At 27.5% G+C, this 128,771-nt stretch overlaps 6 protein-coding genes across 10 annotated transcripts; 4 read left to right on the top strand and 2 right to left on the bottom strand.

Moving 5' to 3' along the window:
* Nucleotides 1–8,122: 8,122 nt before the first annotated feature.
* Nucleotides 8,123–27,434, bottom strand: LOC107438321 (ribonuclease Oy). Of its 2 annotated transcripts, none has more exons than XM_087159907.1 (11): nt 27,227–27,434; nt 24,663–24,750; nt 19,805–19,851; nt 18,731–18,800; nt 17,903–17,970; nt 16,115–16,228; nt 15,531–15,579; nt 14,398–14,469; nt 14,157–14,320; nt 9,636–9,725; nt 8,123–8,608 (listed from the first exon to the last, which is right to left on the bottom strand). In XM_087159907.1, coding segments are annotated over exons 1-11 (783 nt in total). In that variant the 5' UTR covers nt 27,229–27,434; the 3' UTR covers nt 8,123–8,589. The 2 variants fall into 2 exon arrangements, with proteins under 2 accessions (XP_087016033.1, XP_042901396.2); XM_043045462.3 differs by having other exon boundaries at nt 26,919–27,387.
* Nucleotides 27,435–35,942: 8,508 nt separating this feature from the next.
* On the top strand, nt 35,943–37,304 carry LOC147814144 (uncharacterized). Its single transcript, XM_087160223.1, has one exon. It carries the CDS (start codon nt 35,943–35,945, stop codon nt 37,302–37,304), a length of 1,362 nt encoding a protein of 453 aa, XP_087016349.1.
* An 8,499-nt stretch (nt 37,305–45,803) lies between these two features.
* Nucleotides 45,804–90,249, top strand: LOC107438322 (transmembrane protein 39A). 3 transcript variants are annotated; one of them, XM_087159899.1, is made up of 9 exons: nt 46,176–46,568; nt 48,655–48,847; nt 50,634–50,718; nt 52,312–52,395; nt 76,087–76,241; nt 77,321–77,594; nt 82,612–82,796; nt 85,083–85,203; nt 89,928–90,249. In XM_087159899.1, exons 3-9 carry the CDS (start codon nt 50,647–50,649, stop codon nt 90,159–90,161), a joined length of 1,125 nt encoding a protein of 374 aa, XP_087016025.1. In that variant the 5' UTR covers nt 46,176–46,568; nt 48,655–48,847; nt 50,634–50,646; the 3' UTR covers nt 90,162–90,249. The 3 variants fall into 3 exon arrangements, with proteins under 3 accessions (XP_042901395.2, XP_087016025.1, XP_071040330.2); XM_043045461.3 differs by lacking the exon at nt 50,634–50,718 and having other exon boundaries at nt 45,804–46,568; XM_071184229.2 differs by lacking the exons at nt 46,176–46,568; nt 48,655–48,847 and having other exon boundaries at nt 50,671–50,718.
* On the top strand, nt 63,201–71,921 carry LOC147814143 (uncharacterized). The gene is made up of 7 exons (XM_087159896.1): nt 63,201–63,405; nt 64,533–64,643; nt 64,883–64,996; nt 65,136–65,240; nt 65,595–65,711; nt 66,036–66,618; nt 69,990–71,921. The coding sequence occupies exons 1-7, from the start codon at nt 63,341–63,343 to the stop codon at nt 71,787–71,789; spliced, it is 2,895 nt and encodes a 964-aa protein (XP_087016022.1). The 5' UTR covers nt 63,201–63,340; the 3' UTR covers nt 71,790–71,921.
* A 2,540-nt stretch (nt 90,250–92,789) lies between the features above and the next one.
* LOC107438323 (methionine aminopeptidase 1) lies at nt 92,790–123,295 on the bottom strand. 2 transcript variants are annotated; one of them, XM_087159904.1, is made up of 13 exons: nt 123,031–123,295; nt 113,694–113,745; nt 109,887–109,960; nt 109,739–109,799; nt 107,236–107,327; nt 106,427–106,510; nt 104,949–105,016; nt 103,132–103,202; nt 98,503–98,634; nt 97,527–97,632; nt 95,677–95,714; nt 95,508–95,573; nt 92,790–93,090 (listed from the first exon to the last, which is right to left on the bottom strand). In XM_087159904.1, the coding sequence occupies exons 1-13, from the start codon at nt 123,148–123,150 to the stop codon at nt 92,921–92,923; spliced, it is 1,134 nt and encodes a 377-aa protein (XP_087016030.1). In that variant the 5' UTR covers nt 123,151–123,295; the 3' UTR covers nt 92,790–92,920. The 2 variants fall into 2 exon arrangements, with proteins under 2 accessions (XP_087016030.1, XP_087016031.1); XM_087159905.1 differs by lacking the exon at nt 95,508–95,573 and having other exon boundaries at nt 123,031–123,253.
* Nucleotides 123,296–123,345: 50 nt separating this feature from the next.
* Nucleotides 123,346–126,480, top strand: SmD3 (small ribonucleoprotein particle protein SmD3). Its single transcript, XM_087159906.1, has 2 exons — nt 123,346–123,781; nt 126,366–126,480. The coding sequence occupies exons 1-2, from the start codon at nt 123,463–123,465 to the stop codon at nt 126,413–126,415; spliced, it is 369 nt and encodes a 122-aa protein (XP_087016032.1). The 5' UTR covers nt 123,346–123,462; the 3' UTR covers nt 126,416–126,480.
* Nucleotides 126,481–128,771: the final 2,291 nt, after the last annotated feature.

The following is a 128,771-nucleotide window of genomic DNA, read 5'->3' as shown; positions in this document are numbered from 1 at the left end:
GAGAAATAGAACATTATAGCAGTGGTTGATAGTCCATATCGGATTGGCGCACAACCTTTCAGTCTTTGAAAGTGGTTCTATATGACTAGCATGAGGTATAAGGGTGGTGTCTTGCATAGGGCAAAATTAGGGAATTTTGCTACTGGTCAGAGACGAGACTACAGTTGTAGCATTTCCTAACAGTGGCCACTTTTTAAAAATATGTGAACATTTTTTCATACATTGAAAGTTTTATACGATTCGAAAACTAAGGCATTTCTTTTAAAGCATTTCTTATTTTGAAAATGAATAATACGAGATACATTTAAAAAAAAAATAAATAGAAACAAGCGATACATAAAGTAATATTCAAAGTATTATTAAGTTTATATCATAAACTTTTTAACATAACAAATCCATATTTATTTTAAAACAATTATAATATCTACACATAGGATGCATTTTTGATGTAAAAAGGGGCGATTGGTGGACAATTTGTTAAACACCATTTATTGCATTTAATCGACCTGCTGCTGGTGGCGACCGTTAATTTTGCTTTATAATGTCGTAGAGCCCTATATTTACCATTTTAGAATTGTAGTTGGCCCTTATTCCATTTTACGGGAGGTGATGATCACTCATTTTGAAAGTGAAGAGATTGGTTGGATAGATTGACCAGCCAGATCTCCAGGCTTCAACCACGTGAAGCGTACTAGAACAATGGTTACACCTGTTTCCTAAATGGAGCTAAACTTATCGCCACATTATCATCAATCTAAATTTCGCCTACTTTTCGTCAAACCAAGAAGATGAAGCAAAACTAGAAAAAAAAAATTCTTAAACGATAAACGTATCGGGCATCACCATTTTTAAACAGATACTACTAACTATTACAAAACTGAGACATTTCTCTGGTCAGTCGGCTAAGTGTTAACACTGTGGGGGGGGGGGGGATTTCCGACGATGGTAAAAGTTTTGTTACGAAAGTAATGCTTGACGTTTTGAAGCAAACGTCACTGCATCACTATCTGTTTTTCGTGGAGTCCTCTACTTTCTTTTACTCAATTTGAGTAACGTGTTTTGTTAATATTTTTCGTAAATTACACAATTATTTTCAAAATTTTAGACGGCGGTGTAAAAGTAAAGTATAAGTTGCTGAAACTAAGTTTACAGGGCTAAGTTTTCAGATGATACTGGTTTGCGCCAACATACAATTCAAATTATATATATATATATATATATATAATAAATAAATACAAGAAAACACTAAGAAAGTTAAGAAGTCATTTATTGCGCTTAAGCTGCAAGTAAACAGCACTCATTAGATAAGTTCAAAATGAAGAATAAAACAAAGAAAAATTATAGACATATGAAAAAAAGGGGGTGGGAAATAATAAGTAAAAAAAATAACAAACAATATTTTATTTAAAAAAAAAAAAAAAAAAATTATGAAATGTTAATTAAAAAACCGGAAAAAAAGCCGAAAAAAAAGATATAATCTTTTCTTCAGCCCACACGATTATATCCGCAGAACAGAGTGCTTTCTGATATTGTATCAATAAAGCCAAAGCAAAATATATTAATACAATAGTGTGAGGAGCACTCAAAAATTTTTTTTATAAAATAACTACAAATAAAATAGAACATAAAAAGTAAAAATAACATGTAAAAGCAGATAATTAAATAAAATAAAAAGAAAAAACATTAAAAAGGGGGGACTATAAAGCGAGTAGCAAAATCATAACAACTTACATGGACGGATATTTTTCAAGCATGATTTAAAAATGTTTTCGCAGAAAGATTGCCAGATTACAAAATATGAAAACAAAAGATGAAAACAAAAGCGCAAATTGAGTGTAACAAGAGGGTTTTAAAGCGTCGTTCTTACTGCACTGCAGAAGTGATTTGTTATTCTGAGTTTCGATTTGTTAGTTACCAAGGATGGGCCCGAAATGGATGTGCGCAAGGTAATATTATACTGGATAATTTTAAAAAATTGATCATAAATAGTTTTAGAACATACATGTTTATTTAAGAAAAAATATAAAATAGAAGAGAGAAACATAAATTGCCTGCTTTGCAAATAATTTTAGCCGCGGATTTGCACGATATGGATTAGCACATAGAAAAATTATTTAAATTATCAAAGAAAATTTTTTAGCATATATATATATATATATATATATATATAGATGTATATATATTATTAAAAATTACTTGACAACTCCACATGATAGGTTACAAGCCTGAACTCAGACATCAATTGTTTTTCAAACTCTTAGTGTAGCAAAAGTGCTTCATTTTAAAAATATGCAACGCCTTTTGTTTTAAGATATTTTTTACTGTGTCACTAAAATAAAACATTTTTCTTTTGTACAAATAGAGTTAAAGTTCGATATAACGATTGCTTTTTTTTACGAGTAGTCCGCTATAACGATAAATTTCTAAGTCACCAACGAAATTCTAATATTAGAGGCACAAAAATTGCATGCTTTTAAAAAATTAAAAATAATCAGCCTTCCGCGATTAGGACAAAGTGTTTTTAGCCAAATACACTTTTTTGCTGCATAAATTCGCAATGTTATGCGAAAAAGATTTAAACGGAAGATGTCTTTATTTATTTCTGGTATTATTGTTTCAGTATAAAAAGCGAAAATTATCATCGTTTCCTCTTACAGTTTTGACCCTTATTTTTAAAGCAATAAGTGGGTGACCACTGGCTAAGTGATCTTCTTCCTAGCAAAGGAAATCTTCCGCCATTTTCAGAAATCCTGCTGCGCCCTTAGAAAAACTGTGCCTTTTGTTGACCTCATACCTATTATATATCCATTTTTCCCTTCTTGACAACTTGCTATGAAAATCACTGTTATCACTGACTATTCACTATAATTCACTGTTATCAAGTGACGTCAGAAACTACTGAACATTTCAATGTCTTCCTGTAAGAACTTATTAGGATTTGAAAATTTGTTGTTCAAACATTCCTGTCGTTGATATATCTGCCTTTCATAAAGTAAGCTGCTTAATTCTTACTGCAAAAGCAAAATAATCTAGATATGTATTTTAAATCAAAATGATTGAAAATAAAAGAAAAAGAGGTAAATATGTCAATTTCATTTATAAGTCTTTTTATTGCTTATTTAATATTAAATACGTATATTTGCTTATAATGACAATTTCATCTTCTATTATGAATTATTGTTAAAACAGAATTTTACTGGAGAGAAATTACGATTCGCATTTATTATAGATTTACAAAGTTATGATTGGTATTTATTCACGCAAAATTTAAATGCGTATTTTTTTTCGGTAGGATGGAACACAATTCAATTTAAGACGATAACAGATGAGTAGTTTTTTTAGGGGGGGGGGACCATTTATTTAATGAAATTGATGAAGAGTGGAAAACTTTATTTCGAATTTAAATCTTATTTAAGCTCAAGTTGAAGTTTTTGCATGTTATCCACTTTCTTTATTTTGGCTTAGGATGAAAAAGGAATCCCTCTAGAAACAGAGAGCAAGGATGAAAGATCCCAAGTTTACATCCCTGAGGAAAACTCCCTCACTGTTGCACTCCATCCGAACTTCCGGATGTAATGAGATTCGAAAAGGCCTAAGGCTTATACAGTGGGGGAACTGAGCATGCGCGACCCTCAGAAATGACGTAAAAGACCCTCAGCAGGAATATTTTGTTTTCGTTTACATTGCGATTCCTAGTTCTTTGTTGAGAATTAAAAAAGAAATTGCCGTATAGGAGAATATTTTTTTTTCTTTTTCATTTTAATCATTTTGCCATTTCATGGATTTTTTTTTAAAAAACTTTTTTTTATTAGGACTGTCAATTTATAGTGAAGTACGCGGTGGAATAAAATATTAAAATGCCTCTGGGATTCTAAGAATTATAACAAAAGAAGTTTAATTTTAAATAAGGAAATAGAAAATGAAGTGGCAGTAGCGTCACGTATGATGTAAGCACTCGTTATACGGTTTATGACATCTAACCTATTGCCGTTTAGTTTGCAGAAGAAATGCCAAACAACGTAAGCGAATTATTTTCCTTGATTATACTATGTGCCTAATTTGATTGAAAGGAATTATTATTATTTAAACAAATTGCAAATCTTTACATACTACTCAAATTAAAAGACTAGGCCAGTACTAGACAAACCTATCGAATTGACTACCCTATTAAGTTTACTTTTTTTAAAATTATTATTATCAAGAACCGAATTTATAAAAGGGAAAAAAAACTTTCAAAACCGAATTACCTATTTATCTTGCTTGTTGACAGCTGAAATAAGTAAAGTTTGTCACGGAATGTTATTCAATGCTATTTTAAACCCAGTGTTGTCGGGATAAAAATATTTTCTTCAGAATGGATAAGGAGAAGGACGATTTACATAAGAAATACATACGGTGTTCTGTAATGACCACATTTAATATGAACTTTCAAAATTCCTGCTGTGAATAAAGTCAAAGAAATAAACATATTAAGGATCCCAAATTATTACATGAACTAGAATAAATTATTAAAGAAACAAATTATTACATATTCCAGAGCAATTGAAAGCAAACAAATCACTACTAATATGAACTTACATTTAATATGAACTTTCAAATTCTTGCTGTGAATGAAGTCAAAGAAATAAACATATTAAGGATCCCAAATTATTACATAAACTGGAATAAATTATTAAAAAACCAAATTATTACATATTCCAGAGCAATCGAAAGCAAACAAATCACTACTAGGGAAGCGGGACTGAAAACATTAAAGTCTGTTTAATTGCCGGAGGAAACAGGGAGAATTTTAACAGTCTTTTATTAAAAACGCATTTAAGTTTCGTAATGAAACTGAACTGTTTTTGATGATTTCTGTACTGTAAACCCGAGATATGATTTGTTAAATTTTGATACCGTTTGTCGTTTTTTTTTTTTTTTTTTTTTTTTGCTTTAAAATTTATTTAGGATCTCTCTTTTATATACAGTTTTTACTTCATTTCGATCAAGATTCTAAAAACTTATTCGAATTAAAGTCTCAAAAAAAAAAAAAAAAATACCGGTGAGCTCCGGCCCCACTGCACCTCTGTTTAAATCTTCATAAAACCGTATAAAAGGGAAAAAACTTTTTCCAGAAAATTTATTATGCTATTATGTTCTACATCATAATTTCATTGAATTGGGGAAACTGTATTATAAGCTCACTTGACCTTGCAGAGAAACGACAAACTTTTACATAAAATGCATTAGCAATAATCTTTTGCCTGAAATGGCATCAAAAAAGTACAACAAAATAAATTTTAAAATCTTGAAAATGTTTTCTAACTGTAAATGACCTTTTGTACTGATTTTTCAAGAAATTATTTGAAATAAATGAATGGCATGCATAATCAACATAATATGCTGCTGGTCTTTCAAAACTACTCAATTTAATATTTAAGTTATATAACAAGTTATAATTTATATAATTTCTTAAAATAGACTCTAAATTATATTAATATGCATTTTTAAAATAAATTTTTTATGAAAACGTAAAAAAATATTATGATTACATTTATCTATATTTTGATTGGTAATGTATACGAATAACATTATTTTAAAAAATAAAATCAAGGGAGAACTAAACTACTCTGAACTTCACTTTTCCACTCACTTTCTTGGAGTTTATGTGGGTGTGTAACAATGTGTTAGAATTTTATTCAAACTTTTGAGTGATTTGCACAGTTGTGTCAAAAACGACACATTGAATATATCTTTTCTACCAGGACAACTCACTTTTTCTGACACATTCCAGAAACTGTTAATAGATTTCGTGATCTTTCCTTCGTTTCGATTTTATTGACAGATTTAGTTTTATAACAATGTTTGATTTTCTTAAGATGCGGCAGGCACGTAGACAGAAAAAGAAAAAAAACATTCGGAGTTTTTTCAAATCTTCAAATTTTAAAGGCATTTTTTTCTTATAATTATTCTTTTTGACTTCTCATGCAAACTATTTATGTTACTTTTATTTAACAATATATTATCACTATTTTTTAGATTATAGGATCTTTTATGTAATTCTATGCAGAACTTTTTATGCGAAAAAAATTGGAGAATTTTTATAATTTTCATTCAATGCACGAACAGACTTATGAATGGATTATGATTCTTTTATATTGAACTTGCCGCAATTCCATTCAAAAATATAGATTCATTTTCGTTTTATTTTCGATATGAAAATCGAACTGTACCTAATAGACTTCGTACTGAAAAAAAAGCATTCCTTTTTTATTTTTTAAGAATTTCTCGCCTTTATAAATTTTCTGTTACTGCATTTTACATTAGTCTGTTTAGCGTACATGATATTCTGTCTATTTAACCGTGCCCCCCCCCCCCTGGCTCCCTTTTTTTTTTTTTTAAAATTTCTCTCTTACCAAGTTATTCTTGGGTTTCCTCGATCTTTTCTCCTTATCTATCAGGGGTCCAAGCGAGAGAAACGCGTTTATTGTTCTTTTAACATAACCCGTTTAATACCAGTTCTCACCCGTTTAACACCACAAGGAACCGATGGCTACTGTTTGGACAAAATATGCACGCACACATCTTTACTTCGGCTCCCGTTTAAAACTACGTACACATAAGAAACCGACGGCGGCTGTTTGCAGTAGTGCCGACTGAGTTTGAGAGTTCTTTACACAAAAATGATTTTCGATTTTGGCGAAGAAAACACGAGGAAAATTAATAAGTTTTATTTACAGCGCATAAAAAAAATGGAAAAAAAGTTAATAAAAAAACCGGAAAATAAAATATATAATCTTTTCATCAGCTAACACGATTATATCCGCAAAAAGGAGCGCTTTCTAATATTGTATCAATATAGCTAAAGAAAAATATATCAATATAATAGTGTGAGGAGCACTCAAAAAAAAATTTTTGCAAAAAAATTATAACAAATAAAATAGAACACAATAAGTAAAAATATCACGTAAAAAAATAAAATATTAAGAAAAAACAGAATAAAACATGAAATGAAATCTATAAAGAGAGTAGCGAATTCAAATGAACTTACATGAACGGGAAATTTTTCAAGAATGATTTAAAATATTTTCGTAACAAGATTGCAAAATATGAAACCAAAAGTGCAAATTCAGGTAAAAGCGTAAATAGAGGAATTTTGTATTAAAGTCCGTTCTTACTGCAGTACTGAAGTGCGTTTGATATGTTAGTTACCAAGGATGGGCCCGAAAAACTCTTTTTTGCAGATATAATCGTGTGAGCTGATGAAAAGATTATATCTTTTATTTTCCGGTTTTTTATTAATTTTTTTCTTCCTTTTTTCCCCGGTTTCTCCCCCCCAATTGTTCTGTATTTTTTTCTCCATGTTTTCTCTACATTTTGAACTTATTCTATGAGTTCTACTTACTTGCAGCTTATGCGCAGTAAATAAAACTTATTAATTTTCTTTTCTTATTGTATTTATTTACTATGCTATATATATATATATATATATATAAACTCATATATATATATAAACCCATGTTTGCGAAAATTGCAACACCATGAAGGACTTTCGCGAGTGTGCTGAAATTTTCAGGAAATGCAAAGTAGAGCATAATATGCAAATGATTACAATTTCAGACCCGTAGCGCATGCGTATGCTGAGCAGCGCCCTCTGAACGGCGGATGGATCCGAATAAATAGACGGCTGTAGCGAGGCGTGTATGGTTATCGGTGGTTATCTGCTAGTGGTAAACGTTAGCTCAGACGTTACTTATGCCTCTTCAACGAAAGAGAGCGAGATTTCAACAACATTTCAGAGAGAAAAATTTTTTTTTTCTTCTTTTTCTTCAGTCAATTGAGTTAGCCCTAGAGTGAAGAGAAGCTACCCTCCCTGAAATGCGCTATTCTTATTTCCACAGTAGCAGATGGGCCTTGGACTTTGTGGAGTTCTTATCGTAGAAAAATGATACCTTACTTCGGAGATTTTCTATTTGAATGTCTATAGAATTGATTTTGAACCTTGGCTATCAACAGAAAAACTACATTAAAATAAAAATATTGGAGATATGTGCATGAATCAAAGATTTAAAAAAAAAAAACCAATCGTTTACCTTTCCTAATTTAAATGGAATGCTAAAATAGACAGAGATAAGAAAGAAAATTCAAAAAAATAAATTTTTATTTATTTCAACAGTCCAAATAATTTTACAGTAACATAGAAATACACTATTTTTTTAAAAGAAATAAATGACTAACAGTAATAAACCCATTGATGGACATTTACAGTAATTAATATAAGCTACATATTTAATACAAACCAATACATTTATACAAAACCAATTTCACATGTACTTGTGAGTTTTTAAAGTTATAATTCATAATATGAGAGAATACATTGTTCTACAGTAATATTGCTGAATAAAAATAAACATTCACTTATGCTCATTTCATTTGACTAATATTTTTCAATGAATAACAATAACAATGCATAAAATTAATATTATGGAACCTGCATAAATATAATTAAGACATAATATAGAACACTTTGTTGATATGAACTATACATTTTTAACCTTTCAATTCCTCCCAATTTATAGCTCAGCTTGTTTCAGCTTTTTGTCATCCATCTCAGAAAAGAATTTTCATTCTGAAATTTGTAAACAAGCACGTTTAAACTTTCATGCTTATGATAGCTCACACGCTTGATATTTTACATCTTTGCTACCAATGTAAAAAAGAAATGAGGATTTTCTTTGTTACAGTATAAGAGAAATATAGTGTTGACAAACACTGAAATTTACACTTTTATAAGTATAAAATCATACTGTATATGAATCTAATGAAGTGTTTATAAATCAAAGATTTGGCAGGATGTTGTAAATAACTTGATTTTAAAAAGATCAGCATATATATATATATATATATATATATATATATATATATATATATATATATATATATATACTGAAAGTATTTGTGATTCCAAACTTTGATTTAAATGTCACACAAGTAAAGTTTTCAAGTTTTTTATTTGGAACCTAATTAAAATAACAGTATATACTATACTGATTTTTTATTAGTTTTCAAGATCTAATATGGTGATAGCATAGCCTGCTGAAAACTCATTTTAAAAATGAAATAATTCTAGAAAATTGAAAAAAAAATTGTGACATTAAAATATTAAGTAACAGAATTTATTACTATCAAAAATTGAATACATTGTTTGAACAGAATCAATCATGATATTGGTGTTTTTTAAGATAAAAATTGATTTAGAAAAAAAAAATTGGTTATGAACTAAAGCAATTCTTTCAGCTGAATAAAATGATACAATTTACAGCTTAATTTTTCTAAAGCATATAAAAATCTATGATTACAACTTTCAAGTTAAGGTATTAATTAATGCATTAAACAATTTTAATATATCATGTGCTCTTTATATAAGCATCATCAGTCGAAATAATAAAAAAATGCAAAAATTAAAATTAACAATATATGATTTTAAACAGAATAATGGTGTAGTGATATTTATTTAGAAAAGTAAAAATTTAATTTTATTTTTTAATAGATTAATTTTTTGGTATTTTAAACCTTTTCATGTTTCATTTTTTAAAATATTTATGAAAAAATTCAATTTTAATAAAATTTTATCAGATTTTTTTCATTCTTTGTACCTTTCGCCAATCTTCATTCTTCTTCTTTTCTGCCACATTTTCATCAGGATAAATATTACAATAGCACAGATAACAGCTATTACAAATGTTCTGAAATTTAGAAAAAAACAGTAACACTGCACCATTATTTAAAATAAAATAATAAATAAATCTTATAAAAATTCAAAGAAAATTTTCAAATTATAGTACTCAACTTTAAAAGGGTTTTTAAACTTTCAACGTCATTGAAAATTTTGGGGGAAAAAAGGGTGTGTTCCTCGAAAAATAAATTTAAACAAAAGAATTTAAAAAAAAAAAAAATTTGATTTTAAGGAGCACTTTAGAAGTAAAAAAATAAGAACACAGAATTAAATAAATCAAAATTTTAAAAATAAAACTTTATTATGTATAACTTATGAGATGTAAAAAATTATTTTAAGCGGTACAAATAAAAAGTATAGTAATAGAAGCAAGGTTGATAATACATAATATAAGTTAAGATTTTTTTAATCAGAAATATTAAAACCAAGACTACACAATAGTATGAAAGCATACTCTTTAACCTCACCAGTTCAACTTTTATTTAATCAATAGTTTAGAAAGTACAGAACAAAAATACATTGACAAAGTACATTATGATAAATTATTTTTGATTCAATAAAAAAAAATTACTAATGCTAACAGTTTTAATAATTATACCTGGCATTATATTATATTTTAAGACTACAATTTAAACTATGGTGCAGGTTTTAGTTTCTTTTTTTTGTAAATCAATCATTTTAGGTGGTTTTTTCTTTAATATTAATATCATATGACTTAAATATATTTTTCCTCAAAGAAAGTGATATATACAAGTATATTTTATTTATAATGTTAAAAATATATTAAACGTAATTAAAAACATTTCAAAACGATCTCAGAGATTAACGTTGACTAAAAACAATTTGGCGTAAAAGTTTCTAGAAACTATTTATAAGAAATGAAAACAACATTAAAAAAGAATTATTTTAAATAAGTATAAAATAAAATGAAGTACTATAAATATGATATTCATTTAGCAAAAATAATATTAATAAAGATAATTCCTATTAAAAATTTCAATTTTATTTAAACTAAGATTGGATTAAAATAGAAATTAGCATAAATAAATAAAAATCTATAATTTATAAAGCTAACTACAATTTAAGGATAACAACTTTAAATACAATTTTATAATTTATTTTGAAAAAAGACACTTTTTTTCATTTATTATTTTAACTTAAATTAGAAAATAGAATGAATAAAAGAGAAAATATGAAGTCAAATTAATAAATTAGAAAAAAAAAAAGCCATAATATGAAGTCATACATCATCCCTAGAAATTATAGAAACATCATAAGGCATAAGTATGATACAATTAAAATTTGAATGATAGGAAGAGAGAACTATTTTCTTATTGACATAAGACAATAGTTTGCAGTGATGCAGAATATAAGCATAAGGAAACTTATTCTGAAAAGATGGTAAAAAAAAGATATAAATATACATTAAATAGCAAAAATACAAAAAGGCATAATATATTGGAGGACAATCCATACATCTATTAGATAAATTATTACATAGATTTCTGACTAGCTTGAGTATAAATTAAACATTTAATTGATTATTCATTAAATATGCATAGGTCAAACATTGCATACATCAATGCAATGCTGGCTTAATTAAATATCACAGTTACTTAGATAAACACAAACAGAACTGAATTAAAAAAACATATTTACTACATGTAAATTAGTTTTAATCTGTATTGTTAATTAAGTCGATAAAGGTTAAATAAATAGTTGAAAATATCTAAACAAGAAAACAATATAATGTTTAAAAAACTAAACGGATAATAGAGAGGAAAAGAAAAAAAAGAACCATAAAAGAAGAATCATAAGAAACAATAAATATTAATATTTCATTTGATAAATTAAGATTAACATGCAACAATAGTATAAATTAAGTAGAAAATAGGCAACAGAAACTTGATTTAGGACACTATAAACAAAAATATTAATAAGAAATTGAGCAATTACTGCAAATGTTACCAAAATGAGCACACAATTGAAACAAACATAAACTAGCAAGTAAATTAATGATATAACGTCGGTAGTTAGCTAATGAAAAAAACTAAAATTTTAAAATTACATAAAATTTAACATTGTTCTGAAGAATAAACAGTATAGTAAGTAGATAGTATGTAAATATTTGATTTATTTGAGCATTAAATAAAAAAATTTCTACTTTCAACTTGTTTCTCCAAAAAGGCAAAAAAATTTTTAAAAAAATTGTTTACTTTATTTGAAAGGCTGAAATTTTTTTTAAAATAGTAATAAGATATAAATAAGATTTCATATGACAAAATACAAAATTTGAGCAAAATCTGATTAAGAAATGAAGATCTAAAAGTATTTCGTCCTCAAAATTTTATGATTAAAAATCGTTTTTTTTTTTAAATTTTCTAAAACTGAAAATCTAGTAATTAAAACAAAAGTTCATTGTGATACATACATAAATATATTTATTTCTTTTTGGCTCATTTCACCAGAAGTCAAAATTTAAAAGTCAACAAAGAGTCAAATTTAAAAGTCAACAAAGAGTCAAATTTAAAAGTCAACAAAGAGTAAATAAATTATTTCGAAACAGATAATTAAAATGTACAGTAAATAAACAGGTTTTTGAAGTGGAAATAGTCAGATTATAGCAAATAGTTCATGGAAGGACATAAAAGTGAAAAACTATATGTGAAACTACAGTAAAAGTTTTATTTAAAATCTATTTGAATATAAATAGTTTATTTGAATTTAACACTGAAGAATAAATAAATAAAATATATATATATTAATCAAATAAATAAACCATTTTGATCTCATATTTATTTGAGCATTATTGAAAATAAACATTCACTCCAGACAACCTACATTATGACAATCCTTATTGAGAGTTATAAAAAACATTTTCTTTAAACTTAAGACTTTACAGGTTAGCTCAATGTGTTCTTAGGCATTTTTTTTAAATAAAGAAATAGTGCTGAGGGGAACAGTAAGAGAAAATTAATTTTACTAGATATCAAGCTTGGTCAAAGGAAAAAAACAATTTTTATCACAAATTCATCTTAGAGTTGGCATAATTTAAATCCCTTGATAAAATCAAAAGTTAAATCACTTAATTTAAAAAAAAAAAATCATTGATTTAAATCAACTAATAATTTTAATAAAAAAAATCGGTTCATAATTTCAAAAAAATAAGTTTATTTAGGATCATTCATAAATAAATATGTCCCTAAAGCTGTGATTTTTTAAAAGTCTGATTTCATTGATATCGAAGGTCTTATCCAGAGAAATTATGAAGGAGTAATGCAAGTTAATTATAAGTTAATGGTCAAATCAAACTTAAAAGAGAGAGAGATTAAATGGGGATTTGAAATTTTTAAAACATAACCTTCCATTAATTATGCGTAAAATAACACACTATTTAATAAATACATTTCAACCAATCAGTTTCAAATTTATTTAAATGCCTTTAAAGCTTATTAGTTTGATTAGATAAATTATGAAGAAAAGCTTCCTCAACAAAAAGTAATTATTAATAAATGATTTCTTTTATTTAGGTTTCCTGGTCTAGATTTATTTATTCATTTGATATGTAACAGACAAATAGAGTCCCTTGTCTTTACAAATTATCACGAAAGTATAGTATGAAATTAATTTTTAAAAATTATATAATTAAATTATTTTAACCAGAATCGTTAAAAATATTCAGTACTTTAGTTACATAGTTTTCAAATTATATTAAGCATTATTAATATATTTTATCAGAACTTTGACTGAAGATTTAATCATGATTTATGGCAACCTTGACTTTTTAAGGAATTATTCTTTCATAATCACAAAAGTTATTTGAAAACAAAAAATTGATATTTTAACAGGCTAGGTACCAGTTAAAAATATCCAAGAATGATTCAAGACAAATTTTTCTGTTTTTTTTAAAATTTATTTTATTTTTTTCAGCATAAGAAAGGTCATCTTATTCATCAGACTTGAATCTGACAAATTCAAGGTAGGAACAAGAAAATTTAAACTAAATCTCATGGTATCCTTAACGAAAACTCTTGGGCAAGGAACGAAACAGAAAATCAATAGGTGTTTAGTGTAAAACAGTAGAAAATACTGTTACACATTTAAGGCATTGCACTGAGGCCAAAAAAAGTAATTTTGAAAATGTGTTCAAGTTTATATGAAAGCTTTTTCGGGACAAAATTTTTTGCAATTAAATTAACACGTTGCCAGAGTTATTTCGTTTACAATTATACGTTTATAATAATCATACTCTGTACGCATATTTCTGTTGATTTGGCAGGTCTTCATGCCCACATGCAAACAATAGGCAAAATAATAACTTAAGAGTACATATATAGTAAAGAATATAGTATACAATATCAAAATAGTCAAACAAAATATATTATTTAAGTAAAAGTTTCAATTAGATTATATTAGATTAATTTTTAAAAGTTTCAATTACATTAAATAATAGAGAAAGCGTTTGCTTGGTTTTCTATCAGGAAAAGGTAGGTAGTACACATATGTATTTTTGCAGGTGGTCTCTTTTATTTCATCACAGCCAATTAAACCTAGTTGTTTGTCGAAGCATATGTACATGGATGTGAGTATGGGATGTTCGTATTCCTAGAGTAAATAATACACTTTAAAAACACAAAAAATGAATGACAGGGAAAGAAATAAGAATAATGGAATCAACTTACTTGGTGATTCTTGCAGAATAATTTTATAGTAACATTCACGTTTGAATATATGGCATCTTGAATGGTCTGTAACTGAAATATACATAAATATATCATTTCAAAATTTAAAGAATGTAGAAACTGATAAAGATATAAATGACATAAATAGGTCTGTAGTCTAAATGAGAGTCAAATATATTCTTGCAGAAGCCAAAATTTAAAAAAAAGGACAATTAATCTGAATGAGTATAATATAATGAATAAAATACTGTTTAATATTGAAAACATTTGAAAAAGTCAAAGTATTATAGGAGTTTTTTTTTAAAGAGCAATAATTGAAAAAGCAATACATTTGAGTGGTCTTAACATATAAAAAATTGAAGGTATTATATGAGCTTTCTTTTAAATGAGACTTTAATAAAGAGCAATATATTTTCATGGTCTGTTGCAGTATAATAAAAGAATTGTAGTACCTCTGAACTAAAAAATTAATTTTTACTAAATAAATAAAATCATTATGAATAATTAACTCATCCTCTGCTCCAAAAAGACTGCTAAATCGAAAAATCAATTAAAGAAAAATGGAAGGAGATAGAAATGTAGAATTCATTCTGTTCCGTTTGGACCAGTATTTTATTTTCACCAGATTTTAAAATCAGTTACACTGTTTGGCAATAGATGGCATTGCATCCAATATTCTCCTAATAAACACTATTTATTTGAAAACATTGAATTGATAAAACAAAGTGATGCAGTTTGAAGTCTGATGTCTATTTTTATGAAGGAAAAACTATGTAAACATGTCATGCTATGTTAAAATTATATTAATTATCAAAACATCTTGCAATAAATAATGGAAAATTAGTTTTGAAAATGCAATTTTGAATAGTTAATTCAATTCATTACTAAAATAAATAAAATTGTTTAATAGTTAGATATTTTTCTTACATGAAAATTCTAAAATGCAATTTAAAAACTTAATTAATATGGTTTTAATTGATCATGTTGTAGCCGCAAAAAATTTTTTAGAGCACTTAATTACTTGAGCATTTTAAATAATATAAGTACTTTAAAAAATGTGCAAATAAATACTTAAAAAGTGTACTTTTTAATTGCTCAACTTCTTTTTATCATCATAAATTTATATTTCTTACCGAATAGGGCTGGTCCTTACTAGGCTCTATTCCAGCTCCCTTTATAAACCTAAAAGATAGTTATATTGATGAAGGAAGATTGCTTGGATTTTTTGTTGACCACAGAAAATGGTCAGTGCTTTGTAGCATATCTTTAGAGTGTATGTTCAAAATTAAAATTCAGTTGTGTTTTTTTTATTTTTAGAAAATAAATCATAAATTCACAAAGAAAAACATTATTTCTTTTATTAAGAATCTTAAAAGAAAATATTCTACGACACTCTCAAATGATGCTACTAAATATATGCATTTGTACAATGATTGGTCAAATCTACTTAAAACTCAACTTGTATAATATTTGGCCACTTGCTTAATAGTTGGTAAAATCATTTGCAGCATATGTTGCTAAAATAATAGTTTTAAAGTTGTAACCTTTATATAGCTTTTTTTCCCCCTTCTATTCTTTTGGTAAGGAATGTTATGTTATTTCATATTATTTATTATCCTTTTTAGTCCTTAAACAAAGTATAATGAACTGGTAAAAATGATTAATTGCTAAATGTTAAGTTTTAACATTAAAAAGAGATAAAAATGACAAAACATACTGATAAATATCAAACTGATCGTGAAGTTGAAGACTATTTTTGAAGTATTTGTGCTCAGTGTTCATATCAGTTTCAGTAGCTGCACAAGTACCATGTTTTTGCCACTCATGTTTCCTGTAATTAAACATCGTAATTGTAATATTCTAAAAAAGATGCGAAACATTTTAAAAATAAATAGTCATTATAAACTATGGAAAAAAGAAGTCATTTTAAACAACGGGAAAAAGAGACAAATAAACTATAAATATAAAATAAAAACTATCCAAAACTTGTAAGGGACCACAGCGAAAAATTCACTTTCTTTATTGTTTGCAAGCAAAGCGAGCAATTATTGAAAGCAAACTATATTTTTTGAAGATACATTTTATTTTTCTTGTTGAAAATAGGGTGTTTATTATTTTCTCTGCAATTATGAGTCTTTTCATTTTGAAAATAAATTGCATAAGAAATAAACAAAATTTAACAATATAACTTTCCGTAACTTGTGAAATAATAGTTTAATACTTAAAAAGAAGTTTAGTTTTTACTCATTTTTGAAATCATAAAATAATACTTTAAAAAAAAAAAAAAAAAAACATCAAAGTCCTTTTTTCTTTTGCCAAATTTATTTTCCCTTAAAGCATACCAATCAGCTGTGCTGTTTCCCTTTTAAGATAGGATTTGTTCATCTGTGTTACAAGCCTTTGTAATAAAAAGGCAAGCGATAATTGAAAAATTTATGCTTTGTTTTGAAATTTCCTTCAGGAGAAACACTTAAATAATTTTCAATGCTAGCTTCGTATAAGTATGTACACAGAGTTGTCACTTATCTGTAAAAAAAATTCCCCGTGTTTTCCCTGCACATATTATGCACAATATATTATGAGGAAACACAGATTCACTGTGCTCTTATGTGCTATACTAGGATACGGATGCTAGTTTCAGTTGCTGGAAACACTTAGAGAAGTAAAGAACAGCTCAACATAAAAGAAATAATGCTTTAATAAATTAAATATAGCTGAAATATCATCCTTATATATCTCATAGATTATGCTTTAAGAGGTTTGCAGTTTTTAAAAAACAAAAATTGCCTATTTTTCCTAGTTAGTAAGGAAAAATTCAAAATTCCCTGCATTTTCCCTGTTATTTTAAGTGATTTTTAAATTCCCTGTATTTTCCAGGTTTTCCCTATTCTCCCTGTGGAATGGCAACCCTGGTACAGTAAATAAATAAAGAAAATTGTTTTCTGGGCACAAGTAATATCAAGTAAACTTCTTTTTCCCCCTGATCATTTGCTCTTATCTTTATTAGGAAAAGTGTGAATTGAAAAGAACTGATGAGTGTTATAAGTGATCTGCCTATTCTTGATACTAAGTAAAATTGAGAACAATTTCAATCTTCATTTAAAATCTAATTAATCTAAAAAATAAAAACACAGATTAAAAAACTATGTTTTTTTTATTTAAAAAAAAAGTGAACTAAATACTTTTGCATTCTGCTTTTATGTGATTATTGACATTGCATTTTTTCCACTTATATCTAAAAAAAAATTTTGTAACTGGTAATATTTGTATATAGAGACCAAGTTACAAGATAAAAATACTTCTATGGAAACAAAATTTTAAATAAATTAATAATTTTTAACTGCCATTATATTTTTATTTATAATTTTTCTGCTTTTCTTTAAATTTGCAATATGTAAATAACAATACAATGAGTAAAAAATACAACATTAAAAATTATGTTAAATTAGAATAACTAAAAAAAATATAACAGCACATAATTGCAGAATAATAAAAAGCTATTTACCAGAACGAAATTTCTGAAGAATGAGCATATATGTTTGGCCATTTTGCTTCTAACTGCACAATAAGATCCTGAAATTCACATAAAAATAAATACATAGTGAGCACAGTGCAAGTCGTGATTCAAGAACCACAAAAAAATTTTTTTCCTTTAAAACTTTATTTCCCTAATGCTTAAACTCCATTTTGAGAAAAGGTTCCAAGAATGGCCTCTAAGCTCATAAGAATTATTCTTTTTGACAGGCATTATTACTAAGTATTTTTTTGATGGCAGAATCAAATGCTTAGATGGTAGTTTTTTTATTTAAAAGTTTTTATTTATAATATAACTAAGCAAAAGATCTAACACAGTTACTTGTAAACCACATTAACTTTACAGTCTGTAAAGCAAACCATAATTGATAAATTTTGTAATGCAAATAATGAGTAATTGTATGGAAATTCTCATATTTTAAACTATTTGCATTTAAAAATTATTTTAAAGCATAGTATTGATCTGTTCCACAAATATATTGCTGTGCTTAGTAGACAAATTTAATGAAATGATCTATATAATGCAAAGCTTCAAGGCTTACTTTGTAAAGACCTACTGTATATACAATTGTGAGAATAATTTTTCTCCCCTTAGAATTCAACATTGCAACAACAAAAAAGCGCATTTAGATTAAAGTCTATTTTCTTAGATGAATTTGAATATCATTAAACACGTTTATTTTAAGAAATAATAAAATATAAAACATTTTATGTTAAACCAATAAACAAATCAATCATAAATGAAAAGAACCTTACTAATTGAATGCACAAAATAATAAACTGATTATTTCAGCTTTACCTTTAAAAGTTGAGGTTTAAAAGGCCAAGAACCATTGCAAAAGCTTGGATATCCTTTATGGTTTGTGGGCCTAAAATTTTTAATTTGAATTCATAATATATAAAAATATGTATAATAACCATAAATGTATATGAAACAAGACTGCAAATGTGACCTAAGATTGTGACATGCATGTATGAAAACACTATTTTGCAGAAAGTGAAATTTCAAATCATAAACTGTTGAAATCATCTATATCCATTCTTTAATGATAAATGTATTAAAAGTATAATTTTTTGTATAGTTTCTTTATTATGAAGAAAAATAGTGAGATGACACTTCTAGAACAAATAATCCATCATATGTATACAGAATGTAACCATTTTGTTAAATAATATAAGTTAATAAAAGTTTCATCTTTCACACTTTTTTTTATCTACTAAAACATTCTATTCATATTAAAAAACATTCAAACAGGAATTTACTTTCATAACAAAAAAATTCATGATTAGTATTTTCTTTTAATTGATTGCACAATGATTGTTGTTCTAGAAAAAGACTTTACAATGTTTTTAAAAGGTAATATAAGGTCAAATAATCATTCATTTTCATTCTAAGACAATCGTTTTTTTTTTGTTTTTTTTTTTTAGATTGCAAAAGAAGAAAGTAACCAACAAAAAAAAAAGTAATTGTTTATTGTAACTTTAATGAACAAAGAAGTGAAAACATATTTGTATGTTATCATTATTGTTATTTTACCTTGATGAGTGGAAGAACCATTATTTATTCCCAGAGTTTATTATTCCCATTATTATTCCATAGAGTAATGTGGTGGATGCATGTAAGTGCATACATGGACAACTACAGTCTGAGATTGAAGGGAACCAAATTTATTAATTAAAAATGGTGATGAAACTCTATGCATCATGAAAGTTGAATTTTAAGTTTTGCACATTATATCAAAATATAAAAATTTATTATCAAAAAAAAAGTTCCTTATTTAGAGAAAATTCCTTAATTAGAATTAAGTAAAAATGCATCTTATAAATGATTGACAAATACTAAGTAATGAGCAAAAACTAAGTAATAGCATACCACAAGCCATGTATGCTCCAAGTTGACACTACTTCAGAAATTGAGCACTGAATCAAAAGAAAAGCAAAATTAATTTAGAAATAATTTCAAGTTTACAAATGCTAAAACATTTATGTTATGGGAAGCCTTAATATTGTAAATAAACAATACCAGTAATTAGGCATTTTTGACAAATAGCTGGGTCACTCTATTGAATCAGCTGCTACTCACTATATGGCTGCCATTTTTATAATTGCTAATAAAAAAACTAAAAAAACAAACTTGAATAGCAACTATACTGGGATCATAATTTCCCCCCACAAAATACTGTAAAGTCTTAATAACTATGGGAAGTAAAATGAAAGATTAAAACCTATATTCAAAGTGTGAATTCATTCCCCCCCCCCCAAAAAAAAACATTAAAATTTACATAATGCCAGACCTTTACTAACTCCTATTTCTAAAAAATTTTAATATTTAAATTTTTTTTTCAATCAGAAAATGTTTTAAGTGACATATCAACCTACAAAAAAAGCTGTCTTGTCATAAAGTTTAAATTAGACAACAAAATTAATCTTATACAAATCTATTTGATTCTTACAATCATGCTTTAAAGTCAGAAAATGTTTTTAGTGACATAAATTTACAAAAAAAAAAAAAAAAAAAAAAAAAAAAGCTAAAGCTGTCTTGTCATAAAGTTTAAATTAGAAAACAAAATTAATACTACACAAATCTATTTGATTCGTAAATGTTTCACACGTCTATTTGAATCCATCTTTGTACATTTAAATCTTGATTGACTAAATCCGCACTAGATCCAATACTGTGCTGAAATGGCTAAAGAAATTTTATTATTTTTATCCCACTTATTGCTATCATATTTGCACTTAATTTTTTTGTGATTAATTAAATGTACCTCCTGAGGAGAAAATTTAAGAAAAATTCATTTTCTGGGTGGAAGGGAGTTTCTAATTAAAAATCAGTAGTTATTACTATGTGGTTTATTTACATATACTTAAAAAAACACAGTAGATTAAATACATTTAGATCTAAGTGTTTCCAATATAAATAGAGAAATGCCCATGATTTTGGTGCCACAGAAGACAAATACATGCATAGAGATACATTTAAAATTTATAACAATAACATACTTCTGAAAAGAAAAGATTCTAATTATAATTTAGGTTATTAACTAATAGCTAAAAAGCACTGATAGTTTTTATCATGAAATAATAAACTATGCCTTAAGCCAGTCTCAGAGCAAGCATGATTTTAAACTAAAAAGTAATAAAAATTAAAATTACAAAAAATTTCTCAAATTTTTGATTATAATACATCAGAAATATTTGCAAAGAATATCGATTTGAAATGTTTGCAAAGAAATAATATAATCATATGCTTATAAGGTATAATTTATCAATACCAATTATGAAGAAAAAATTTGAAAGCCAGTGAATTTTAAAACTGATAGTAAACCAATAACAAAAATTTGAATTCAAATATGTCAGAAAGCTAGATTATTTCAAATAGATATTAAACTTAGTCAACAGAAACCATACCTGTTCTTAAACTAATCTGAAAAATACTAAACAAAAAGATTTTAATCATAATTTTCATAACATTCAAAATTTTTTATAAATTTTTAATAAATCATTGATAAAAAACTTTAACAGAGTACTCTGTTGCTGAAATTTTATTACTTTGTTAACTTTAACAAAATAATAAAATTTCAGCAATTTCTTATTTATTCCTTTTACAATTGAAGATTAATTTCTAGGATTTATAATTGCAACATGTAAGGCCACCTCTTTTACAAAAAAAAAGAAGATTCCTAAGAAGAAACTTTAAATATTTGAATCAAGGATTCTGATGAAGCATTAATATGCTACAGAACAAATTTCTTTTAATTAACATTTTTAATAGATTTCTGACTAAGCTCATAATTTATAATTTCAGTGATCATCAATGATAAAACCACTGGATTATAAAATTAGGAATGGCAAGTTGGATAGTTTTTACCATCATGTCAAAAACCCAGATTTTTTAATTTTATTTCAATCAATTAAAATGTAAGTAAAAAATGTAGTGTAAATTTTAAAGCATTAAATTTAAAAAAAATCTCATAAAGGACATTTAACAAAAAATGATTCTAGATTATTGATAAAATATAATATATTTTTTTGTTATGGTTATACCAGAATTTCCTATGTCTTAATTGAAATAAATATGATGCTTGTAATATTTGTCTACATTTATAGGTCCTATTTAATCATACATATTTCATTATTAATTTTAAATAACAAAGCATTTCATGCATTACTCTAAAAATTTTGATTTTAGTATTTCATTTATGTTAGGAGAGAAAAGGGTTACCATTTATCTTGGCCAAGAATTTTTTGATAAATCTTTAATAATTTATATTTTATAGCATATTAAAATAATTATATAAATATGTATATTAAACGAAAAATTAATAGTTGATTAGTAAGAAAATTTTGTTAAAATTTATTATTTACTGCACCATAACATAAGAAAAAATTAAGGTTTTAAAAATAAGATGCTTTTTACCAATAAAACTCTGTTATGTCAAAAACCAGTTTTTGACATCAGAAACCTTTTTCTTGTCGGAATTTACTTTCTTAAGTTTTGAAAGATATGTTTTATATAGTAGATAACAGATTCCAGTTTATGAAAAAAAGGAAAAACACTTCAACAGTAGATTCCACTTCTTGGTGAAATGAAAGATCATAATTAAAAAAAAGAATGAAACAAAGTGGAGAAAGCAAACAAGTCCAAATGAAATCTGCTTATCAATAAAGTTATTAAATGCCCATCATCATACAATATCAATTATAATAATTTATTGATTAACCCCTTAATAGTGACATATTTCAGAAAAATGGACCAAAAAATGGAAAATTTTTTTGACTGTTTAATTTTGTTCTTTATATTATTATCAAGTTAGAAAATGGTTTTTTATTGCAAAAATAAAATTTTTAATTCAATAACTACTGTATTATAATTTTTACATACACATAAAAAAAATAATGGATTACACACACATCTTATTCAATTAGAGAAAATTAAACAAAATTTTAAAGCTAAATATATAGTATAATATAATATAAAAACAGATCAATATGATTTTCAATACATAAATTTTACAAATCTTATACAGTATGGTATATCCCCAAACCCCCACCCACATTTCCCTCCCTCGACTGAAGTCGTAATCTGTGAAAAACTAGGACCACTAATGCCACCAGGAAAATAGTGAATTAAGTATCTGAAAGTAGAAACGAACGCAGCTCAAGCTTCACAACATAAACGTTAATTTTCCTTCTGCCCAAGTCAGTTCAGACACCACAAATACTGCACTAAGTAGTTGCCCGAACTGGATGCAGGCGACACTGGCAAAGGGTTAACTCTTATAGTTAAGGTAAAATGAAGCTGTCACATCAGAAAGGATATATTAAATTAACTGAAGAATTGATTGATTAGGTACCTTACGCATTTCATACGATAAACCATATATGTTTTGTTAGTTATTTGATCAAATAAAAAAAGTGGGTTAGAGTGTGTGTGAACAGTTTTAAACCAGTTTGTGGTCATATTATATTATGATTCAATGATGAATAAAGGCTGAGTTAACACTTTTATATTAATTTTAAGCATAATTTGTTAACTAGCAACAGGCCTAAGAGGAAAGATTTGAGCATCAAGTATTTAAATTTATCTTTGACACCCAATGTAATATTGAAAATTACAAAACCTTTTAGAAACTCTCAAATGATTTTAAACGTTTAATTGAAAATTCTGCTAATCAAATAACAAGAAGCAAATATTTTTAGACTTTTCAGCAAATTAAAAAATGAAGCTCATATTTAGTCAGAATATAAAGTGTAAATAGAATATAAGTGTCAGAATATAAAGTGTACCAACTAAAGTGAAATATAAATGTAGCATTTAATTCAGCTTTAAAAGTTTAACTTTTAAACCTTTTGTTCCCCATAAGTGTAGATGTATATTATTTTATAAAATCAATCCTTTTATAAAATCAAATGTCCTCAGAACTAATGTGATTTTAATAAGTATACTTAAGAAAAATTTCAAAACTTTTGACTTGAAAAGTTTCAACTATTTATAAAACTTTAGCATAACTTATATAACTTTTTATTTAAGCATAAAATTTTTTGTTTCGTTAATTTTTAAAACTGTTTAATTAGCATTGAATTTTTTAAAAGCGTAACCAAAATTACAAATTAAGTAAATAAATAATAAAATGAAAATTTACATGATGACAAGACATTTTATTTTAAAAAACAGATTGCATATGATATGTTACAGATTGAACCTGCAACATATGAAACATTAAAGTGTAGTTAAAACTATTAACCTCCCAAAATTCCACACTCAGTTTAGAATTTTAAATCCAGTAGTTTTCCACTCAGTGAACCAGTCTTAATCTATTTTTTATTCAATTGATAAGCACAGATAGGAAGAGAAATTTTCATTCCTGCATATTTGCCTAAGACAGTTAAAGGATAATATTATAAGAGTGAATTATAAAGTAGAATAACAAATTTAAAAAACAAGCAAACAATATCTGCCATATGAAAGAATGAGAGACATTAAAAGCAAGAGGGGGTATATCAAAACTGAAAGTCACATGTCAGACATAGATAATTATTTCTTGGTATTATTACAAAAATACTTATTTAGCTTTTACATGTCCAGTATACCCTAGGTATTATACATGTCAGTAGCACCTAAGCTGCTACATATTTGTGTTATTAAAGCAAGACAATTATTAAAAGTTAAAAATTAGCAAAACTAGAATTATAGAAGAAAAATTTAAGATCAATAAAGGTTCTTTTACTTTTCCCCCAGGTACATTGAGGCATGCAGCTGGTGGCCATTGTTGTGCAAACACATAATAGTCAAATCCTTCAACTGCTACAAACAGCCTAGAATTCAGAAAAGATATTATAAATTTCAATCAAAATTTAAAAAAAACTTACAATAGTTTCTTTTTTTTCTTCAGAGAATAAGCACATTCGAATTTGAAAGACAAAATTTACCAGTTACAGATATGTATGCACCAACATAACTAACTAATAGCTACATTACTCTTTAAAGTTTGGTTCTATTTAAACTACTTGACCTGAAAATTTTCATAAAGAAGAAAGTTTACACCCTTAAAGTAGAAAGTAATCCAAATGGTCGCAATTTATGTCTATAAGACTGTTAACATGATTATGAAATTCATTAAATATTAATGATCTTTAGAGCAGTAAACAATTTTTGATTCATTATGTAGTGATATGTATCTACATAATTTCTTAATTCTCTTTTTGCAAATTTAGTCAGAAAAGAAATATTATTTATCATTAAAATGAATGATAACATAACAAGTGAGAGTTGTTTATATTTTGCTACACTTGCAGCTTGTAATTATCAGAAGTTATTACTTGGTTAAAACTTTCATTTGCTTCAAAAATATACAAATAAGAAATAACAATTAACCTGTTTCAAGTGCTCAAAAATAGACGGCCATTTTCAAGATTTGTCAGATGTTTCTTGTCTGACAAGTCTTTAAAATGGTTAAAAGAAATTTATATTTCATAAAACTCAATTAATACTAATATTATGAATTGTATGCATCTAAATAATGATATTAAATAAATAATACTGATATAGCCTTTTTCTATTACAGACAAGCACATTGAGAAATCGCTCTTAAATATTGCTGAAATAGAAATTTGAATGATTAGTGTTTATTTGCATGTAAAGTGGAGTTCTAAAATAATATGAAAACATATTTAAAGCGTTCAGTTCTTTTTTTTTATTATTATTAATATGTTAGCATATTTAAGGAACAAAAATGCATAATTTTAATTGTTATTGAAAACATTAATTAATAGTTAATTTGAAAAGTTAAATACCATGAAAAACTATGGAATGGGTTTTCAATTAAGGGCTTTAAAAAACATTTGACATATTATTTTTTTTAATAAAAATCCAAAAAACCTGGTTTAAACTAAAAAAGCTTTTTGGTTTTTGAAAGAAAAAACTGTTTTTTTTTCTTTTTCCAACAGTGGCTAAAAATATCATAACATAAAATATAACACCAAGATACAATGTAAACGCTTTAATTTTTTTGCACAAGCTTTAATATGTAATTTGCATTTAATTTAAAAACTATAACAAATGACAATATTCACTGTTGCCTAATGATTATCTAAATTATTGTATCTACCCATTAGACTTTTGACTGACCTCTTCTATCGGTATAAAAGTGGTGTTTAGATAAAATAAAGTGTCTACATGCTACTCCTGATTTGATGTCTGATTTCATACTATGGTGTTACAAGAAGAATAAAAACTTTTTTTGTATTCAATTCATCAAAAAAAAACTTTTACAAATGGGTTGTCATGTGAAGACATTGCAGTGGTCTGTTTCTAAAATTAAGATGTAAGATTGATAGAAGGAGAAATTAAAGAAACTTTTAAGGTTCTAAACATCAAGAAGCTTTCACGTGTTTGCTTCATACACATTTGGAATTAGTTCATATTTTTGAATATACTCATCAATTTATATTCTTATCCAATAATTCGTTAAAAGTTATGCATTCTTAGAACAAAAAAAATAATTATTTAACAAAATATTAGACAACAAAGTATTTAATATTATAAAAGTATACAACAAAAAGGAATTGCTCAGGCAAGATGCAAGAGTGGGAAAATTAGCCCAAAACTGTCAGAAAAACTTTTTTATTCCATAGGAGTAAAAAAGTTACAATTAAAAGTTAGTTCCCAAAGCTGTTATTATTCCCTGTGAATTTCAGTAATCATTAATAGAGAAGGTTTATAGTAATAATTTTTTAATAACTTTGATTTAAAAATGTGCTATCACAATTTTTCAAGTATTTCGAGGCAGTATTTTTTTACCAAAAAATTAAAAAATAAAGTTCAGTGCCCAAAAATTTTTCCAACGATCAAAAATCTATATATGAAAGGCAAATCTATCAATGAAAGGCAATAGTTATAAAAAAATTCATTTAACTGAATTACTTAAAAATCAGTTTTAAAACCACTAAAGTCGATGTTATGAAAATAATATCAATTTACAAACCAGACATTAATCACAACACAGCTAAAAAGAAGCTTGAGCATCATAGGATTATCACAACAAATTCAGAGCAAAATATGCATAAAAAAATAGTTGGTAGCGAAAAAAGGTACAAAATAAATATGCTACAATATATGAAATGTATATATTTTTTATAATATGGAAGAAAACAAAAACGCCTGGATAATAAATGCGCTCCTGGTGTGAGAAATAAACATATGATTATAAACAAAAATAATAAAGTTAAGATTTATCGCGTCTTTATCTTGGAATCTATGATGACATCGTCAGATTGACGAGTATCAATTTACATTCGTGAGTCATGACCATGGATTCCGTGGTTTTACTGGAACTTTTTAAATGTATTCAACTGAAACTGCTCTACTGAAAATCTTAAGGGCTTTTTCTGCATAATAAATTAAAAACTGAATAAACTGTTTGCACGGATGTTAGCAATTGCTATTTTCGGACTCTTGGCCACCAAAATATAGAGGCCCGCTCTTTCCCGTTCTAGCCTACAGTAAGTGTGGAAACAAAAATATAGTGCACCTCCAGCCTCCCTCCGCGAGGGTAATAATTCAAAGCTGTCAAATTGAAAACCCGTTTCACTGTCTCCCCTACTTTTTTGGTGGGTAAGGGGTGTTAAGTAACTCGAAACTAATTGACTGACCACTGTCTCTTGCAACCCGCGAGTGCCTTCCAAAAGATATCTGAAGAAACTCGCTCGACAACTCTTATTTTTCTTTTTCTCGTTCTCGTATTCTTTTTCTCGCTTCTTAGAAAAATTTTAGAAATATTTCTTTTTAACTCTAAAGCGGCTTTATTTACACAAATGTTTTATCATTTTATTTAACATGCACTTTTTCTAATTATATCTTGAATTGTTTATTATTTTGATTTAATTATTTTGGGATTTAATAATAACCCAAATATTTAAATTTATAAAATTTTACTATATAGTCATATAAAAGTAATTCATTTAATTTAATTATTCATTTAAAGTAATTATTCATTAAAAAATAAATCTGAAATTTTTCTATAAATAAAATAAAGTTTGTTAAAAAAAATTTAATTTAATTAATTTGATAACTTGTTTTAAAAATTTTAATGTTAAGAGTTTTATTTTTATTACTTTTTTTTCTTTCAATTACAAAGACAAATGTTTCTTTTTCTTTTTTTACAATTTTTTTAAGGATAGTTACACCGTTTTGAAGCTAATTAAATTCCGCCACTTTAAAAAAATATGTTGACATTTAATCCATTGTTTAAACAAATATGGTTGCTTGCTATGTAAATTCAATTTAGATCTAAAAATTTGAATTTTGCAATTTGAATGAACTAAATTCACCTTCACTAGAAACTAACTTCATTTTAATTATTACTTTTGTCTACTACATTTACTATTCTATATGTGGAGAAATTAAAGAATATATAAGACGCGCGCATGCGCAAAGAAGTTCCTAACGCTTCCACCCACGTAATCAGTTGATATGTACGAGCTAATTAATACGGTCGCTTTAATGCGGCGCTCTGTCTTTTACTATTGTTGTTGTTTATGTTAATAAAATGTTGTTAATTACGATCTGCCTAATTAATTAAGAACCTCGATGGACATCCTTTAGACAATAATAAGTAAGTTAATCATCATAGTGGCATCCCTGTCTGGACGTGCATCGAATTGATGCAAAGCGGATCGTAAAAAGAAAACATCAACTACGCAGTAAAGAAACTATAATTACGTAAGCATGGATGCTTCAAAACAATTACGAGCGGCTTCACGGACAAGTTTTACGAAAGCCTTAAATAAGTTAGAAGGATTAATACGAACTGAGACACCGGATATCATCGAAATAGAAATAAGTTTGGATACTTTAATGGAAAAATGTAAGCAGCTACGAGATACTCAAAACTTACACCTACGAAATATGCAAGCCGCAAAATGCACGGAGCAGGAGTACAACAATGAATATGAAGCTTCCGAGGAATACTACGACAAATTTTCTGCCATAAAAGTGAAAGCCGGAAAGCTAATATCGGCGACTACCAAAACCGAAACTACGACGCCGATTCGTGATGATACGTCTACACCAAATAAGTCTCCATCTACGGCGTATAAGTTACCTGACATCGAACTACCGAAATTTACGGGTGATCCAAGGCAGTGGCTTAATTTCTGGACTTTATTCAGCAAAATACACGATGATGAAAGAATTCAGGAGCGGGAAAAGTTCCAGTATTTAATACAAAGCACTGTTGCGGGATCCAAAGCAAGATTAATCATCGAGAGTTTTCCAGCAACAAAAGAAAATTACACGAAAGCTGTTGAACACTTAAAAACACGATTTGGAAATGAAAGTGTTCTCACGCAAGTCTACATACGGGACTTATTAAAACTTGTGTTAAGTGATAAATCTAAAGTTGATTTAGCTACATTATATGATAAACTACAAACACAACTAAGAGCTCTTGAATCACTGGGATTAACGAAAGATAAATATGCAGATTTCTTATTTCCTTTGGTAGAATCAGCTATTCCCACGGATTTATTACAGGTACTTGAAAGGCAAAAGAATTGTGCGACCGATACGTCAGGTAAGACTGATTTAGATTTGTTAATAGAATTTTTACGAAATGAAGTTGAATCTGAATATAGATTAAAATTAAGTAAGGAATCATTTTCTTCAGATAAAAATGTTAATAGTAAAAGGTATGTTAATAAGTATGAAACAAAACATATTGCTTCTTCATGTGAATTGTTTAACTCTAATAAAAATGAAAATGAATGTATAAATAAGTTTAAGAAATTTGATACGAATATTTGTATATTTTGTGATAAAGCACATACATCTGAGAGTTGCAGAGAATTAGCATCTATGACCTTGGAAACCAAAAAAGAAATAATTAAGAAAAAGAACGTTTGTTTCGTCTGTTTAAAAAAGGGTCATAGAGCTAATACTTGCAAAGCAAAGTATGTTAGATGTTTAATTTGTAATAATAGACATTTTTCTATTTTTTGTCCTGATAATCCGAAAAATAAGATCGATAATGTTTCGAATGAAGAAAACCATGAAAACAACATAAGTACGTTAAATAATCAAATTCAACTCTCAGACGTATTGCTTCAAACTTTAATTGTAAGAGTGCATAATGGTAAAAAGGAAATGTTAATTCGTGGAATTATAGATACTGGTAGTATGAGAAGTTATATTTCTGAAGATGTTGCACAATGTATGAGTTATATGCCTATAAAACAAGTAGAAATTAAGCAATCACTTTTTGGTGGGGTCGAAACTGAAGAAAGTATGCACAATGTATATAATGTAGAATTAAGTAGCATTGATAGGAGTTATAGATGCAGATTTGAAGCTTTAAGTCAAAAACAAATCTGTTCTGATATTAAACAGATCCCATATGGCCCCTGGGTTAAAGAGTTACGAAAACTAAATATTAAAATAAGTGATTTGGACAAAGAATTTTGTAATATTGATAAAGGAATTAAGTTGTTGATAGGGGCAGATATTGCCGGAAAATTATTTACGGGTAGAATAAAAAACTTGAGTGCAGGACCCTGTGCGATTCATACTAGGCTAGGGTATACTTTAATTGGGAAGTTAAATGTTGGCAATATGCCAAAGGGGGAGAGCGAGGCTTCTTGTTACATATCTTCACTTCTCGTGAAGGATAGAAACATTTCTGATTTATGGAAATTAGACGCATTGGGAATTACGGATCCAGAGATAGACAAAACAAAAACTCAGTTGGAGGAAGAAACATTAAATCATTTCGAGAATACGATTCGAGTCAATTTGGAGGGGAGGTATGAAATATCTTTACCATGGGTTTTAGACAGCTCGCTTTTGCCTGATAATAAAAATATTGCACTTAAGTCGATTTTGAATACGAAAAAGAAATTAATTAATTCGGGTAATTTTGAAGCTTATTCTAACGTATTTAAGGATTGGTCATCTTTAGGGATTATTGAAGTGGCCAACGATGTAAAGGTAGATAATGTTCATTATTTGCCTCATAGAGCAGTGGTTAAGGAAAATTCTAGTACGAAAATAAGGCCGGTTTTTAATGCATCAGCCAAGTCGGCCGAAAAACCATCTTTAAATGAATGTTTGGCTACTGGACCAAACTTAATAGAAATGATCCCGTCTATTCTTAATCGATTTCGTAAAAATTTTGTGGGTATATCTGCGGACATTGAGAAAGCATTTTTACAGATATCAATACGGGAAAAAGAAAGAGATTTTTTGCGATTTTTGTGGTACAGTGAAGACAATTCGGACGAACTTAAAATGTATCGGCACAGAAGGGTAGTCTTCGGAATTACCTCAAGTCCTTTTTTACTTGCCGCTACATTGCGTTACCATTTAAATCGAGTTTCTGAAAATTTAAATAGTACTGCAGATATTCTTAAACAATCATTTTATGTAGATAATTGTGTAACTAGTCTAAGTACAGAAACTGAAGCTCAAAATTTTATTTTAGAATCACAATGTATAATGTCTCAGGGTCATTTTAATTTAAGAGATTGGCAGACAAATTTACCTGATTTATGTGTTAAAGATTCATCTATTACAAAAAATGTACCAATTTTGGGACTTATTTGGGACACGGAGAAAGACACTTTGTCATGTAAGATTGAACGAGCAGATAATTCTGACGAATTAATTACGAAAAGAAAAGTGTTAGCTGTGGCTCATCAGGTATTTGATACAATCGGTTTTACGGCACCGGTAATGTTATTACCTAAGTTAATTTTACAAGAAACTTGGAGTTCAAAAATCAAATGGGATGACAAACTACCTGATAATTTGATTAAGAAATTTAAATCTTGGTTTATCCAATTACCTTTGCTTCAGAACATTAAGATTCCAAGATGGATTTGTCTCGATTTGTCAAATACCTTGATGAGTCTACATGTGTTTTGTGACGCAAGTAAGCTAGCCTATGGAACTTGTGTGTTTGTAAGAGTTGAAAGTACCAATGAACCTTTTGTTAAAGTTAATTTAGTGCAAGCTAAGAGTAGAGTTGCACCTCTAAAACCATTGACAATACCAAGGCTAGAGCTTCTTGCGTGTTGTATTGGATCTAGATTGTTAGCAAATATAATTAAAGATTTGAATCTTAACAATATTGATATCTATTGTTGGACAGATTCAACGACAGTTTTGAGTTGGATAAAACGGGAACTCAACTGGGGTATTTTTGTTCAAAATCGTGTAAAAGAAATTCGTTCTTTGACTTCTCACACCATGTGGCGCCACATTCCCGGATCTTTTAATCCTGCCGATCTTGCTTCGCGAGGTTGTTCAGCTGAGCAGCTTATTGAACGTCGTTGGTGGGAGGTGTTTGGCCGATAGCTTGCGGGTGTATAAAGAATCAAACGTGGACTGTAAACTATTTATTTTGCGGGTGCGCTGGTAGCGCTGCGGAGCGTGTATGCGCTTTTGTTGTTTCTCATCAACTGGCTCTTGGCTGATAACAATGACGCCAAGAAGCCAACGGGCGTAGCAACATACCGGCTTCAACATACCGGGCCACCTTGAAACATAGTTTCAAAATTTGCACATAAATTGACAAAAAACAGAATTAAACTATACATCTAATAAAAAGATAATTATAAAAACTAATGCAACATACATAAAATTTAAATATATAATTATAAACAGATGTATAGATTCCTTGGTATAAACCGGATAACTAACACAAAACAAAAGAAAAGTCTAAAATAAAATAAAGAAAGTTAATCAGTCAATAGGTAAAACTGACAGTTTGTGAATGGGTCTTTTATAAGTTCCAGTCTCAGTTTTGACACTGACCACTCTTACCTTAGCATCAGCACTAGGAAAAACTTCTTGTATACGCCCTAATTTCCACTTCAAAGGTGGAATATTGTCCTCTTTAATGAGAACTAAATCGTTAATTTTCAAATTACGCTGTTCTCGCAACCATTTGGGGCGCAAGCAGTTCCGTAAGTGACTGTCTTGAGTCTGAATGTTACCGGTTTTGCGTACTCTGAATCTTTCCACACAATTCTTAGAAGATCAAGCTGCGATGGATCTATTTTGATTTGTCGAAACATCTTTTGGATGTCTGCCGTGAAAGCATATTTATGTTTACGAAATCGAGTCATGATTTCGAAAATGTCCTCGACCACGTCCCCCTTCAAAATGACATCATTCAAGCTCACACCCGTTGAGGTACTTGATGAAGCATTGAACACAACACGTAACTTAGTGGTTGCCTTCTCTGGACGATAAACACCGTGATGTGGGAGGTAATAGGTAATTTGATTACCAGAATTGCTTTCATTATCATCATATTTTTCCATATGATTCATGTCTAAGTACTCCTGCATAAATGATTTGTATAAATCTTGCATTTCTTGATTTCTGGATAATCTTTTCCATAGTTGATTCAGACGTCGCACAGCTAAGTCCTTGGACTCTCCTAAACGCTCAACGTCCTTAACTGGCATCTCTACGATGAATCGTCCATGCTCATCTCTGCGATAAGTATTCTGAAAATGTGATTCACAATACTTTTCTTCTTCACTCTGAATTTTTATTTTATAGTCTATATCCTCTATTTTCCAGAATTTTTCTAAGCAGTCTTCGACTTCTGTTTGAGTGGTTATGAAACCGCAGTGAATTTCTGGAGTGCGGGTATTTATTGCTCCAGTTGCAATGTATCCAAAAACAGTATTGCGAAACACCAAATCACTGTTTGCAACGCGGATATCTCCAGCCTTGATAATTTCGAAAAATACCTCCGCGCCTAAAAGCATATCTATTCTTCCAGTTACCGCGAAATTAGGATCTGCTAATTGTTGCGGAATTTCTAACTTATCTACTTTGAAGGATGTAACAGGAAGAAAATCGGTAATTTTGGATACCACTAAAAAATCAAGAGTTTTCAAAAAAGAACTATTACCATTACAAATTGTAGCTTGTATTTTTGATCTTATTGTAGTTTCGTTTCCGCCCAAACTCGAAACCCGATAATTTATTTTTTCTTGAGGTACATCTAATTTATTAGCGAAATTAGCTGTACAAATATTCGACATGCTGCCTGAATCTAATATCGCCCTACATTGAATATAAGATCCATTTAAAGGATTTAAAACCCAAATTAAAACAGTCGGAAGAAGCCCTGTTTTATTTTTCGAATTAATGCAAGATAAAGAAGCAGAAACAATTTCATTATTTTGTTGATGAATATTAAATACCGCTGCTTCGGGATTGAGGTCATGACCGTGAGAAGAAGAAGCCAAAACCGCAGAGTTGTTTATAGTTTCGCGTTCTTTATGGAGTAGTGTATTATGCTTTGAGTGGCATATGTAGCATAAATGTTTCGATTTGCAATTCAATAACTTGTGTTGACTGCTTAGACAATTTAAACACAATTTATGTTTTGATACCAGCTCACTTCTCTGATGACTATTCAATTTCAAAAAAGAATCGCACTTAAAGATAGGATGATTCATTTTACACAAAATGCATGATTGAGTTACACTTTTATTAATTAGAAATGTTTTCGTTTTTGGATTTCTCTCTTGACTTAACTTAAATCTTAAAGGAGTGGTTTTGCTAACATTTTCTAATATTTGAGCTCGTTTTTCCAAAAATGAAAATAAATCATCTAATTTAGGAACATCGTTTGAGCTAATATTTAATTCATACTGCCTTCGAGTTTCCCTATCCAATTTTTGAAGTACTATATTTAAAACAAAAATATCAGAAAGATCATTGCGATTATACTCCAAAATTTTTAATGCTCTTATATTTTTCTTTACACAATCAATTAAATTACGTAAGTCTTTAGCCGACTCATGCGTTAATTTTTCAATATCTAATATTGATTTAACGTGAGATTCTACTATTAACCTTTTGTTTTCGTATCTTTCTTCTAAAGCTGTATATAATGAAGTGAATGTATCATCTAATGTAATAAGATTTTTAGCTTCTCCGATTAAAGCTGAATTTAAATAGTGTAGTTTTTGTGCATTTGTCAACTGATTATTGGATGTAATAACATTATTGAATTGCAATTTGAAAGTACTCCATTCTTCACATTTACCCGAAAATTTCGGAAGCGGAATTTCTGGTAATTTTATGCTAACACTATTGTTTACAAAACTTGCGGGAGTTAATTTCACTTGATTAACTGATTCTAAATACGTTAAGCAATTTTTAATTTTGCACTTAGCACTAATGATTTTTTCGCTGTATTCTTCGCTAGCGCTAATTTCAGTTTCGAATTCTGCTGGAACCGAAATTAAATTTTCAATTTCAGAATTTAATGATGTCAAAATACTCTCCTTTTGACTTAATTGCTCAAATATTTCATTTAGTTCTGTTATTTCTTTAGTGTCACTTTGTATTATAGTATCTGCTTTTGTTATTAGTTTTGTAGCGCTAGTTCTGATTGTAGCGCGTTTCTTTCTACATTTCTCGATGTTATCCATTATTTATTAAATGAAATTATGCGGTAAATAAATGATGAAAATTTGCCTACCTTTCACTAATTCTATGGCTGGAGATATGCTGCGTTATTTCTGATGCGATGCGTGGTCAGTCCAATAATGAATGCGGGTTTTTTATTGTAAATTTGCGATATACTGGATCTTTATCCTCCTGATCGTTCGGACCAGTGTTTGGCCGATAGGTTGCGGGTGTATAAAGAATCAAACGTGGACTGTAAACTATTTATTTTGCGGGTGCGCTGGTAGCGCTGCGGAGCGTGTATGCGCTTTTGTTGTTTCTCATCAACTGGCTCTTGGCTGATAACAATGACGCCAAGAAGCCAACGGGCGTAGCAACATACCGGCTTCAACAGGAGGGGCCTAACTGGTTGTATGAAAACGAACAAAATTGGCCAAAATCCTTTGAAGCCCCAGATGAGAATTTAGTCAACTCTGAACTGCGTAAATCTGTCATTGTAAATTTAAGTAAAAATGATAATGTTTATGATAATTGGTATTATAATTATTTTTCTTCATATAAGAAAATTGTAAATATGATAGCTTGGATTTTTAGATTTTATAATAATTGTAGAAATTTAGGTAAGAACTGTTCTAAGTTTTTGAATGTAAATGAATTGGATAGAGCAGAGAAAAGGCTCATTCTTTTGATACAAAAGGACAGTTTTACAGGTATCAATGATAATAAGTTGAGACAATTAAGGCCATTTTTTGATAATGATGGTATTATTAGAGCTGAAACTAATTTAGTTTTTCGTGAAGATAAATCTAATTTCATTTATCCAGTTATATTACCTAGTGGTCACCCAGTTGTCAAATTGTTAATTATTAATTGTCATAATGAACTTTTGCATGCTGGTACTACTATGATAATGTCTCATTTAAGAGAAAAGTTTTGGATTTTGAAAAGTCGTAAAACTATACGAAATTGTATAAGACAGTGTGTAAAATGTTTAAGATTTAATACTACAAAGTGTAATGTCACGCCTGGAATTTTGCCTAAAGTTAGAGTTAATGATGCATCTGTTTTCGAAATTGTAGGTGTCGATTTAGCCGGACCACTATATCTAAAGGATGGGAAAAAGTCTTATATAGTACTTTACACGTGCGCTGTGTACCGGGCTATACATTTAGAGTTAGCAACTCTATTAACTACGGAAGCCTTTTTTCAGTCCTTAAGACGTTTTATTGCGCGCAGAGGAAGACCGTCGGTAATATATTCCGATAACGGAACAAATTTTGTTGGTGCGCAAAAGATTCTTCATTCGATAGAATGGGACAAGTTAGCTTCAAAAGCTGCAGAGCATGAGATACGGTGGAGGTTTAACCCTCCTTCCGCCGCCTGGTGGGGTGGTTGGTGGGAGCGGTTAATACAAATGGTGAAACGAATTTTACGTAAGATATTAGGACGCTCTTCCTTAAATTATGAGGAATTGGTCACAATTTTGTGTGATTGTGAAAGAATAATTAATACGAGACCCATCACCTACGTATCGGAAGACGTGGACACCGTTTCCCCTTTGACTCCAGAAATGTTTCTGCACGAAATACCTTCTTCAGGTGTTACAGACATCGATAAGGCAGATAAGGAAGGTTTAAGTAAGAGAGCTAAACATCTCCAAAGAGTAAGAGAGTCTTTAAGAAATAGGTTTAGGACTGAATATTTAGGTCAGTTACGTCAACAAACTATAAGAGATTTCAAGGATAATCCTTTAGTGGTCGGTGAAATTGTTTTAGTTGAAGATGCTAATAAAAAACGCGCTTTTTGGAATTTAGCTAGAGTATTGAAATTAATTCCAGGTCGTGATGGCAAAACAAGGCTTGCTCTCGTAAAGACAGAGAATTCTGAGTTTATGAGACCTGTCCAGAGACTTTATAGATTAGAAGTCAAAAGTTAAATGTTTTTGTGAATTTTTATATGTATATGTTTTCTGTTCAAGTTACATGTATGTTATATTTGTGTGTCATTTTATAAGTTTAAGTGCATTTCATTTTATAAGTGTTTAGTAAGATTAAATTTTTGAGTGTGATTAAGATTAATTAAACTCAAAAGGTGGGAGTGTATGTGGAGAAATTAAAGAATATATAAGACGCGCGCATGCGCAAAGAAGTTCCTAACGCTTCCACCCACGTAATCAGTTGATATGTACGAGCTAATTAATACGGTCGCTTTAATGCGGCGCTCTGTCTTTTACTATTGTTGTTGTTTATGTTAATAAAATGTTGTTAATTACGATCTGCCTAATTAATTAAGAACCTCGATGGACATCCTTTAGACAATAATAAGTAAGTTAATCAACACTATAAATATCTCTAAACTAGAATTATGATTCGATCTTAAAAAATAAACACCAGGGATATTTGTTATTTATCACAAGCAAATTGTAACATCAAAATTAAAAATTAATCGATTAAATGATCGCAACATTTTAAATTATATTAATACATATCTGGTTTCCGATTATATCACTAAACTTATTCTAATACTTTAACTCGGATACTATAGCAACTTTATCCACAAACTCATATTCGACATTTTTACTTGCATGATTTCTACTTTATTATTGTTACTTTAAAAACTTATCGCAAAAATATTATTTACAATAATAAGTTTTTTTTTTTTTTTTACTGATCTAAAACAGTTATTTATTATAAATTTATTAAACTGCATATTTTGAGAGAGCATAGTCTTATATGAAGTCTATTTTTTAAAAAAAATATAACTTATTACTTTTTGTTGTTAAACGGTATTAATATTTTCATCAAATAGTACTAAATTATTAAGTAATGTCTTGTGATTACTTTATATAATGAAGGGACGTCATTTTTAATTTTAGGCCTTTAAGTTAAAATTATAATAACCATAATAATTATAACAGAGAATAATGCTAAAAGTGGGTAATAAAAGCACTTTATTTGTAAATGCCGTTAAAAAAAGACATGATAAATAAATAACTTTCAAAGGAATAACTTATTTCGAAGAAGATCCTTAAAAGCTATCTTTGATAAGCTGTGTAATTTTCTAAACGTAAAAGTAAAATTATAGGAAAATTGATTTAAATCTTTCATTTCAGTCTTGCTGGTTCATAAAAAATATCATCGTTTCTGTTGTAAAAATAAATTATAACATTTTCAACTAATAAGCTGAAGTGACAGTTAGTTTAAATTTTCTTTTCTCTAATAGATCATTTCGAAGAATCCTGAAAAACAACAAAATAAAACAATTCTATGTTTTTTTTTTTATATTTCAAGATTCAGATTTATGAGGCTGCTCACTGTAATAAATATTAAGATTTATCAAAATAATCGATATAAATAAAATAAAAAATTACGATATCGAAATTTTGCGAAAGAAAAGGCATTTATTGATTTTCATTAAAACTAACAACAGATTGAGACAAGTTTCAGTTACAGAATTTTATCAAGTATCAAAATTATCATTATCAATTTTATACATTCAAAAAGACAGTATATAGATGTAAAAACAAATATAGTACATATAATATCGGTAATCAATATATCTGTAATGCAAAATAATAATTATCTGCAAAATAGTTGTATCAATATCGATGACTATACATGCAAAATTGAAACAAAAAATTAGATTATCTATCATACATACCATAATGAATAGTGCTCCGACCCGATTTCTGTTCGTAAAAATTAATTCAAAAGGGAGAAATCACGATTACCGGTAATAGGGTTTATATTTCAAGGTCAAGTTTTTTTATTAACTTAACGTAATTCTCAGATAATATAGCTATTTATAATTCTTGATGTTATTTATATTCATGATGTTGCTTATTCATTTCCCTCCCCCTATGTTGGTAATTAGTAATTTCATCACAGATTTTAAGACTTTATGCTTAGGTTTACAACTAATTTCATCTTATCATTTCATTTTTTCTGCTTTAGTTTCTCTGACAAATCTCAAATGCTTGTTTCTTGTTATTTCTTTATTCAAGATTGCTTGATCACTTTTCCTTCTTCTCACTGTTAATTTTGAATCAATTCTGAATCAATAATAATAATAATTTTGAATCAATAATGATGCATCTATTATTGAAAATTTATTTGTAATTATTCATGAGATCTCGTTCTAGAAACGTTTAAAATAGAATTAAAAAAAAAAAAAAAAAACTACAAACTTATTTCAATAATAATTTTTATCTGAAAGATTTATGAGAATTGCGAAAAATATATTGTTTATTAGTAATTTAATCATGTAATTTTTAGGCGTAGAACGAATTAATAACTAAAAGAATGTAAATTTTTGTTTACTGTAATCCTATTTTTCTGTCACTTTTGCACGTTTCATGCGTTTGGTGCTCAATCTCCAAATCTTTTGTCAAAATTTCAAAAGTTATTTGACGTTCTAACAAAATATTTTACAGCTCATTTTATTTATATGTAACAAAAAGTCGAACGCTATACACTTAGAATGAATTAGAAATAAAAATATTTTTTTTAACTAAATTTATTGCAACACCTGGTTAAAAATTATAAGAATATCAAACATAGATAATCCTGAAAGCAAAAAATTTATGCTTCAAACAAATCATAAAGTAAATTTCGAATTTAGAACTCGTTGTAAGTATCTTGCACGATTGAAAATAAAGTATACAAAATTTATCTTTTGACAAAAAGGGAAAGTGACTATGAAAATTATTTCACTTATTAATTGGACGAAAAAGTTAACATTGTCCAATTAACTACTCTGAAAAATTGCTAACTAAAATTATAAACTTGGTTATTTTCTCTTAAATTGAAATTGTTGCAGTCGAGTTGAATGCAATTTTTTCAAAGAATCATTAAATGGCTTTTAAGAAATATTATTTACGTAAAAGAGATTACCCAGATTTTATAATTAAACCATCTAAATTTTTTATTTTTATAAATAAAAATAATTTCATGAACAGAAATATGACTTTCCAAGAGATTCATAAAAAGAAATGAGATTGAAAATATTGACACTTAGATTTGGAAAATAAAAAGATCCAAAACCAATTTCCATACTCATGAGTTCCTATCTGGTCTCTCCCCTCCTCCCTCTAAACGAAATAGTTTAATGGGCGCAATATGATACTGAAAGGAGTCGGATGACCAGCTTTCTTCCATGGTCGATTTTGAAAAGATGGTTTTACGATGACGTGTTGCAGATGTTCCCTTTTGTAAATTGTCTCTCTTCAGTTTAACTTTTTTTTTTTAATCGACAATCAAAGAAGACAAAAATTTAAATTTACAGAAGATGAATGAGGTGTTTCTTAATAATTTGATTAGATATTAATTAAATTGGTAAAATCTATAAGATTTGTTTTTCTTTGTTTTTCTATTTATATTTATTCATCTATTTATTTATAATAATCAATTATTTGAATTCTAATGAGTATTAGTTTTTTTAATTATCAGTCTTCCTACTATATGCTAAGTATGTTTATTTGTTTAATGTCCCTGGTAGATTTTTAATCATTAACCTTTCATAGCATACATTAAAAATATTTCTGGAAGCGTAAAGTTTGAATCCGTGTAGATTGTCAATCATAAGAATGCTAGAGCACTAAACTTTTTATTTGCAAAAATGTTTCTAAGTTGGAGAGAAGAAGACATATTAGACTAACTAAATTTATTCAATTAATATTATTATTGAAACATAACTTGTGTTTCTTTTTTTCTAAGTATATATATAAAGAGCTTTACTCACAATAGTTTACTCAAATCAACAGTACAACAATACTAATTGTATTGTCATCATTTTTTCTCTATAAAAGTTTTTGTGCTATACTACTTTATTGTAGAAATTATAACAAACGAATGTTTTTATTGCCATTTCAGTGAAAATTCTTAGGATATTTTAGATTTACTTTTTAGAATGTGACTTTTGAAAATAATCTTTGATGCCTTACATAACATTACGCAAATTAATTAGCTGTCACATTCATACGAAAAAGTTCAGTGTTTTTTTTTCTGTAAATATTTAAAAAATTTTTTAGCCTTTGTATACCAGCGGGACTTTTTAATCCCACTAACACCAATTCTGTAGCATTTAAACAGAACAAAATAACCCATCTGAACAAATATCTCCCTACAGAAATCTGATTTTCCGTTTATCACTAATTATTGACACCACGCGATTATTTGAAGTTGAACTTCATCTATGGTTATGGAATTATTTAGTTGTTGATATTTCGTTCGAGGACGCCATTTTATGGTTTTTAAATTTCATTCCTCAATTTTCAGCTTTCGATCTCGTTAAAATTCGCAAGTAGTACGTCTTTCATATTTTTTATTGATTTATTAACATTTTCAAACAGTTATAAGACAAAGTAATAAATTTTCTACTTTAATTAAAATTTTATAAAATGGTTTAAGTTCCAAATTGATTTTTTTATAAAAAACGAGGAAGTAATATTGGATATTAAATATATATTTGTAGAAGTTTAAAATTGATATTATTTAGTGGGACAAAAGATATTCGCAATTTTTTGATAGTTTTTCAATAATATGGTAAATAAAATGTTAATGTCTTTAGAAGTATTTATATTAATTAGAATTCCACTCTTTTTTATCGTATGAGTGGAATATTATACTATGTGGAGTGGAATATAATTATAGAAACTTTGAATTTTAATTTATAGAAAATAAGTCTAAAAGTAGATGGGAAATTTTTTAACGCAATAATTTGAACATGTGAGTGGTTGTGCCCATTGATACCTTAAATAACTTATTATATACTAGCTGAAATAGGAGTTAATTTTGAAATGGAGAATAAGCACAAATATTAGTGTCTTCAACTTTTGAGATACACTCATAACAAAACTCTGAAATTACAAAGTCAAGATATTTTTAAACTCGATCGATATTGTATTTTAGCATCAATCTATAGTATGTGATGTTTTTGTGTCAACACTGTGCTTATCTTATCACATCACTCAAATAGTTCATTCATTGAATTTCTAGACATTCCATGCTGAAAAGGGAGTACGTTGTTAGTCAAGCACATATTTGAAAGAAGCACTTTGCTTGGAGAGGACAATGGAAGGAAATTTTGATTTTAATTAGGCGTACAAAACTTCCCACTAAAGCCTTACCGAACAATTGTGTTTCATCTGTCTAGAAAATCTTCTTCAAGAAGCCATCCATACGCACAGCAATTGTCTTCCTAGTATAGATGCATCAAGACGGAGCATTAATATGCATTAATTGTTATTAAATAATATAATGAGCAAACTAAGGGGTAGTATTTAGGTCCTTTGAAGGAGGTTGAGGAAAGGTTTAAGAGTGACTACAATAGTAGTTAGTGGAGGAATTTCATCTCTTTATCTGTCTATTCCTTTTCTTTCGTTTTTTTTTGGTACAATTTTATCTGATATACTATGGAATAGAAATACCATTGAATATCTCATTTGAAGCTTCCTTGCACTCTCTCCTTGTCTTTGCATTTTACAACTTATCGGCTAAACAGTTTATTATTATATAACAAATATATATATTACAGTTTATAATATTATAAACGGAATTACGGAAACATTTTAATTAATATTTAATTAAAAAAATAAATTTAAACGATCTTTTCAAACTCTGTTTCTTATTTTCCAGTTAAGGCCATATTATCTTTTAGTATTAATAGAGGAACTTTAAAAAATAAAAAAATATGACATAGTTTTAATATCATTTTTATTTATCCTATGTTTCGCTTATTTTTTTCCATGTTATTTCAAGGAATATATTAAATAAAAATAACCTATTTGAAGCTTTTTTTTCATATCATTTTAAAGAAATGAAATCTATTGAAACATACCTAACTTCCAATGTGGTGAACCGGGATAGAATCCCAGTCATGACTGGTCGATGCGAATTCCTATCTAACATTGGGAGGTTTTCGTGTTTTTCCTCTCCTTGTAACCCAAATGCGGGTTAGTTTCCTTCAAAAAGTCTTCCACGAAGGTAAATTTTCTCCCAATACTTGATCGAAAAATTCCCTTGTCATTTGGATTGGATTCAAAATAAAAAGACTACGAAGTTAAGCATTAATATTCGCAATTGGGTCGGCAGTTTCACGACATTTATTAAAAAAAATTACAAAAAAACATTCCTATCTGAATGAATATTTAGTCCAAAGTTTGATACCAACATGTGGAGCGTGAAAACAAGAGTATTAAAATCATTTTAATAAATTTTCTACCAAATACACATCACACGCAATAATTTAATTTTTATACGGAAATTTTAATTCCACATCATTTAAAATTTTTTTTCAATTTTTGAAGAACACTTTTCTGCATGTCTTAAAGTTTATAACATTTTGACGAAGGGCTGAGCAAACAAATTTTTCTACAACAAGGACTGTAAATTCCTGTAATAAAAAAATTGGACTTTCTTATATTAATATCCTTTATTATATTTAACTTTCAAATTTTCAATTTAACTTTATTTAAAACTTCACTTTTTTAAATTTTGCTTTCTTAAATTTAGCTTTCTAATATTTTAATAAACTATAATTAGATTAATTAAAGTTAATTCCGGCATTGTTTGCAGTGCAAAAATTTTTTCTCAGAAAACACATCTCTGGGAATGGCTAATAAGGGGCATGGAAGAGAAATTAAAATAACACATTGCTCACATACTTTATTCTACCAATGTAAAAGAACGAAAAAATGTGAAGAAAAATTATATTATACACTTTTAATGTGAATTTGAAAAATTTCTCGCTATTAAATACATAAGTGATTGCATAATTACTACCCTTAATATATATTTTTAGAATCTTGTAAAAAAAAAGTGTTAAAAAGTATACATTAGGAATGACAAATTAATGTTCAAGCAATAAAAAAAAAAAAAAAAAAACAATAGTTTCAAAATCTAGTGAAATACAACAAAGGAATCAGGACTGAAAACATCAAAACGAATTTGATTGCCTGATGTAACAAAGAGAAGCTTAACTCTAAATATTACAACTTAATTTTTAAATTATCACGATGAAATTTCGTGGTGTTTATAATAATCACAGTTCGCATTCTTTCTATTTCCCCTGGCAATCAAACTGGTTTTAATATTTTCAGTCTTACCTTCTTCAGCAGTGATTCATTGTATTTTGATATCGTTTGTATTTTTCTCCCGTAAATATTATATGTGTCCACTAATGTTCTTTTACTTCATTTTTTTAAAAAATTTCTAAAAATTCAATAAAGGATTTTATTACTTAACACCTTACATATACATATGTTCATATTTTTCTTCGTTTACTGAATTGAATAGAAATTTCACAATACAGGGCTAAGTGCTTGGTCATGGTTGGAGGATGTGCGTTCTTGAGTACTAGCTTATTTTACTTTATTTTTTTTTACCGTGGAAAAACAAATTATCCCAGCCATTAGAGTAGTTAAAACTATTTATAAGATGGAAAAATTGCACCACTTTACGTTTATATTTAATGTAAATGTTTTTTAAGACGACAAATGAGTGTACGACAGATTTTTTTTTTAAGAAAAAGGAAAAGAAAAGATTAGGTTTTTTTCATATTGTATATTGGTCTTTATAGTTTCGACTTTATAGTATAGTGGAAGATCTTTACGTCATTATCTTGATTTAATTAAACTCACTATTTCAAAAGCTAAATATTTTGATTCTAAAATATCTTTAAAAAACAAGAAGAAGAAAAAAATTACAAAAAAAGGGGGAGGGAGATAATATATTTAAAAAATAAATTCTACTCTCAAAATTAGTAAAATGCAAGAAAAATATTACTTCTAAATAAATAAAATTTATACGAAAGGAACGAATTAACAGCGAATATATTTTTCATAATACATTATAAGCTTATAAATGAAAAGTAAGCTATCGATTTTTAAAACGCCGTCCCCGTACCAGTTCTTCAAAAGGGCAGTGTGAGAAAAAGATTTCCAAAAGAATGTGAACAGAGTAAAAGTATTTCAGAGAGAGAGGGAGGAAGACCCCCAACAGAGAAGATTAGTCACGGTGAAACCGCAGTCGTATGAGCTTGGGGGAGAAAGTTGCTTCCCTCCCTTAGCCAAAGGTAGAAAGTGACTTGAGTTTCAAAGCCAATATTGCAAAAAGTAATAAAGATCAAAAAATTTGACCCACATTTTCGTGGATAGGAAAGATTGAAAAAATTATTAGTATTTTTTTAAAATTGATTACTCCGATTCTTAAACAAGAAAAATCGGTTCAAAGTGTGAGAAGCCCGCCATAGACTTTACATGTTAAAAGCAGAATTGAGGAGTCTGCTTGGTGCAACACTTTTCTCCCGGCAACCACGATTCATGACCCTGATTTTCTGCTCTTTTGGGAATGCCGTCTTATATCATTGTTTGCCAAGGAACAGAGTAAAAGTATTTCAGAGAGAGAGGGAGGAAGATCCCCAACAGAGAAGATTAGTCACGGTGAAACCGCAGTCGTATGAGCTTGGGGGAGAAAGTTGCTTCCCTCCCTTAGCCAAAGGTAGAAAGTGACTTGAGTTTCAAAGCCAATATTGCAAAAAGTAATAAAGATCAAAAAATTTGACCCACATTTTCGTGGATAGGAAAGATTGAAAAAATTATTAGTATTTTTTTTAAATTGATTACTCCGATTCTTAAACAAGAAAAATCGGTTCAAAGTGTGAGAAGCCCGCCATAGACTTTACATGTTAAAAGCAGAATTGAGGAGTCTGCTTGGTGCAACACTTTTCTCCCGGCAACCACGATTCATGACCCTGATTTTCTGCTCTTTTGGGAATGCCGTCTTATATCATTGTTTGCCAAGTTCGGACTGATTGCTTTATAAAATTAATAAACTCGAATATCTCTTATCAATTCAATCCGTTTATTCAGTTTCAATGAATGGTACACAAAGCGTTTAAAATCAATTTATTTATCTAGCACAGATTCAACCGTCGAAAAAGTTGCAGCTATCCGTACAGTTGGCTTCAATGTTTACTAACACTACTTGTCAAAGGCTTATAAGCCTTACTTATATGTAATTGAGCAGACGACCCTGCATGCTTGTGTACCAATAAATAAGTAAATCCGAATTACAATTTGGATTTTAAGTTATTTTTAAGCTCATGGAGTGAAGAAATTGGTACATTTTAATATGGCTGGAGGGCGAAGAAATGCTAAATCTAGTTCTTTTAATAAACATCAAGCTCATGCATCGGATGATAGGTAATAATTTCTAATTTCAATCATAAACTAACTACAATATTTTTGTATGGGGGTCCTTGGTCCCGCTATCAGTACCAAATTACGGGTTGGGTTCACACCAGTTATGAAAATTAAGTGCTCCTATAGGACCACCTAAGTATTCATTTAGCAGTCCAAAAATTTTATATGGTAGACAAATTTGGAAAAAGAAATTGAACTTTGCAATTACATAGTTTATGTTATGGTACACATAAAAAAATATATTAATTGCCATAGATATAACTATAATAACAAATTAGGTTCATTGCCCCATAGTAATTGAAGATTAGCATTTATTAAAACTAAGTGAAAAAAGCTAAAATAACAATTGGTAAATCGATTTAGCATAAAGACTAAAATACTGAGCCCAAATAAATAATTTTAAAAAAAGGAGAAAAACAGAGAAACTAAAAGCAAACAAAATATTTTGACTACAATCGGCAAGTCGCCAAATTATTTTAAAACGAGAAATTTTTTAAAAGAAACATGTAGAGATTTGCCAAAGGGTGGCTATGAGTTATTCCCTTTGAGTTTGTTCTTTTCTGTGGGTTTTTTTAAATATTTTTTTTATTGCGGACAGCTGCCTGAAAGTTGCCAAGACTTGACAGTTATTCTGCCACAGATCACGATACGGAAATCTCCCCATGAAATTGCTGATAGTTCAAGTTTAATCTGTACTTATATAGAGTACATCTGATATGTATAATTTACAATTACGCCATTTGTAAAAAATTTGTCACTATCGTTGAAAATTTTTGGTATTACTACTGAGAAGAAGAAAACAAATGGTCAAAATTCCCATATCCTGACAGACAGGTCAATCTAGCTGAGATTTAAAGGGGAATTTTTTTCTTTGTTTCGCCTAGCCGCAATTTTCTCACGATTAAGTCATTGCATTTTATGACTTTCAGGTATGCTGGTATTGCAAATGAGTTTTTTACACTTTCTTTCAATTTAAAATAAAGAAATCTGCCTCTTCAAAACAAGTTAGTCTTTTTAAAATTCCTGGGAAAAATGATATTTGATTTTACGCTTTTTCCTACTTAATTCGATTTGAATGCGATTTAAAATTACATTCACATGATTTAAAATCACATAAAGGAATTCGTGTTTGCATTATTTAAAATCAAGCACTGCAATTCATATTTACAGGATTTACATATCGTATTTTGTATTTTTAAAATTTTATATCATCACGTTTCACGCAATTTCACTATACAGAAACGTGTATTTAAAATTTTCTTAGTGAATATACAGTGGAAAATCTTTATAATACTCAATCAATTTGCTTATCTTGCTAAATAAGTTTAAAATATTAATTTGGAGCAGATAAATTGTAAAATGCTTTACTTTAAAAAATTTTTTAGATGCAAGTACTTAAAAATACAAAATATGCACTTAAGTATTGTTATTTACAAAAAAATAAATAAATAATTAAGATAAGAATTTCTGCAGCTTTAGAACTAGGAATAAATAAATCAATTTTGGTTTGTTTAGCTTTAGCAAATAGTTAAGTAAAGTAGTTTAACCTCTTAGCAAATAGTTAAGTAAATAATGTAAAAAGCTAATAGCTCTTTCTTAGTCGTCAAAATTACAAGACTATAAAGTTGATAGTCGTAAACTCAGAATTAGGTTGGCTGGTTATAAAATTAAATAAAATGACTAACATTATATTCCATTTTTTTTTTAAATTTTTTAAATTTTTTTTATTTGAATAAATAAAAAAATGCTAAATTTACTTGCACCAGTGAAATAAATTAATCAAATAATAAGTATGCTGTCGAACTTATAATGAGTTAAATATTCTTAAATTTTACCCGTGAAAATTAAATGCATACTGAATCATTGTGTTACAACTTACATGTTTTAGAGTTTTTTTTTTTTATGTTCATTATAATTTCAAAAATGTCTAAATATGAAATTTTCTCTCTAATTATAATTCCTAAAATTTCTTAAATTATAAAATGGAAGTTTCAAAATACAACTATTTGAAACATCTAGAATATTCTTGTATAAGTGTATAAAAAATCTAAGAGCTTAACATTTTATCTGTGTTTTTCTTTGTTAGACACACAGACTTGCCTACCCAGCCGCAGGTCATTCCTCCTAAACACATCCCCCTTCCTGATTTGTCTCCCTCTTCTGATCTATTATTTGAAGTTGATGCTTTAGTTCTGAGTTTGTGTGCAATAGCTGGACAATATGTAAATTTATATAGAAGTGTATTTTGGCTTCCTTATTCACACACCGATTTTGCTTTAGTGAGTATGTCCAATTATTTGTAAGAATGTTATTTTACATTCAAACCACTTTTATAAAATGTAGATGCAATGGTAGGTTAAATATAAAATTGTGTATAATGTATTAATGCATTGCAATATCACTTTTCTTTCATTTAAAAAGAAAAAGAGTCATCTTCCCTGCTAAAGTAAAATTTTATTCCAGGGTTGGTATTTTGATATGATCTAGGTGAGTCATAAAATAATAATTAATTTTGATTTTCATTTTTAAAAGCCCTTAAGAATGTTGGAAGGAGATAACTACTTCCAGGTTGTCATGTGTATAATGAGCTACAAACATGTGAAGTTCAAATCACGCACTTAAGTAATTACTTTTTGACATGCTCAATTTGTGCCAATTGAGCATGTCAAAATGAATCATGAACTTCTTATATAGCAATTGCTAAGAATTTTCACTGTTTTTTATAAAAATTCTTTTTTATTAAAATTTTTTATGGAAACCAAATTCAAATTCCGCATTTGATTATGAATTTTTATTGTGACAAACTCCCGTTTTTTTTTTTTTTTTTGTTTTGATGCTTTTTTTTTATTTCCCGGCAGTTATTGCTACTGATTTCTACATGGTTTTTAACATTCTGTTTTCTTTTTTTTTATTTATTTATATTGCGACACTGGAAATTCAAATCCTGCAATTGAATAATAAATTTTTGATGTACTCAATTTACGCCGATGGTATCGTAAGTCCATTTGGCGTTTTGCTTGTTTTTTCGGCAGTTATTGCTATTGATTTTCAAACGGCTTTTAAAGATTCTGACATGTTTCTTTCTAGGATGGGAAATTTGATTCGCTGTCTAAAGTTTTACTTTTTGGCGAATGAGTCAATAATTTTTTGATCAATTTTATGCCGGTTCTTGTTATTTATTTCCTCATAGTTTTTAAAATCTGATATTTTTAATGCAATGTTATTTATTACGGCAAGCAAATTTCGAAACACACATGAGTAACCCCTTTTTAATGAGTTTGATTCTCATGGTTCCATTGTAAATTCAAGTGATTTTGTCATCAATCTTTTTTTCAGCAGTTACTGCTGCAGATTTCGTAATTTTTAATTTATTTATTTACGTGATGACAACTTTCAAAATTCGAGAATGTTGTCCATAATATTAGAGCTACTTTTTTTAGGATTATTACATTTACAATTAAAAAAATATCTATTTTAATCTGTATGTGGATTTTTTTTTATTAGCACAAAGTGCGTCCGCTATTATAAATTAGTAACATATATAAAATTTTATTAAGAATATCTCACAGATAAACGAGTGCTAGGAAGGTTAGTCGCAGAAAGCCAGCAAAAGTTCTACCACAGAGCACTAATGCGTATTTGTTATCTATATTGTTTAATAACTGCTGAAATTTATTTTTTGACTTGGCAGCAAAGAACTGAAATATTAAATGTGAGAGCAGTCATAATCATGTATCCTTGGGCATACATATCCTTTTAATTTTCGAATGAGATTTTTTTTTCTCACATGGACAATGAAAATAATTATAAATTTAACCAATATCATTAAAAGAAGCTATTTCTTTGTAAAAGTTACATTTACTACGAAATTTTTTTATTTATTTAATTGCTAATTCTCATTCTACCTTGTCATTTTCATGTAAGGCTTTGTTTGCATACATAATAATTCTTGTTCCTTTACTGTTAGAGTTTCTTTTAATATATAAAGCGGCAAAGTGTATTTTTGTTGATCGTTTTCTTTCCTATTTCAGATATTTCACTAAGTTAAATCATTTTCTTTTACAGAATTTGGTTTTGAATGATCAATAAATGGAGATTTTTAATAAGAAATTTACTTATGTTTGAACTTCATGTTTTAACCATTTCCATGGTAATATGATGCAACAATTTATAGAAGCATTTATGATGTAATAATATTAATTCCTTTATAAAGCTAATATAGTCAATGCTCAATATAATGACCCCTAAAATTTAAAAAAAGAATAGATATAATGTAATGTCTCGATAATATGAATATTTAAAGCTGTAGCAAATATTTACTTATAAATACTGCATTTATTTTGGCAAATTCCGCCTCCAATCTAATCAATCTTGCTTTGAAATTTTTTATGTCTGTTCTAAGCAAATGGCATCATGCTGATTATAAGCAGCCATTTTTGCAAAATTACATATGCACAGAGAACTGTTTACAAGTTTCACCTGTAATGAATGGTAGCTTCAAAAGAAATAGTAGTTTGAATCATTTCCTGGAGACTTTTAAAATACTCAAAAAGAAAAGATGAAAGAAAATTATGATTAATTAATCTGTAGAAACCTTTAAAAAAGCTATTGAGGCTTTCTGAATTACAAACGTTTTGAATGTTTGACTCTGATTTCCCGGCTAGGATTCAGTATACATTTCTAATTCTCAATAATGAAAGTAACCGATCTTTTTTACCATAGATATTGCCAAGGACCATATAGGATAAGAGTTGGTGATCTTGTCACTCTATCTTGATTCATAGAAAATTCAAGATGTTTCACCTGTTCTGTAATGAATGGTAACATCAAAAGAAATAGTAGTTTGAGTCATTTAAAAGAGTCTTTTAAAACACATTGTCAATGGAAAAATGTTTAGAAAGCTCTGAAATGCTGTTTTTGGAGTGATGTCAGGAGTCTGTCCAGGCCGAATTTACTTACGTTTAGCGGTACCTTCACAAATTCAACTTTAGGAAGAACGGTAGTTTTAAAAAATACTTTTTCTTAAAATTTTATTTTGAATCCCTCAAGAAACGATAAATCCATATTTTTGTGTTAATCTTTTAATATAATTTTTAATTTTTCACAAATTATTTCTAAATTTTCACAAAATAGGCACCTCTCAGAAAAACCTAGACAGGATGTTCTAGTTCTTGAAATTAAAAACATAATAATAATAAATAAATAAAAAAAAATTTTTTTTTTTAATTTTTTATTTTTATTTCTAGTAGCAAAGGAAAATGTCAAACTCTTATAAGATTATAACAGAACACAATAAGAGAAAAAAGTCAATGTCCCACCAGCAGATGTCGAGCGTTCCAGTATCACTTCAACTCTGAGCCCCCATGCAGAGCCCATGCATCCCAACAAATGATTCCTGCCCATGATTTCATCTCTTTCACAACGTCAGCAATTAGGACTCGTGAAAATGCTAATTCGGTGAAGGTGGTTCACCAGGCAGTATATAAATAAAATAAAAGCAAAATTTCACTTACCATATTGGAATGAACACTGTTCAGACATTCTATTGGGCATTAAAGTAATATTGCATCTACAGAAAAGCAAATGGGACTTTATGTCCCATTTGCTATTCATTGCATTCCCGGTCATTGTGATGAAATGGTCATAAAAATGGTGGGTGGGTCGTACCTAAGAGCATTGACTGTATGAATTTTCATTGAATGCATGGTGATTTACAGTTATGATTTTATTTCTCTCTTTTCAGAATTATTATCTCATTGATCCTTACCTCTTGGCTTTTTGTTTAATCATGGTAGCTAGAAGATTTCCAATTTATCTTCTGAAACAAGTAAGTCTAACATACAGCAGTTTCTAACTTACAAAATGATTTTAATAATACTATTATCTACAAATATTTTGATCAGTGGATTTCAGGATTAAATTATAAACATACATATCCCACTGTAACCCACATTGGAAAAAAAAGTTCCTAGAAATTTTACATATTTGCTATAAGGAGAAAAAAGAGAACCTACTACTGTTGTTGACATTTTGCGAAAATAAATTAAATAATAAAAGAAGACATAGAAATTTTTTTAAAAATAAGCTTTAATAATATAGTATGTATGTATATCAAAATATTTTTTGCCTGAGTTATAATTAAATACATTTGAAAAGTAATCATTATCCTGGAATAAAATTTAAGAAAAATTAATCAATGGTTTAAAGTCGTGGTCAACAATAATTCCAGCAATTTATTTTGATGATGATCGATCATATAGCATCAGTAACAGATTGTAAATCTGTATATATTTAGTGTTAAGCACTGTGTGTTTGGTAACAAAAATTTTTTTTACAGGTAAATTTGTTACAATATCATATTTTAGAATTTGTTGTACCTTCAACAAGATTAAACATACTTTAGTTGATTAATAATATGCTTAGTAACTGAGCATAATATTTTAAATGGAAGTGTAAACTGGACAAAATTTTTAGTATAATTAAAATTAATTATTTTAAACTAGATTAGAAAAAAGTTCATAAAAATATCAATGTAATGAAGAAAATAATTAATTCTTATTTAATTACTTTTAAATTATCTAAAACAATTTGGTTTGGTGTTTTTGTAAATGAACAAATCTCAGTTATATTTTCATTTATAATAATGAATCATTTTTAAAATTATGAATTTAAAAAAACTTGTGACAAACGTATTTTACTTTTTTATTTTTAAGCATAATGGTTTTAAACAATGAAACATTAAATTTAGTGCAATGATTAACTAAAAAAAATTTGTACATCAGTTTATAATGCAGTATGAATTTAAATTAACAACTGCCTCTTGAATTTACTGTAAAGAAAAAAGTTTTTTAACAAACTTTTTGTTATTTGTTTTTCATCAATCTCACCTGCTGAACACTTTGATTCCAAAATTCAATTTGATGAACTATAAAAATCATAATTTGTTTTAATGTTTATTATGGTAATTAATTATAAATTGTTTTTCTTTTAAATCAGACATTTGATGTATTGCAAATATATCAAGACAATCCAATTTAAAATATTTATTTTACATTTTATATAACATTTACCTGCTTCATAAATTCGAAAAAACATAAACTATTAGATACTAATTTTTGGGGGGGAAGGGGCATTCGCCAAATTATTATTGATGCCATTGATACTTATTTAATGGTTGTATTAGGTACTACTGGCTTAGTATTAATGAGTTCTGTGATAAACGGCACTCCTATAGGATTCTGATGTAGCTACTGTATTTAATAATTCCTAATTTATGTGTAAAAACGTATAAGATCAAAAAAACTTATAAAAAAATTTGACCTGATTAATATATATGATATTAAATGTTACCTTTTTTTAATTTATGAATAATTTTCACCTTAAATTATTTTTTATCCAGTCTTTAAGCACTATAAACTGCAGATTAATTATCAAATTAGCAATTTTTTTGTTTTTTAAATATGTCAAAATCTTGTAAACATAGCAAGACAAGTGAGTTATTTATGACCCCAACTGTTTATCGTGCTTAAATTTAATTATATTATTTGCCTTCCCTATATTTTTTATAATCAGAGATGATTAAGGCCGTTCGCTCGCTCGATCGGGAGAAAAGCAACCCCCATGTTATTCTATGGACAGTTCAGTACTGCATAAAATCGTCAATTTTCAAGATAATAACGTTCTGTTTTTTGGAAACGAAAGAAAATAAAAATATCTTTATTATCCTGTCTGGAATTAAATTAAAAAAATTTTTTACTATTTTTTAAATTCGAAAAACTTATTCCAACTTCCAACAGTTTTTATCCATAGTAGTTTTTCTCTCATCTAGTTTTTAAGAAGGGAAAATTAAGGTTAAATTCTTATCTTTCATTTAAAAAAAAAAGAACAGAATTATTTTTAAATTTGACCGAGAAAAATGGTACAAAGACATCACGAAATTTGAACTTTAAATCTAAGCTAACTGAGTTATTGTGCTGCCACCTACAATGAAGGCGTTGATTTACCTAATTATGCGAAGTGAAAAAAAAGCAACCCCCTTAGTCGGCTGGTCACTGATTGGTTTAAGGAATGGCGGTTCATTCGAAAAAAGTAGCCAAATTTTAGCCTCTCCTTACTGGTAGAATAAGTGATTTTCTTTACTTGTAGAAATTTCTTAATGTTTTGCGAATTTTATTTTGGAAAACGCTTTACGTCTTTGATCTTTCCTTCGATTCTTAAAGTTCCGGGATAAAAGATAAGAATTAATATTATGGGTATGCATTGAAATCTGGTATTATACAAATGGAAAGACACTATACTTTATTATTATTATTTAGTCAGCAGTTAGTAACCCCTCACCGAGCCTCGATAGCGAACTAGGCAGCGCGTCAGTCTCATAATCAACCCCCCCCCTCCCTGAACGAATGATTTCATTAAAATATAGAAATCTACAAATCGGAAATTTTCAAAAGTTTTTAATAAAATATTTTTGAGTTATAGGTAAAAAAATTTCAAAAATTTAAAAACATTAACTGTGAAATCTTCTGTTTCACTCTCAATAAATTCTATTTAAATAGAGTTTACAAAACATACATTTGCCCATACATTAAAAACAGGAATTCAGAGGAAAAGTTATATGAATAAATTGATTCTGCGATTTTTACAACTTCCAGGTTATTAGTAAAATGCAATTTTTTTATTTCAACAGATAGTAAATATTATTTTCTTCGGAAAAGTAAAAATATGTACTGTTATCAATTTTTTTTTATTACTCGTAATTTTTAGAGCAAAACAGCAAACATGCAAAAGAATTCAGAAAAAATATACATTTTCTAATGGGAAATTGTGCTGATTATTTAATGAAATAATCCAATTTCGATGGAATGAGAAATTACATGATTTAATAATTTTAAATTAAACTTTTGGAACTAGATACATGAATTTATCTTCAGAAAATAACACATGATTTACCCCTTCAATAAATAATACATTTTCTTATTTTTGATGAATAAATAAAACATAGTTACGAAAAATATTTTGTCTAATCAATAGAAGAAAATATTTAAAACATTTGATATGATCTATTCTCTGAAATGAAGCTAAAGCTTTCTAGCTTTTGTCTGATTAAAATAATTCTTTATTTCTTAAAATTAGACAAATATCCTACTTTACATAATAAGCGTATTTTTATATAACAAATTCTTGAATTTCTTTAGTGGGGAAAATGTTACTTTACATATAGGTTATGTAATAAAAAAAATCCGCGAATGAAAGATAATAAATTGAAAGATAATACTCATTTCGTTCTATTGAAATATCATTTGTTTCAAGATTAAATTTATACATTTACTTTTAATCCAGACATTACACTTCAATGAAAGCTAATTTCCAGTTCATTTCCCACTTTATAATTTCCAATTTTATTTCATAGGTGCTTACAACTGCTGAAATAAGTTCCGGAATATTTAATATTGAAAAATTAAAATAGCAGCAAAATCCGAGCCTATTAATGTTTGCGCATAAAAAAAAAAAAAAAAAAAAAAAAAAATTCTAAATATTTAGAATTTGCTATTTGGTTAATTTAATTTTAAGTTTATGAAAAGTATTGAAGAATTTTTAACGAAATGAAAGTAATTGTTTTTGAAAATGTGTAGGGTGAAATAATATTACCTTTCAAACTTTGTTGCACAATTTACGTAGAGACAAATCACGTTGCCTGTTTTATTAAATAAAGTTTTAAAATGCTTCGTAAAATTTTATAATAAAACTCAGTTATGAATCTTTAATTCAGGGCTGTATCAACGCCTCCTATAACTGAAAGTCTCCACACGGTTTTTTATAGGTAGTCTGATCAGACCACTGTGAAGGATATCCACTTTCCGAACGAGTCATTTAATACATAGTCATTTAATAATAAAAGTGGTAGCAAATATATGACTAAAAATTTGTTTCATTTATCAATATTATTGGTTTGCCTTATTCACTTGTCAACCACTACAGATTCAATTCTCAAATATAGATGATAAATTTCTCTCAATTACTTTTATTATTATTAACTTTTATTACTTTTATTATTATTAACTTTTATTACTTTTATTATTATTAACTTTTATTACTTTTATTATTATTAGAGAAAAGGTTTTAGGTTCATGAGCACAACTGGCTCACTTTTTGAATAGTCTGCGCGGACTACTTATAAAAGGCCGTGTGGAGACTTTCTAATGTAGGAGGTGATGGCTGTATGCATGCATCATTTGTTACCGGGGCAAAGTATGAGACATCGGCATTCCATAACATTGCATGGAACGCCAGGCTTTTTTTTTTCTTTTTTTTTTTTTTACAAAGCACGAAATATGAGAATTGTTATATACTTTCCCTAGACACTATATGTAATAGCTGGGCATTCTATAGAATGACAAATGATATTGAGGGAAAGTAAAAACGAAAGGTCCTGGCAAGGCTATTCTGTAAATTACGCCCATTCCTCGACAATTTAAATGTTATTTGGAAAAAATATTGAGAGGGCCATTAAATAAATGTCTTCAAAATGCGTAGGGAAAATGAAAGTTGAATAAAACAAAATTTATGCCTTGAAGAATCCATGCCATATGAAGGGAAACAAAATTTTCATATACAAATGAAGAAATTAAAATTAAACTACTTGCTCTGATATGGTAAGCTTCAATGACGTTTGAATTACATTTCATTACTTTCGAAACGACATATTCTACACTTTGAAGGTTTTTCATTATATAGAATGCTTAGGAAATGTGTGAAATATGAGACACTGCCTGCAAGTTTAAGGCGTTTCAACTCACTGGCTAGTTAAGGTATAACAACCCCTAGACATTCTATAGAATGTTGGCTTTCAAACTTTGACGGTAACATAATTATCAGAATGGAAGAGCCGTGGTGGCTCAGGGGATAGAGTGCTCACCTCCAAATGAGGTGGTACGATTTCGAATCCAAGTGATAGTTGGTCATATGAAATCCGCCCACGGCTCACACCGAGCGCAATGTTGACAAAAAATATCCTCAGTGCTAGACGGATCATGGATCCGTCAGACTAATCTTGGTAGGTTTTCGTGGTTTTCATGTCCACCTGAAGAAAAGGCGTATCATTTCTTTCAAAACGTTCTCCACGAAGGCAATTTTCTCCCAATACTTGATCGAAGAGTTACTTTGTCTTCTGTATTGTGTTCAAAAATACTAGGCTACGGAGTTGGTATTCATAAATTCGAAATTGGGCCGGCTGTTCAACGACAATTATTGAAAAAGGAAGGGAGAAAATTAAAAACAAAATGGAAATATTGGAAACCGGTAAGAAAATCATGTCATATCTTTAATCCATAAATATCAATATATTTTGGAACAGTTATAATAAAGATATGGGACAGTTTTATTATCCGAAAAAAAAAATCTTGATGAATATTTTATAATTACAAATAGTGAGATCTTATTTTATTCCTTACGATCTTAATTTTTATCCTCGCAGTTGCTAGTTTTTTTTAAGAAAAATAATTAATAAAATAAATCATTATTGATAAGCATTTCGGAAATAAATAATTTATACAAATACAATTTTCAGCTGCATACAATCTTTATTTTTTCCCCCAAGTATTTTCACCTCGCATTTGTGGCGTAAACAGTAGGAAACAAAAATAGAAAAAAAAAGAAAAGAAAAGAAGCTCTCTATCATATAATGCATAAGAAAAACAAGAAACTTCATCCATCTCTTCCTGTTACTATGGGGTCTATGAATAAAACCGGTTCCTTCTGGCCATTCAAATGTGTAGTTGTACTAGCCGGGACTATAGGGAAGAAGACTATCTTTATTTTTTTTTAGTACGCTATGGACTGAAGATGCCTCACGTGCTTATCTTATATGTATAATAAAACTAAAATAAGACTTTCTGATCCATAATTAAAGAATGCTAAACAACTGTTCATAATATTAAAAAAATCGGATTACTTTATAATACAAGTTTAATTACATTAGTATGTACACAATTGTTTTTTCATATGATAATCAACGTAATTGATCGGAGTCGCAAGCTTTTCGCTTATTGTTTTGGAATAAGATATTCAAAAATATTCCTTTAACTTAATTAATAGATATGAGAAAGCGCATGACTTAAACACTTCTAAAATAATTTTCTAAGTATTCTTTGAGAAATATGAAAAAATTCGTTAGTATTTCATTGTTTCGATTATTTTGACCTATACAACCACTATATATATATATATCAGAAACTAAAATGTCTATAAACTAATACCTTTTAATTTCTAGTAAATCATTTTTTCATACAAAACTTTAAACTACTAAGGATTGCCAAGTATTTTGATTACACGCCTATTTCTAATTTCCCATAGATTCTGTTCATAGTCTGATTACATATTCATATTTTTTAAAATTGTGAGTACATTTCTTACTATAAGGATTTTAAATTGGAAAAACTTGCCTATCATTTCGAAGCTGATTATTCTATAACAATAACCAGGATTCAATCGAACTCCTGCATCCAGCATTTGGACAAACTAGCCTTCGTAGCTTCATTGAGCTAATAATCCGTATCCACGTTTCATTGCGAGGAAAACCTCCCTCGGTTCGCACAACGGAAAGGGAATTCTTACCCTGAGTTGTCGACCACTGACTATATCTTACGTCAGTTCTGTGGTCGGTGCGAACTGGGAGTAGAATTCGTATCAACCAGTCACCTCTGTGATCGACTACTATGGGTTACAACTACTAGTGCTCATCCTCTTAGCCTTATAATTTTCAATCAATCCAAAAAAAAAAAGAAACAAAAAAGCACAGAAACTCCTGGATCAGTATCCCCAAAGGTATGATTTTTTACGGGAACATGGAGGACTTTATTGCCTGACAAATTTAACGTGCATCAGTCACCATTTACTACATGGGTAGTCTTCAGCCAGCGGGGGTCGAACACACAACCTTTTGAACATGGACCCAGTGCCCTACCGACCAGGCTATTCCGGCCCCCTTTATTAGATAGGAATTTTTCTGATTCAATTGTTTACGTATTTGTTTTTTAAGAAATATACGTTTCTGAGTTATGTTTAAAGAATATAATACTCACGATATCCCTTGTACACATACTATGGATGTAATATTTTTTTAAATTTTTTTTTTAGAATCATCATGGTGTGAGGTATTTACCCAGATACCATGTTTTAATTATATTATTTGAAAACTTTTTAAACTGAATTTGATAAAGTAATTTCAGGCGATTTATTTATTATAATGAAAAGTTAAACATAATAATTCATATTTTTCACTTATGTTAAATTAAAAAGGGCTTTGAAAATAGCTAGTTTCTTCTGAAATTTCATACCATATTTTTTGTAAATTGGGAATTCATCAAAATTATATTCATTCAAAATGATATCGTCAAAATATGACTATGCAGTTATTTCAGGTTTTAAACGAGTCACTTCGGGAAAAAAAAAGCATCAAACTAACTATAAAATTCAATAACTCTTAAATTCATTCGAGTTATGAAAGAAGGGCTACTATTATTTTCAGAAGTGAATGATTCACATGATATATTTACAGCGACTTGCTTTTCCTGTACATAAAAAAATTTAAAAACTATGAGTTTAGTTTACGAAAATACTAATAAACGTGAACTACACAATTATATAAATTTTATATATTCAAAAGAGAAAAATTATTTATTCAAAATATATATTATATATTCAAAATTTTATATATTTTAACTATTCAATTTCATATATTCTTCGACATAAAGGTCAAAAATTCTCCTTTGCAAATTCACATAATAATAAAAAATCGACGTCCATATATAATAGGGCCCAGTCTTACTCGGGTCGAACCTGATGATTATCAATTTCAGGTGGTGGCGAAAATTTCTTATATTATTATTATTTTCGAGTTATACTTTTTCCTAACTCAAGTTCTCGAAGAAATTATGAGAAATCGTTTGATAGTCAGATTTTGCATGGTCTGCACTTTAATTAAAATTCATATTTTCTAATTAATGACCTGGGATTTGTTTTCAATAGATCACGATGCTTTTGATAAGCATTTTTTGAGAAATTTGGATTTTCAGGGTTCTACTGTATTTCTTATTCTACAATTGAAAAATGTTTATTTTATTTATTTTATATAGGAGTTACTGAGTCCGATGAATGTTGCGTCATTCAGTAAAAGTTTTTATTAATTTACTACTCATTCTTACTATTTATTCATTTGAATTATGTATTTTCTAATTAAAAATAATGAAATTAAAACTGAAAGTCTTCACCAATTATTTGTCTTATTGATTCCGCTTGTATTTTTTTATAGTATTATATCTGAAAAATTAAACTTCCCGTATTCTAATTCCCACAGACTAAAATGCTGTCACACTTTCACGTAACATTAATATTTATTAAATTGGTATTTGTAGTACTACTGAAAAATTAAAGAGGGCTATTATGCGCATAAATTCTCACGGTACGTCTGCCGCCATGTGGCAAGAGCACCAGTGTTAGGTATCACTTTACACGTGCATGCTTTGAGATTTCTCTGCTTGGGAGTTCCCCGCTAATTCTTTCCCACCCGAAAAAGAGAGCGTCTTGAATCTCACAAATTGACAGAATTTGTCACGGTCTATCTGACACTAAGAACACCGAGAGAGTAACAAAACAACTCATAGAATATTTCCTTTAAAAATTTTAATAAATATATCCTGATTTAAAATAATTTCAAGGAAATTTTATTTTGATAAAAACTGAACATACTTAATGAATATACTTCGAATTTTCTTCATATTATTATATATATATATATAAATATATATATAAAGAAAATTCGAAGTATACTCATTAAAGTTTTTATCAAAATAAAATTTCATTAAAAATTTTTAAATTATTAATATATATATATATATAATATGTATATATATATATATATATATATATATATATATATATATATATATATATATATATATATAATATGTATATATATATATATATATATATATATATATATATATATAATATTCACACAAAAGTACGGTGTTACGGTATTTTTCTGAAGACATGCAATCTGTAACCATTGATGTTTTTCTTTTCCTTAGGATTTTAATTCATTAATTAAAATCGCATATTGCGTAATATTTTCTTTTTTTTTAAAAATAAAGAAAAAAAAAAACATATTCCTTACTTATAAAACATTGAAATTTTTCCTTTCCATCAATAGTTCCAAAATCGATAGTGATTGGAATAGCTTTGACTTCTTATTAGAAAATTTCTGACCGAAGACACATTTTTCGTTCTGCTAATAAATCAAATCTGTAATTATTGATACAGACTGTATTTGTTAGGTACTGATTTTTTCAGTTTTGAGTCTAAGAAACTTTGGTGTGAAAGCGGCAACAAATAATTTGATACATTAAAAGAGTTATCATTCCTTATGACATTTATTTCCGTCTGAACTTCAGGATGGGAGAAAAAATTACTAATACGATTCTTTCTAACGTTACGGTTTTCAATATATAAAAAATCACGAAAATAATCTACTTCATTATGCAAGTCAGGGTATGCAGCCACCTTCATGTCGAATTTCTCGGCCGTACGCGTAAAAGCGTCAACTATTCTCTGAACTACGGAAAATATCTGGTATGTACAATTATTTTCTGCAGTGTTTTGTTACAGGAAAATTTTTTCTACTTGCTTCAAAAAATGTGGCAACTATGTGGATAGTGAATAAGTCTAAGAGAAAACTTCCTCGTAAGGATTAAAACTTAGGTGGTCAAGGATTTCAGTATTGTAATTGTAGAAGCAAATACAACTCGAGTCATTGCAAATGTAAGAAGTAGAAAGCACTTTGTAATTCCAAATGTAACAGTAGCTTTTATTGTCATAAATTAGTAATTTGTTTATCGTTAATAGTAATTTGTAAAGCAGTTATGTACTTTTAATATTTTTATTTATTATTATTATTTATTTTTTTTGAAAAGTAATGTGATTACAAATTGAAGTATACCCTACACTGATGTTTTTTTCATTAGATTAAGTGCGACTGCCTGGGGTACATTAGCCCAGTATATCCTACACTGATGTTCTTTAAAAGTATTGAAATCATGTGGTTGTGTCGTGTTGATAAAAGTCCAGCAGTTGCGCAAACTGAACTAATTTTCATAAAGCTTGGTGACTTTTCTCACATTTACCATTACGAGCTGAAAACTATGCAAACAAACTGGTTCTTATATATAAACACCGGATTAATCATACTTCGAGAAAACATGGAAAAAATATTATAAAGATAAATAAAAAGTGATTAAAAATTTTAAAAAATGAATATATCTCCATGTTTTCTCTATATTTTAAACTTATTTCATGAGTTTTACATACCTCGGATTATGCGCAGAAAATAAAACTTATTTCAGTTTTCTTAATTTTCACTGTTGTATCAAGAAAATTTAAATAAAATAAATAAAAATCAAAAACAATTTTGTAGTCAATCAGAAGTAATATTATTAATTAAATTAATTATTTTTGTTAATAATAAAGCACTTGAACCGCACGTTGTCCAATGAAAAAGGGCTTGAGAAAATCAGTGTTTATATTTCTCACGCTATTGCGTTGAAAATTGGAATTAGTAACACTTCCGGGTATGCTTGAGAGACAGAGAACCCCCTTGTGACGCGACACAGTGGGGGTGGTGTGACTATGTCTTTTATTCTAACCTCCTTGACCAAGGGCTATTATCCCAACTGTATAAAAACAGAGGACCACTAGCTAGTGACAAATCATTTGTAAAGATGGGTAGAAGAGGAATATCGAAACTGGCAATGAAAAAAAGGATGATAGCACTTGCAGCAGTGAGGTAAGATTTATTTTATCATATGATATTTTTTAATTTGGAATATTGAGAATCTAATATTAAAAATGTAATAAATTTAAATGCACTAGACAATTAGCATCTTGATTTTACTTATGTTTGATCCAAAAGTTATTTGTCTTGAAAATACTAACATTCATGCAAATGATATTTATATGTGAAATGTTAATTTTCATTTTGATTATCTTTATCATTATCTGTTTATTTTCATCATTATTAAGCTTTTTTCTTTTGTAATGAATGAAATTAATTTTTTTTTATTGAAATAGTTAGATATTGGACGTTTTGTTTTGCTTTTCTGTCCCTAAACAGTACTAATCTAAAACGATAATTTATTTTAATATTTCCCAGTTGTTAGAAAGTGTTTGATAACTTTAATAGTTTAAAAATTTTTTAAAATTTATTTCCTCATATTTGTATACAAATATGTATCGAGATATTTATATTAAAATATTATTTTCATTGTGATATATATCCATTGATGTATTTTAGCGCACCTAGTAACGGTTTCAATCCAAATAAATTTTGCAATGCATAAACACATTCTGCATAATTTGTTTTATCAAAATGTCATGGTTTAATATTTTTTACAATTTTCCTTTTATTAATCAAGTGTTTCAATTTTTAAACTTATTAGTTCTAATTTTTATACTAATTATTTTTTTTTCAAGAAATCAAATAACTATAGAGCGTTTTGCTTTATACATTTTTATATCTATAGTAACCAAGTAAAATTTATTAAGTAGTTAGTTGATAACTTTAAAAAATAAATTGCTTATTTCAAATTAATTGTTTTAAATCAGGCAGGAAAAAAAAACTTGGTAAGTTTAATGATGGTGGTTTAAACTTTGATGGTCTAATCGGATAGGAAGTCTATGAATTTTTCTAGGTCTGGGGATTTTTCTGGGTAACTGAACTGGGTATTCATAATTTTAGAATTAACTATTCCTATAATTCCATATAAATTAATTTACCCTCCTAATAGATGATTATTAAAGAAGAAAAAAATACCAATATTTTCATGTAGTAAACTTTTACATAATTTTAAAGAAACAATTATTTTTATAATAAAAACAAGTAACATACGTAAAATTATTTATTTTTCCTTTTAGAAAAAAAAAGGCGCTTCTTACCTTTGTGCAAGAATCCACCAACGTATCTCCAGTTATTAGTTCTGATTGTATTGATGTATCCGGAAATCATCTTGTGAATTTATCGCATGGGTAAGCTTAAAAACATTTATGCTATAGAATAATTAAGAAATTTTTTACTTCTATATCTTTCGAAAACAATAGAAAATTACCCATTTTTCAGAAAGTTTAAATGCAATGTTTAGTGCATTAAATAAATCATAATTCAATCTTAAAAATTCAATCTTAAATTATTTTAGTCTTTAAAATATTTTGCAACAAAAAATATAATGTGGATAACCGAAAGGAAAATAAAGTTTCTTCCTTTTCAGGAATAATATTCAAGAATTGTCTCCTAGGCAGCAAGAAACTATCGTTTTACCTATCTCCGCTAATGCTGCAAGCATGTACGTCACAGGGAATGAAACTCTCTATCCATTCCATGGGTAAGTTTAAAAAATAAGTTTTTTAAGCACCATAAGTTTTTTTTAATTTTTTTATTGCTGTAAATGTTGAAAAACTACAATGAATATGAAATTTTTCTACTTTTTTAGAATTTTAACAATTAGCTTTTTTTTTCTTCAGAAATTTTGTTCAAGAATTGCCTACTACCTCGCAAGGTGAATCTACCTCGACGAATTCTCCGTATATGGAAGTCGTAGGAAATGAGACTCTAGATTTATTTCATGGGTAAGGGAGAGAAAAAGTTTTTGTTTATGAAACTGTTTTATTAAAAAATTTCAGTAATTGAATGTTTTACATACATGCTGATACAGATCTTTTCATTAATTTGATTTCGGCTTTTAAATTTTTTTAATAATTTTTTTTCTTCTTCTCTTTTCATAAATCTTTATACCATTTTTTTTTCTTTTTTTTTCAATTTTTCTCTACATTTTTGATATGATATGATGATAAATGTAGGGAATATATATATAACACATCAACTTGCTTATAGTATACTTATATCTTAAATGTTACTGTCATCTGTAATATTTAAAAAATGAAGTTCGCTTACATAAAGTAAAAATAATCTTGCATTTTCAGGAATTTTTTTTTCGAAGAAATGGAATTACGTTCCCAAGAAGCAACTAGTGCATCAGCTGCCACTAATTCTGAAAGCATTAACATCTCAGGAAATTATGATCTTGATTTACTTCGTGGGTATGTTTAAAACTTTACAAAATATAAAATGTTCTACTTTTTAACCAAATATTTAAATATAAGATAAAGCTAAGAGAGTTTGCATAATCAAACAAAGTAAATTAAAAATACTTAAATATTTCTTATTATGCCAAATTAAGAAATAATAGTAATGATGGTTAATTTTTCCCCCCATTAATATGTTGATGTTAAGCTTTAATTTAAACAACAATTATAATAAAACCAAGTAAGGTCTTTGGAAATTAATTTCTCAATGTTTTGAAGAACCAGAAATTAAAAAATTTTTTAATTGTGGAATATATATATATTTCTTTTTTCTTTCAGGAAAAATAATAGAGAATTGCCATCTTTTTCCCAAAAAAATCCCGATAAACCTGTTGCTTCTGCTGGCATAGATGTGACGGGGAGAAGGCTTGTTGATTTTTCATTTTTTATACAAAACCTAAAAAGATTTGAGGATCATGGCCCATTTGACTGTAAAATAAAAGATGCTATAATAGTATCTGAAATGAAGAATGGTCTTAATTCTTCATTTAGATTCAAATGCCGTTTGTGCAATTTCGAGGATGTTGTGCACACAAATGAAGAATCCGTTTCAATAAATACTGCGGCAGTTCTTGGAATCACTGCAATAGGATGCGGATTTTCTAACATGGAAGAACTATTCTCAAATTTAAATGTACCCTGCATGTCAAGTCGAAGATTTGCAAAAGAGCAAGAGCATCTTACGAAAGCTTGGGAAGAAACTGCAACATCGGAAATGGCAAAGGCAGCTGAAGAAGAGAAACGACTTGCAAGGCAACGTGAAGATGTGGATTCAGATGGAATACCTCTTCTCACCGTCATTGTTGATGGGACTTGGGGAAAAAGATCCTACCGCACAAACTACTCATCTTTATCAGGAGCAGTAAGTTTATTACACATTATGTTTTTCTGAAAATAGTTCGTTATATCAATTTTTTAATGCAAATAACTTAAGCAATTTAAACATTATGATTTTAACGTTTTATACAATTTCTGTAGACGCAAAAGATTGTATACATTAGTCCAGATAGCAAAATGAAGTTCAGACATTCTTTTACATTATTTAGAAAAATATTTATACAGAGAATAAGAAAACTTTGAATTCTTTAGGATAGTATCTTGAATAACAATAACATATTAAAAGTTTCAATCGAGAGAGGGCAAGGATATATGTGATGTATGTTTTATTATTTATAGTTTCTCTGTTTTAAATTAATGGTTTAAGCAAATACATTTTAAGTGTCAAATAACTACATAAAATTTAAGGCCTAAAAGATATTTATTGTAGAATTATTATTTTAGAGGGTAAAAGCAATATAAAATAGGTAAGGTGCAATATTATGTTCTTTCACAGCATGCTTTACAGTATTTGTGCAGCTGTAATCGGCACCAAATTTATTAATAGAATATTTTTCACCTATCTAAGAGTATATTTGGTACGTATTATAACTTAACCAATTACAATGCTGCCAGTAGTTCCCATTACCAAAATTTAGCATGTTTGGTATCAATTTTATGGCATCTTTTTACGATTCCCCGAAATGAATAGGTACATTTTTTTACCCTTTTTAGTTCATAGCTCATTTTTTATTTCAATTAGAACTTATCATCAAATTTAACTTTTTATCATTGACGTCAATGGTAAGATTGGTGTTTTATTAAGTTTTTTTTTAAAGTGAATTAGTACCACTTCTCCCTAAATTTTGTTTTCCATTTAAATTTCGTTTTTTTTAAAATTTCAATTAGCGTTGATTTTAAATTATTTAGTTTTTTTGCAACACGTTTGAAAATCATAAATATAAATAGAATTAACACATCGTTTCATATAACCTTAAAAACATTAATATGGTAAAGTAGTTCGCTTATCCTATCACGATCTCGTTGATTATTCAGATATTAGCTAGCATAATGAGTAAAAAATAATTAAGTAGCACAGAACGCGTAATAAACAAATTCTTTGTATTATACTTAAGAGCTTGCAAACATTAATGAAATTATCTTTCAGATATTTGAAAATGCTGAATCATGTATTGTCAACTTTAAAACAATGGTTTCTACTAAACCAATGAAAAAATACAACTTCTTAAATGTCTTTGAATTTAAAAATCTAATCAGAAATCGAAAATTGGGCTTCGTAAAAAGTTTGCAATCGTACTCATTCAAGTTCTTGCTGAATTTCGCATTCTTAGAACCTACTGTTTTTGCAGTCCGGTATACAGACACACACACGGAAATTCTTCATTTTATTATATGTAATAGGTAATTTGTAAAAGTCATTGATTTTGAGACTTTAGTATCGTGATGCTGATTAATTGGCTTAAATACCGCAAATTAAGTTCAGAAAGAGAAAAAAAAACTGTTTTTATTACCATCTCCTTGTCATGTACAATCTATAAAACAGAAGCGTTTTTTTTTCTTATGTATAGGACACCATTTATTGTATAACATAACTTCTGTGTAAATTTCAAGGTTTATGAATTTATCTCATATAAATTCAATAGTCAATGAACATCGTACATTGTTTTTAAAATGAAACATTTCTTTTTCATATGTTTCATAATTTAAAAATGTATTAATTAGAGAAAATATGACTTTGTTAACAATTTAATATATATATATATATATATATATATATATATATATATATATATATATATATATATATATATATATATATATATATATATATATGGGTGATTCTCACGAAATATGACAATTCACTGTCCCCTGCTCCAAGATCAAATACTATAATACTAAAAGAACTTTTTTTTAAAAAAAATTAATAAATAGCATTGCTGTTAACATTTTAAAATGACTTTGCACTAGCATTGACTGTTTTGTATATTTAAAAAATTTAATTGAATATCAAAATGTCATTTTCCTGGCTTATCCCAAACAATATTTCCAATAATAACTAGCTTCAAAACTTCTCATACATTTTTCAAAATCTGATTTTTTTATTTTATCCTATGTAAGCATTTCTAGAATATACGCAGAGGGTATTGTTTACTAAAATTTCGTTTAAAAAAAATTTCTGTCAATAATTTGTTTGTTCCATGAAAATCTGTCATTTTCCTGGCTAATTTTATTTAGTGATTTATAACCAAAACAGATAGCACCAGGAATCAATATCTTATGTTAATAGACTGATTAGATACCCACCTATCTGAACATGTCTTGTTGCATGAATAAAGAACCAATTTTCTGGCTCAAAATCTATTTCAAAATTTTTTTCAAGGTGTAGGTTTTAATGCTGTCATTTTCCTGGCTTCTTGAAATTTAATAACAAAAGCTACATAGATTTATCTGAGTTATTTTACGAAATCCTGTTGTTTTCTGCAGAATATAAACGTCTTAGGCCAAAATATTAAATTAAAGTAAAGTTATATGCTATAAAATGGCGAATTTGTCATTATCTTGGCTGTCATTTTCCTGGCTTATGAATGCCAGGACATTGGAGTGTTACCAGAAATTCCTGCTAATACTGTAAAGAGGGAAAGCAAATATTAACCTAAAACCAAGTTTATGTATGATTGTACTATGCTTGGATGTAATCAAAGTTATTTATTTATTTAATGATTGATTATTATACACAATTTTATTCTGTACATATCAGCAACAAAAATTTTTTTGTTTCTTTCTGCAGTGGATAAAAAGAATTAATTTAGGCAATTTATGGTCCATCTAACATAAAGGCTTAAATTGAGTTACTTACTATTAACTTAAAATGACTGTTTTTTAAACTTCTAAGGTAATACGTCATTTTCCTGGCATTCAAGATTTGGTGAATTTCTGTTTTATTTTTTTTTCTCGAGAAAATGTCAATAAACTACACTGCTGTCTATAAGATATTAATAAGTGTAGTGTTAAATTTGAAGAAATTTTGTGGTCCGAATTGTCATGTTTCGTGAGAATCACCCATCCATATATATATATATATATATATATATATATATATATATATATATATATATATATATATATATCCTGTCTAATATATACAATCCAGTCTAACAAAATTTTGATTTTGAAAATATAATATGAATGTTTCTACATAGATTTAAGGTGTTTGCTGAGAAAAGTGAATAGTTTTGACACACGATCTGAATAATAATAAGTTTCCTAATATATTGATAGTACTTATTTACTAACAATTTATTAGGAGCATTTAGCCAAATCAAATGTTTGTTGAAGCTTAAATGCAATTCATAACAAAGTGTTATTCGCATCTTAATTTGGCTTCTTTTTTTCCAGGCTGCTATAATTGGCTATCACACTGAAAAAGTGCTCTATTTGGGCTTGAGGAACAAGTATTGCTCTATGTGCGCTCGTGGAAAAGAAAATAAGCAACACGCGTGTTCCAAAAATTGGAGTGGCCCATCTTCTGCTATGGAAAGCGATATTATAGTTGACGGCTTCCTCAATAGCATGGATTTGTATGGAGTCAAGTACTCAAAAATGATTGGTGACGGAGACAGCAACGTCCATAAAAAAATTCTAGATTCTCTTCCATACGGCAATTTTATGGTCGAGAAAATCGAATGCAAAAACCATCTGATTCGAAATGTTTGTAGTAAACTTACTGAACTATCTAAAAGCACGAAAAATGGTTTCAAAATCAAATTTAGGAAACTTTTAGGCGCAAACTTATTCAGAATGCGACAAGCGATATGGTCTGCGTCAAATCACCATAGGAAATCAGAAATTTCTGAAATTCGGAAGATGAAAGAACTGAGGACCGATCTTATCAACATTCCCTACCATATTTTTGGAAAGCATGACAAATGCAGTGAATACTTTTGCAAACCAAAGAAGGTGATAACAAGTGGATTAGAAGTGGGGGAAAACATTCAAAACATCGTTGAAGAAATGAAACAGGATGGGATTTTTTTTCGCATCATCGAAATATTCGATAATTTATCTTCCCATGCTAAGAGTCTGCTATACAACGCCACCAGCAACTTAGCAGAGTCACTGAATTCTGTAATCGCGAAAAATACCGGTGGGAAAAGAATAAATTATAGTTTGAGAAATTCTTATTCCATGCGGTGTAACGCAGCAGTTTCCTCTTTCAATTCAATCAGAAAATATGAAGCCCTGTACAGAACGTCCTTTAAATGCAGTCCTAATAAATTTTGTAAGAAATTGGACTGTAAGGCGGAAAAGAGGAGATGTGCCAGGAAGATAAGACAGGGAGAAATTAGGGCCAAAAAACGCAAGTTAGATCTAAATAAAGACACCAGCTATGGCCCCTTTGCTTCCAAACCTGATATAATCCAAGAAGAGTTTGAGGCCAAAAAATCCAGAATTATAGACTCCCTACAATTGAATGATAGGGAAAGAGAAGACCTACAGAAAAATACCATCAAACAGGCAGATTCACCATTATGGATAGCGGCTAGAAAGAAAATTCTAACTGCTTCTCATTTTGGTGAAGTGTGTCGCAGGAAAAATACCACATCCTGTGATTCACTAGTTAAAAAAATCCTTTACGCAGATTTTTATAGTGAAGCCTGTGATTATGGGAAAAAAATGGAGAACGAGGCAAAGAAAGACATAGAAGGAAAATTAAATTTAAAGATACAAAACTGCGGATTATTTATAGATGATACAAATTCCTATTTAGGAGCGTCTCCCGACGGCTTAATCGATAACGACGGAATAGTGGAGATTAAATGCCCATTTTCATGTAGAGATATGTCACCAGAAGATTTCATCAAGAACAGAAAAACAACTTTTTGGAACCTAAACAAGGATAAATCCATTGGCGATATAAATATTAAGCATTTATATTTCTATCAGGTTCAGGGACAACTGCATATAACTAATAGATCCTACTGTTTATTTGTTTTGTGGTCAAGAAAAGGATTTAAAACTCATAAGATTTTCAAAAATGACGAATTCTGGAAGAATTGCATGTTTGAGAAATTAAAGCAATTTTATTTTAATTGTTTACTTCCAGAAATCGTGGATCCACGATACACGCGTGGCATGCCAATAAGAAATCCTCAATACATTTTAGATGCGCAAAAAGAGAAAAAAAATTCAAATTAATTTTAAATTCAAAAATTAAATCTATATATCAAGAAATTTTAAATTTTTTTACAAAATATATTTTGAATCCTTTTCTTGACCATAAAAACAAAAAGAAACTTTAAATTTTTATATAAATATATTCTAGTTTTTCTTCAAAATTTATGTTTTTCAATAGTTATTATGCAAAAAGTTGTTTTCTGATTCTTCATGAAATTGCCTGGTGACATGTTTTTACACGATATCTGATATCAAATTTTCAATTACTCTTAATAAGAATTACTCTCAATCTTCTTTACTGTTAAAATTCTGTTAAAACTTATAGTTAACTTGATGTATTTCATTTAAATTTAATTTATATACCTCAAAAAGTAGCTTCGAAAGTTAAAAAACCTAAAATAGAAATTAATGCTCCTAAATTTAGTTTTAGAAATTTAACTGAAAATCTCTGTCATTATTTAGTATTTGACATCTATCATACTCTTTATATATTCCAATTACATGTTTTTTAAGTCTAATTTTTTCTCCCAATTCAATGGTACTTTCTAAATCATCGCCTTTTACGTCTGAAATGTTTCTTATTTTACATTAAATTTTTTTTAAAGTATCTGTTATTAATCTATGGAGTTTCGCTTCCGAAAGCTTCTTTCGCGCTGACGGTTCACGTGATTCGCTTTTAATTTAACAACTCATCGTACTCAAGTGTCAACATTACAAATAGATAGTGATTTTAATCTGTGATGGTTTTTCCTGCAAGTCTTTGATTTATCAGTAATTTATTATTACGATATTTTAAATTGTGGAAATTTAAATAATGTTTTTTCTTTCAAATGCAATAAACTCGCATCGTTTGTAAAAATTTTTTCCCTTTATTTTCATCTCCAGAATAAAAGGATTTATACCTGAATGTAGAAAAATTTATAAAATTATTAATTTAAAATTAAGGGAAATTAAAATTGTACTGAATTTTGAAATAATATATTAAAGTATATTTTTCGCTACTATTTGTTAAGACCTGGCAGATAATACAATTTAGTTAACTCTCGTGCCAAAACATCAATCCATATCAAAAGTCAGAGAAAGTTTTGTTAGTTATGGCCTCTCGAACCAATTGTATATAATGTATATTTCCTTTTCTTTAATTTTATTTTTTTTATAATTTATTTATTTTTTTTTGCTACTCAACTATTGATGTTTACATTTGAAAGCATGTGCGACCTTTTATTTATTTAATAAAGTACCAGCTGTGATTGTTAAAAATTGCAGAATGTCTTTCATAAAATGATTGTTATTTGATTTTTGCCACTTGTAATTGCAGCACTAATTTAGCTTTCATGTTTTAACTGATTTATGCTGTTATAATAGCTGTTTTACTACAGCGGTTTATAACTAATAACATGCAAAAAAAGTAATATTGTTATAATTTATTATTTTTTGAAGTATACACACATTTCAGAAATTACGCTATTTCTCTTTTATGCTTTATTTGAATTTGGATTTTATGATTTATTATTTTGTTTAGACGTTTTGTTTTGTTGAAAATATTAATTTCACATCATGTTGTTTCTTCATTTAATCTTTAAAGAATGAATACTGCGTATATTTTAATGTTGCTTAAATCTTTTTCTTTTAAATAAAATTTTTTGTACATATTAAAACGCATTGAATTTTTGAAAGTTTATCCTTTAACTTTACATTTGTTATTTTCTTGGATTATAAAACTTATTGCTAAGAATGTTTTTTTTTTTTTATCAAATTTATGATAACTACACAAAAAGTTTTCATAATTGGAGTTAAAGAATGAAGTTTATGAAAATCTGACAGATGAAATGGCCTGGTCATATCAATAGATGACCTTGTAAAAAATATCTTTTTATAAGCTAGGAGAAAAAAAGAAAAAGCGACTGACACGTAGATAATGTGGAAAAGTGTCTGAAAAATGTGAGTCAATGTAAATGAGCAAAAAGAAAAATTATAATTATCTCGTGCATTTAATTAAAATCTCAACAACTCAAAGATCCGAACTAACTGTCCGTCTGCACTACACTAATTATGCTTTCTACTTTATCAAAACACGAACAATATATTAAATAAGAAAAAAATTAATTATTTGAAAAAAAAATCTATTTGAAACTCCAAGATAATGTAGGGAAAGACATTAAGATTTATTCGTCGTGAATCATGGAAACTACAGTTTTCACATTTTTCAATAACATCAGAAATATAAAATAACCCTTTAAATATACCTTTAGGATCACCATTAAATGCAAGTTAATTGTCCCCCGTTAAGTAAAACCCCTGCGCACTTTAATTCTAATGTAAAATATGGTCTGAAATATTCGGAGATGTAATGACTATATACACGCTATATTACATAGTTACGTGAGTGAAAGAAAATTCAAAATGATATCGAGGCTGTAATATTTATTTACTGTTGGGGATTCGCAGAAAGAAGATTGAAGGCCCCAAAACAATTTATACAAAATTATTATTTTATAAATATTAATAGTCTGGTTAATAAGTCTTTTCTGGAGTAGAGTAAATGTTTTAAAGGATTCCTAATATGAAGGAATAAAAAACAGTGTCATACATTATTTTAAATTTTATTTGATATTACCAGTATTTGGAATGATGACGAAATATGAATGGTGTAAAAATAATTAAATAAATAAGAGGAGTAACAAGGAATCACACTACCTCCGACCAATACACCAAAAATAGTGAAAAAGTAATAAATATAGTTGCGTGATCTATTTTTGGCGCACCCTTTAAATATTGAGTTTTGCCAAAAAATGTAACCCGGACTTCCATGGTCGCTCAGTATATCTCCTCCCCCTATGTCCACTAATGTCCACGCCTATTCCTCCCTTTCTCCCACCCACAGCTCCTTCAATTTGACTTGTCCGTCAGCGTAGAAAGGGCCTTAAGCTCCGGAAAAAATCTGGATTTTTTCGTAAACCGTCATGCGGGAATCCAAGGTCCAGAGGTTTCAAGAAGTCATCGATCACATTTATGTATAAAAATACTTGTATATTTTATTTAAAGGTATTAGAACAAAAATTTATCCTTTGCACCTTTTCATTTGTAAAAATATTTTCTGGTAGAATAATAAATGTGATTAGAAATAAAAGTAAACTTATAAATAATTATTAATTTAAATTATGCATATAATTTATTTAGAATTTCATGTTGTTAAAATATCAATGATTTTAAAGTTATAAAATCATAAATTTTTTGAAATGCGTCATTAATGATTTTACTCAAGAAATTTTCAAGATTTTTGAGTTGGCTCACAATCACCCCTGTTATAATGATAAGCAAAACTATCAGAAGTAGATATTAGATAAATTTCAATTGAATTAATATGTATTTTTCCTTTTGGGGACGGCTGGTACAACAGTTATTTAAACAAGCGAAATGTCACGGTTCCTACTTTCCTGTTATAAATTATTTCTAATGATATTTTTTAAAGAATGGATTCCGATAGATTTTCTCTTTACTCTTACTCTTGATTTCCAAATTACGATCCCTTATTTTTAATTTTTATGGAAATTTCTTTCTCTGTTTTTAGTATGTATATTCTTAAAAACATTTTTACAAAATAACTGATCTGGCTATCCAATTTTATTGAGTAGTGTCCTTCTTATAGGGCATTCTAGTTATTAGTGCCTTACTCAAAAAACAATCTTTACTCTTTTTAATTTTTATAACATAAAACTGAAGTTACATGAACTTATAAGATATGCTAAATAAGATGTAACCTTTGTTTTTTTTAGTTTGAGTTAATAATTTTTTTTTCATTTCTTATACTTTGTGGTGTTCTGTCAATCCAACTTTATAATTCTGATTGTGAACAAGCAGTTTTAGCAATAAAAAAAAATGGAAAATCCTTTCGTATATTTAAATGAGGATTTTTTAAAAAAAAGTCTCTTTTTTTTTCATTTCATCTTATACCTAACTTAACTTTGAGACAATGAAAACATGAAAAAAAATTGGAAAATATGACAACCAAAGCTGACTTCTTCAGGCGGTACCAGCCTCGGATGTCATAAAAGCAAAACCTTTTCAATCGAGAAAGCAAGTCAAAAGTCTAAAATTGCTTTCTCTGTACCCCAAAGGTTTTGCCAAAGCTCAGGAAAAGAATAGAATGCATGAAATACAATAAAACACAAAAGAATACAATATAAAATACAATTTAAAATACAGCAGTATATACAGTAGAATATAAACACGACAAATAAAATGTGCTCTTGGAAATGTGTTTATTAAATAGAAATGAGAGTATGTATATTCGGCTAATGCTGTTGTCTAATTCTAGATGTGTGTCGTGTGTTTGCCAGCCTCTTACCATTCATCTTGTACTATATGCTTTCAAATTTTGACTGGAATTGTCATTGCACCTGCTTTGTTATTTTGCAGTTACAATATTATCAAACAGCATGGTACTCTGTCCATGCTTTTTTTAGTTTATCCGTAAGTAAAGTTTTAAATTCCCTCTTAAAATAGTTATTTAAATAGGATAATTTTTTTTAAGATTTTCATTATCTGATTCTTAAATATTTTAAAAGAATTCAAAGACTATTTCTTTTATGCTAATAATTTTATTATTATTTTGTAAAAAAAAAAAAAAAAAAGCTTTGACTGAATTTTTAGGGAATTGTTTTCCCATTGGGCTGATGGGGGTCGCACAAGCAGATAAAATTTGAATTGATATGCTTTATTACTCGCTATAAAATGTGATTAGATTATTTATTTCTTATTCGAAAAAAATGTAATCGTGTTGACAGAGATCTCCCTAAAAATTAAAAAAAAATGCGGAGAGCCTTTTCAATTAAAACTGGACATTTTCAGGTCTTTTTAATTTCATAATTTTCTGGTCAATCTTGAAAATTATATCAATTATGTCTAGACAGATTAGTGACCTTCAAAACACAATTTAAAATACTCAAATAAATATGACAAATAACATTTAAGATTAACTTAGTCTAAAAATAATTTGCAGTAGTTATGGTAATCTGAAGTTCCTGGTTTCTGCTACTGCAATTTCTTTTCTTAAAGTAAATAAATAGCATTTTTTCTGAACAAAATAAAAAGGAAACATTTTTACAACAAGAGCAAGGAAGGTGCATCTACATCTGTAAAAGGGCACGCTGGGCGGGCCACCTTTCCAAAAATACTTTGGGAGAACACTAGTGTATACTTCTTTTTACCCGAAAAGAAAAAGATTTAAAAAAATCCTGTTTCAACAATGATGGTTAATAAAATTGCATGCTAGTAATGCTGATGAACTTCCATATCACGAAAAGATCTGAATACCCTATTCATTTGCTATGCTGATATTAAAGCAAAAATCTTTCAAAATTTATGAGGGTGTTAATCTTGAACAAAAATAATTATGATTTTGAATTTTTAGTTATTAATTTGTAAGAATTATAAACAAAATAATTTTGACTATTTTAGTTAGGAATTTTAATTACATTGTTTTTAAATAATATTTAATATTATTTATGCATTTTATCTGAGTACTGTTCCTATGTTCTTCTTTTTTATAGATTTGCTTTGTTTTTTATTGGATTGGGAACAAAGGTGATTAAGTTTTTGGAATTAATATCTATTCCTCAAGAGCGTCAGACAGGTGCTCGGAGCAAGCATGCTTCCAACGTGAAACATCAGAGTATCACACATGTGTGTTCAATGTCTGCAGATACCATAAGAGAGGAAGTGGATACTCTCAAAAATGACTTCAACTTTCGTATGAAACAAGTTTTGTTTAATACTTTCCTCGTTGTCTATCATGCCAGTTTTTTGCCTTGTTATTTTGCTCAGGTATATATGTGTTTTTTTAAAACTGTCACTCATTTGTTTTATGCACGACATTTCAAAACCATTTAAATGAAGCTTGTAAACTCAATCTAACTTCTACTTTTTTTAAAAATTTGTTTTTTACAAAATTTGTTTGTAACATAGCGTTAAAAGTCTTAGCGTATTATTGACCATTTCAGGCCAATAAACATGAAATAAACAAGAAAAAAGCTTAGTTGATTGATATTTTCATTTATTATTTATATATTGCTATTTCATTTGACTAAAATGATTAATTTTGAACAATTTATACATACATTCAAACTGCTAAAATATTCTTTATTTTGACCATTTATAAGGATGAATAATAAACCTTTTGGTGCTAATCCTTCTGGTGCATTGTACATTGCCTAACACCCTGAATCTCAACCTGTTCTTTACTGTTACAAATAAATAATAATTTTTTAAATTACTAACCTTAGCATGTTTTATAATATATTACCGTATATTCCGGTGTATAACACGCACTTTTAATACAAAAAATAACATTGGAATTTACGGGTGCGCGGTATACGCCGAATATAAAAAATTATAGATTGAAAAAATTTAAATATAGAAAAATACTTTTATTTTAAAGAAATAACATACCTTTACCTATATACTTTATTGATTTTCGTTATTACATAAATAGTTCATTATATTCGTCTTCCGTTATTTCTTCAGGCACGTCATTACAATCTGTTTCGTCCTCATCATTTGTGTTACCCTCATCCATAAATGAACAGTCATCTTCTGATCTGTCCAGATTATTTGAAATGCTGCATTTTTTTAATGATTTTCTAACCATCTCAGGCTTAATTTCATCCCATACTTTTAATATCCATTCGCACACAACTTGCATGACGCATATGTCCTCCTTTCGTAAAGGTTTTCTCGCCCTCCAACATCCAAGTGTTCCACTGTTTTTTTTAAATTGGCTTTAAATGGTTTGTTTAAGCAGACGTCCAATGGCTTCACTAATATTGTCAATCCTCCCAAAATAACTGCCATATCGGTGTTACATTCTTTCAACAATTTTTTTGTATTATCTGTAAGGTGGGATCCATGGTCCCACACTAAAAGGCTTTCTGTTGATACTAGACGAGATATTGCACATGTACAATCGAAATTTTCGTGCGCGTTATACGAAGAGTATATCATAAAATTTTAAAAAAATTATTAGAAATTACGGGTGCGTGTTATGCGCCGGAATATACGGTGATAAATATTTATTGTTTTAAATTTAACAGAGTGGAATTTTCTTCCATGTTTAATTCTATTTAAATGAACTTTTAAATTATTTTTCAATGCCTCTGTTATTGGGATATTCCAATTTTTTTTTTTTTTTTTGATGCACAATAAAGGAAAATATGAATGTTCACATACATAAATAGCCAAGAAGGGAATGCCAAATTTTGTGTGAGCTGTGTTATGGACTTTTTTCTATACCTATTATCCAAAATGTTGCCAATTTGATTTGATGATTAAACCAGGGTGGCCAACTCTGAATGTCCAACATATAATCTGTCACATTAAGATTCATAAGTATGCCACTGCAGCATTACCTTAAAGCAGTGTAAAAAATGAATACTATTTACTGTGGTTGTGTAATGAAACATTTAATAAAATATTATCTTGCTGCACAATAAAATAATTATACAAAGCAAAATAATGAATATTTTCTGTTTTGTATTATTATTTTGTAATATATATATATCTATTTAGATCAGTGTTTTCCAACCTTTTTTGTACCATGCCCCACCTAAGCCTTTCTAAAATTCTTATGCCCCCCTATGTAACATATACATAATTTTTAATATTGAAAAAATCAAATTGTTCACTTAAGAAACTTAGGAAATTGTTAGCGAAGTAAAGTAAGTAAATTTTCTGAACATATAATGAAGGACTAAAATTCAAATTCGAAATAATTTTAATAAATATTTTTCTATAATAATTTAATATTTTAATTAAGTGAGATTCTTGCCGTTGATGCTTGCTGCACGTAGATTTTATCTTAGGTTCCAATTTGGTTAGCCTCAGTCTCAAGTCTCCCCGTTGTGTTATATCTAGACGATTTTTTTTTTACCAATAAATCATTTACAGCACTAAATCCACATTCAGCTAAATATGAAGATGGAATCGGTTACAATAGTTTTCTTGCACCTTTGATTGAATTTGGGTATTTGTTTTCTGTTTCCTTACGAAGCCATGCCATCACTCCTCTCATATTAAATAAGGTTTTAACTGGCTCATCATTTTGCATTCCTGCAAGTTGTTCTTGATAGATTTGATATATCAGGCAAGTCCACTAACATGGACTGCAACATCCATGTTGGAAAATAAATTTGTTTTAAATCAGAATATCTTTCTTTTACATCAGCCGATAGAATATTCAGATGATAGACAATAACAAGTAATAGGGGTATCATTTACTTCACATTTTTGGAGCCAATGAAACTGTTCAAAGTTTTTGTTGTTAATATATTTCTGACATAACTCAATAAGGGTAATGAAGCCATATATCTTCGCTTTTGCATCAACACGGTTTTATTTGTTCCTTGAAGTTTCTTACTTAATATATTCAGTTTTTCAAAGACATTGACTAAATAACTCACAAATGCTTTACCATCGACTGTAAACAGATACTTCATTTCAGGTTTGTCACTTAAAAAATCCCTCAGTCACATAATATTTATTGACCGCAATTATTTAAGAATTTGCTTTTTTCTTTCAATTTTGTCACCGAAATCTCGCATTGCATTTAAATGGCCCAAAGCAAAAGGTTTAAACCCATGTCGAGTCCATTTATGAATTGCCCCCCTTTGCAATTAAATTGCCCCCCGGTGGGGCGTGGGCCCCACGTTGGGAAACACTGATTTAGATTGTGTTATTATGCCTGTAATTTCATTATCTTAGTTGAATTTCGATAGAAATAAAATATCAAACAAATTAAATTTAATAAAGATGCAAATAAATTTTAAGTTTTAAATTTTTACAGTTATAAATAGCAGTTATTTTATGATAGGGGAAAAACGATTTTTTATTTTAGAAAATGCTTCAAAAATTTCTTTTAAGGTTATAGTTGTTCTTAACAAATTTATCTTGAAGAAAAAAAATACTTTTCCAAATGAATATACTAAAGAAAATTTGTCAAAATATTTTATAGATATTTGATTGAAACTGTAGAGCAAGTAACATTCTCATCAATGTACAAATTTTTGCTAATATTCATGATATGCTTAAATTATGATTGAATTTGTTTTAAATAATTTTTTCTCAAGACAATGCATTTCATTCTCTAAAACATGAAAACTCCAGCTGATTTTCTTCCAAATTTAACATCATTTATATTATTAATATTGTATTAATTGCTAATAAGTTTTTTTTTTTGTTTTCTCTGAGAGATTTTCATTAATTAAATGATATATACTAATATTTTTTAGGTCTTTCTTTCTTTATAAGCCCAAGTTTATTATATGTGTAATAAAAAACTATAAATGAGATTCTAAAAATCCTGTGGCACCATAACTCTACTAAACATTCTATTTGATTTCTCGATTTTGTTATCTTCTCCTTGTTTAATTGAGAACTTGTGAATCCATGGGTAACAAAATCTAGAGGAAATTATTAAAACCACTATTTCTTTTGGCATTATCACTCAATAAAAATCTTGGATTCTCTTTGAATGAAGAAAGGGTGACAGAATCACCTTTTTTTAACTTAGGCAGTCCTGGGCGTATTCAATTTTCAAAAAGATTGTGAAATATTGATTACTTTCCATTAGTTGAGAATTTGAAGTGTATATCACATCCTCTTGGTGGGACAACCTCAGAATTTCTTGCATGCATTCATATCTTTTGAAAATTTCTTTTCCAAGGGAATCATATTTTTCTTGTTTGAAAATAATATTTTCTTCACTTTGGGAAGTTTAGAAGAGGTGATTTATTTTAGAGTTGAAACAAGGGGTGTTTGCATTTTTCTTGTTTTTATTTTTTTTAATCTAACAGTTCTCTGTACATATGACTTTTAGTGAAAATTTCTGCTAGTAAACAGATTAACATTATATGCTCAGCAAAGAAATAAAAAATTTTGAAGGAAAGGAACTGAAGAATTCATCAAAACTACAAATTACTTAAAATATTTCAAATTCTGGAAAGCACTTTGTTTACAATAATTAAAAATTGTGATGTAATTCTCAAGACTGGAAAACAAATTCCTCAATTTCTTGCTATTGTTTTTGTGAATGAAAATTTAAAATCTGGGAAAAGTGCTGAATGACTTTCTAATGACGTAATATTGAAAGATATCATTTGATAAAAATTATATGTATTTTTAAATTTTAATGTAAAATGCTGATACTTGCACTTTATTGACATTTAGAAAAACTATATTGATGTCATTTATTCTATCAGTTTCCTAATTTATTTCAATCTATAACACATTTTTTTTTGTCAAAATAAGTCCAGTATTTATGAATTATTAGTAAATATTTGTTCTATTTTTGAAGAAAGAGCAACCACATGTTATAACGCCTGTTTTTGTTTTAACCACAAGAGTCATTATATCAAGTGTTCGTTATAATATTTACTTTTACAATTTCTAAGATGTCTCAAAACATTTTCAATTGAAAAAAATTCTGTTAGAGAGTTTTCTTCTTTTTCTTTTTTAATAATAAAACTGGGTATATGAGTAAATAAACTTCAGATAGTATTGGTTCAGCTTTATTTTGATTTTTTTTCTATTGATTATTTATTTGCATTTAATTAAAAAAATTTGTTTTCTTCACAAAATGAAGTCATCTAAAATTAAATGAAACGATTTTATCAAATTCTCTTAAAATTTCATTACTCAATCAATGCTGATTAATTATTAATTTTTGTCCATTAAATAGTCAAACAATATAAAATTTTTAATTAAAGTGTGATTTGTATTTAAGTAAAGTTTATTAAACTGTTTTTGTTGCTCATTTGCCTTTAAATAATAGAAAAATATTATTTTCCAGCCTGAATTACAGTACGATTTTTTCTGGGTAACACAATATGGCATCTTTACTGGCATTAGCACTTTTGTCATGCATGTTTCTCATATATTTCCTCCCCGCTACTGTGATGTTCTGCATAGGGCGGCTCTTCATTTGGGCAGATGGCAAAAGGTTGAATTGAAAAATGTTCATGTTCCTTATAGCATGTAAGCATTCATTTTTATGTAAAAATCTTGAAAGTATAAATTCAGTGATTTTATTAAATCTACCAATTTCCTAAAATGTTGCTTTTTCTTTGTGTATTAAAAAAGAAATTAATGTTGCGGTCCCAGCTGTCTCTCAAAATTTTTGCCGAGTGTGCTTTTCAGTGTCATATCTCAAAAACTATATGAAATTTTTAGAAAAATGTTTAAAAATCATTCAGATATAAAAATGTTATTGGTGTGATAATTACTGAATTATTTTGCATCAAAGTTTCTGTAGCATAATTTAGTTTAGTGTAAATTACTATCTGGGGAATTAGGATTTTTTTTTTGCATCATGTAAATGACTAACTCTTCTCAATTAGTTTAAATTTCAAATTTATTTTAAAATAATTAAATTATATTTGTTCTTTTTGTATTTTTCAATGTTAAAGAAAACTAGGTAATCTTTTATTTTATTATTATTTTCAATGATTGAAGATTTAAAAATCTTTGAATTTTTTTGAAATTTCAAATTAGTTTTGTAGTTATCAAATTTTAAATGCAATCCTGGAAGATTAACAAAAAATACATATTTTTCTTCCTGTCTTTTAAGCAGAACCAAAGCCAAATATTCTTCTTTCACATTTTTTAAAAATTAGGTACCGTCATTCGGGGCTACTTTGTGCAGGATTTCACAGTTTTTGAACTTTGACATGTAAAAAAACTATGTTAATTCAAACTTTAGTAAAATTTATCAATATTATATTCATAACTGGACTCAGACGAGTGATTTACTTAAATATTGGCTTTATTTGTCTGTAATATTTACGAGTAATAAGTCAAAACATACCTTGCACAAAGTAGCCCCCAAATGAGGCTACTTTGTGCAGCGATAGGAATTCAGTTTAATAATCATGTTTTTAGTAAAATATTGATATAAAATTGTTAAAAAAGTTAATTGTTGACATTTTAAAAGACAAAAACATCAAGATATGTAAAGATATTAGTTTGAAAATAATTTTCAGCGTTAAAAAACCATTTTTTTGAAGAATTTTTTTCTTAAAAATGTTTATTTCAAAACATTTGAGTTTAAACAAAAGAAAACCATATACATTTTTAAACAGTGAAATGGATGAAATTTTAAAAATAATAATTATTACATATTCATTAACATTTATAATATTGTTAAATTTGAACATAACATCCTTGAATGAACATGACAGAACTTGCTCTTCAGTTTCTGTCAAAATTATCCGATATCCTATAAAAAATATTTTTATGTGTTAAATCCTTTGATTAAGTCATTAGAAAAATCTTTGTAGAAGAAAAATAATAGTTTACCAGGAAGTTTTACGTGTTTCTTGTGAATTTTATTAGATAGTATTTCTGTGGATTTTGTACTTCCGAGAAGCTTCTGCAATCGACATACCACCAATAACTGCTTGCAAACATTATTGCAGCTTTTCTAAAGTGTAATCACGGTAGTTTCTCGTTCCAGGTATTTTTTTATAACGTCTGACCATTTTTCTGTCGGAAAAAAAAAAAAACGAATGAAACTTTGCACAAAGTATCCCCAAAATGCATTTTTTTTCATTTTCCATTTATTTGTTATTAATTTTCAAATTTTTTTAACGCTAACATGATATAATTGTTTATTATTATATAAATAAAAAATTTGGCACTTACGACAATTTTTTTATCAACGTCTTTGCATTTCACAGCTAAAGTTTCCACGCACACTTTTCGACATCCTCAGAAAGTTGTTGGCATTGGATGAACGAAACACACTCTGAGATTGTTTTAAAATTAGAAAAAATTTTTTGTAGTAATAGAAGAGACTTCTATCTTCAAATTCCACACATTTTTAACGTGAAATAAACATAATACTGAATAGCAGCACTTGAAAAATGCCAAATTCGAATTTGCACAAAGTAGCCCCGAATGACGGTAGTTATTTTAATTTGGAAATATAAACTAAACTTATAAGTATAAAGTATTATAGAGAGCTCTAAACTAGTACAGAGAGTTCTTCTATTCAGTTTTTGCCTCCTAGTCCCTTCTCGCGCGTCAGGTATGTATGATATCAGTCTATAGTTTTTCTTTCCTTCCTTTCGATTTATTCATTTGTGAGAAACAATTATTATATTCAGGATTATAAATATGTTTTACTGTATTTAGAGTTAAGAAACTGAAAATTGTGAAATGTTAGTGTGGTGACGTTTTCATTTAATAAATTTACATCCTTTTAGATACTATTTGGTAGTTATGAATTCAATGAATGTTATTATTTAATTTGTGTCTACACAGATGGACAGAATCAGCCACATGGAATCAAGGAGCACTCGTAAAGCACTCAAAGGAGCTATTTAAAGCGGAGGGTATTTCAAATGCTGCAGAACCAGGCCATTCTGGGCATTCCAGGTTTTATGTAAGAAATTTTTTTTTTCTTTTCAGTTTTTGGAAAAACAATTCACTTTTTTTATTCTATGCATATTTGTTCAGGGTGCGTAGTGTTTTTAAAAAGCCCTTAAAGGTGCTGTTTTTCATTGGGTGTTTTTAAAAAGTGCTTAATTTTCCCTTTTTCAAAATGAGATTTTTCCTTTACTATGTTGATTTTCGCTTCGAATTATGCAAAAAGACACAGTTCACATTGTTCTATTAACGTTTTTACAATTAATTCAACCCCAATCTATTTTGGCACATAGTCCCCCCGTAGCATATGAAAACACCATTCGTTTCACATGATTTTTGACAATTGTCAAAAACAATGCCAATTTTTTTTTTTTTGACAGTTAAAGCAAGATAAAACCGTCAATTGTCAAAAACTTTCGAACCCTGCCTAATTATGATATTTTTTAAAGTGCTTAAAAATATTTTTTAATGCTTGAAAAGTACTTATTTTTGTTGAATTTGGCTATGCACCATTGTTGAGTAAAATTATAAGTATCCCTAATTTTTTTTTTCCTGTGTGGACTTGACTCAAGCAAATTCTTTAATATTTTGCAGTATTTAAAATGATTTTATTAACCCCTTTCTTCTTGCTCCCGTGAAAATGACGGGGTGAGTTTTCGCTCCCGCGATATTGACGGGCTGGAGTGTTCAGTAGTAATGGGCCAATAAGAATAAAACTTATTTATTTCTTTTGCCTGGAAAACATTTTATTTCTCATTTTCCATATAGCAGTACCAGGATATTTTTAAGGTAATTGTAAATAGTTAATTTATTTTAAACTAATCAAATACGTGTATTTGGCAAAATAGACACTTTTTCGACCATTTTCTTGAAAATTAACCGATTATTAAAGGGTTAATGACTCTATAAAATATTCATAAATTTTTAGGAAATAGATGTTACATTTCATGTATATATATTTTTTTTTAAAAAAAAAAAGAAAGATGTGTAAGTAAAAGGTTTAAAAAAAGGTGTTTTCTAAAAATTGAAAAAATTTTTTTTCAGATTTTAGAAAAACAATACACTTTTTTTTATTTTATGCATATTTGTTAAGTAAAAAGATAGGTATCACTAATTTTTTTTGTGTTGAGTTGATTCATGTTACATTTTATGTATATATATATTTAAAAAATAAAAAGAAATGCGTGAATGATTCTTGGAACACTTTCAATTCTTTTAAGAACTCAGCATTTAAATATTAGAATAGTGCTCTGGTAGTCCAGTCAAGGTGTCGAATACACCGTTAGGGGAGAATGGGAGGTTTGGCGAAACTATTGGCTTGTATTCGTAGCATATCTAATAATTTGTCATTGCTCTAAATTTTTTCATATGTTATAGTTTGGTGAGAAGCGTACCAGCTTAGATGTTGTCAGATAAGTCAAAATTACATGGCTGCCAAAAGATAGAGCCCTTGAAAAATGGGGCTAAGTGCTTGGTCATGGGGGTGGTGTGTTTAAATATTACAATGTGAATAAATAATAATATTTTTTGACATTAAGAGATCGCCCTAGGAATAAAAACTTTGAATTTTGATCAAATCAACACTTTTTTGAAAAAGCTTACCGCCCTTAAAGTTATCAAAATGTGTATAAAAACTTTGAATTTTGATCAAATCAACACTTTTTTGAAAAAGCTTACCGCCCTTAAAGTTATCAAAATGTGTAATATTATGTAATAACTGAATTTGACCCTCGATATTTAAATTATTAATAATTATAAGAATATGAGAAAATTATGTTTTTTTTAAAAGGTATTTATCTAAAAAAAAGTAATTGTAAAGTTTAAAATCACTAAAAAATTCATTAATATACCCCTTCCCCCCAAAAAAAGAAACCAATACTAACCAGTTGAGAATAATCCTAACAAAGTAAATAGCATTTTTAATAGTAATAAGAATTAAATATGTGTTGGAGACATAGGACAGTAATGATATTTTACTATATATTCTAAATACAAAGCATGTCTGGCGCATTTTTTACTTCTTATGAGCGTTTTGACCAAAATATACCATTAAATAATGAAATAACCTTTAGGTAAAACTTAAAATTGAACACAAAATGTTTTTTGTTGATATATTCATAACTGACAACTCTACTGGATTTTGCCAATTTCTCTTGGTTTCTGTATATTTTCGAAAATGCCCTAAAAGTGAGTAAGTTTCCTTAAAAAAAAAAAAAAAATCCCTATTGAAATAGAATTTTTGCACAATTTATTGCTTGCTTGAATATTTAAATAAATATTACTTATACATAATGAAGCGAGCCACATTACAGGGATGAGAGTAGTCAGAAAGTAAAAAAGAGGAAATCCAAGAATGAAAGAAAATATATATATACATACAAAAATTTGACGAAAAAAGTGCGATTTTTAAATTTGTAAGCCATGTTATTATAAATCCCGATGATTAATTTTAAAATTGTATGAATATAAATCCCGATATGAGGCTTTTAAATCACGTGAATATGAAACTCTATATCGAATTTTAAAAAAATGCGAAAATACAAATCATGATGCGTAATTTTTAGATCACGTAAATACGAATAACGGTGCATAATTTTTAAATAGCGCGAATACAAATCACAATGTCTAATTTTTAAAGCACGTATAATTACGAAAATCGACGTTTGATATTACAACCGCAATAGCGAATCACGACATTGAATTTTAAGCTCGCGTGAATACGAATCGCTACATAGGGTTTTAAAAGCGCGTAAATACAAATCGCTATATTGGATTTTTAATTCTCGTAAATAAGAATTGCAATGTACGATATTTAAATCGGCTGAATAAGAATCGCAACGTTCAACTTTCAGATCCGGTAAATACGAAAATCGATGTTTGATAATAAAATCGCGATATTGGATTTTTAAATCTCGTAAATAAGAATCTTAATGCACGATGTTTAAATAGCGTAAATAAGAATCGCAATGCGCAACTTTTAAATCAGGTAAATACGAAAATCGATGATTGATATTAAAATCGCGTGAATAACAATCGAGATATTTGCAGAGTCTGGACTTGGGATTTCTAAAAGGCTTGTTTGTATTGTTTTTGTTTAGACCTAATAAATAGAAATTTTCAAGATTAATTGAATGAGCAAATAAATATTTTCACCGCAAAACGTCTATACTTTTTTTTCGTTAGCTTTTACGCCAGACAACAGGGTCACGACGTCTGAATTGCAAAAATATGAGCTATCCGGCGGACGAATAAAAATACGGAAATCTTATTTTCTGTGTATAAAAGCGGAGAAAATAGCTAAAATAAGTAAAAATATGGAAGGGTTAGCAGCTAGGACATAGTTTGAATTTTCTGTTTATCTTTGAAAATCGTAAACAAATATAATTATTTTATATCAAAGACTGAATTTTCAAAAGGAAAAAAAAGAAAAAAGCGGGATATTTATTTTTAAAAAAAACGAAACTTTTCGAGAATCGGAGTTTTTGATAAAAAGGTTGAAATTCAAGAGGCAAAAACGAAAAATCTCATCTCTGTATAAAGGTCAACCAGTTTTATCCCAAGGAAATGATTTTTAGAGAAACTTCAGAGGGAGGAATGAGGACTTCAATACTTTCGATCCGCGGAAAATTAAATTCCTCATAAAATATTTTAATTTGTTCAAAAAAAAATTCCGCGGAAATTAAGAATCACATCCTCACAAAAGAATCACATCCCTGACATTAGTAGTAACCAGTTTAAAGCTTATTTTTTCATAAATTTTAATCTAAAATTTTCAGTTTATTCTTATTCAGAACTTCCTTTTTAAACTGATTGGAAAAAAAATCATTCTACTATCAATAATAAATAATTTCTTGTCTGTTAGTATTCAAAATGAGTTAACATTGTAAAAATCATTTCAAGTTCATTTATTGTCAATCATAAATGGAAAATATTGCAGACCATTTAAAATTTTTGTATTTTGATGACAGTAAAAATTTCATTTATGTAAAATATTTAGTATATTATGCTACAGTTATCATGAAACTTTATAGTACAGTCAAACCCCGCTATAGTGAACCTTCAAGGGACCGAAATTTTGGTTCACTATATCCGTTACGCAGGCAATTTAACTAATGGTTGCCAAACTCCTCCCTTTTATTACACATTATTTAAATAAATGACTGAAAGTATTTAGTAGCGAAAAATGTGTTATTTTTCATTACTCTTCGTCTTGCTTACAAAAAAATTTTTTTTAGTAATCTTTAGCTAATGAGCAATCCTGACAGAAAATTCATATTGATCCCACTGACACCTTATAGGTGCACTATCTGCCAGGGTTGGAAATATCTGCTTGGTTTGTTTAGGGACGGGAAAGTGAGATAAAAGAAGCTTATCGCTAAATTCCCCTCTATAGATGGTTTTAAAAATCCGTATATGTATTTATTTTAAAGTAAAAATTTCAAAATTATTACAAAAAAATGAAGAAAAAAATCAGTTGAAGACAGAAAAAAGTTCATTATATCCAACTTCCTCACTTTTTTGGTTCACTATATCCACAAAAAATAACATTATACGTGTATAGCAAGGCACGGGACCTAACATTTCGTTCACTATAGCGGGGTTTGACTGTATTTCATAAAATCTACTGGATTTTTTCCTAACCATGTTGGCAGGTGTGTATATTTGTAGTTATTGTGATTGTAATTTTTCTTTAAATTTATTTTTGTGAGTTTTATAATTTTTTTTTCTTTCCTCTTGCAGATTTTATTCAAGAATCCTACTTTCTTGATGAGAATTATGTTTGTAATTCAAGTATTATTGATGTTTATTCTCATCTTTGTGTTATGCCAATCCTACACTTGGAATGAACTTCTATCCATACAACTTCTAATTTTAATAAACTGCAAAACATTATATTCAGTTACAAAAGTATATTTTGTTATCAAAAAAATTTACCACGAGGAAAAAGTTTTGATATCAAAATTTTGTAATTGATCTCAATTGTTAAAATCATAAGAGTTGTTATTAATTTATTTTATTTGTTATTTATTGAATAAATGTACTATTCTAAAAAAAAAAGAAATCTTTATTATTCTTTGAAGTTTACAATGTAGTTTTTGAGAATAAAAAATTAGATTTATAAAATACAAATATTATTTTATGAAATTTGCATAATTCCCATTTAGAGGTTGTGATGTAAATGATAATTATGCAAGTCTCATATACAAAAGCTAACTTCTGTCTTTACAAATACTCTTTTTCCACTCGACTGAAATGGTTAATTAAGATATCTTATTTATTAAAATCATTTCTAATAGCCATGAAGAATCAGACTTATTTATCATTTCTTACAGGCATGCCACTTTTCCATGATATTCCCCCTCCCCCTTTTTTTGGCCTAATCCATCATAATTTAATAGACAACTTTAAAATTTGATACCTTGAACTATGGAACCATCCACAAATTGTATAACATACAAGTACCTTATCCATTCTATAAGTTACTTCAAAATTTTTAGGACCTTTGAATATTATAAAGAGAAAACTTTTATCATGAAATTTTATTTAGGTGAATTGGGGGTCATATATAAATATATATATTTTTTTAAGAAGCAATGGATTATCAAATCTCATACTATTGAGAGGTATAAAAGGAAAGGATACACTAGTAATAAGAGTAGTGACCTACTTACTATGAAAACATGAATGAAATTTTATGCTACCTAATGAAAGTCAAGTTTTTTGCAAGTTTACCACATTTAGGAATTAATCCCACCAATATTTATTATTTTTTTTTCCTGTTGCCAAATTATTTTTTTTTAAAAAATAATTTTAATTTTTAAAGAAGTGAAACTTTTGATTTCGCTATAAAAAAATATGTAGATTAATATGATGTAAAAAAATTCTGGATCGTAATTAAATTTTTTTCCATCCACTATTAAATTAAATAGCAAAAATTATTTTTGTGTGAAATTATCTTTGGGTAAACTTGTACTCAGTGGATGCAATTTTTTATTTTAAAATATTGAATTAATTTTTAAGATATTAATATTAAGGAGACATAACTTTAATGCACTCTCTTGGCTTTACTGTAGGAGCCAAAATTTCCAAATTGCAACTACCTCCCCTATTTCAAGGGTCAAAAATCTAAATATGTGTAAGAAATGTTTATTCAGAGAAAGTATGGTTTTGTGTTTGATTTCATAACTTAATTAATAGTAAGGACTAATTAATTAGCATATATGAAATCACTCCCTGGAAACATTAAGATTGACACTTAGTTCATAAAATATACCATCATTAGAATTATTCAGGGTGATACCTTCTTTATTTGTACCTATTCCTTGAATTAAATATTGGTTTATCATCAGAGCATTCTTTAAACAAATGAACCTGTTTTTTTTTTTTCCCCTTATGACATGCTCACGTGAGGAAACAGCTGAGCTTATGGAAATTTGGATCTGTTGTCACTATAGAACTAAAAAAATAATTTCTCCTCTGGCTGTATGTAATTTAACTTATTCTGCCATTTACTACTACATTTTTAAAAAAGTCTTGACCAAATTACTTAAACATTTCAAATTTCTTGGCATTTGAAAGAAAACAGAAAAGATTTGAATCAGTTTTAATAAGCATTTCTAATTTTTTAAAAGTACTCAATAGCACGTTTACTATTTTCAAATAAACTTTATTACAATACCTAGTTTAAAAACTAAAGTGCTGTACATTCTCAGAGAAAAGGATTAGCAAGAAGAAAATAATATTGAGCAACATCATTAAATACTAAATAATAATAAAAATAGTATTTTTCATTAACAATGAATGCAACAATATTTACAAGTAAAATATATACAGAATTAAAAATATAAGTAATAACTCTTTTTCTTATTAAAAATATCAGTTGCATAAATTTAGCTAAAATATTAATTATTAAGATATTGAATAATTTATAAACATATTTAGGTTTACAATATTTGAATTTGAAATTTTTTTAAAATTTGTGTTTAGTAAAATATACATCTTTTACTTCACATTCATGCTTGAAATAAACATAAATACCATGCTTTGAATTAGGGATGACAAGTTTCTTTCAACCTTAAGTGGAAGAAAGTTCCTCAAAAATAAACATCTAATATTTTAACAGTTTAAAATTGCAACCTATTTTAAATAATCAAAGTATTAATTTTCAAACTATTTAATACATTATGATTAATTAAATGAAAACTAAAAAGCAACAATTGGAAAGCAAAATAAATGAATTTCTAAAGAAAAAAAAAGTTATTGGTAAACTATAAGAAATGTTTAACATTAAAAGTTTTCAATCCGTTGAATCACTCAATATAAATAGGTAGAGGTATAGAGAATAAGAAAATTGTTAGAATGTATTGAGTTCATAGCCAAGAAATTTTGCAATATAGACTATAATTCTTCTTAGATAAGTGTATTATGGTTATGTATAGAGATGAATAACTTTGCTAATTATTCCAAAGTAATCACCTTATTTTAAGACACATTTTTCCATGAGATCCATTGTACTTTTATAATTATTTTCTCTTTGTAATTCATAGTTTTAAATTTTAATAAAATAAAAAAAGTGTTAATTATACAAATAATTTTGAAGTATTGCAGGAATTTTTTTTTGTTTTATTTTGTAAGGTATAAATTGTATCTTGACTAAACAAAACAATAAAAAATTATTTTAACACATTCTAATTCAAATCTATTTCAATTAATATATTGTCATAACAAAACTGCTAAGACAAATTGTCCATAAAGTAAGGCTGTCCTCCAAGATTCCTTCTCCGTGTCAGGATCTCACATCCAGTTTCCGTCACTAGCAGGGTCTGTTCAAATTGTGCAGACCGTTTACCATCACGGGTCACAGCAGTCCATTCATCTGGCCATGTGTTATCAGTCCAAGTACCTAAAATTGAGAAAAACCAATTTACATTTGAAATATGATAGAAAAACAGTTTTTTTTTCTTCATAAAAACACGCTACTCCAATATACCTAAGAAAACAGAACACCTTCCATACCGTTTAATTTTTTTTATATGATCAATAATTTTTTTAGAGGTTTAAACTAAAAATTAAATTTCCCTTAATTTTTCAGGTAATTTAGGACAAATCTGAAGTTCAAAAAAACAATAAAAAAATACACCATAATTCATTAAAATTTAACAAAAATATCTAAATTATGATCGCAAAAAAATAAATAATAATAATAATAGTAATAAATATTCTCTAGTCATGGTTGAACCAAAGATGTTATAGTGGGTTGAAAATAGAGAATTTTTAGGCATTGAATTTTCAGCTTTTTATGTGCTGTGCATCTGTCAAAAAACAACAGTTTACTGTCAAGCTTTAACAGCCATCTTGCAAAAATTACACTTGTAACCTATGTATTTTTGATTGGTTCATATTGTATTAGAAATTTTTTTTACAAATGGGCTAATTAATTTTCTTACCATCAAAAGTGATAGTGGTCGAAGGTCAGCGCTTTTGAACAGAAGCAAAATAGTGTATTGCAACTACATTGATATGACTTATCAAGCAATATGTTATGAAAAGCTGACTTGGGGATACAATGACTATGTACCCTATCAATAATGAATATTATTCATAGCATGCACTTCTAAGAAAGCCACTCAACTTTCTTATTTCCACGATATAAATTCTTCAAATGAAACTACTAAAAATTGGCAGGAAAAGACTTATAACAACTTAAGAAAACAAAACTATTTTTGAAATTTCATAGCATCAAATTAACTAAAAAAGTAGGTGAACGTTTGAGTCAGCTAGTATTTTGAATTACAAAGAGTCTACAGTATTTCTTTTTAATCTTATTTCTGGAAGTTTTAATACTTACACATTAAATATCAATTAAAATGCGTTTATTTTATAAGAATATTAATTCAGATTTCAATTTTTGACATGGATTTTGAAAATTAAGTAAATAAAAATAGCTTCAGGGAAAGGAATGTTTCTTTTTTTGCAAATTGTTATTTTTTAACTACCTGGATGAATTTAGAACTTAAATGTTTTCCATCTTTTTTTTCTTCCCATCTATGGAATTAGTATAGTTTAAATAAATTGCATTAATAAGACTCACGATGTCTGACTTTTATATCACGTAATTATGAATCGCAAAGTTTGATTTTAAAATTTTGTGAACAGGTGTTACTAAGATTTTTTGCTTAGGTGCATATCATAATTAGATAATACAGATGTGCACGCCGTGCGCAGATAAATTGGTGGTGATTCTCCAATTTTGCAGATACTTTTTTAACATTTATTGCAATATAAAGTTTGCAGTGATGGGAAAATAAAAGTCAACGTTTAGTTGTATGCATGCTGCTCCCAAAGAGAAAAGATATAACTGCCACTTTAGCCTAAAAATTAGCGATCCCATCCTTCGCAGATGAGCCTACAATCAGCAAGTCTTTTTTGCAACTCACCTTGACAATCACTATACAATGAAAATAAACTATTGTGGTAACAGTAGGATAATGTAATTCTGTTTGGACCAAAATGACTAATATTACTTAATATGATAATTACTTTATATGAATGCAGTTTTTAAATTTTATACTTATTTATTGCTAATAATTTTATGTATATATATATATATATTTGTCAAGAATAAACAAAAATATTAAATAGCTAATTGTTTTTGATAATTTAATAAAATTATTCTATTACCAAAAAATATTATGAGCTAGCAGATACTTTTGGATTGTGTGTGCAAATACTTTATATTTTTATCATACTATGGTGTATATAAACAATGATGTGCTAATGTGATTTTTATATGAAATATGATCGATGTACGGACTCGTAGATTGCATACAGGAGCCACAAACTGGGATTAAATTGCGAAGCATGGTTTGTAAAACAATTCAACATGAATAGCAAAAAATGCAATTTAAATAAGATAAAAAGTAATGAATCATAGATAAGGTGAATATTAATCATAAATTGTGATTACAATTCATAAATCACTTTTCCGCAAATTGTGATGACTATTACATATACTGCATTAATACATCTTTACTCCTTTGGAGTGTCCAACTCAAGTTGTAGAGATAAAAAAAAAATTCTAAATTTTTAATTTTTTTCAAATAATAATAAAAAAAATTATAAATACAGAAATTACTTGATATTTTGGTTTTGAAAAAAAAAAATGGAATTTATTTTACCAGAACACAACCACTCTTGCACAAAATAAGACATCAATATCAGTAAAAAAAACTCACAGAAAGTGAATTATTCTCTACTGTGACTTAAATTTGTAGACATGTAGGAAAATCTGGAACAGTAAAATTTGAATTGACTACAAACCTTCAGAAATCATAGGTTCAATAGTGAAACAATGTCCAGGTTTCATTATTCCAATTGCCTTGTTTTCTGATGAAATAAATAAAAAGACATTTATAATCAGCATTATAAAGAAAATATAATTTCTCAGAAAAAAATTTCTACATCAATAAGTTTCAATATAATCACTTACTTGCATAATGAGGAACGCTAGGAGTTGTATGAAATAATCTAAAATTAAAATAAGAAAAAAAAAAAATATTTTATATACGGTAAAATTTTCTGCTGTAAATTACACAAGCCTGCAAAAATTTAAGTTTTTGAAAAATACAAGAGACGTCATTGTATATTTATATGTTATTTGATGTGCTGATTCCTAAAATGGCCTTCATTTTCCACCATCACGCCAGGCTTTTTTGTAAAATCAATATTGATGTTTTTACGAAAAATCCCAATTGCAAAAGAATTCTATCAAACAATTGTGCATGTACTATCAGGTAACTGTCGTTTTTATTCACTTCAATCTATGTAAAATTGAATCTTGTGAAGGTAAACTATATTTTGAGGGACCAGGACCGGCTTATTTTTTATAGTTTAAAATGAATGAAAAATACTGTTGCCAGATTGCTCAAGTCACCTCTGGTCGAGATGAAAACAACAAGTTTTTTGAGTTAAAACTTTTTAAATCAGTTTCCAGTTTCTAGAAGAAAATCACCAACATACCATTTTAATTTATTTTTATTAAGGTAACTCGCGTAAAATTGACCAAGAATAGCAAATATTGTGTATCTGTACATGAAAGTTTGATTGTACATTGTGATAACCGTCAAAAATAAGGAGATGCTAACGAATTTTAAAATACACATATTATGCTAAAACTGTAGTAAAAGTTCTTGAAACATACATTTTTAAAATAGAAAATGGACGCATTATAAGTTAATGGTAAATAAGAAATAAAACACAAATATTCATACTTTAAAAATAAAAATTTTAATGAAAAAATAGAAAATATAAATTCATACACAGAAGTCTTAAGATGATTGCTTAAAAAATAAAATTATTCTAAATTTCATTTTATTTATAAATCTTTCATCATTAAATAAGAAATATTAATTTACTTTTTCATATAAATATGCAATGCAAATTAAATAAAGTCTAACTAATCTGAGCTCCTTCCTGATTTAAGATTTTTTAGTCATTAATTTTTAAAATAAAATTACGATCTAATACTTTTAGAATATTAATATATTGCTAAACTTCAATAAAAAAAGCAAACAATGCACTATTCTTTTCTTATATGGCTGTAGCTTTAGTAGCGAAAGACATTTCACTAAAAATTACTCAGAGGATGTTTTATGTAGATTTTTTTTTGCTTCAGTAAGGCAACATAGATCACAAAAAATTACTCAGATGAGGTTTTATATAGATTTTTTTCCGCATGCAAAATATTATTGCTATGGTTTCCTCAATATATATACATATACCCCCAATCAACAATAACGATCCCTGTAGTCCAAAAGAAAACGGGTGTTATAAAGTGAGATTGCTAAATCTTGAGCACATGAAATTAGTGCAAATATTTACTCATATTTCATAAATACTAGACTTATTTTGCAAAAACATGCTATACTTTGAATAAAACTATGAAACAGATAAATATACAGTTTTTTACTTCAATGAAGTACAAGTATTATTTAATATAGTCTATTAAAGATTAAAAATACATTAAAATTTTTTAAGGACATCATTCGATATTGCATAAAAATTTAAGCGTTTCAGTGCTTTTTTTAGATTTTGAAATTTTTCTTTCCCAGAACAATGTCATGAAATTTGAACACTTAGTTCTTCAAAACTTTATTTGGTCGCACCGGAGGGGTTTCATAAAAATAATTTGCTTTTTAGTATATTTATTTATATAGGTATTTATTATGTATAGGTATTTATGTTCATAATAATATTCATAAATTGATACACTTAAAGACAACAAAAAAAAATATTATAATAAGATATAATACAGTAAAAATAATTATAAACATAAATTACCTATGTATTCCGTGACCACAATAGCTCCTAACAACTGAAAAACCATGTGCTTGGACATACTTTTGAATGACATTACCAATTTCTCTATATTTCTCTCCAGGTTTCACTGAAAAATGTGAAAAATAACTCATTTAAAAGCAATGCTACTTATCTGTAAAAACCATATAAAATATTTTTTCTCTCCATTCGATTCGAAGTGATTAAATGTGATTTTGTTGCAGTTATTATTTATAGGGGAAAAAAATTGTGAAAAATTAAACAACTTTCGTCCAACAAAATGTTTTGATCTATTTTCAATTTTTATAAGTGCCAGATACTTCATAAGAAAAAAGTGACTGAAAAATTTTATTTAACATAACTTTTATGAAATTCTCTGATGCAACTTTCACACCTGGGGGGAGAAACTGGTTGTACTGCGCAACCTGATATGAGCACAAATAATGCCACATAAACAAACACAGAATCATTTATGAAGAACCCTTTTCAGAATTCAATTCAGATTTTTGAAGGATGCTGTAGATAAGGATAAAATATCAATTTCACAAAAAATAAATTCTTAAACTTATATTAATATATTGTAATGACTTATTTCATAGTATATAATATATTAACATAATAAACATATATTAATATAAGTTTGAGTTATCAATATATATGCATTATTATATATATATATTAATCTAATAACTTATATTAATAAATATAATAATGCATAATAAAAATATAATATATTTATTATGCATTATACATACATAAACCGCACTTTAGCAATATCAGTTTATTAAAATAAACTCATACTTTGGTTTTTCTCTAAAAACCCAAACTAATTTTTAAGAGGACCTTTTTACCAAGAATGTTTTGCGTTTTGCTTGCAAAAAAAAAAAAAAAAAAAAAAAAAATGGACACGTGAGTTCTTGCTAATCCTACAAGAACTTTAAGATATTGTATGATAAACAGAAATAAGATTCTTACGTACCTATTTCGATAGCTTTCATCAGGGACTCGTATGTAACACGCACCAGTTTTTTCCCTGCTTCATCAACATTTCCAACTAAGAAAGTTTCATTTAAATCTCCGTGAAAGCCATTGTGATACACGGTAATGTCAACTAAACAGAAGAACAACATTCTTATTAAAGTAGTTATTTAAACAAACTGCAAAAAATATGCTTAATAATGACAAATTATACTGACAATAAACTTTAAAAGTAATCTCAGTTAAGTGAACAATCTTAGGACCGAGAAAATTGACCATTTAGAAGGACATGGAAATTGAGAAATCAAATATGGTTAAATAATTAAGTTGAAAATAAGGTGCCATATTAAAATATATTTCAACTGAAAAATAGAGTTGCTACCCAAATCTGTGGAAAAAAATTTCATATGTTTTCATTATGTACATATTATCCCGGTGGCAGAATTGCAGCGACACGTCATTGCAGCAAAACGTTACAGAATTCTTGCAGAAAGTTTTCTTTTCTACAGAAATTTACACATAAAATTCAATTCACAAATTTAAATAATCACTTTTTGGAGCGCTGAATTTACACCGATAGTATCGTACATCATTATGATTGTATTTTTGATAATTATTGATATTGATTTTCACATAGTTTTTAAATATCCCGACATATTTCAAACAATATGGAAAATTCGAATGGTGCATTTGAGTATTTACTTTTTAAGGCCATGATTCTATCAATTTTTTTGGCTGCTATAGCCATTGATTTCTCCATAGATCTTAAATCTGATATTCTTTGGACAATATATTGTTTATTACAACAACCCAATCTAGAAACAAAATTAGCATTTAAATAATCCCTTTTTGAGGAGTCCGATTTGCGTGATTTCGCCGCAGATCTTTTTTTTAAAGCAATTACTACTACGGATTTCATGATTTTTAATTATTATTTTTTTATTGTGATGATTATTTACAAAGTACGAAGAAAATAATTAGGGCGTTTTAGTTTGTCGCAGGATTTTTTTTGTATCATAAATAAAATTCCAACAGTAAAAAAAACATATAAATTATTTCTATTTAAAAAAAATCTGGTGATTTAAATAATGCCAACTTTGATTAGAAATAATAAATTGTCAAAACTATAAATGTGACTAAAAAGAACAATAAAGCTAAGGAAATTCAGTAGGCAATATTAAAAGAAAAAAAAATATTTAAGTACTTAAGTTTAAAAAAAAAATACTATATATAAATAGATAAATAATGCGTGAAATTGAAGTTAAATCAATGTACACACATTTTTGAAAACAAAAATGCATTCAACAATTAAAATCCAATAAATTAGCATCGATCTGGGATGACAGTAGTCAGAAAGTAAAAACGAGGAAATCCAAGAATATATATACATACAGAAATTTAACAAAAAAAGTGCGATTTTTGAACTTGTAAGCCATGTGATTATAAATCCCGATGATTAGTTTTAAAATTGTATGAATACGAATCTGAATCACATGCACGATTTTAAATTGAGAGAATATGAATCCCGATATGAGGCTTTTAAATTACGCTAATATGAAACTCTATATCGAATTTTAAAAAATGCGAAGATACAAATCATGATGAGTAATTTTTAGATCACGTAAATACGAATCACAATGCATAATTTTTAAATTGCGCGAATACAAATCACATTGTCTAACTTTTAAAGCACGTATAAGTACGAAAATCAATGTTTGATAATACAACCATAAAAACGAACCACAACATTGGATTTCAAGCTCGCGTGAATACGAATCGCTACATAGGGTTTTAAAAGCTCGTAAATACAAATCGCAATATTGGATATTTAAATCTCGTAAATAAGAATCGCAATGTACGATATTTAAACAGCCTGAATAAGAATCGCAACTTTAAATTTTTAAATCAGGTAAATACGAAAATCGATGTGTGATAATAAAATCGCGATATTGGATTTTTAAATCTCGTCAATAAGAATCATAATGTACGATGTTTAAATAGCGTAAATAAGAATCGCAATGCGTAACTTTTAAATCAGGTAAATACGAAAATCGATGATTGATATTAAAATCGCGTGAATAAGAATCGAGATATTTGCTAAACTTGGGATTTCTAAAAGGCTTGTTTGAATTATTTTTGTGTAGGCATAATAAATAAAAATGTACAAGATTAATTGAATAAGCAAATAAATATTTTCACAGCAAATCCACCTCTATTTTTTATTTTTTTTCCTTTGGCTTTCACGTCAGACAACAGGGTCACGATGTCTGAATAGCGAAAATATGAGCTATCCGGCAGGCGAATAAAAATACGGAAAATCTTATTTTCTGTGCGTAAAAGCTGAGAAAATAGCTAAAATAAGTAAAAATACGGAAAGGTTGGCAGCTAGGACGTAGTTTGAATTTTCTGTTTATCTTTGAAAATCGTAAATAAATATAATTATTTTATTTCAACAACTGAATTAAAAAAAGAAAAGAAAAAAAGCAGGATATTTATTAAAAAAAAAAAAAATTAAACTTTTAGAGAATCAGAGTTTTTGATAAAATGACTGAAATTCGAGAGGCAAAAGCGAAAAAATCTCATCCCTGTAAAAAGGTCAACCAGTTTTATCCCAAGGAAATGATTTTTAGAGAAACTTCAGGGGGAGGAATGAGGACTTCAATACTTCCGCTCTGCAGAAATTTAAATTCCTCATAAAATACTTTAACTTGTTCAAAATAAAATTTCCGCGGATATTAGCCGGGGAAAATGGAAATATCTGAAAGAAGGCGGAAATCTGTGAATCCGCGGAAGAATCACATCCCTGATCGATTAAAAAATTCATTATGGGAAAGATAAGCACCAATAACATGGTATAACTAAGTTGAACAATACTAATTTAAAAAAAGAAGAAAAAAAAGTGATTTTAAAAAATATTTTTATATTTTTATCCCCAAATATCAAACCATCTTAAAAATAAACAAAAATATAGATAATCTGTATTTAATTAAAGTTAATCTATATTAAGTTATACAAAATAGAACAAAGAATTAAAAAATAATGCATTTTATCAACAGACAGGCAAAATAAATAAAATAAAAAATTAATAAATTATACTAAAATATGAAACAAAGCTGAAAGAAAAAAAAAAAAGAAAAAGAAAATAAAGAGAGAACTTATTAATCAATAAAACAAAAGAACAGCTTTTCAACAATTGAAACATCCTAAAAAAACAATGTTAAGATTTTCTATTAAAAAAATGAATCATAAATATGATGGATAAATAGATAAAAAAAAATTACATATAGATAAATTCAGATGTTAAAACCACAAAATTAATAAAAATATCTTAGTTTAATGTTAATGCCAACACGAAAAGAAACTAACAAATATATAAGTTAATTGAAAATAAGCCAAATTATAATGAACAAAGGAAAACTATAGAAATAGAAAGAAAACTTTTTAATCAAATTAAATAAAAACAATACTTAATCACAAGAAGGGCTAACATATATATTAAAATCCGAAACAAATCAATTATTAAAATCCGAAACAATTAGCCGGGGGAAATGGAAAAATCTGAAAGAAAGCGGGAAATCCGCGAAAGAATCACATCCCTGATCGATTAAAAAATTCATTATGGGAAAGATAAGCACCAATAACATGGTATAACTTAGTTGAACAATACTAATTTAAAAAAAGTGATTTTAAAACATATTTTTATATTTTTATCACCAAATATCAAACCATCTTAAAAATTAACAAATATATAGATAATCTATATTTAATTAAAGTTAATCTATATTAAGTTATACAAAATAGAACAAAGAATTAAAAAATAATGCATTTTATCAACAGACAGGATAAATAAATAAAATAAAAAATTAATAAATTATACTAAAATATGAAACAAAGCTGAAAGAAAGAAAAAATAAATAAAAAGAAAGAAAATAAAGGGAGAACTTATTAATCAATAAAACAAAAGAAACTGAAAACAACTCAACAACTGAAACATCCTAAAAAAATCATTAAAAAAACAATGTTAAGATTTTCTATTAAAAAAATGAATCATAAATATGATGGATAAATAGATTTAAAAAAAATACATAAAGATAAATTCAGATGCTAAAACCACAAAATTAAAAAAGTATTAAAATTATCTTAGTTTAATGTTAATGCCAACACGAAAAGAAACTAACAAATATATAAGTTAATTGAAAATAAGCCAAATTATAATGAACAAAAGAAAACTATAGAATAGAAAGAAAACTTTTTAATCAAATTAAATAAAAACAATACTAAACCACAAGAAGGGCTAACATAAATAATAAAATCCGAAACAAATCAGGATATAATGAAATCAAATAATTAAGAATTTTGCAAATACACCTACTGACAGTTTGTCAGGAAAAAAATCCTATTAATTCTTTAAATCCTCTATTGCGCAAGAGCAAATTACAGTATTAAAAATGGAAGGATAAAATCCTGCTATTTGTTAGGATGTAAAATTTCCCAACAATTCCTGGTTATTGGTAAAATAAGGCTTTTCCCGATATTTACATTGCGTATGAACCCTGTATTGTTGTAAGAATCTAAAATTTTAATTTTCAAAGTTTTATAATTGAAACAAAACCTTTAGCAAATAACTTACTATTTAGAAGATCTCCATCTTCTAAGGGTCGTAAATCTGGTATGCCATGACAAATGACTTCATTCACTGAGCTAAAATATTAAAAAATGTTGCACTTAAAATTTGAACAAAAATTATGGTGAGTAATCAGTCTGCTTCAACATTCCAATAAATTCAGAACAGTTGAAGGAGTAAAATACCAAGTATAACTGCAAGCACCTTACATTTAAACCATAATAACTGGAGGAAAAAAAATTTGAACTAAAAAATAAGAAGTAAATAAGAGAAGTCTTTATTGCATATAAAAAATTTCATACACGTACATATAATGCATGCATATAAAAAATTGCATTCACATAAAAATGATTGAATACACGAATACACATAAAACCATACATATAATTAACATGAACTAGAAATATAAATAAATTAATACATGGATAAAGATAGCCATAAAAATAAAGGAATCGTTTTTAAATGATTTCTGAATCATTTTTAGACGTATCTTTAGTAATATGTATTTTTAAAAAATTTTTAATATATTTTCGTGGATTAATTAAGGATCTCTAAATTCAAGAATTTAAGTTTTATGTTTATATAAAATACTGCACTTAAATATACTTATATATTTTATATTTAAGTATATTTAATACTTATACATTATATATTTTTAAAAACTCCCCTTTAAATTACAAAAAAATTGAATTATATAAAAAAAAAAGTATGATGTTTGTCAACCTTGCAATTTAGAACTGTCAATTAAGATTTACTTTTAAGTCAAGTGAAAAATCGACGATCTGCATTTACATGCAAGCAAATAACAAGCTTTTCAAACATTGATATCTTTCAGCATATATACATATATACGTACGTATGTATATATATATATATAAACTATTTATCACACATTTCCCTAACGTGACTAAAGAGAAAATTTTAAAACAAAAAGATGAATGCAATTGAGATACAGAAGCTAAGAAAACAACAAGCTATACATAGTTGATAGTTCAAAAGAACAAATGGCTCAAAAAATCTTAAACTTGGTATTTTTCATCCATTTTGCTAGCCAAAAATAAACTATAAAGATGCAAATCTGATATTTTACTACTGACAATTGGTTTATTTGGTATGTAATTACCTATAGCTAGATTATAACATAGCGTTTAAAAGGGCATCAAAAGTGAAAAATAAACAAATAAAAAAATTGAAAAAACAATGAATAAAATACTAGTAATTAAAAATTTTAATAACTCTTTGAACCATTATATGAAAATAGTGTTAAAATAAAATGAATGCATTACAATGGAGAAAGATTTTGATTGCAAATATCATAAAATATGTGAGAGCATTAAAAAAGTACTTCATTGTAAATGGCATTAATTATTTTTTAAATCTAAAAGTAAATAGTATAGCTATGATTAAATTATCAGTTTACTTTAAAAGTGTATAATTTCAAACAAATACTATCAAAAATTAAAAAAACCTTAAATCGTTGAAAAAAATAATATTTAAAAACTAAACATAAGTGCAGGAAGATTGGAAATTTGTAATAATTTAAATGAGAAGAATAAAAAAAAAATTTTACATAGATTTTGAGTGTAATTATAATTATAAAATATGTAAGAGAGCATTAAAAAAGTACTCAATTGTAAATGGTATTAATTATGGTAGAACAAGTAAAACCTAAAAGTAAATATTATAATTATTAAATTACCAGTTTACCTTAAAAGTGTATGACTTTAAGCAAATACTATTTTTTTTTTTTTAAAAAAAGGGAAAAAAGAAGAAGAAAAAAACAACATTAAATTGCTAAAAAAATATTTAGAAACTAAACTTACGTGCAGCAAGACTTTGGAAATGTGTAATAATTTAAAGGTGAAGGATAACAATTTCTTTCTATACATGCCTATAAGATAAGACAATAATAGCTCATTAGAAAAATTCAAGGAATCATTCATTCAAGGAAAATTCAGTGAAAAATTTAAACTATTATTTTAATAAATATTAAAAAATGTAACTAGAAAGAAAAAAAGATTTTATACATAAAACATAATAAGTCATCAAATAAAGCATCAAATCAAAGCAATCATTATCAAATAAAACTCCATTTTTTTCCCATTGAATTAAATATAATCAATCATTTTCTCCAGATGAAACATTACTTAGACAAGTTTACTCAATTTAGCAGTTTCAATCATTCATTCATTTCTTCAATCATACCTCTCTCTTTCCTCCCCCCTTGCCCAAATTACGTCACCTGTGTTACATGTACTTTATCATTCCTTTTTATTGATTTGCAATGAAATATTTTTTGATTTAAATATTTATGATTTGAATTTTAGAGCAAGTATATGTTATTTAAAATTTTCTGTCAGATTGAATTGAACAATTTAAAAGTATTTACTAGTAGATAAAAATTAAAAGAGTTAATTTAACTTTTGAAATTTTTAGACTTGAATTACGATTTTTGCTTAACTATTTGAATTTTCGTTTTTTATTCTGAACTTAGAATTTTATTTTTTTCAAGTTGTATTGAATAATTTAAACTCAATACGTAAGAAAAATAAATAAAAAAAAGTAGAAATAATTTTTTTTTTATACGAAATTATATTTTCAATTTTAAAAAAAAGATAGAACCACAGATTTACAATAGAATTGAGCATACTGGAAAGTGACTACTGAAATGACAATTCAAAATTTACATGTCAAAATATCAGGTAAAAATTAATGCAATCTAATTGTAGCCAAATAAAAAAGTTAGCAAAAACACAGTTTTTCTAGCAAACAATCTTTTAATTGTTTGCCATTTCAGAATTACTTTTTAGATTATCAATTTTATACTTTTGTGTTTAGCTCAATAGTTCATTATTTCTATCCGAAGTTCTTATAGAATTTTTTTTCTTGATGTTTATGAGTAGTTGATTTCTTCTCTTACAAATTTTAATAAAAAAGTCATCATTGCATGTGAATGAGAACTTAGGGAGAAAAAAAGAAAGTGCTACTAAGGGCGGAACAAATGTCTCGTTAATGAGATTTTGCAGAAGTAACAAAATTTAAATTTTAGATTAGTGGAACTCCAAGAAAATTTTATCAGAAGAATAACACATCTGTAATATAATTTATATAAAATAACATTATGCTTTGTTTTATTTTATGCCAAAGCTTTCTTTTCCCCATATACTTTATGGCTGGTCCCACAGTTCAAAATACCAAATTTTTTAAATCTTAGAATTGCTTTGTTTATGATGCAAATCAGGCTAAAAAAAAGGGAACTCTGCAGATTTGCAGAAAATTGAAAAGTATGTTTGACACTAACTTCATGAACAATGCGATCCAATTCATCGGTAGTAACGCCCACAGCAACAGCTTTTGCAGCTGCGTCTAACACCTCTCGAGCAAGCTGAAAAAAATTAAAGTTGGAAATTAAATATACTGGTAGAACTTGCTTCAATTACTGTAAAGACACAAAATTTTATTTATTTATTGGCACAGAGGACAGTGATCGATTTAGAATATCTATATTAATGACCATTTTTATGGAAATTCTTATTATCAATCTATTTTAGCGAACACACAGTGAAACTTCTCATAAATTACAGTTTCATGATATGTTTTTGATAGTTTTAACCAGTTTTTGCAGTTTATCATACAAAAAAAATAATAATAATAAAATAATAATTTTTTTGACACAAAAAATCTAACTTTATTTGAAAACTTTGTTACATTTTAGTTTCTGTGAAATTTTAACCTTGTTAATGTCTTCTTGATCAAGCTTAATTATTTGGATTTTTAAAAAAATTGAAGTTTCAAAAACAGGGATAGAATTTAAAAATTTAACAGCACTGTGGAAGAAAAGTTTATGTTTAGAGCAATTGAGTAAAAAGAATGATTTATAATAAAAAGTGAACTTGCAGATTAAAATAGAATCTTTCTAAGTATCTGCTGACAGTAAATCATCCATCAAGAATCCAGTGATGATAAAAGTGATATTTGAATCTTTCATATTCTAAGTAATCAAACTATTACAATATTTTTTTAAAATAAATTATTAATATATAATTTTAAAAAAATAAAAATAAAAACAAGTAGGACAATAACGAATTTTAATGTAACAAAATAAGTCACCTTTGAAGCTAAAGAAACACCCTGAATTTCTTCATCATCTAGGATTTTGATGCTTGTTGTTCCCTTTAATGTAGTTTCACACAAAGATACACCTGAATAACATAAATAGAAATAATATTTAATTTCTAGTGTGAGAAACAAAGCATTTTAAAATAACTGAGAACTTCATGAGAATTTCCTAATAATCGGGAAGAGCTCATTTCAAGCAGAGATAAAAGTGAAATATAGGAAGAAAGAATGTGACTTAAACTAGCTAATTCATTAGAAAACAAGATAAATAAAGATTTGCTTTCGCTTCTTTGCCTCTCTATTTAATAAACGATTGCTTGAAAGTTATATCCACGTTGTAAAAGTCATATAGAGAATATTAATTCGATTTTATAGAAGCTAAATAAAAAAGGGAAGACAAATATATTTAAGTGATTTAATAGTTCTTCTGTCTAAAAAGCCACTCGCAGATGGAGTCATACTGTCTTAGATCGATCACAGGTTGGCAATAATTTTGTTTAAAGTAAAAGATCATTAGCTTTAGAGAGAGAGTAATTTTTTAAATGTTCATAATTATTTTTTTACATTATCAATTTTACACTTTTATTTTAGCAATAGTTTCATTGCTTATATTTTCAACAAATTCTCCTAAGTTAATTCCTCTCTAAGTTACATGGTCTCAAGATCCGTGGGAAACTAAGCATTGTGATGCTTGCAACAAAAAGAAAATAAATTATCTAATGATGAAATAGCGAAAAATGACCAAAATAATACACTTGTATCAGTTTGTATGAACTTTTCTGATTTGTCATAGATTGGAGCAACTGGTGCAGGTGAGGGACCCTTGATACTTTTATATTTTAAAATTTTAATAAAGTCATTAGTTTTATATAGATTTCACAACATAGTATTCCTTCTTAGATCTGTCAGATTTAATTAACTATTGGTAAATCCATGTATAGGCAAGTTACAAAAAATTTGGATTTTTAAAAATAGAAAATATATACAGTAAAACCTCAGTTAAGCAGGCATTCTTGTGACAGAAAAAATTTTCAGTTTATGAGAGTCATCCATTTACAGTAAGGGTACCCTAATAATGAAGTTTAACACCGTAAATTGCTTTTGGAATATTTTCAATGATATAGGAAATAATTAAATAATCTACAAAGATAGTTATTTAAACTTTAAAAAATATTTCTTCAATACAAAAAATAAATAGAAAAGTTTAATATAAACACATAATTCTAGATGTAGCTACAGATAAATGAATATAATTTTCCTATTAGCACAGATATTCGAGTTAGATATACGATACCAAATAGGAGCTTTTAGTCCTCAGTCACTTTTAATTATTAGGTTTACATTCCCAAACACCTACCAATCACTTGATGGGAAATGTGGTTAATACCTCCTTCAAAGTAAACCTCCCACGATTCAAAGAAAGAAAAAGGCAAGGCAAGTCATGAGGACCTATGGAGTTGATTATTCACACTTAATAAAGTCTATCATCTATCAAGTGTCTGAATAAATGTTTCATGAACACCTCAAAGATTATACTTCTGCTCTCTTTTTTTTCCACCCCAGCTGTGTTAAATACAGTCTTCAAATTGATAAGAAAATGAACGAAATTTTCTGAGGGAAGAAGCATCGAGAGCATTTAAGGCATCATTTTAACTTGAGGGGTCTCATAACCTGTGTGGTCCAGATGAAAAGATCAAGAGATGCTGCTGTTTGAATTATTTCACAAGAGCAGTATCATTTTCTCTCCTTTATTTGCGAAGATAAGGCAAGGTGTCAGATAAAGATTGATTCTTTAGTAGTGAAATAGGCCTAAAAATGTACTTTTTAATGGCCTTAATTTTTGTAAACAAAATATAGGGATTCCGCAAGGTAATTTTTTTTTTGGTGCTTTTGCTAATATTTATTTGAAGCTAAATCTAGCGAGTTTAATGATTTTAAAGTTTTTAGAAATATTGATGATTTAATTTTGTTTAATTGTGATAATTATGATTTTATTTTTAATATTTATCCTAAAGAATTGGTTTTGAAGACTAATGAAAATTGCTTAAATGTTGAATATTTAGATTTTAAAGTTGATATTGTTGATAATCAAATTAAAATTGGCGTTTATGATAAAAGAAAGGCTTTTAATTTTAGTTTTTTTTTCTCTGTAATTTTAAAACTAATTTGTGTAGTAAAATTTTCAAAAATTTAAGTTTTTTCTCAATTGTTTAGAATTAATAAAATTTGTAATAATGTTTTAAGTTTTTTTTTACATTAATCATTTTAACATTTATCCTACGTAAGTTTAGACAAAAGTGATAAATACATACTTCAATAATAATTAAATCAATAATTAATAAAACTATTTGTTTGGTAACAAGAAAAAAAAATTTCCATGCTAAAAATACATTTTTAATGGCATTTGTATTAATATTCTAGTTTTTACTGTAAATTTAAAAGTAATAATTTAATACTACTTTGAAAATATTGCCCTAAAATACTATTTACATACCTGTAGGATGATCAGCATAATCTGGTCGCATTATAGAATCAGGGACTTCTCTTTTAGGGGTCTGAAACATATTTAATAGATCATAAACATCAACCAGATCTTAATAATATTAAACATAAATTATTGTTTATAATTAAGATATATTCACAAGTGGGTATGGCCGCAGTTTCCCTGTAAATTCATAATCAGGCCAAGGATTATAAGGTTTGTTGCCAGCTCCTCCTAAAAAATAATAATAATCAACATAAATCATAATACACAGTAAATTCCTGATAATAAAAAATTACATAAATATATATACAAAATTCATAGTAGAAAGTATATGGAAGCACACTTAGCTTGATCTCATAATGACAATAAAGTTAATTAAATAAATAAGCCCAAGAAACTGAAGTGGTAACATATATCCAGATTAAAAACTTCATTCACTTCAAAAATATACAAATTGGAAATAACAAATGGCATATTTCAAGCACTAAAAAACTAAACAATTTTAAAGTCTGATCCTACCCTTTTCTGATTCTACTGCTATTAAGAATAAAATGAGAAGTTCATGAACTTTTTCAGACTATACTAAATGTAATGTCATTTCATCTATTTCAAAATGTGCTGATATTCTATGCCCTTTTCAAGAGTCTGGAGTTGCTTTTAAACCTATGGTCTCAAACATTGATATCTGATGCAATAAACTTGCTTGCTATTTAGTGCGTATCATTTCACCTCTAACTTCCAAGAATATAAATGTTAAAAATTCCCATGATCTTGTTACCCCCAACCAGGGTTGGGTTTTTGACGTCAAAAAGTGGTTTTTGACATGACAAGGGTATAATACTGGTTTAAACCGTCAAAAATGTCAAAAACTGAAGTTTGCCAAGAAAATATATAAACTTCAAAACTACCAATAGTTGCCACGAATTATATTGAAATTTAATTATACTATAGGTAATCAGCAGGTTTTAAAATATTTTTTAATTAAAATTAAGGTAAAATAACAGATTTAAAATCTCAGAAATTTATATTCAAATGCATGTGCAGAAAAATTTTGCACAAAAAGTGTTTAAATATTTATATTTAAAAAAATTTTTTTTTCCTTTTTGATACTTAAGTAAATTAAAAGTTTATTACTATGCATTTTTGACATATAACTAATATTTATAAGGAACTTACAAGTTATGTTGTATAAATACAAACTTGATACAAGATACAAGTGTATAAAAAATTTTTTTTAATGTTATACCGAATATCTTTATTCTCCAGTATGTTAATTTGAATTTAAAAGTAGTTATATTTATGAATAATGATAAATATAATTCATATTGTTTATTATATTTATTTATAATTATTACACTTATTTTAAAACAATTTTTATCTCTTAATTTTTTTTTCTCCACTCGTATTAAGAATACAAATAATGCATATCTTGAAAGCAAGAAGTAATTATTCAACAGCTGAATATATAAATATTCAACAAAACTATATCATATTCAGCAAAATGAATAGGCTGAATATACTGTAAATCGACACTAACTACTCTGTGTATTTAACAGAAAGCACTTAAATTTGTATTGTCTTATGTTAAAAAGATTATTAAGAAGATTTAAAAAAATATTAAAAAGATTTTTCTTTAAAAGAAGATGTCTAATGTACAAAACTGCTAATGTTTATCTTTAAAAATGTCTAATTTTTAGTATAAGCTATAGTACAGATTATACTAAAAATTAGACATTTTTAAAGATAACATTACACAAATTTACACAAATTTAGTGTATAGTATAGATTCTATACTATACACTAAATTTGGTTATAAATAAATTTCTTAATAATATCACTGCAGATTTTCAATAACACATGAAAATGAATACATAATATTACAAAAGATGTGAGTTTTCAAAAGTACAAGATTTTGGTTACTATTCAAAATATAAGTGTGTCTTCAAAATTTTAAATTTATTTTTTCTAGAACATATTTAGAAACACTATCCTTTAAAAAATATATAAATTTTATGTATTAATTAAATTTCACATATGAATATAAGTTTTTGACAATGAGGTTTTTGACGTGACGGTTTAAACCATGGTTTAAACGGTCACACATCAAAAACCTGCCAACCCTGCCCCCAACTAGTACATCTTTCCTTCTCCAACAGAACTATGCTCTCTCTCCTGATGTTGTCTCTCTTTTCACTAATGTCTCCATTTTTGGTGTTATTGATTGTTTAAAACTATGGTTTCAAGAATTTCAATAAGCTTCTATTGAAATTGAAGTTATTATCTCCCTTGTCAATATTCAACAAACTGCTTTTTAATTCAACGACGATTTCTATAAACAAATTGAGGGTTCAGTTATGAGCAACCCCTCCCATCCATTTTTTGACTTATTTATGCATTATTTCAAAGGAAAGGTAAATTCTTCAATTTTTCATGGTGGAAAAGATATGTAGATGATATGTTTGTCTTACAGTCACATCAACTCATTTTGATGCCCCAGAATCTTGTCTTAATGATATGAATGTTTATTCCCTTGTTAACAACATTAGTTCCTCGCCACCTCTCCCTAGCAAGAAGAAATACATTCAGGGTATCTGCTACATTTTAGATTTTCACATTCATGACTTTCCATGACTAATTCCAAGAATTTTTCATGATTTCACAAAGTTACTATTTTCTCTGACAAAAACACAACAATAAATTTAAAAAAGCATTATAATAACATTCATTGAAATGATAGGTATAACCAAAACTGTTATACTCTGCATCTTCATATTTATAGATTTTAAAAATTAAAAAAATAGAGTAAAGAAAGAGTTGAAGTAACAAAATAGCTGAAAAAAATACGAAAGCAAATATTTTTTTCTTCTTTTTTTTTTGCAGAATTGCATTCTAAAGATACTTTTCTTTTCCATCGGAAAGGAAAGAAATACTCTCGATTTTTCTGATCTCATTTCGTAATAAAAAAATTCGACAATGACTGGCTTGCTTCAGCTAAAATTTTAAATTGATAAAAAAAAAAAAAAAAATTATAATAATAAGAAAAATTCTGAAATCACAGAAGTTTAAAAGATAATCCGTTCTAGAAATGTTTTTTCTTTCATTTTTTGAAAGAACACGATAAAAACATTTTATATTTTAATCAAATATGACTGTGAGTGGGGATTTTATTACAAATTCAGAGATTTGGAACACTATGAAATTGGGGGGATTAAAATTCCATTTTAAAAATTAGATTTTTCGGCAGCCTAAATCCATGACTTTTTTTTAAAAAATAGTTAAAATCATGACATTTCATGAAAAATTTTGTTCAATACCGAAATTCATGACTTTCCATAATTTTTCATCACTTTCCAGGTGCGCGGATACACTGTACATTTTACCCTGATTTGCCCTTCTCGGTCATTCTGGTTTTTAACATTCTGTTTCATATCTTTTTTCTTTCTCGGATACTGTGGTTTTTTCTAGTTTTGTTTCCCCCCTTTATTTTTCTATCTTTCGTTGGAAGCTTTTACATCTTTTATTCTAAATCCTTGTGCTACTTCACCTTCATGTCTAGCAAGTCTCGAAAATGAGCAACTATTTTCGAGAGCTTGAAACATGTTGATGGTTATTTCCAATTTGTATATTTTTGAAGCAAATTAAGTTTTTAATAAGTAATAAAGTTAAGTATTAGTTTAATCATAGAGCAAAATTACCTATTGGCAGTAATATTGTGTACTGACCAAAATGAAATACTACAATATTTTTTCATTTTGTTTCAACTTGAGATTTCTCTTTAAAACTGATAATTTAATTTAGTGAGTGACATTTTATCGAAGACAAGATTAATCCCCTGTACCAGAAAATTATATAAATATTATCCTAGACTAATAAACAAATACTAATTATGTATATTTCGAAGAATTTTATAGCTTAAAACTTTAAAAAGAACATTTGATACACATGCATAATGGTAAGAACTTACTAGCTTTTTTATGAACTTCCTTGTGAATATTCCAATTGCCTTTAAAACATTCCTAAAAAACATAGAAGATAACAACATAAAACTTTTAAAAAAAAATTATACATAATTTTTTTATTTATTTAATGATCTGTTTTTACTTTTTAATGCATTCCTTCCTTTTTCTATCTAAATAAATAACGATAGTAATACACAAAACTTACATTGGGAAATAGGAATTAGAAATTGCTTGTGTCTTTCGATTTTAGCTGTTCCTAAGTTTTCAATCTTTCGCACTCCACCGGCAAAGTTTTTTTTATTTTATATTAAATATTAGCTCAATATGAGTTTTAACTTGACAGTAAATTTATAATTTCTGTTCCCCCTCTTCTGTGGTGATTACTCCTCTTTTTTTCTAATTTTATCATTTCTGCTACTGATTTACCATGTTAGGGACATAACAAATATTTGCCAACTATTGAGTATTTGTCCCTTTGGCCGAATATTTAGTTGGCCAACTGTCAAACCAAATATTCGGCAAAATATTTCTTGAAAAAAAAAGTATTCTTTGGCAAAGCTTTATTTTAAATTTTTTAATAGATTTAATAAAAAATAACCTAAAAAGGTACTTTTAACTATACAATGCTAGAAATATTTCTTTAAACACATTTGTTAAGTTCTAAAACTTTAACATGGCTTGCAAATATATGTCCTGGAAGACAAATGAAAAAGCAAAATATGAAGAATTAAAACTAGCTAACTTTATACTGAACCACGATTTTTGAACTGCTGGATTTTAAAAATTTTTATATTCAGGCAAGTCAATTTTGCCCACTTTTTGTTTTGAGAATTGAGATTAAAATTAGCTAACTTTATACTGAACCACGATTTTTGAACTGCTGGATTTTTAAAATTTTTATATTCAGGCAAGTTAATTTTGTCCACTTTTTGTTTTGAGAATTGAGATAGATATTTTTCTTTCTTGTCTTTATTATAGGGCAGCATTATCACAGAATATTTCTGATACACTTTATTTTATTGTCATTTTATTCCTGTACAGTAACTGGTAGCATAAAAATCTATAATTTTCAATGCTGAAGTTATGCTTTAAGAACTAAGAATAATTTCTTTCCTGTTTCCCTTTTGCTTTTTTTATTAACTTATTTATTTTATCAGTATTTTTATTATGACACAGCATTATTCCTTAGAGTCATTTTTTTCTAAAAATATGACAATGTGAAAAAGTTAAACTGAGATTTTTAGCATAAAATTTTCCTTTTAAAAATTAAGAGTGATTCATTTTTAGGTATCTAGAACCCTGTGGCAGAATTTGTTTGGGCTTTCTGTGACAAACCTCTTTAGCACTAATATCTTTCTGCAAGATACTTTTAGTAATAACTAATCAGAGTTTTCATTACAGAAAAAAAGTGGGTGAGAATTTCTCACCCTTACTCAAAAACTGGGTGAGGTTTCAAAAAGTTTGGTGAGATTTCTAAAAATGAAAAAAACACGAATAGACTTCTGCTATAGAATAGCGAAGTTATTTTCATGTTCTTACTTCATGCCAGTATTTGATCCGTATCCATTGGTTTTGGGTGCAACAGATGCTGAACTATTCGGAACCCCTAAGTAAATTTGTAACATTGTGCACACACTTTCTTATCCTCTTCGCCTGCCAGCATAGGCTTTTCAATTATTTCTGCTATAGAATAGCGAAGTTATTTTCATGTTCTTACTTCATGCCAGTATTTGATCCGTATCCATTGAATATCCGTATTTGTTTCATTTTCATTTGTCCGTTATGAACTAGAAAATGTTGCCTTAACAAGGTATTTGTCCATCTTACATTCAAGCTCAAAAAATTTAAATGTCTTACATGAACAAACCTTACCTACGGTTAACACGTGGTTGAAGAGAAATGTGTTCTGAAAGGGTTTTGGAGGTGGGGGGCATTGTGTTCTGCTGTTTGCACTGGTTCTGAACAATACTGGTAAATAGGAAAGCTTGATAACAAGGACCGATGGTGAAAATAAGGAAAGATCAAGGGATTAAGGATTGAAAAACGGATTTCATTTAAAATAGTGGAAGATGAAATTTTTTCCAAAATTCTCGAGATTCGCTCATTTTGAAATTTATTAATAGAGTGCGAGAATTTCTCGCGTTAATCATTTTTTAATGCAAGAAAAGAAAAAAATATGCGAGATTCTCGCGTTCTCGCTTTGTAGGGAAAACACTGCTAATATATATACTAATTAAATTTAAAGTAACAGAAATGTTGTATTCACAAAGAAAAGCCTATTTGGGTATAATAAAATTTTATGTATTTTTTTAAAAATGAATATGTAATATTTTTTTTTTTATTCTAATCATCTCGGGCGATATTGTCACATTTTGTAAGAGGAAAACACACTAACTATTTCGTTTTTTGCATTTCGTAAATCATCACATAAAAAAATAATTGAAAATTGTAAAATCCGTGAAAGAAAAGAAAACCAAAATTAAAAAATCATGTTAAAATTAATCATTCAAGCTAAAATTAATCATTTGTTCCCCTCTGGAAGGGGAAAAAAATTCTGCAGAAAAGAAATTGTTTGCTTTAATATTCTTTATTTTATTTTTCATTTTTTTCAAATAAAAATCGAAAAATTACGAACATTTCTTTCTCCTCCGATGCGCGAAAAAGGCATCTTTTAAATATAATTTCAAAGGAAAAAAAAATAATAAAAAATTGAAAATTTTTGCAGAAAGAAAACCAAAACTTTTTACTTTCAAAGAAAAAATTCTTTCTGCGAGAATTCTGTAACGTTCTACAACATTGTCGTCGTGATTCTGCCATAGGGATCTAGACTTTTCTTTTCTTCAATAAAGACTTTTGCTTTTATTATGACATGACAATTAAGAGGGTACCTAAGACTTTATTTTTTTTTTCTTCTTGAAAATATGATAAATAGAAATTTGAGACAGTCTGCTTCAAAATTTTCTTTCGAGAATTAAGATAGATTTTTACTTTTTTTTGTTTTGCTTTCGAACATAATCTTTTGTTTTTACACATGCTTTTATGATAGCGTTTTTTTATAAAGCGCTTCTGATAGACTATATTTCGTTCAACGTTTCATTGATATTTTTTCCCCCAGAAAATATTATTTATGGCATATTTAAGTTTGTTTTAAGAATTTAAATTTTTTGTTTTCTTTCTTTTATTTCTCAGATTTAAAACTTAAGATTTTTTAATAGCTCGTAGTTAGTTTTTTATTTATCTTAAACATTTCATAGGGATAACTATTATAGTTTTTTCCCTTTATCCCTTACCAAAAATATAGCTAAGTTTTGATTATTTCTTAATAATGACTAAACTTATTGATATAAAAATAATATTTATTACAGATTAAAAAAAAAAATTTTGCAATTCGACTGAATATTTGGAATTTAGCCAAATCACTATTCGCTATATCCCTATCTTATCACGTTATTGATATGATTTATTGACTTTCTTAAAAAAATATATGTATACAATTCATTCTTAATAGCTAGTCCAATTCATAGCAATTTTCAATATTTTATTTGTTAACTCAGAGCTCATTCTGGGCAGGGTAAACAGGGCGCAGCACCCTGCTGCCCTTTTAGTCAAAAGAATCCACCCTGTTGCCTCTGAAGTAAATTGGTGCCCTGATCAGGGTTGGGTTTTTGACGTCAAAAAGTGGTTTTTGACACGACAAGGGCATAATACTGGTTTAAACCGTCAAAAATGTCAAAAACTGAAGTTTGCCAAGAAAATATATAAACTTCAAAACTACCAACAGTTGTCATGCATTATATTAAAATTTAAATTATACTATAGGTAATCAGCAGGTTTTAAAATATTTTTTAATTAAAATTAAGGTAAAATAACAGATTTAAAATTTGACATATAAGGAACATATAAGGACATATTTGACATATAAGGACATTTTTGACATATAAGGAACATATAACTAATATTTATAAGGAACTTGCAAGTTATGTTGTATAAATACAAACTTGATACAAGATACAAGTGTATAAAAATTTTTTTTTAATGTTATACCGAGTATCTTTATTATCCAATATGTTAATTTGAATTTGAAAGTAGTTATATTTATGAATAATGATAAATATAATTCATATTTTTTTATTATATTTATTTATAATTATTACACTTATCATTTTAAAAAAATTTTTATCTCTAAATTTTTTTTTCTCCACTTGTATTAAGAATACAAATAATGCATATCTTGAAAGCAAGAAGTAATTATTCAACAGCTGAATATTTAGATATTCAGCAAAACTATATCGTATTCAGCAAAATGAAATTCACAAGTATTTGGATAAACTAAATTTTCAGCATAGTAAATGAATAGGCTGAATATACTGTAAATCGACACTAACTACTCTGTGTATTTGACAGTATTATTCTTTAAAAATGTCTAATTTTTAGTATAATCTATACTATACACTAAATTTGGTTAAAAATAAATTTCTTAATAATATCACTGCAGATTTTCAATAACACATGAAAATGAATACATAATATTACAAAAGATGTGAGTTTTCAAAAGTACAAGATTTTGGTTACTATTCAAAATATAAGTGTTTCTTCAAAATTTTAAATTTATTTTTTCTAGAACATATTTAGAAACACTATCCTTTAAAAAATATATAAATTTTATGTACTAATTAAATTTCACATATGAATATAGGTTTTTGACATTTTTGACAGTGAGGTTTTTGACGTGACGGTTTAAACCATGGTTTAAACTGTCAAAAACTGTCACATGTCAAAAACCTGCCAACCCTGGCCCTGATGTAATAGACTCCATACCCTTTTTGCCTTTTCTTTCCTCAACCCTTCTTTATTTTTTCCCCAAACTCTACAATGGATTTCTTAAAATTTTGTTATTTTCAACTCTTTTTATTTAGTTTGTCATTGCTGTCAATACATAGATTTATATGGGAAAGGAAAAATAGCCATCACACCCCTTGTTGCACTTGTCTTTGAAAGTTTGCAGTTACTTCACTATCACTAAATCATAATTATTATTAATCATTTTAATTATTATATGATAACTACAGACACTGAAAAACATACATTTATTATTTTTTTAATATATGCATGCATTTTAAATAAATTACTAAGCTAATTAGCTCATTAACTCGATATATATATATGTTAATTTATTAATAAAAATTAGTAATTAATGATTGCTTTGCTACTTTTAGTAAAGTAAAAAAAAAAAATGGACAGTTTTTTAATAGAACGTTTAAAGCCCATAGAAATAAATTAGTGCCTTTTTAGCAGGGTTCGCCAAGTGGGCCCACTTTGAAAAAACTCGCCCGGGTTTTATTGGGTGGGCCCACCTTGAAAAAACCCACTTGGAACGATAAGTGGGTTTTTTCAACAAAAAAAAATTTTTTTTAATTTTTTTTTATTAAAACTTATTGTTTTGCATTTACTTTTATATAATTTATTGTGAAGCATAAATTTGTCAAATAGAGTTGCATGATTTATATGATTAAGTTTTTAATATTAGTAAAGTAAAAGAAACTCGAATCTTCATATAGTTTTATAGTAGGTACTATTGAAAACTTTAAGTGGTTTTTTTTCAAAAAGTAATATTTTAATGATATTAAATCAAATAATAATTTAAATAATATAGTCTGAAAATATCAATTTTTCGAATATAGTTGCATGCTTTATATATTAATAAACAAGTTATTATTATTAATTCATGTTTAAAAAAATTGAAAAGAAACAATTTTTTTCTTTTTTTACCTAGTGATACATTAACAAATTTAAACAGTTTTATTTTCTGGCTTTAAAAAAAAAAGAAGCTAAAACTTTTTATAAGAGAATTTTTTTAAATTATTTATCTAAAAATAAAATCATTTTCCTAGGGTTAATTCTTTGAAAACAAATGGGACAAGTAACTGATACTCTTTATAATTATATGTAGTTTTATTTTCACTTTCTATTAATCTTATTATAAAAACATGTAAGACCATTAAATATTTATTTCAGTTTTTTATTTAACTCAAGTCAGATGAAATTTTATCTTTTACTGATTATAAATATTTACAGATTATAATTTTATAATAGGTAATATCCATATGTTTAATAAATATAATAAATAAATGTGTGTGAAAACAAAAAGATTAATAAACTTGTTTCTTTTATATTACTGCATTTATATTTTATAATTCTTGAGTTAAAAAATTATGAAACATAATGTACTAAACAATAAAGAAGATTCAAATATGTGATAAGAGTGATAATGCATTATTTAAACTTAATATAGAATACATATAACCAGGGTTCCCCAAGTGGGCCCACTTTGAAAAAACCCACTTGGTGGTTTTTTTCACAAATTGTTTTTTTTCTTTCTTTAATTTGGTTCAAAAAGAAGTATCCTAATACTATCATTGGACACATTGTTGAAGTTAACAAATATTTTAGAAACGTGCAACAAGCACATGAATGGGCAAATGAAAAAAACTGCTTGATGACCCAATGACACTAGGTGGAATTCATATTGTAAGCGCGTAAAAACTTTTGCCAATAAATACCATAAATATGAAGAGATTGTTCTTGAACATCAAAATGAATCTAATAATAATATGTCAAAAATATCAAATAATGTTGGGCTTTACCAATAAACTATCAATTGAGAAAAACAGATATCAATTGTTTATGAAGCTCTAAAAAAGCTTCAATCAGAAAACATTTCAATTTCAGAAGCTGTTGAAATATGAATAAACTTACTATCGTGTGATGAATTAGAACCCCATAAACATTTTGTAAAAAGATTCAATCAGGCTGTTCAGCCACATCATTTATTAGCATATGCATCCTGGATCCCAAAACAAGGGGAAAATTTTTAAATGAGGAGCAGGACCAATTAGCAGAAAACTGTCTTTCTAAGCACCATCCAGAATTTCTGCCACGTGTTATGGCATTCAAAATTTCCGATCCTGAATACTTTCCAAAATCAATGATGCTTGACACTGTTATTCAACAGTTTTCATCAAAAAAATAGTGGAAAATCATGGCAAAAAAAAACTAAATAAGTAAATAAATAAAGTACCTAGCTTCCACAAAATTTCTGTCAATTCTTTTTTTTTTTTCACTCAACACCAGCATCCTCTGTCTCTATCGAAAGACACTTTTCAACTTTCGGTTTGGTGCAGAGTAAACTTCGAAATAGATTAGGAATAGATAAAGTTACAAAACTCATAAAAGTGTATCACCATCCAAGAGAGAAATGTAGACACTTTGAATCTGTTGTACGATAATAATAATAAAGGAAAAAATGGACCTTTTTTTAAAGTTAACTCCTAACATCTGCTGACAATTTTTAACTATTTGGAGAAAGTTTATCACAATTAAAAATTAAAATATTACTTTCAAGATTTTTTAAATATTATTTTTAAGATTTCATTTGAATACAATTTATTTTGTTTCTTTTAATCATGTTTAAAAATATTGAAAGCAAACAAAAAAAATTTCTATTAAGTGATACATTAAACAACAATAAACAAATTTAAAGTTTTATTTTCTGATTTTAAAAAAATAAGCTATAACTTTTTATCTATGCTTTTTTTATAATTTTAAGATTAATTTTTTTTTTGAAACTATAAAGTTAAAATGTATCTAAAAATGCATATATTTATCTAAATATTTGAAAAAAGGGACAAGTAACTGATACTCTTTATAATTATACATAATTTTAATTTCACTTTCCATTAATTGTATTGTAAAAACATGGAAAACCATTAAATATTTATTCCAGTTTAATTTTATTACAGGTAAAAGTCAGATGAAATTATAGTGCTTACTTATACAACACTATTTAATAAATAAAAATATTTTCACAGTAAAATTTATGAGCACTAAATGAAAAAACCCACTTTTCCCTGGGTTTTTTCAAATAAAACCCAATTTTCCCCGGGTTTTTTCAATAAAACCCAGGCGGGTTGGGTTTTTTCAAACCCTGCTTTTTAGAATAATAATGCCCTTTTTTTTTAAACTTTAGCACCCTGCCCTTTTTTCTGCCTAGAATGAGCTCTGGTTAACTGAGGATTGAGTTAATTAAGAGGACATAATTGCTTTAATAAATCAATCAAACACTTAAAATAGTAAGAATTCAAAATCACACAAAATCAAATGCAAAACATTAATGTAATGAAATAAGTTACTGATACTTAATGTATAAAAACAATATTAATGCTAAAACAATAAATATTTCTTACTAATACGGTTAAAAATATTATTATTTAAACATTTCAATCAATGAAAAAATAAAATCACAGTTTCTTTTTTTTTAAATCTCAACAGTCTAATGAATTTTAAAGACAGTTGTAATCAAATGGATAAATAAGAAATAAAAAAGACAGATTAAATTAGTTTCAACAAAAAACATGACAAAATTTTTTTTAAACGTTATTCTAGGTAGATCTAGGCCTTTTCAAATTAATATGCTCACTAGTTACATATTTTAGTAGTTTTCAAAGAACTTGTATTTAAATAGGCTTAAAATAAAAGGGCATAGTTGACAATATATTTATAACCAGCAAATTATTTTAAATACAACTAATGAAAAATTATAATTTATGAATTTCATTTAACTCTTAATTTCCTTTTAATTCTAGACTATATAATAAAATTAACACATTTCTCCTTTATTAGGTATTTCTTTGCTTAAAAACTACATTATCAAACTTAAAAAAATCACACTCACAGTACATATTTATTAATTATATTTTTAAAAGTTATTTAAGAATTTACTTAATACTAGTTTTTTTTTTTTCAAGGAAAGTCTATTGGTTTATGTTGGTGATTTTTTTAAAAAATCACAGTGGATTTAAACAATGAATTTTGAGATAAACATCAAGTGATTGAAATTGCGATTTTAATAATGATTGAAATCATGACAACCTCGAACTGTACTGGGATATACATTTACAAGCTTGTCAACAATAGAACAGTTCAACTAAGTACACACTGTCTAAACAACGATTTTAAGAAGCGTAATAGCACGTGCAGACTCCACTAAAATCAATATTTTAAGAAAATTAATTTAACTACCTATAGTTCGAAGATAAGATGTATATTATTTTATAAGTTTATTTATTTTCAGTATGTAAAATATGGGACAAACAGAAGCTAAGTAGTATCCTGCCAATAATTGATAAAATATATACACTGGTATTTAAGACTTAAAAATAATAGCGAAATCCTTATAACTATATCAATGTTGTAAAATGCTAAGATCAAAATAAATGCAAGAGACTAAATTAATCACAAATAAGAAGGTGAAATTAGAAACTTATCACTTTCATGAGTTAGTACCTGAGAACAAAAATATGAACCATTTATTCCCAACTTAATACAAGTTGGGCAACGTAATTTTGCAAAATTCTCACATTTATCAGTTTCACATTTATGCTCATTAATATTTTCATTTGCCATTGTTAAATATCACTCTTTTTTTAAACCTAAATAATTGAAATTCACGCCGTAAAAACAATGAAAAGCAAATTCACGTTGGATGGGGACATGCGTTTCCGTACTTCTATTTCTGCCTTATTAAACTCAATTTAGAAAGACCTGTAAAAGTCCATAAAAGTTGTAAGCGAATTCGCAACCAGTTTCAAAAATTATCCTCAGTTTAAAGAATAAAAGCGAAAAAGCCAGATCCCCCTGCAGGGCTTTAGAATTTCTGCATTTTGTTTTTTCGCGATTGTGTGTGACTTGGAAATAGTTTTCTAGAAAAATAAAAAAATGTCGTTGGGTGTTCCTGTTAAAGTATTACATGAAGCTGAAGGACATATAGTCACTTTAGAAACTAATACGGGAGAAGTTTATCGTGGCAAGTTATTGGAAGCTGAAGACAATATGAATTGTCAGATGTCGGGAATAACGGTAACTTACCGAGACGGTCGTGTTGGTCAACTAGAAAATATCTATATTCGAGGAAGCAAGATAAGATTTTTAATTTTGCCTGACATGCTAAAGAATGCACCTATGTTCAAAAAAGCTGGTCCTAGATTAGGGGCTGTTGCAAGTGGGAGAGGAAAATCTGCAATTTTGCGAGCACAGGGTAAGTAGTTCTTAATTTTATGAATTTCTACTGGAGCATATAATGTATTAATTTGCAGCTCCTTATGCAGTGAAGTAAATTATTAAATAATGAGGTAATAATGAAGTAAATTTAGTGGGGTATATTTCATGATCTGTGATGCCAACTAAATACGCCAAGGTGTGATTCCACCCAGTTTTGTAGTAAAGTTAATTGAAGTTTTGATATAGTCTGTATATGTGTATCACAAGAGCTTTTCTCTGGTTGCCAATTTGTCATTTCATGTGGATGATTTCAAAAAAAAGTTTTGTCTAAGCCCATTTGGAGAAATTTATCGCATAATTAACTTATTGTTGATAATTTTCACATTTAGGCAAGACATGATTTCATATTTCAAAGTTAGTAGCAAAGTTTGCTATTGCTAAAGAATACTACTAGCAAAATCAGACTTCATGCAAGCATTTATTAAAATGGCATTGTAGTACATTTTGTGATGCAGAAAATTTTATATTATCATTGCTGTCTTAGTTATTGCAACAAAACGATCGCTGAATGTTAAATATTTATACTAGCATAAAAGTTTAATTACTCAAGTTCGTAACTTCGAAAACGTTGGTAGTTATGATTCCGTATTTCAAATATTGAGATTTTTAAAGATGATGTGGGAATTACTGGGTAGGAAGTAAGACAACTAAATGTGATACATGCCAAAAGCAGATTTTTAAATTGCGTTGACTCACAATGGCACAGTCTCGAATTGAGCACATCAAAAATTGATTAGTTAAATGAAATTCACGTGCCATAATAATAATGTATTGGAATGCGGTTGACCATGTAAAAAAAAAAACACTAAGTAACCAGCTGAAATAACTTCTGAAAAAACAACTAAGATTAATGACAGTATTATATCTATCAAAATGTGATTACATAAATTTAAACTTGGGGATGTCTCTGAAAATGGAGATTAACTCAAATAACTGCCCAGCAAACATATTTCAATGTTGTCGCTTACTTCATTTTAGCAACATTTGTTGAACATTTGGCTACTATTGTCGCCATTCTGACATGATCCCTAGGAGTCGAGTCATAAGTGACACTAGTCATTTAAGTCAATGACCAGCAATGAAATAACTAAAATTTTAGTGACAGTTTAAAATTATATAATAGCATATAAAATTTAATTACTCTCTACTCATTTAAGAGCTTATGTATAAAACAGTAATAAAGGAAAACCTTTCCAATATTTAATTGAAAGTGTAATATTTTTTTTAAGAGTTGCAATTTTAACAAAAAATATCTGGAATTTAAGAAATATTGAGAATTTCATATAAAATTTTACTTTTCATTTTAAAAACATCTTTGTGTTACTTTTCTTATCATATTCATATCACCATGTTCAAAAGACCATATTTTGTAAGCGAACTAATTAGTTTCCTTTCAAAATATGGTCTTTACTGCTTTTAAGCCAAAACTCTTATTTATTATTATAAAATGCATTTTAGTGTACTGGTCAATTACAAAGAGGGTCAGTAATGATAAACTATAAAAGTTTTTTTAGCTATAAAGTAGAATTTTTTCTTAACTGCTCCTTTTGCTGTCTAATTATTAAAATACATATTAGATGTTTTTTTTTTTAATTTTGAAATAATTTAAGACATTTAGATTTTAAAATATAATTTAAAGTTCAAGAGCAGTACATTTTTTTGCCAAAATCTTCAATAAACATGGAAAGTACTTAATAAAACTTAATTTGCTTCAAAAAATATAAAGATGTAAAAGTCAACATATTTTGAGCACTAAACCATGAGTGCCCATTTTCAGGACTAGCCAGACGTGAATAAAGAAAGCATAAGTATTTGAAACAGAAAATATAAAATTTGCCAATGAAAAAAGTTTTGTAGCAAGTTTTATTCATCAAATATCTTTCTGCTTTAGTTTCTTGGAATTATTCATTTGAAACATGGAAAACTATTAAAATTATCAGTTTTAATTTGATTCTTTTGAGGATTTGAATTGATGTGTCTAATAGACACGTTAATTGCAATAATACACACTGTCTATTATTGCAAAAATTTCTCTTCAGCATGATTAAATTTTCTGTAATTGTATTGAAATTTAAATATTATATTTATAAATTATTCATTAAAATGTGAAAAAATAAAAATTCAAAGATTCAATTTTGGAAAATAAATTTTTCAATTGTATTGTTAGTATTCTTGTCACTAAGTGAAAATTTAATTTTTTGAAAAATTAAATAGCTTAAGCAAAATGCTATTTAGTGTGAATCCAGTGCAATTTTCATTCATTAAAATTCTATAATTACATTCATTGAGAACATAAGTGAGAAAAAATTGCTTATATTAACAACAGTACACCTTAATAACTTAGTACATCCCTTTTTGTGAATATTGAATTAAGGTTCTTAGCAACATGATAAATGGTATGCAGGAAACATTCTTTGAATTATTTGTGGTATTCGTTTATCTGTAGTCATCGACCATATGATCTATATAGTTTATTGTATTTTACATTGTATTCTATTTTTGTAATTTGATTATGTTAAAAGAACTTTTCGATGCAATGTTGTCTGATTTTTTTCTTTTAGCGGCAAGAGGAAGAGGCCGTGCCAGATCATTGTTTCAACGACGTAAATAACTCATCTCTTCATCATTTATGTATATCTCCTGTAATCTTCATTAAAGTGTTGTAGCATTTTCTTATCTGATAGTGTTTTATTTCAATTTTATCACAATGTTTCTTGTAATGTTCAGTTTTCAAATATTTCACTAATATCTGTGTCAAATGCTTTCTCATTTACATTGTTTGATTTAGGTTTTATTTATTTCACCTAAATTAATTTCAACATATATAATTATAGTTTTTAAGCATAAATTATATAAACTTCATCTTTTAACCATTATAAAATACAAATAGATTTTGAGGTTTTTAAGATATTTTTGAAACTGCTTCTTTCATAGGTGATTTCAAAATAATAGCTTGATCTCAATAAATTAAACCTGTATGTTAGTTTACAGGGGTCTGTTTAGAAGAAATTTGGGTCCACGGACCCTTCGTAAATTTTTTTATCTTCATTATTGTTAATTGAATTGTTATTGTTATCTTCATCATGTTAATTGAATAAACTCTTCCCAGAGGGGAGGGGGAGAAAGACGGTTCGAGACAAACTAAGTTTTCCAAGTTTCCCTAAGTTAAAATTCCAAATGTAGTATTCTAAGATGCAATTTTTAATGCTTGAAGTGAAAAGGGGTTAAAGAAGATGCAAAACTTTTCTCTCCTAGATTTTTCAGACCAGATTATTGTTCATCTCTCTGATGTTTTGAAAGCTGAAATTTCTAGCAAATTTTAGGTTTTTTAGTCGTAGCTTTTGAATGATATATACTAGTGTTTAATTGATTTAGAAATATACTCAATGTGTTAACTTCATTATTATGACTGGTTAATATTGTTATCCTGTCTGCTCTTTTAATTTATGTACGAAGAATAATTAATTTTTTATTATTTATAATCAAATTTTTACATTTAGTTTTTACTGCTAATAAATAAAATTTAGTTATGCAGGTTTCATTGATTATGAATGAACATCCTTATTCACATTAAACTGATTCTTGATTTACGGATCAGAATTCATCTAAAATGTTCTGCGAATTGCGGTTTAACTGAAAGTAATTAATGAATCACATATCGAATATTACTTTAAAGTGATAAATTACTCATCAGAATTCATATTACGGTATTTTATAAATCACACATCATGATTCACATTAAGTGATTTATCAATCACATATCATGATTTCAATTAAAGTTACTTCTAAATCATAAAACGTGATACGTATTTAAGTAATTTCTGAATTATGCCTCACAATTCTCATTCTAGTAGTTTACAAATTACGATTTACAAAAGAGAGATTTAAGAATTAACACCCACAATTCTTATGAAAATGATTTAAGAATCATACATAGCTGTTCTATATTAAGCACCTTTCTAATTGCAATTTGCATCATAATGATCATTATTCACATAAAACTATTAGCTAATCATGCAACAGAATTCACATTAAAGTGATTTATGTATCTCGCATTGTGATTTATATCTTGTTAGCTCGTGCGTTTTGTATCATTTGCTATTCATGTTATTCCGATTTAAGAAACATACACTGCATTTCAATTTACAAATCTCACATTGTGATATGTGATTTACGCAATCTTCAGGACTTACTTCACCTTTCTTATAATATTGATTTTCATATAGTATATCTAAATTTGCATAAATGCAATTTAAAAATTACGCTTGGTGAAAATTTGGCATATTCTCAAAATTTACATTTTATGGATATATTTTAAAGAAAATAAAACTCGGCAAGTCTTAGTTATCTGTAAAATATTGTTCTACATTAGATTTTATTTTGTTAAAAATGCATTACTGATATTCTGAAGTAACAAAATAGAAAATTTGATATTAAAATTGAAACAGATATGTTAAATGGATATATTTTGTTAATTTATCTAATTATATACATTTCCTGTAACCTAAAATTTGATATAACATATTAAAAAAAAGTATATAAATTTAAAAACTGTGCAATTACACAAACTTTATCAATTATTTACTATTCTTGTTTAATGTAATATGCATTATACTTTCATTCAGTTTCATTAATTCTACTTCACTTCATTAAATTTTTCTTGAAAAGTTTCTCTGATGCTAGTTTTAAATGTTGGCTAGTATTCTATGTCCATTGGATTTTTTTGTCAATTGGAATTTTTTAAAGTGATTTGAAACAGCAATGTAATTATCAACCATTTGTATTATTAGCTGATAAATTTAATAAATATATATTTTTTTTTTGTCAAACAAGCATTCTAATTTAAAAATATACAATTTCCGCTTCTATGTAATTGTAACTTACAGCAGTTATAAAGAATAGCATATTATTCGTAAAAAAGCATAATTTCATAATACGACGGAGGTTTTGAAAAACAGCCCTAAAAA

The sequence above is a fragment of the Parasteatoda tepidariorum genome, chromosome 3, assembly GCF_982258835.1.
Source record: "Parasteatoda tepidariorum strain Cologne lab strain chromosome 3, Ptep-v5.0, whole genome shotgun sequence".
Classification (NCBI taxonomy): Eukaryota; Metazoa; Arthropoda; class Arachnida; order Araneae; family Theridiidae; genus Parasteatoda; species Parasteatoda tepidariorum.
Note: the sequence above shows the minus strand (reverse complement) of the source record. Positions and strands in the feature narration are given on the sequence as shown.

Bases quoted from the DNA above. Each gene is read 5' to 3' on its own strand.
- LOC107438322 (XM_043045461.3), top strand. From the start codon at position 46,498: ATGGCTGGAGGGCGAAGAAATGCTAAATCTAGTTCTTTTAATAAACAT. The intron at 46,569-48,654 runs GTAATAATTTCT...TTTCTTTGTTAG, and splicing joins GCTCATGCATCGGATGATAG to ACACACAGACTTGCCTACCC. The intron at 48,848-52,311 runs GTGAGTATGTCC...CTCTCTTTTCAG, and splicing joins CACACACCGATTTTGCTTTA to AATTATTATCTCATTGATCC.
- LOC147814143 (XM_087159896.1), top strand. From the start codon at position 63,341: ATGGGTAGAAGAGGAATATCGAAACTGGCAATGAAAAAAAGGATGATA. The intron at 64,997-65,135 runs GTAAGTTTAAAA...TTTTTTCTTCAG, and splicing joins ACTCTCTATCCATTCCATGG to AAATTTTGTTCAAGAATTGC. The intron at 65,712-66,035 runs GTATGTTTAAAA...TTTTTCTTTCAG, and splicing joins GATCTTGATTTACTTCGTGG to GAAAAATAATAGAGAATTGC.
- LOC147814144 (XM_087160223.1), top strand. From the start codon at position 35,943: ATGATAGCTTGGATTTTTAGATTTTATAATAATTGTAGAAATTTAGGT.
- LOC107438321 (XM_043045462.3), bottom strand. From the start codon at position 26,962: ATGATGCTCAAGCTTCTTTTTAGCTGTGTTGTGATTAATGTCTG. The intron at 24,751-26,918 runs GTTTGTAAATTG...TCTGAATTCTAG, and splicing joins TGTGTTGTGATTAATGTCTG to GCTGTTTGTAGCAGTTGAAG. The intron at 16,229-17,902 runs GTAAATAGCTTT...GTTTAATTACAG, and splicing joins TCTTCAGAAATTTCGTTCTG to GAAACATGAGTGGCAAAAAC.
- LOC107438323 (XM_087159904.1), bottom strand. From the start codon at position 123,150: ATGGCAAATGAAAATATTAATGAGCATAAATGTGAAACTGATAAATGT. The intron at 98,635-103,131 runs GTAAGTTATTTG...TCTTCTGTTTAG, and splicing joins AGATGGAGATCTTCTAAATA to TTGACATTACCGTGTATCAC. The intron at 97,633-98,502 runs GTACGTAAGAAT...CACATTTTTCAG, and splicing joins GATGAAAGCTATCGAAATAG to TGAAACCTGGAGAGAAATAT.
- SmD3 (XM_087159906.1), top strand. From the start codon at position 123,463: ATGTCGTTGGGTGTTCCTGTTAAAGTATTACATGAAGCTGAAGGACAT. The intron at 123,782-126,365 runs GTAAGTAGTTCT...TTTTTCTTTTAG, and splicing joins TGCAATTTTGCGAGCACAGG to CGGCAAGAGGAAGAGGCCGT.